General features: G+C 50.3%; 2 protein-coding genes and 1 long non-coding RNA gene across 4 annotated transcripts; 1 reads left to right on the top strand and 2 right to left on the bottom strand.

Moving 5' to 3' along the window:
• The first annotated feature begins 47,899 nt into the window (after positions 1–47,899).
• LBX1 (ladybird homeobox 1) lies at positions 47,900–49,642 on the top strand. The gene is made up of 2 exons (XM_022569530.2): positions 47,900–48,224; positions 48,920–49,642. The coding sequence occupies exons 1-2, from the start codon at positions 47,900–47,902 to the stop codon at positions 49,438–49,440; spliced, it is 846 nt and encodes a 281-aa protein (XP_022425238.2). The 3' UTR covers positions 49,441–49,642.
• Positions 49,643–59,755: 10,113 nt separating this feature from the next.
• On the bottom strand, positions 59,756–113,666 carry LOC149747305 (uncharacterized). The gene is made up of 3 exons (XR_016388151.1): positions 110,319–113,666; positions 66,480–66,645; positions 59,756–61,672 (listed from the first exon to the last, which is right to left on the bottom strand). It is a non-coding gene; the product is annotated as an uncharacterized LOC149747305 (long non-coding RNA).
• A 6,488-nt stretch (positions 113,667–120,154) lies between these two features.
• Positions 120,155–126,494, bottom strand: TLX1 (T cell leukemia homeobox 1). Of its 2 annotated transcripts, none has more exons than XM_089898071.1 (3): positions 125,669–126,494; positions 123,417–123,654; positions 120,155–121,226 (listed from the first exon to the last, which is right to left on the bottom strand). In XM_089898071.1, exons 1-3 carry the CDS (start codon positions 126,240–126,242, stop codon positions 121,004–121,006), a joined length of 1,035 nt encoding a protein of 344 aa, XP_089754197.1. In that variant the 5' UTR covers positions 126,243–126,494; the 3' UTR covers positions 120,155–121,003. The 2 variants fall into 2 exon arrangements, with proteins under 2 accessions (XP_089754197.1, XP_022425239.1); XM_022569531.2 differs by having other exon boundaries at positions 123,417–123,618.
• Positions 126,495–142,571: the final 16,077 nt, after the last annotated feature.

Here is a 142,571-nt window from a genome sequence, read left to right as displayed (position 1 = left end):
GCTGGCCTCAGCAGGGCCAGACCTGATCTCCGCTGATCTCCCTTCCAGACAGTTTGGAATTGAGATGAGATGTCACAGCAGGCCCATTCTATAGCCTGGGAGATTGAGGGCCGGAAGATCCCTGAACTGAGCCTACTTGTCTACCCAGTCTCCAGTAACACTGGGGAAAGGTCCAGGCAGAAAGCTCAGCAAGATGGTTAAGTTGTAGGCTCTGAAAACAGAGTCCTGAGTGTAAGTTTGAAGTCTGATTCTGCCACTTGTTAGCTAAGACGAACTTGGGCAAGTCATTTCATTTGTTTAGTCTCAGTTTCCTCATCTGAAAAATGGGAACAAGAATGCCTACGGGTTAGGTGGTTGTGAGGATCAAATAAGGTAGTGCACTTTATATAGTGTTGAGCACGCACCACTAAGTGATCAACCCATTCTCCAGGAATTTGCCCAAGGAGGAACTTCCTGCTTATGGTAACACTGGCTTCCTTTAGGGGTCTTAGCCCTTAACGGTGGGCTTCTGGGGAACCTCACTGTCCCAGATTTGTTTATTCAAACCCCAAAGCACTAAATGGCTGAACAGCTGACAGAAGCTGCCGCTTCTTTATAAGATGGGGTCTGGGAGTCCTGGTACTGTGCAGGGGATAAAGGGTTAAGGCGCGTGGGGGGTGCTGGCGTGGGAGTGGGTCACCCCCTCCCCTTCCATTGATTATTCTCCTCTCCAGGTGTTTTTGTGGCCTTTTTCCCTCCCTTGGGTGCGAGTGGGGGCTGCTGGGTCCACTTCGGGCTTAGTTATTGTTTTAATTTTGGTGCTGGCTCCCTGGTGCCCGGAGTGGATAATGAAAGAGGAAAAGAGAGGTCAGGGTGGTGCCCAGGCAGCAGATTTCTGCCCGTCAGATTGGGCCTGGGTGGGTGGGGAAGTGGGGGATGTGTTAAGTTAATATCAATAAAACAACTGGAGTCTCAGAAGTGAGGACCTGCAGAGCCAAGCACAATGTCTTTGTGCTCTGAGCCTAAAGGGGCACTTTGCCTGTCCACAGTGACTCCCCAGAATGAGGCTGGGCATGGGGGTGGGGGGACAGTGAGCATACAGGCTGGGCAGGGTACAGCTCAGCAGCAGCAGGGAGTGACAGTGGAATGAGCAAGGACCTGGGCAGAGAAGGAGAGTCTCAACTCTGTCTCATGCTCTGTCCACTCTCTGGCTTTCCTCTTCCCATTGTCCTACTATGTGTCTAATCTTGAGGGTGGGCTTGGGTGGGGGTGTGTGTATGTGCTGTGGGGCTACTGGAGATGTTGAAAAATAGAGAAAGGAGGCAGAAAAGTGTAGGGGTTAAGATCATAAGCTTTGTTGTCAGACAGACCTGAATAACAGGCCAAGTTCTGCTTACTGGCTGTGCAACTTTGGCAAGTTACTGAACCTCTCTGAGCCTGAGTTTCGTCATCTGTAAAACGGCACCAATAGTGTTGCTAACCTCAGAGGGTCATTGACATTATACATAGAGAACTCCAACCAGGGCCTGGAGTGCAGTGAGCACTCAGTACCTGCTAGCTATCCTTAGCAAGCCTGTTTTCCTCAGCTGTAAAATGGGGATATCAGTTGTAACTTCCCCATAGGGGTCTTATGGGGAACAAATTAGATAAAGCCTGTAAAGTGCTTAGCACAATGTCTAGTACATAAATAAGCCCTCAATACATGTTAGCTGTTGTTATTATATTATTTTTATCTTTATTATTCCCTGCTGCCTTGGAACTGGTGATTTAGTTGAGGAGACTGAGGCCAGGCCACTCCCTTAGCCATCTGAGGTACCTGGCTCCTTTCACAAGGGCTTTCTGAAGCCCAATCCCCTTGGAGAACCCTTCTGGTTTGTATTTTTTAATCCAGGCAGAAAGTTGCCAGGAGCTGAGATGATCGCTGGACTTGCAATAGATTGGGACCCCCATGACTACCCCTGCCCCCAGGAGAAACCTGTCAGCAACATGGCCGTCTGTGGGAGGGCCGACAGGGCCTTACTCGTGTCCCCCTTAAGCTCAAGAGGTGCGTGGGCTGGAGGAGGGTGCTCACCTGTTTCCATCTGGGAGGCTTTGGGGAGAACCCGGGTCTCACAACACCCCTATCCCTTTCCCATCCGTGCTCCTCCAATTCCTCTCCCTCTCCCAAGGCTGGAGGGGGGGTGGGGGCTGAGCAGATCAAAAAAGAGGGTAGTTAATGTTTCCCACTTGACCTTTCTCCCCCACCCCCAACACTTGCCCCCAGCGGGCGGGCAGGCTGAGGGGGTGAATGGAGTAGAGGGCACGATTTTCACTTTAATGGCAGCATATGTTGTGTTTATTGACACCGCAGGGTCCGTGCTTGTGGTGGGGAGGGGGGCTCCTAGGAGGCCACAGGCAGGAGGGGGCTGGGGGAAGAGGAGATGGAGGGGAAGGCTGCCTGCGGGTGGGGAGGGGAGAGAGGGGAGCCTGGGGCCTGGGGGGAGGGAGGCAGGAACAATATTGTTGCGCGAGCACACCAGGTGCTCGCTGTCAGCCCGAACAAAAAGGAAGAGTCAGCAACTCTGAGGCGGGGCGGGGCGGGGCCGGGCGGGGGGGGGGGGGCGGGAGGCGGGAGCCACCGCCTGCTCCAGCCTTGCAGCCTCTCCCTGTTAACCCCTGCTCAGCCACACTGCTGAAAAAGGGAGGAGCATCCGGGGGATCTCCCCTCAGCCCTGGTCTATTCAGAGATACCACATCCCCGTTAGTTCTCTGGGAGATGTGGTTACGTCTGGGGTCGGTAGTGGCAGGACTTTCCCTTCCTCAAAGCCTGAAGGAAATGAAGCCCCCTCTCTGTTCCATGCTTTCCATAATGGGGGCGCGTGGCGGGGGCGGACTTTATGTAGTCCTTGGGAAGTCGGCAAACCAGAATGGCAGGAGTCAGTGACCTAGGGCTTCTGAAAGCAGCTGCAGGTAGGGGCTGTGTGAAGAAGGGATTTAAAAAGGGGATGATGGGCCCTCCAACGGAGGAAGTGAGGTTGCAAAGATCCCCACAAGTCCCCTCTCCCTACCATGGCGGCAGATTCCTTGCCTCCTGGACGTCTTCCCAGGGTTGTCTGGCCTAGGGCCAGGGGAGCAGGAGGAGAGGGGGACTTGGCCTGTTCCGTAGAGATGGCTCTCAGTCAGCTGAGAAGACTGGCTTGCTCACTCCTTAGTCTGAAAAGCACTGGGGGCTCATCCTGGAAACCCAGGATGAGGAGGGTAAATAGCAAAATGGGCTCACCACCCTGGACCCCAATCTGGAGGTCTGGGAGGGTCTCCTGGGTTCCTGGCTGGGGAGCAGAGCTGCAGGTGCCTGGCTTTCACTGGTCTCCCTGTCTCCGTTCCCCTTCCTGCAAAGCCAGGAAGGGAAGCAAGGTGCTCGGAGATGCGAGGACTTGGCTTTCAGCATTCTCACTGCTTGGGTCCCTCCCCTAGGGTTGCGGGAGGATGGGAGGGAGGGAAAGAGGATCTCTGAGGGGAAGAAGGGGGACTGGCCTCCCCCTACCCCAAGGAGGCAAGAGTTAGGGTTTATACTCCACCCCTGAGTGCTGGTCTCCTCCAGCCTGTGACCTAACATTCTGGAACCTTCCATATGGGCGTTAACTATCGTCCTGGCTATTCTATTCTAGAGTCCATGTCTTGGGCACTCTGGATTAGTGTCTAAATCCCCAGGCACTGGGGCAGGGGGAGGGGAGGCACTAGAGGAGGAGGATGGTGTCCTTTCATATCTCCACTCTCGAGCCCCACCGCTGTCTGGCCACCAGGGGTCTCTGAATATAGGTGCAGAGGCCTCTGGGGATGTCGCCACCCAGGGCTGCACTCGAGGCGGGCACGCCGGCCTGGAACCCTCCTCGCCACCTTCCCCTTGCAGACAGGCAGCTCCAGCCCTCGCACCTCGCGCTCGGGGGCACCCTCTCCCGCGCGGCGGCACGAAGGCCAGCGCAGAGCCTGCCGCTCGCACCCCTCGCCGCTCTCACCCCTTCTCTTCCCGGGGCTGCAGGCCGGAGCCGCGCCCCGCCTCGCCGGGCTCCAGCTGCGCACGGAGCGGTCCCGGCTCGGCTCCAGCTCCTCAATGGCCCTGCTCCCCCATTACCCTGATGTCGGCCCCTCTCCCCCTCGGCTTTATCGGCTCTCAGCCGTCTCCGCCAGGGTAATGAGGGCCCTCCTAATTACCATCGCACAAACTCCACTTACATTAACAGCTCCTTCCGAGGAGCGGCAACATCTGCTGTGCGCAGGCAGGCGCCCCTCCCCCGCCTCTCGCCCCCCTTCCCTCGCCGCTCCCCTCTTTCTGGATCCTCTCCCCCGACCTTCTTCTCCACCCTCTCTGACCCCCCAGCTCCTACCCTCCTCTTCTAATCTCTTCTCTATTCATGCCCTCCCCGCCACTCTGCCAGCCAGGCCCTTTTCAACTTCAGCATCCCAGAATGAGAGATCCACGTAGAGGCAGGGCCCCAGAGGTATGGGGAGATGGAGACACTCAGATAGGCGGGGCCGGGCTCCAAGAGACGCATAAACTCAGGGCCCCAGAAACACTGCCAGGAACAAGTAGAAAGTGGAAGCAGCAGAGATTGTGAAAGAGATGGGTGTGTGGGGTGTGCCAGACTACCTGTGCGGAGCGGGGCAGGGGCTGTCTTGTCCAGGGCAAGGTATGTGCACGGTATGCACATACGTGGACACGTGTCATGTATTGTGCATGCTCATTTCAGCATCGTGTGTATATGTACACGTCAGTGTATGCGTGTGTATCTGTGTGCATTCACGAGTACATCTATTAATCTATTATGCGTCTGCATCAGGTATGTAACTGTATTTGCCTAGATGTAGCTCTGTGCTTGCATTCTGTGACTGTATCTGTGTATGGGCATATACTTGTCTATCATATATGTGACGTTGCATGTGTAGCAGTTGAGTATGACTTGTGTACATGTATGATCCATGTTCAAAATCGTGTGTGTATTTGGGTGAGATGCCTATGTGGCTCTGGGTGTGCTTGCATCTCTGCATGCATGCCTATGCATGTGTGTATCATCTGTGTAATTATTTGATGAGAGTGGGAGCATGTGTGTGTTCCTACTCCATGGGGGATGACAGGCAGTTGGGAAGACACTGAGCCCATTTTATCTGAGGTTAACAGGGGTCACATTTCACTCATGGAAGTCCCTCCCCCTCCCCCCACCCCATACAATTAAGCCTCAGTGTGGTGGAAAGACAGCCAACAGACATTAAGAAAGTTCAACAATATTATCAGCTCCTAATCCAATTAGTTACTGTTTATTTGGGGATCCAGCTCCAGGTCAGCTTCTGGGGAGGAGGCCTGGGAGATAGGAGGGCATGGGATGGGGACAGGCTGAAAGAAACCACTGAAGGTGGCCAGGGCTGTATGCCCGTGGCTGGAAGCCGGGGTGGGGGCAGGATCCCAAAACACCGCCTAATACTGTACCTCCCACTTGCTACTTGGAAGCTGGGTAGCTCTGGGGAAGGGCCTGCACTGCACAGGAGGGGCTGAGATATGGGGTTTCATTTCCAGAGATTGGGGTGTAAGAGAAGAGGGGTTGTCTCCATCATCGGAGAGACCACCTGCCTCTTTCTAGCCTTGGGATCCCTAAGAGGTGGCTGGGAGCTGGACAGCCTGCCTCAGGGCTGTGGCCAGGTTCCCTCTGGATGGGAGTCAGAGGAGATGTTGGTAAATGCACTATTAGTTCTTGAAGCCACTTCATTAATCCTGCCCTCTGTTTTATTTCCTCTTTTCTCTCCCACATCCTTTTCTGAGCTTTAGCGGGACCTCTACTCCCTCCCACCCCAGGACAAGCAGGGGCAGTAACTTGAGCCCATAGGGTTCCCAGGGTCCCTCTCCTGAGTATAAATAGTGGAAGAGAACCAGAACATGGACTCCTGACCTTGGACAGGGAGCTGCTCAGTGGGACTAAGGGCCCTGGGCAGGAGGGGAATAGGTGAGGTGTCTTCACCCTGCTCTGACCCTCCCTGACCTCTCAGGGATGGACAATATCCTGGCTGCCCAGGATATGCGGATGTCTAACAGGAAAAGGGATGGCTGCTGTATTCCAGGCCAGATTCCAGGCCACCCTAGCTCAGCAGTCAGGGCAGGCAGGGCTGACACTGTGGTGAACTCAGACCCCATCTGTGGCCAAATCAGCGTGACAGGAACAGCCATGCTCCTCCAGGAGCCAAGCCAGGGGTCATTTTTGCTTGTTTCTTAAGGATAAAAGTCCATGGGCCTGAGGACCCCAGAACTCGACTGCTTGTTCTTCCTGCCCCCAGTGCCCTCCTCTCGATATAGAAACCCCACGATTCGCTTTCTCCTCACTGCCCTTTCCAGGCACATATTCTTGAAAACACACACACAACTATATATACACACACACCTACTCACAAACCTGCCTCTAAGACTCCAGGCTGGAGATGGCCAGGGTATAAAGACATTGGCAGTGTTCCTCATCTAAGGACTTACAAAGGATCTCCGTGCTTTACAGAAGACTCCTCTGAAAGGCATCTCCCCATTTCCACCCCCAAAAGATAACAATGAGGATAATACTTTAACGATAATGATAATAATACATATATTTACCCTAGCAGTTTTCATCCTTAGTCAAGCCTTGGAGTCACGCAGAAAGGCTCTTAAAAAATGTACATGCCCAGGCTCTTAAAAAATGTACATGCCCAGGCTCCACCCTGGATCAAGCCAATCTGTATCTCCACGGTTGGGTCCCTGTAATCCATATATTTTATAAAGCCCCATAAATGTTGGCTATGGTTTAAAAATTCTATCAGTTTTTAACATTGCAATTTACAAATGACAAAGCACTGCCTCTTGTTCTCTCATTAGCCAGAGCAGTATTATTATCTCCATTTTATAGATGAGGAAACTGTGGCCCAAGCTGATTAAAGGTAGTGGCTTTCCCTTCCTTCCTTCCTTCCTTCCTCCCTCTCTTTCTTTTTTAACATATTTATTTATTTATTCATTTATTTTGGCTGCGCTGGGTCTCAGCCGTGCCACAGGGATCTTCGTGGCGGCATGCGGGCTCTCAGTTGCAGCATGCATGTAGGATCTAGTTCCCCGACCAGGGATCGAAGCTGGGTCCCCTGCACTGGGAGCGCAGAGTCTTAGCCACTGGACCACCAGGGAAGTCCCATCTCTCTTTCTTTTTTATTAAGGAACCAGGTCTCCTGACTCCAAGGGCAGCTTGTCAGGTTCCAACAGAATCTAGTCAGTCATTGGAATTTAGAACACCTAGATGGGTCTGCCCTGATGAAAGAGCTCCCTCCTTTGTGATGTCTGCTTCCAAGCTCAGCCTCTTCCTGGATATCAATTCCTTTAATTTAACAATCCCTTATTAAGCTCTTACTTAGGCAATATAGAACATCTCAAGAGGAATAAGACAAGAGTCTTGCTCTCTACTATGTGGCAGGAGAGAAGCAACGTAATGCATTTGGACAAACAGGGACTTTGGTGTCAGGTGGTTTTGCATTTGTATTCTTGTTCTACTATATATCATCCATGTCATTTTGTTCAACTTATAAGCAGCTCAGAGCCTCACTTGTAAAATGGAGATAATAATACCAGCTTTCTAGAGTTGTTCCTAGTGTCACATCTGATCAGTAGATGGTAAATAGGATTACTATTATTTGAAATATAAAGAACTATAACACCCGCCTGAATGGCTATAATTAAAAAGGTTGACAATACTGGAGCAACTAGAACTCACACACATTGTTGGGAGTGTAAGTTGGTAAAATCACTTTGGATTAATGTTTGGCAGTACCTACTGAAACTATGTGTATCCTACAACTCTGCAAATCTACTCCTGGGTATATGCCCATGAGAAATAAATACGCCCACCAAAAGTCATGTGCAAGAATGTTCACAGCAGCTGATTTTATAATAGCCCTGAATGGGGACAACACAAATGTCCATCCACAAGAGAACAGGTAAATAAATTTGACATAGTCACACAATGGAATACTACAAAGCAAGTAAAAAGAATAGACTACTGAAATATGCACGGATGTAGATGAACCTTACAGATATAATGTTGCACGAAATAAGCTGGACACAAAAGAGTTTATACTGTATGATTCAGTTAAATAAGGTTTCATAACAAGCAAAATTATTCTAGGATGATAGAAGTTAGAATAGGAGGTACTGGGGAATGGGGCACAAAGGATCCCTTTGGAGTGCTAGAAATGTGCTATATCTTGATCTTAGAGGTTACGCGTGTGTGTATTTGCTTGGGCGTGTGTGTGTAAAAATTCATTTAAAATTCACTTAAGATTACTACACTTGACTGTATATAAGTTCTACTTCAATTAAAAATAATTATGCTATGAGGCAGCCTAAGATTGATGTCTTGAGAGGAGTAAAAAGGACTATGGAACTCAAAGGAAGAGGTATACCCGGTGGTCATCATGCTTAGGGAGGCGATCAGGAAAGGTTTTGTAAGAAGAGGCATTTATTATGGGACTTGAAGAAAAGATGGAACATTGGTAGGTAGAGAAGGAAAGAGCTGTTGACAAAAAAGGCATTTTCCAGTTGGGATGCTCTTGTGTGAAGGGTGGGGAGGAGGAAGAAGCCTGCAGAGGCAGTTTGAGATTAGATCAGTGAGACCCTCCCTGAGTGCCAGCTGAGAAGTTTGTACCTAAGTGGGCGCCAGAGTGTTTGAGCAGTACAGGGGCTTAATGGAGTGTGCTTAAATAAGATTCATCTGGCCACAAGTGGATTGGCTGAATGGAGGGAAAAGAGGCAGGGTGTCCCTGTGAGGCAGCCTGTGGGCCTGCTGCAGACCCAAGGGCTGTGGGATCCTGGGCCCCAGTCCCTTTGGGTGGCAGGGCCATGCCCCAGGAGGAGCCAAGGTGCAGTGATGGGAGTCAGGAGAAGCAGACATGAGGAGATGGCTCAGCTGAGGGTGGAGTCCTCAGGGAGACAGGTTCCTCCCCAAGCCCCCATTGGGGCATCTGCTGCTGCTGCTTCTGCATTCCTTCACCACTGGGCCCAGAACACTGAGCTCTGGTTTTTGCCCCACGGGACTGCTGGAAGCTGGGCCTGGAAAAGTGCTCTTCTGTGCCTGTCTCCTGCCTTCCAGCAGAGCCCAGCACTGTGCCAGGGATGGAGAAGATGAGTAAGAAACATTTGTAAAGTGAAGTCTTAGTTGAGTCTGGCTCAACTAAGACAGCAGGAAAGTCCTCAGAAAACTGAAAAGAACAGAAGGAAAGTGTAGTTTGCCTGAGTTTGCATATATCACTCACCAGCTGTGTGATCTTGAGCAAGTTACTTTCTGTGCCTTGACTCCTTCTAGGTCTGTGGGGATAATAATAGTGCCTGTTTCCCAGAGTTATTGTGAAGATGAAATGAAATAAAGCGTCCAAAGAAACTGGAATAAGGCCTGATATATAGTAGCTCCGGAGAAACGTTAGTGATTTGTATAATTGCTTCCAATGGTGGGATTAAAGGTTTTCTTTCTCTTGTTTCTTTACACTTACTTTCTGCAATAAGCATGGATTACTTGGCTAAGCAGGGAAAAAATTAAGTAAAAGAGGGAAGAAAAAAGAAACTGGTGATAGAAACATGCTTGAAGGGGCAACCAGAGAAATGGACACTCTTACTCAGAAGCACTCAGCCCCAGAGCAGGGAGAAGGGGCTGTCCCCATATGCCTGGCTCAGCTCAGAGGCTTGAGTACAGAAGGCGGTTGTGTTTGAACCTTAAAGAGTAAGAGAGGTTTACATTGATTGGCATGTAGATGACTCAGCTCTACAAACCCAACATCTTTAATAAAAAAACATCATTGGGACTTCCCTGGTGGTCCAGTGGCTAAGACTCCACGCTCGCAATTCAGGGGGCCTGGGTTTGATCCCTGGTCAGGGAACTAGATCCCACATGCCATAACTAAAGATCTTGTGTGTGGCAACTAAGACCCAGCGCAGCCGAATAAAACAAGAAATATTTTTTGAAAAAGCCATCATTCATTGAGTGCTTACCAGGTGCCAGAGTTTTTATATATTATACTAATCATCGCCACTACACGACGAGGTAAATATTATTACCCCAACTGTTACACCACTCTGAGAAATAACTTACCCAAGGTCCTACCACAAAGCTCAGATTTTTAACCCAGTGTTGAATGACTTCTTCTTTCCACTAACTCTCCAGGCCATATTCCACATATAAGATGCAGGAAATTCCTCTAAAAGGGAGGATGCTGGGCAGCCAGGCCCTAAGGCCGGGACCCCCCCTCCCCAAGCAGTCCCTGGACTTGTCCCCAGACCTCCTCCCTAAAGGCAGGCACCAGGCACTGGTCCCTGTCCCCAATCCAGTCAACATTGCCCCAGTCTCCCACCCTCCTAGATGGCTGACTCCCCGTCCCCCAACACCCTCTTCTCCGCTAGAACTCCCCTCCACCCCCTCCTCCATTCTCTCTTCATCGCTGGACACCCACTCCCCTCCCCTGCGTGCCAACACCATCCATCAGCAGCACTTGAAGCTCTGCTGCAGCCCCTCAAAGTTGCTAAATCCCCTATTTGGTTTAGTTCCACTCCACCTCCCCCTGCACAGAGGGACCCAATGGGACGTAGGGAAATTATATATGTAATAAAGAGCTGGTTTGCTCTGATAATTCTGATGATACACACCTCACACCTTCCCACACACACACATTGCCATATATACATGCACATATTATACCCTACACCTCCCAATCCACCAAAACACATTCCGACCTGTGGACATGCAGCTCACATCCTGGTGACACTCCCCTGACCAGCGTCTATATTCACCCCACTAAGGTACATTCTCTGGAAATGTTCTGGGTAGGCTCTCCTCTTCCTGGTTCCCATAACACGCTGCACACCCTCATCATGGCATTTACTGCCTGTGTCCTGAGGCCCGTCTTCTCTGAAGCCCATTAGACTATGAGCGGGAATAGCAGCTGTGGTGCGATATTAAGCAAGCACACTGCTTGGGGAACACGGTGGCTCCCTCATAACCTTGTTGAGTGAATGACTGAATGAATGAAGAAATGAGTGAATGCACACATCACTACAGTCATCTCCTGAGAAACACACATTACATCTTGGGATATCCCCCATCCCTACCTGCCCCCCGTCGCCCGTCTGACTGTATCTTTCACTTACAACACACCACACACTATGGAGGCATTCACTTGTGCTAGCAGGTGCTCGTGACACACACCTCAGCTGCCTGGGATCCTCCTGTGTGTGTGGCGGGGAAGTAGGGGGAGGGAATGTGTATTTGAGCATGGGTGAGTATGTGTGATGAGTGTACGAGTGTCTGAGCGAGCGTATGTATGTGTGTACATGCATGTACGGGCACCCAAGCTTTGGATTCCCCACACTTAGCTTACTCCGCATCTTCTTAAAAATCTTGACAAGAATCATGTGGTTCTTGTTCAGGTTTCCTTTTCTTCCTCCCCCCACCTAAAGTCTGGCTCCTTTTAGAGAGAAATTTTCTCCTCAGTTTCCCTGTTTTTCTGCAGCCCAGGGAGCCTTCGGAAGGAAAGAGGGGTGGGGGGGTGGGTAAGATGAGGAAGTCTCACTTCAGGTCAGCTCTACTCCTATGGTCCTGGTCAATGTTCTCCCTGCTTCCACCTGCCCTCTACCACCACTTCCTGCCCCCATTCACATCTAGGAGAAAGCAGAACCCAAACACAACAGCCTCTGCCCTCTGAGGACTAGAAAGCCCGGGGCTCCCAGAGGCCCCCAGGCTTGCTGATCGCCCACACTGCTTGGGGCCACCTCTCTGTCTCCACAGATGAATCCTGGCCTCTGTGTCTCTGTGCTCTTCCTGGTCCCCTTCTTGCCTCTAACCTGGTGTCTTTGCTTGACTATCACCATCCGGCTAGCCAGCTCCCAACCACCGTTCCTGGCTCCCTTTCCTCACCTGTGGCAGGGGTCCCGCACGGCCCTGCCCTTGGACGGCTTTTCTTTAGGGAACCTCAGAGAACCTCCGAGTCATGGAGACTCAGCCATTTTCCCAAGGTGGAGCCCTCTCCTGGGCAAACTTAGTCACTGCAGCAGCTTTCTGCCTCTGAGGGTGACTTCAGCCAAGCTCTGGCCTCTTTCCTCTCCTCACTGACCTGCAAGACCCGGCTCCTGGGTCCTCTCCATGTCGCCCTGCCCCAGTCATGCAGGCGTCCTTTGGCCCCTCCTGGACTTATCCTCTGTTTGATCCTTATGGTCACTGCATCCCCCTTGCTGCTCCTCCACCACCACCCCAGGCCTGCCTCAGCCTCCTGCAGCTCTCCTTAGACAAGCCTCCCAATCACCTAGGTTCTGGAGGGTTCTGGGTCTGCCTTAGAGAGAGCCACTCACAATCAGCCTGTCTTTCTCACATGTACCAGAATGCTTGATTTTCTTTTTTCTTTTTTAAAAAAATCACTGATCCGATCATGTCACAGCTCTGTCAATGGCTCCCCACTCTTCTAGGATGAAGGCCCCAAATCTCCGATCATGTCACAGCTCTTTCAATGGCTCCCCATTCTTCTAGGATAAAGGCCCCAAATCTTCCTAAAGCCTGGTGGGCTCTGGCATAGCCTGGCCTCTGTTGACCTCCCATCCTCCTATTACGTTCTCTGCACGCCCTGAGACCCAGCCACAACGACTTTCCTAAGGATCTTTCTACTCCTGGGACTCTCCAGGCCTCCTCTGCAAGCCACAGGGCTTCGGGCATGTTGCTTGCTCTGTCTGAAATGCTCTTCTCTTTTCTTTTCACCTATTCAACTCCTTCTCATCCTTCCAATATCAACTCAGATGTTACTTCCTCAGAACAGCCTTGCTTTGCCTTGCCTCCTAAACTACATGTGTTCATAGCATCAGGAACACCTGCTTGGTTGGACTAACTACTTTTATAATTTTACATTTATTTATGTGATTATTTCTTCAATGTCTGACTCACCCAGTAGAGCTCTGGAGAATAAAGAGTATGTTTTTGTGCATCATTGAATCCACAGGGCAGTATCTGGTACGTGGGAGGTCTTTGATTTTTGGTGAAACTTCTCTCTTTGTCCAGCCTGAGACTGCTGATTAATTCATTCATACCTCAAATAGTTATCAGATAGTACTTGCTTTGAGTCCTTTCATCATGTTACTTACCTTCTCAAGAACTTTCTGTGGTTCCCTATTACCTCACAAACTGAGTCTAAAGTTCTCTCTGGATTTTTCAGGCTTTGATAATCTAGCTTCCTCCACTCAATCCAAATTTATTTTCTATCACTACTCTTTGCTTCCACCAAGCAAACTCAGTAGCCCATAAAAATTCCTTGTTTAGTCTCACCTTCATATCTTCATTCACACCATTCTCTCTGCTTGGAAGGACTCTCTTCTTTATCTTCACTTAAATCTTACTCATCCTTTAAGGCCAAGATCACATCCCAGTTCTTACACAAAGCCTTCCCTGACCTTTCCAGCACTCACTGAGCTCCCATGGCCTGTACTCTCCGTACACCCAGAATATCAGAGACTGTCAACCTTGGAAGGACCACAGAGACCACAGGTTCAACCAAAGTCTGATCAACCTCTAAAATCATATTTTCCAAGCTTCAGCATTCAAGTACCAGCTTCATAATTCATGCCATATCCATATACCACCAATAACGTTACTTATTTGATATTTTTCTTTAAATCAACTTCCTATTTTTTACTTGGGTATGTTTATTATTTTAAAAAAGAACAAACCCTACAGCACTACAGTAACTGGAAAACCAACCATCAGTTGCCAAAAATAGAAAGTCATTATAAAAAAGTAAAATAAAAAAACCAATGAAATTCCATTCTAGCTGGATACCACTGCCTGCCAGAACTCTTGAGCCTAAGGTCTCCTCTCTCTTTGTTAAAAAAGGAGAGAAGAGAAACATGTGTCACAGAGGTGTTGAAGATACACAAGCACCAAACTGAGACTTTCTCTTTGATAAAACTGGACAAATCAAATAACCCAAATGTCCGTCAATGGAAAAGTAATATCTTTGTGTGTGTGTTGGGGGCAGGGGGGGCAAAATATACAAAACATAAAACGTTACCATTTTAGGACTTCCCTGATGGTGCAGTGGTTAAGAATCCGCCTGCCAATGCAGGGGACATGGGTTTGAGCCCTTCCCCAGGAAGATCCCACATGCCGCGGAGCAACTAAGCCCGTGCGCCACAACTACTGAGCCTGTGCTCTAGAGCCCGCGAGCTGCAACTCCTGAGCCCACGTGCCACAACTACTGAAGCCCACACACCTAGCACTCTGCAAAAAGAGAAGCCACTGCAATGAGAAGCCCACGTACCACAACAAAGAGTAGCCCCTGCTCCCCTCAAATAGAGAAAGCCCACACGCAGCAACGAAGACCTAACACAGCCAATATATATATATATAATTAAAAAATTAATTAATTAAATAAAATTTTAAAACATTACCATTTTAACCATTTTTAAGTGTATGGTTCAGTCCAGTGGCGTTACATTCACATTATTGTGCAATCATCGCTGCCATTGTCTTCCAAATTATGTTTATCTTCTCAAACTGAAATTCTGTACCCATTAAACACTAACTCCCTAGTCCCTTCCTTGCCCCAGCGATTTGACCACCATTCTACTTTCTGTCTCCATGAAGTTGGCTACTCTAGGTGCCCCATGTAAGTATAATCATACAGTATTTGTCATTTTGTGCCTGGCTTATTTCACTTGGCATCATTTCTTCAAAGTTCATGCATGTCATAGTATGTGTCAGAATTTCCTTCCCTTTAAAAGCTGAATAATATTCCATTGTATGTATATACCACATTGTGTTTATTCACCTGTCGATGGACAGTTCTTAGCAGCGTTATTCACAAGACCCAAAGGGTTGCTTCCAACTTTGGCTCTCGGGAAAAATGCTGCTAAGAATATGGGTGTAAGGAAAGTGATATCTTTTACAACAGTCTGTGGTATCCTCACACAGTGGAATATTATTATTATTATTTTATTTTTTATTTTCTTGGCCGTGCTGTGTGGCTTGTGGGATCTTAGTTCCCTGGGATCGAACCCGGGCCCACGGCAGTGAAAGTGCCGATTCTTAACCCCTGGACCGCCAGGGAATTCCCTCACATGTGGAATATTATACTGTAGTCAAAACAAAGGAACTTGGGCTTCCCTGGTGGCGCAGTGGTTGAGAGTTTGCCTGCCAATGCAGGGGACACGGGTTCGTGTCCCGGTCCGGGAAGATCCCACATGCTGCGGAGAGGCTGGGCCCATGAGCCATGGCCACTGAGCCTGCGCGTCCGGAGTCTGTGCTCCGCAACGGGAGAGGCCACAACAGTGAGAGGCCCACATACCGCAAAAAAAAAACAAAAAAAGAAACAACAAAGGAACTTAAGTGACATGAAACAATATGGATGACTCAATATAATATGTGAAACAGTCCAAGAAAATTATATAGAGCCTGATACCATTTTTAAATAAAATTAAAATGTTAAAATTTTAAATATACTTTTTAGGAATACATTTAGGTGCAAATGTATTAAACTATATGAACTATATTAAAAGGAAAGCAAGAGAATGATGAATATGGGATTTAGGATGTTAACTGCCTCAGATCAGAAGCATGGAAGGGAACACAGGGACCATTTGGTTAGTTGTTAATATTGTCAAGGTCTGAGGTTTTGTTTTGGGTGATAAATTCATGGGGTGCTTATAGTATTATTTAAAAGCGACTGATTTAAAAAACTAACTAAATATATATATAAAGTGGTCCATACAAGGACCAAGATGAGATTGTGTCATGAACCGAGGAATAGGATTAATCCAGTTCTGTGAGCCCAATGGAAAAAAGGAAAGAAAGAAAGAAGTGGACAAGAAAATAACTTTCTCACTATGGGATTCAGTGTGATTTAATGTCTTGTCAACGTACCATCAAAAATCATCTGGCATTCTGCCAGAGGTCCAATTTCTACACTTGGGGAAACAGCTCTAAAATATCTCTGTCATGAAGCTGCCTGTTTCCCCCACCATTTTGCTTACCTCCAACATGAGGGAACTTCATGGACTTCTGGAGATACTTACCTGGACAGATCCTTTTGTCAGGAAATATTCCCTGGCATGGAGAGAATTCAGCCTCCCTGCAATCCTGCCCACTGTCTTGTTCTTGCCTTGGTGCCTGGCACAGGCTTGGGCACATAGGAACCCAGAGTTTTCATATCAGTTGCTTCATGCTTAAGCCTCCAGCCTTGGAGAAGGAGCCAAGCCAATGTTTCCAACTGTAAGACAAAAGAATCCCAAACCTTTCTGAAAGAGAGCCTTTTTGCTCAATATAATCCATTTTTGGGGAAGAAAACAGCATTCTTAATAAAAACACTTAAGCAATTTGCTGATAAACTTTTAAGTGAATTCAATCTTCTTCTTAGTTTTCCATCTACCTCTGCAGCTGTGAGAGTGGGACGCATTTTATCCAGACATTATTTTTGTATGTCCAGTTTAACAATGATTCTAACCACTCTTCTTCCTCTAGATGTGTCTACCAAGAGGTAATCCTTGAATTGGCCTCTTAGAGGGCTCTTCACTTGCAGCAAGACTGAAGTAAAACTTTGACACATGCTCGTAAATAAATGGTCTAAAAAGCCTTTTTTAATGTGCTGGGTTTTTTTTCTTTAACACAACTGAATACTTGAAGGAAGGTGGGCTAGAATTTCTTAGCCATATTTTTACTAATCCCCCAGGCTTGGATTAACTGAGACTCCTTGGTCCAAAACCCCTTGACCAGATTCTGTGGGGCCCCCTCCCAGATTTAACCAGCCATTCTCTTCCCCTGACAGAGTCCATGGCCTTGGGAGTCCAGGGGCAGGAGGGATCTGAAGCAAGGGAAAGGGGTGAATATAGGCCTGAATGTATCTCCATAAATCCGGGTTCTCACTGAACCTCAGAACTAGGGATGAGGCCGCCTTCACCCTTCTCCTGTATCCAGAACCGGTCACTGGGGTAGGGGATGGAGACCCTTGGGCAGAGGCTGAAAAGGAGTTATGAATACTGGTGCCTCAGGTAGCTGCTTGGCAGACTTGGTCCCTAAAACCTGGCCCCCGTCCAGCTCGGAAATGAGCCCCCCGCCTCCCATTGGACACGGGATTGTCTCTGGGCACAGCTGACTCACAGCTGCTGGGCCTCAGCCCCTCCCCCATGGGCTGCCCTAAAGGAAGCCGGCCCAGGATCACCAAAGCAGACCTGGGGAGTAGGCAGAGGGCCTGGGGTCTGCGAAAGTTCTGGGTATGACTTTGGGTGCCAGCTTGACTCCAGAGTCACCTTCTTAATCTTTTTCATAACTTCTAAGTTATAAATGTATATGTTGATGGTAGAAATTTGGGAACTATAGAGAAATATAAAGAAAATAAAATCACACATATTCTTACCATCTAGAAGCCATCACTGTCTATACTTTTACTGGTTTTATTCTAGTCTTTTGTTTAATCTATAAATTCATTTTTGCTTCATAAATGAGATCATTCTATACCTAATGCTTTGTATCCTATATTTTTTGCTTATCTTCATCTCCAGAGAATGTTCTTTGTGTGATTACAAGTTCCTTGAAAATCTGAGTTTTAGTGGGTATAAGTTAGCATAAAGTCCACAAGCTCCCCTCTCCCCCAAACACAATCCCCCCCTCCATCCCCCAGTTTTCAAGAGGTCCTAATACATGGTCTGTGGAGCTGTAACTGGTAACTTTTCCAGTCAGGGGCTTGGGACCTCTCAGAGGGCAAGAGGAGACTAGGCTCAGCCACGGGGACTCCCAGACCCATTCTGGGGGCAGATCCCTTCAGCTCTGGACCCTGCCATACCCACCCCCCCCTTAGGCACAGAGAAACTGGAGAGGAAATTTTGCTTTCCTAGGGTGGGCTGTCCCCACCCTAGTCATGCACGAAGTCAGTATTCTGTCTCCCCTCACCTCCCATGTTCCTTAGAAATGGGTGTCCACAGTTTCTGAGGCTGCAAGCAGCTCCTGGCCACTCTGAGCAGCCTCAGCCATCCCAAAGCACCTCCCCAGCTCCCCTTGGTTCAGGCGGCCCTGGGCTTGGGCTCCCTTTTCCTGAGAACAACCGGCGGCGGGGTCAGAAGACAAAAGAGGACCTGGAGCCAACATTTGACGTTTGGAGTTACCTGCCCCCCACACCTCCCTACATGGAAAGTGTCCGGGAGCCTCAGAATGACACCAGGGGGCACAAGGATGGGTAAGGTTCTGGGAGAAAGGGGCCCGCTCTTGGTGCCTGAACTTGATCCAGCAGAGACAAGGGGTCCCTGCCCTTCCCCTCCTCCTCAGCGACGACTCCTCTCTCAGGCCCTCCTCCCAGCCTCCCAGGTCCCCATCCTGATTGCATCCGCACCAGCCCAAAGTCTCTCCCAGGATCATCTCCATGTTTTAGAGCCTTGGCACACTCGGCAGTGATGAACCAATGAGAACTTTCCCACCCCATGAGGAAATCGCTAAGCCCAAACTCTAGAGGCAGGTCCAGTGACAGATACCCAGCCTCATGTTTAACCTAACCTGGCTCAGGGAAATAACGAGGCTTTGAGAGTTGTCCCCGGTCTTCTCCCCCAGCCCAGTGCAGTGACAATTCTATCAATAGCTCACTTTGTACAGTACTTTAAACAGTGCACGTTCAAATACATCTTCTCATTTGATCTGCTTACACTGCTATCAGGTAAGTAGGGCTGGTCTTATTTTCCTCGTTTACAGATGAAAAAACTGAGGCCTGAGGTCAGACTGTTGGGAATATCACAACTTAGGCCCTCTGATCTGTGGAGCCCCCCCACCCCCTGGCCTCTTTCTTGGATACTCAGCTCCCCGGGACACTGAGAGATCAAGTTCCTCTGTTTTGGCTTTCCATGCCTGCAGATTTCAGACGGAGGCAGCCTCTGGCTCTTTCAAACCTAAATGCTGCCGGGTCTTCACTCAGAAACAATTTCTCTGTCCTGGCATTTGTTTTTCTCAGTACATTCCCCTCAGTCGATTGTTGTTGGGAGGAAGGAGGGAGGAGCTCCTCATTTTGAAACCTCTCCTAATTGATTTCTCTCTGATGAGGTGCCGTAATCCTTTCTGGCTGCCCTTACTGCTTCTCCAGTTTCTTGAAACAGCCTCTCCATACCCGTTCTCCTGGCCTCCCACATATTCCCTGGGCTCGAAATACCTTTCTCGATTTTTTTCTTGGCAGTCATCATCCATGACATGCTTATGACTCACACGTCCATCAGGAGAGCCTGCCTCCCGGAGCATGTACACAGGTGCACACAGGTGCACACACACACACTGGGGGGGTGTTCACCACATTCTGCTTCACCCACTCTGTTCAAGTCAGACTATGGCGGAGCAGCAGCTTCAAGGATGGATCTAAAGAATTCCGCCTGACGTGAGGCCTTTCTTGCCCAATCTATCAATGGCTTATTGGGGGTTGAGGAAAGGTGTGAGGCCTGCTGTTTGCTCTTTGCTCAGCTTTGAGGCAGCTGGGGGAGACAGGCTTACCTGGGTGAACCTGACCCTGTGGCTAGGGAAGACACAGTCTCCTAGACTGTGGGCTACCTCTTCCTTCAAGACCCCCGGCCCCTTCACCAACCCGCTGACCAGGAGGCGAGCCACAGAGGCCAGGTGGGCTGAAGCAGATGCTTCTGGCCCCAGACCCCCAGAGCCAGGCTGGACCAGAACTCAAGCCTCTCACCCGAGCATTCTCGTCCCCCTTTTCATCCAGCCAGCTCTGAGGGAGGGCAGGAGATTGGCTGGGTGCAATGCAGTGTTTCTGGGGACTGGGGGTGGGGCTCAGGGGAGTCCATTCAAATTGACAAAAATAGAACATCAGCCTCATATCATTTTTCTCAAAACAAGATTTATTGAAGTTCTGTCGGTGAAAATTGCTGCTGTGTGGAACGCTTAACTTATAGATTAGATTACTCAGTCGTGCCTTACTACATTTTTCATTAGAAAAATATTGGCTGGGAGAGTTTGACCTCATAATCTCTGCATTTTAAACAATAACCAGAGGAAAACCAAATAGAAGGCACAAGTTAACGGGTTTCTCCCCCCCAGCATTTCCCCTGGGAGAGATTGGAGCGAGGGCCGGGAAGGGAACAGGAGCGGAATCTGCTGCGTGAGCAATTCCCCGTCTCCAGCCCACTCCCCAGAGGCCGCGGGAGGCGGCTGGGGGCGGCAGACGGAAGCTGAGCTGAGTCCTCGGGGCTTAGGCCCTGGCACATCCCTGCTCAGGTGGCCGGAGCTCTGCAGGGCCCCAGCCCAAGGAAGAGCTGTCGGTTAGCATATATCCATCCCAAAGACAAGACCTGAGTCCAGAATCCCAGGGCCATAGTGGGGCTCCATTTGGGCTGCTGGGGTGGAGGGGAGAGGGCATGACTACCTCTCCATCTCCCACCCAGTGGGGATCCCTCCTAGAGGGTTTTATGGAAGAGGGAGTGACTCCAAGGCTAGGCCAGCTGGGACAGTCTAAGCTGACGTCAGGCATTCTGCTTGTTCCTCTGGACCCAGGAGAAGAGGCTCCTGGGGAATCCTAGGCCTGAAGCCCTTGAGCTGAGGGTGAGCGTGGGGTGCTGGCCAGCTTGAGAGAAGGGGGACACCCAACTACGAACAGATCCTTGGCCGCTTTACGATAGCTGATCGGATTCCCTGGAGGACGGCACCCCCAGCCCTGTCTCTGTCTCGGTTTCTACTTTCTGAGGCTTTGGTGATTTCTAAGTTCTGACACAGTCATTAGTTACAAAGAGCAATTATTTTTTTTTGTCATTAAGTCATTTTTTAAATGGCTCCGGGCGACATCACAGAACAAAGAAACAAAATATCCATGAAAAGACTTAATCACAAATTACTAATTATTTCACCCCCTTCTCCCTCCCAAAATCGTGAAATCTGAGCCCCATGAAAAGGGAGAAGGTCTCCCCAGCCATGAGCTCGCCATGGCTCTTAGGCACCTAATCCATCATGGGGGGAGGGGTGTTTCCTGCCCCTCTCTGAGCCCCAGGGGAGGGGGTGGCAGGAGTCCTCCATCCCCAACCTTTGAAGTTACCTTCTGCCCATAGATACAGCCCCTCAGTGGTAGGGGGATTTGAAAATGAGTGGGGGACCCCATCCAGAGCCCCTTACCTTGGGCCCCTCCTCCCAGGCCAGCAGTCTCCCCAGCTGGCATTCCACTCTGGGCCCTTTGAAGCCTCCTGGGCCACAGCAGACAAGCTGCCCCCCTGCCGTGGGGCTTCTAGAGTCTCCAGCTGGAAAACAAACCAGAGGAGGAAGTAATCCTGGAGGGGAAGCCCCTGAGTCCCCAGACGTGAGGAAATAAAATGTATTTGACACCAAGATGTATGGGAGGAGGGGGAAGTCCAGAGTATGGGCCCCTCCATCCAGCCAGGCCTTCTCCTAGAGCTGACTGTGGTCTCCTTATCTGACCCTTGGTGAGTGAGAAGGTAGCTGCACAGAGGAAGCAGCAGTCATGGAAGCCCTGTCTAAGGCCAAGAACAAAGGTAGGTCTGCCAGCGAGGTGGGTTCTGAAGCAGAGCAGGCGTCCTAGGAACTTCCCACACCAGCCCCGTCTCTCTGCCCAATATGTCCAGTTCCCAGTGAGCAGCCTACGCTGAGCTTCAGCCATCAGTTCAATAGTCACAAAGGGAAGATCCTGTGAAGGATGGCATTGCAGGGCCAGAGACAGGGCCACTGAGAAAGATAGGTATGTGTCCAGGGTAGGGGGCAGCTGTGGAGTCCCCAACCTCAAAACCCAAATATCCTCCCAGGCTCTCCTCACAGCTCAACTCTGAACCTGACTCGAGCCTAAACTCAACCCCAGCGTTCATCCATGTAACACCGTGCTCATCAAAACCTTACTACGTGCCAAGCAACAGGACTACATCAGTTGCCAGGAGAGACCTAGATCCTACCTTCCTGGAGACCTAGTTTACTTTTCTTGAGTATCTTTTTACTGAGAAGACTTGGATAAAAGGGAAAGTCAAAGCCATGCCCAGTGTCCCATCTTAGCCTTTGCTCACTCCTTGGTTGTTTGGACGGTGGTCCTTGGTGGTTCTCTGACTCCCCATTCAGACCACTCCCTTAAACACAGGTCTTGTGTATCTCCTGTGTCTACCTCCCTGCCAGCCCTGCACCTGATAGAGGTGGAAATGGTCATAGGTGAAAGGAAAGAAGGACGACGAGCAGGCTTTGAATAAACAGAACCCCACCTTAACAAATGTTTGCAACCATTGTTCCTATGTCGTATGACCAGTGAAGACCTTGAGTATAAATATGCAAATTATTGGAATCACAGTCGCCGTCCCAGGCAAGAGAGCTTAGAATTCAAATAATCATTGTCAGCCACACAGAGTACGCCCTCTCCCTCTTTCTCATTCTTGTCAAACTGTCCTCTTTCTTCCCTCTCTTAAAACCTTTCTGACCAAGGAATGTCTGGCAATATGCTGGGACTTGGGCTGCCTTTATTAAAAGCATTTCTTTAAAAGGAGCAGGTTTTTCTTGGAAGTTATCTGCTCCACTCTCCTGCTGCCCAAGGCTCTAGTTCAGTGGTACTAGCCACTCCTCAGACCTGTAGAATGTGTGAACCTGGGAGTATGACCCTACTATGGGTGTAGCAGAGACTGCTGGTGGTCCTCCAATATCCACTCTCCACTTTAAAAATAATAAAACCCTCAAGTTTTAGCTGGAACCTAGCCACCCAGTTTAGGACTACATTCCCCAGACTCCCTTGCAGCTAGGTGTGTCCCATTAATTTGATTCTGGCCAATGAGAGGCAAGCAGAAGTAATGTTATACCCTTCTGGGCTCTGCCCTTAAAAAGAAGGAGCTGACCCTCCACATCCTCTTCTCCCCATTTCACTGGGTGTGAAATGGACATGGGAACTAGAGCATTCATCTTAGAGCTCAAGATGGAAGCTATGTGTTGAGGATGGTGAAGCAATAATAAAGGAGGAGACTGGGGCCTTGACACTTGGGATGGAGTTGCCATATCTGCTCTGGAGTGCTTCTGCTTAGACTTTATGGGAGAGAGAGAGACAAACTCATTATGTGCCTAACCCACTGTTATCTTGTAATTTGCTTCGTTTCTTTCCTTTTGCTTCCCTGAACAAAGGAAAAGCAAAGGATCTAAGGCAGCGCTGTCCAACACAATGTGAACCATATATGTTATTTAAAAATTTCTAGTAGACACATGTAAAAAATTAAAAGAAACAGGTGAAATTAATATTATCTTTTATTTAACCCAGTATTTCCAAAACGTTATTTCAACTTGTGATCAATATAAACAATTATTAAAGAGATAGTTTCCATTCTTTTCCTCATGGTAAGTTTTCAAAATCCAATGTGTATTTACACTCCCATCTCAATCTGGCTAGCTGCTTGTCAAGTGTTCAACAGCCGCATGCGGTAGTAGCGACAGGATTGGCCAGTACAGGTCCAAGGGAGCTGCCAGAGGCCGAACCAGTCAGGGACTGAGGACCAGCCCTGAGTCAAATACAGCAGCTGCAGTAACCACTGCTCCTACTGCTGCAAGGAGCGCCTTTTGGCAGTTATCCCATTTCCAGCCAGATGTCTGGCACGCCCATCACGCTTTGGCTCCAGCCCACAAGGAAAAACCTCTATGCCTTAGTTTTCTATATCGGACCCTGAAGAAGGGCTATCTTAGGAAACAAGTAGACCCCTAGGAAGATAAGAAAGGGAAGGGAAAGGTGGAATATGGGTTACCCTCCAACCTTTACTTTGTAATCGGAACACAGTGGAACAGGAAAGACAGTGCAGCTCTGATTACAGAGGCATTAGGAGAAGGGGGTTCTCCCTCCCGGCTCAAGGAGACCCTGGGCCATGACGTGTCCCTCCTGAGCTTGCCTACAGGGTCAGGCTTACCTCATACACTTACAGGGATTAAGGAAAGAACAATACCACATGAAGAGTCCATATTTACCAATGTAATCCTTGCTACCAACTCTCTCATCTGGACAACAATTCAACATCCTTAGTGTTGTCACAGCCTTCTTCACTTGTGACCATAATTATTGTCACCATCACCACTGATAACTACCATCACCCCCCAAATGATTGCTCCTGTTACTGTGAGCTTCAGTATCACCACTTCCTTCACCATGACAATTAACACCGCTTACTCCCTTTATCACCATGGCAGTGATCATTAACAAATCATAATAACATGGTGACCATTCATCACCACATTCCTGCTATTACCATAAGCATACAACCACTATAATCCTCAACCTCACTGACAACCACTGCCACCATCACCACAATAAGTATGAGAACCTCCAGCATCTCCTTCACCTCTTCTTGTAAGGTCACCCCCAGGCTCTCCTTTTCCTACCTAGAAATCCTCAGAGTGTACCCCAAATTTCTACATGGTCAAAATAACCTCTTGTACCCATTGTGCCCCAGCATCCCCCTCACTCAACCATTCTTGCCTCAGGGTCAAGTTCTCATTGCTCTATTTGACTTTTTGGATTCTGGACTCTTGCCTGCCCTGCCCTGTCCATTGAAACCTGATATCCCTTTCTGCCTGCTTGGATTCTCTGACTTTTGGTCCCTTTGTTTATCTCTAACTCATGGCCACTTAACCCTGGGCATTCTGCCATCAGTTACAGAGGTCTTCTGGCTAGGCCTGGGGAGTTTGGCATTGCCATGCTCTCAGGGGACCAGCATCTTGCCAATACGTTTTCTTGGATTTTTGCTGAGTGAAAACAGGCTGGATTTGTAGAGTTGGTCCCCGAAGGCTGGTTTGGTGACTCCCAAGCCCACAGGAAGCTGAGAAAAGGTATTGCCTGGCAGGATGTACCAACAGAGAAACCTGGTATATAGAAAAAGCCAGAGGAAGGAGAAAAGGTTGGGGGGAGGGGACAAGCTCTTTGCTCTCCCTGGTTTGTCCAATGGAGAGCACAATAAGACCATTGTCCTCATATATTTCTCTGGTTGACCCCAGAAATAACAGGAACACTGCTCTTCTGTAAAAAGCTTGCTGTAGATAAAGACCCTGGACATCCCACACCTATTCCATGGACACAGAGATCTTGGGTCTGAAGCATTTTGGGAGAGGGGTCTCCTCTGGTATTAGTAATGGCAGTGGCCATGTCAGAGGCAGCAGGAGCTCTCACCTCTCCCCACCTGTGCACTCTGGCTACAGTCACTCCAGTTACCCTCTTACCCTCCCAGGGATCCACAGGTACCCAGGTTTTCTGCAAGTAGACAACCCCTCCAGTCACGTGGGATTCATGGGGATAGAAAGGATGTGCATCTGGATTGAGTTCTGATCCCAAAGTGCAACTCTTTTTTTTTTTTTTTTGCGGTACGCGGGCCTCCCACTGTTGTGGCCTCTCCCGTTGTGGGGCACAAGCTCCGGACGCACAGGCTCAGCGGCCATGGCTCACGGGCCCAGCCGCTCCGCGGCATGTGGGATCTTCCTGGACCGGGGCACGAACCCGTGTCCCCTGCATTGGCAGGCGGACTCTCAACCACTGTGCCACCAGAGAAGCCCCCAAAGTGCAACTCTTGATCTGATCATATATCCAAAAGGAATGGAACTCCAATCTCTAGATCTGAATGACATTTACCAGAGGGTTTGAGGTAGGAAGGAGGGAACTAGATCCTTGTTTTGTATATTTTGAGGCCAGACCCTTCCCCATTGCCTGGCATAGGGCTCTGCCCAAGGCAAAATGGATTGATTTACTGCCTGTCTGCAAAGAGGATGGGTCGGTGGCTCCAAGACATGTGAGCAAGGCCACCTACACTTTGAGGACAGCCTAAATGCTCATTAAAGTGACATCCTCCCTCCCCAGATACTGGGGAAATGGATTGTGAAGTGACTCAGGGAGGTGGCCAAGTGGGAGGGAAAGAAGCGGTCACCCTTTGCCATGACAAGTACACCCTTTGGTGATAGACATATCAGTTAATAAACACAACCTCCTCCCCATTTCCATCGACAGAGAAAAGGGGTAATTCCTTCCTCACTCTCTCATTCATTCATTTGTTCTACCTTTTTATTGACCAATTACTGTGTGCTGAACACTGAGTGGGGCCTTGCAGACACAAAAATGAATAAGACTTGGTTCTTAACCTTAAGGAACCCACAGTCATCACTGAAAAGAGAGGAAGCAAAAAATGCCCCTGGGCTTTCCAGCTTGTCAAGGGTCAAACACATGCCTGAGCCAGTCCCCTTGAGAGGGCAGTGGGTGAGATTTCGGCAGGTAATGGATGAGTGTAGCTATGCCCTGACAGGGATATTACCTGCAATTGGTTCCAGTCATCCATGGAGCCTGGAGCAGCTTTGAAAATTGGGAGAGGATGGTGTCAGGGGAGAGCAGGCCCCACCCTTCCATCCCTAATCTGTTCTGATCCCACTCTGAGGGGAAGCAGGGTATGGTCTCCTAGGGCCAGAGCAGAGAAAATATTTTTTACCTCTTCTCCTGGCTAGCCTGGTCTCTGCACAGGTTGGAAACCACTCCCAGTGGAAGAAGCACTGAGGGTCCTAGGAGAGAGGGCAGAGGCCAGAGGCAGTGGATGGCCTGCTCCTGAGATCCGATTCCAGAGCAAACAGCAAGGTATCTGCCTTTCTAGACTCTGAAAGGTTGGACATGGGGCAGGAAAGGAGAGTAAAAAGTTAGGGTCCTCATGGGCTAGAGGATGGGCCTCCAGGGTCCGAGGGGCACCCTGGGACACTGTGTCTTAGGCTTTGTTGGGAAAGTTGAGGTCAGAGGCAGCCACCAAGTGAGTACAGCCCTCAGATCTGGCTTCATAGTGAGAGTCCCATTAGCACAGTCTGAGTTGGAGGAAACCTGGCAGAGCATATGGTCCTACTCCCTCATTTAGAGGGGAAATTTAAGGCTCTGGTCACATAAGGACAACCACCAGCTCGGGTCTCTTCTGCTACTCTGACACAGAGCATCTCTCCTCCAAAGGACTCTCTGAGCACAAGTCCCCAGCTGAGCAACCTCCCTCCTCAGTCCCTAGGGTACCAGTGTGAGTGGATCTTGGGGACCATTTCAGATTTTAGGGGCAAGGGTGGGGCTAGCTGTGTTGATGGCCGCTTGGACTCTGGTGAACTCTAGACTCCTCCCATCTTCTCTCCCCCGGCCCCCCTCAAGAGCACAGCTGGACCTCTGTCCTGAGCCATTTACCTCCTCTCAGCCCCAACCTGTTCAGCCCACTAGAACTTTCACGTTTCTCTCCCCTTCATGCCTTCTGAGCTCATTTTCTGTCTGTTCTTCTTCCAGCTGCCCCAAATCCATCCCCTTGGGCCCTTTTCATCTCTCTACCCACTCCCATGCATACCTCCCTCAAAATACAGAGCCATGGGCCTCAGGAATGGGGCTAATGTGACACTGGCAACTCTGTTGCTTTCAGGAAGGCAGAGGAACCCTATGTCTACCTGAGTAAGTCACGTGCGGACCAAAGCAGCATTGATGGTCTGAACCCGAGGGTGGGCTGTATGGTGTGTCACGGGCTGACTGGGGACTGGGGCCTGCACAGCCTGGGTAGGAGTTTCTCCTGAGTCCAGCTCTGAGGAGGGCTGCCAGGGCCTGGTGAGTCCTGGGTACCTGTGGTCCGACTCACAGAAATCTTCCCAGAGCCTCAAACGGGCCTTGAAGATGAGGCAGGGGAGCATGCAGGTGGGTGGGATAGGTTTGGCCCCTTGCTGTCCCTCTAGCCAACGAGCCCAGTCCCGCTGCTCCCTCCACCCTGGCCAAGCACAGTGCAGAGGTGAAGCTGGCCTCCTCCTCCTCAACTGTCCTCCTGTCTCCAGGCCACTCCTGTCCTTGGACTATTTGGGAGTGAGGATTTAGGAGACAGGAGAGAAGAGCCTTCTGGGGATGACAATGACACTCATCCAGCAGATGTACACCAACACCTGGCTCAGGCCCACACCTCTGCAGACAGATACACACGTGTGAACACACACACACACACACACACCCCTGTCCTGGTCATTCCTTTAATCATCCAGCAAACATTTATGGAGCAACTCCTCTGCCCCAGGCACTGGGCCAGGAGCTGGCGTTACGACAACAAACAAGGCAGAACTAGACAAGTGGTCCTCGCCTGCACAGAGCTTACAGCCTAGCAGGGGAGACAGATAGTAGAGGCACACTTACACAAAGGTGGTAAAGACATTAAATCGTAATAAGTGAAATAAGAGAAAATTCCATTGGACTATAAGAGAAGAGAGTAGGGTGCCCACCCAGGGCCTCCACTTGGAGTTCTGCAGACTGTGCCCTCCTCAGGAGAGCTGCACAGCAGCACGGCTGGGGGCTGTGTCTTCGTGGAGGAGGGAGTACCTTTTTCCAATTCTCACAAAGGCACCTCAGGGGTTGGCAGTGGCCTGAGATCTAGCTTAATCTTGGGGTCAGCTTCACATCAACTATCTCATTTCCAATCTCATGATGCCTCAAGGCCAATTTCAGGGTCAATCTCAATGTCACATACGCAGAGTGCACAATACCCTAGCATACACTTGCCCCATCACACACAGGCTCACACTGGCTGAACGCCTCATTACAGACTTGACTTTGACACTTAAAGAGTCCTCACAATCACACACAGATTCTCACACATGAACTGTCACATGTGCAGACACAGTCTTACTACAGTCACACGTCATCCTTCACATCCTATTACACACACGGTTTCTCTCACACCGTCATCCATACACCCACTGCTTTACTATAGTTGCACATGGTCCCTCACCACCCGCCCTCTCTCGCACACACACTCTCTCTCTCACACACACAGGCGGCCACGCTCCTGTTAGGCTTCTGGAGACAGGCGTGTGCAGCCCCTGATCACAGCTAAATGTCAGCGAGTCCCTCTCCTCCCAGTTAGAGATGAATTGTTGCTCAGGAGATATTTCATCCTTAATGCCTCCTGCTTGAACTGGAGCATGCGTCTCGAGGAGGTTACGTTTTCCCAATCCGTCTGCTGCCCCCCTGGCTGGCTCAGGGAGCTGCCCTCCTGCCTCTCAGCTTTCATGGGAGTGGGGGAGGGCTCCCTCTCCCCTTACAGCCTCTCCTCATCCTTTCCCTTCCCGCCAGCTCAGCTCTTGGCAAAAGAACAAAGCCCAGGCGGCCGCCCAGGCCCCCTCCCCAGCTCCCTACACGGGAGGTGTCCCCAGAGCCCAGGGGCCATAGCCTGGCCACACCCCACCCCCATCCCAGCTGCTAGCTGCCTTCAGGGCCAGTGTAGACCCTGTGGTCTAGAGAAGAGTTGGGCATAGAGAGGGATATGGCATTGAGGGACACCCCTTCTTAAAGGTCTTCTGCATCTGTCCCCCTCCCCGTCATAAACTTAAAAAAAAAAAGGCTGAGTGATGCTGGTGTGAGGGTAAACTGGTACAACCATTCAGGAGGCCAGTTGGGTATGATGTATCCACGGCCTCTACAGAGTGTATCCTTTTTGCCCCAGCAATGCCATGTTTATGAATGTATCATAAGGAAATAAGCAGGGATAGTCCAGACACTTTAGCTTCAAGGGGCTTATCCCAGCCTTGTTTATAAGAGTAAAAAATTGGAAACAACCTAAACATCCCACAGTAGGGATTGGCAAAAGCACAGCCATCAACAGAAAACCACGCAGCCATTAAAATGATGGTGTAGAAGAACGTTTAGCATCATTGAAAGGTATTCACACATAATGTTGAGTAAAACAAGCAGGTTGCAAAACAGTATGTGAACTAAATGCGATGTGGGAGCCTGGATGCGATCCTGCAGTAAGAAAAAGACATTAGTGGGAAAACTAGTAAAAGCCAAATAAAGTCTGGAGTTTAGTTAATAATAACGGACCAGAGCTGGTTTCCCAGTTCTGACAAATGTACCATGGTAATGTGAGATGTTAGCATTAGGGAAAACTGGGTAAGGGGCATATTGAAACTCTCTGTACTATCTTTGCAAGTTTTCTGTAAATCTAAAATTATTGCAAAATTAAAAGCTTATTTAAGAAACCATCAGGTATATATACTGTGATCCCCTATTTCATTTTTAAAAAACATATACATCAATAAAATAGATAAGCAACAAGGATTTACTGTAAAGCACAGGAAGCTATATTCAATATTTTCAATATTATAGGTTATGTAATAACCTATAATAGGAAATAATCTGAAAAAATATATAACAATCACTTTGCTGTACATCTGAAACTAACACAATATTGTAAATCAACTCCACTCCAATAAAAACATACTATACACATCGAAGTCTAGGAGAATAAGCACCAACATGTTAACTTTAGTAATATCTGAGGGGTGGGATTATGAGAACTTTTAATTTAATTTTGATCATTTGAATGTTCTTTTTTTCAGCTTTATTGAGGTTATATTGACATATAACATCAGATAAGGTGTGCAATGCATTGATTTGACACATGTATATAATGCAAACTTAGCTACACCTCCATCGCATCACATAATTACCATTTCCTTTTTGTTCTCACATTTAAGATCTACTCTCTTAGCAATTTTCAAGTATACAATAGACTGTTAACTATTGGGGCTGGCCAAAAAGTTCGTTCGAGTTTTTCCATAAGATGTAATGTGGAGAGACCTGAACGAACTTTTGGGCCAACCCAGTATAATCACCGTGCTATGCATTAGATCCCCAGATATTTTTTTTTTAAATAAAGGAACATGCACCAACTCGTGAAATCAAAAAAAAACAACCTGAAATGTCACTGGGGATGCTGAGAGCAGCTCAATTCCCAGTCACCCCACCCAGCCTCCTTAGTCCCTTGAAGGTCTTGAACCCAGCCATTATGGACAGTTTCTTTTACTTCTAATTCTAATTGGCATGACCACCCCTCACCCCTGGAAACTCCAGAATTTCAGGATCTGAAATTCTCTTCTTTGATCCCAATCTCCTTTCCTTTAACCTGACTCATTCCCTCATTCCTACTGGCTCGTTCTCTGGTCCCTTAAGCCCTCCATCTTCTCCCACTCCATCACTCCCAGTCTGGCTTTTCTTCCTCCTTTCCTACCCTGGCTCCATATCAGTTATTTCAATGACGTGCTTCCTGCCATCCTGCTTACCAATCTCCAGCCTTAAGCAACACTGCCATCCACTTTTCTGGCTCCTACTCCTGGACACCCTGGAGCAGGTGAAAAAAACTGGCCCATTCATGCAGCCTCAACTCATCCTACACCAGTATATTCAAAACAAAACAAAACAAAACAAAAACTTTCTCTTCATCTATAATTAACTCATTACAATTCCACAACCATTACAAACTTTCTCTGCAAGCCTTCCACTCTAACTTGACCAAGAATATGAAGCCCATTCCTCAAATAATATTCCCCTCTCCACCTGTCCCCAAACCCACCTGTCCACCCCAGAAGTTCCCTGGATCATCACTCACCCTTTTCCTTCCCTCCTGTCTCTGAGGAAGAAGAGTTCCTTCTACTTGCCAAGGACCCAACTGCTCCTGCCTCTTCCCAGAATTTTCTCCATGGAGCATCTTCTATGTCTTGTCCATTTCAGCTCTCCCTCTTTCCTCTTTCTCCTGGATAAACTTTATGAATGAGAAATCACCCTCATCACCTCTAGTTCTTTGTCATTCACTCTCCCTGCAATATACCCACCACCCTACAGTCACTTGCGGTTTACTGTGACCTGAGAATAACCAAATCCACTGGCCATTGACTCTGTCTGCCTCACTGATCACGCTGCAGGATTCAATACCTGTTCCTCCCTAAAAACTTCCATCATCTCCAGGCCACTTACTCCTTTTGTTTTCCTCCTAACTTTCCGACTACTCCTTTTTAGTCTTTTCTGACTCCTTCCTCTCCTCCAGCTTTCTAAGTACAGGAATCTCCCGGGATTTAGTTTCCATCTCATTTTACTCTACCCCCTGCCCCATCGCAGGCAAGCTCACCATTCCCCTGGCTTCCACTAGCCATCTCTTTGGAAGAATCCCCAACTAACAGCTTCTGCGTTCCCATCTGGAATGTCCAACTTCCTGCTGAGCATCTCTGAGTGGATGTTCCAGAGCACCTCAAACTCACTATAACTACAATCATTATCTCCATCCCCTATCCCCCACAAGCCTTGCCTTCAAATTTCCACCATTCTTTCAAACAAGCTGAACACCTAGGAGTCACCTGGACTCTACACTCCCCTTTCCTTATCCTCCAAATCCATTCACTGGTCAGGTCTGGAAAATTCTATGCTAGCCCTGTCTCTTGCTCACAGCCTTTTGTGTTCTGTCTTCTCCGCCCTCATCTGGTTCTGCCTTCCTTACCTGGACTATGGCAATATCCTCATCCAGGACCATCCTGACTTTCATCCTGCCCCATTCACCATAATCCTAGCAGAGCAACAGCCCACGGTCCCTAAAGCTGGGGCAACCATAGACTGTATTATCCAAACTAGGATGCTTTTAAGAGTCAAAGGGGTCTCTGTAAAATAATAATAATAATGGCAACAACAGTGAAACTTAAGAATAAAAATAATAATAATTATAGTGGGACAACAGGCATAAACTGGAACTGCCCTGAGCATATGGTCATCTTACTTAAAGCACCCATCTGATCACATTCCTTTCTTGCTCAAAGACCTTCCATAACTCCCATCGAATTAAGTTTAGATTCATGCTAGCATTCAAAAGTCCTACTTTTCCAGCCTCTGTCTCATGCACCCCACTCTCCTAATAAGAACTACTCACCGGCCCTTGAACATGACTCACGCTATCCCAGTCCCACGCCTGTGTTCATGTTCTTCCTTTCTTCTGGAAATCCTTGTCTTCAACTCTGGCCTCCAAATCCTATTCTTGTTTCAAGACTGGGACCACAAATGACCCTACATGAAGTCTCCCCTCATCCTTTTCTTGCGCCTCTCCTGTAGCACTTTGCATTTCCTCCTTAGTAGGCTGTTATTTCTACTCTTGGCTCTGTCAGGAATGCTGATCGGGGGCTGGACACAGCTCCCTCCCAACAGCTCTTTTGCTGGACAGCTGCTTACAGAGTGGCCTGGCATTAAAAGACGAGCTGGGCCACCTGATCTCCTCTCCTGGGAATTTGAACTATGAAATACAGAGAGACTAGAGCAGTTAGCGGAGGTGATGTAGAGAGAGACTCAGAGAGGCCGGCTGGTCAAACGTAAGTCACAGTTATGAGAAATGATGAGGAAATCCAGGAAGCTCTTGAAGCTGCACGGGGGTCAGGAGCAGTTATGAGTTGGGGCCCTGGAGGCCGACCTGAGTGAGAATTCTGACTCCTCCACTTCCTGGCTTGAACCTGGGGCAGAGTACCTAACCTCCTCGAGCCTCAGTGTTCTCACATGTAAAATGGGGATAATGAGATTAGCTAACTCACAGTGTTCTTAAGAGGATTAACTGAAGCAAGCATGGAAACCAAACTGTCTGGCTTTCAGTAAGTGCTCAGAACTTGTTAGCTATCATTCCTTCTCCCCCTATAACAACAACAACAATAACGGTTTCATTAATATTAATGAGGAGAGACACACAGAGAAAAGAAGACCCTGTAGGGTGCCTTTTCACCTTACCATGAGAGAGAAGTTAGTGCCCAGAGCTGCCTACGTCCATGTGCTTCCATATAAAGGCTCTCCTTTTTCTTGTGGTTACTCAAGGGAACCTCTGTTTCTTGTAGGCAGAAGGACCCCTGCCCAGACTCCCGTCTTCCTCTTGGGTCTGGACTTGAGCCCCTCACAGTCCTGGATGATACTCTGTCTCCTGCCTGGGCCTTGAACACAGCTCATGTTTAATGCTTGGTGAACAAAGGAATAAGTTTCCAGGTCGTCTCTAAGGAACCTACAGAAAGGCCATTTTTAGGGGACTCAGAAATGCCAGGGGTACATATCTGGGGGAGAGTCAGCCCCCTGGTTCATGGCCTCATCCCTCAAATTAGGGAAGAAGGCAGGCCGGGGCCAGGACCACTCTGGAGGACTGATGCTGCGGGGTCCCCTGAGTTCTGGCCTTGCCCACATGCTGCTAGGCCTTGCCTCTTTCTTTCCTCACTCCCTCTGGCCCCAGGAGGAGGGGCTGTAGGGTCACAGGAGGGACAACTGAAGGAAGAGAGCCGCTGGGTCAGGTTGCCAGTCTGCTGAAACAGGGCCAAGGCATCAACTAGCTGCCTCCCCTCCCCTCCTCCCAACCCCGTACTCAACTCCAACCACACTCACATCTCTTCCGGCCCTTACCTTCACCGTGCCCTTTCTTACTATGTCACTGTATATGCTGTTCCTTCCCCCTCAGATGCCCTTCCCTGCCTTCACCTCCAAAGAAAAGTACTGGTCTTTTAAAACTCAGTTCAGAGCTGGCCTCCTGCTGGAATCTTCTCTGGATCTCCCAGATAGGGTTAAATGCTCCTGCTCTGTGCTTCTATGGTCCTTGTGGAGATTTTTATGAGCCAAAGCTCATCACCCCAATTACCAGTGTACTTGTCTGTCTTTCCCCGAGAAGGTCTCAAGGACAGGAATTCTGTCCTATTCATCACTGTGTCCCCAGCACCTAGCAAAGGATCTAGCACATAGTAGGCTTTCACTGAGTGTTTGTGGACTGAATGAATGAATGTATGAACAGATTAACAGTTTCTTCCAGCTCCAGGATCCCTGGATCCTCTTGTTTTCTCTTCTTCCCTGGCTGTCTTGGGCATTTCTTGAAGTCTTCTGCAGTCCCATGAACTATTTCTCCCAAAGGCACTACTATCCACCCACAGTCCCAAGCGACATCTGGTGTCTACAGTGCAGGACACTGCAGGGTTATGGGTCTAGAGAGTTTTGAGGCTAGATATTTGGGGCTTAGGTACGAAGCAGGGACCACAAGAGAATGAGGACAAAGTGGTGCAGGTTGGGGACTTGAATGTCTTCACTGGCCATTTGGGTCCCGATGGGTGGGTCCAGGCTCTCTCTTCCAGACAGGCCTCTGACTGGGCTGCCGGGCATGGCTGCCACTTGCCTACCCTCCTACCTTCCTGGGCCCACGGCTGAGTGGCTGGCAGAGGCAGTACTGGGCCAGCCCAAGCAGACAGCCTTGCGCGATTGCTGGCTCCAGGCCTCCCAGCCCAGCTTGTAGCTCCCCCCAGAGTGGCGGGATTGATTGGCTGCAGCCGGAATGGGCACCAGTCTCCCTGGCTTGGACAGAAACGGGGCCATCTGTTACACCTCTAGTTAAAAGTACATAAAGTTGAGCATTTGTGCGCCGACAATACCACCCCTGACACCCTCCACGCGGCACAGCGCTCCGGCTCCTTGGCAGGCTTGCGCTCCGTGACAGGCCGGCACAGCAAGGCCTACACACTCATTGGCACTACGGCTCCACCCCCCAGCGGCCTAGCCCAGCTGGGTCCAGCCTAGAAGCCCTAGATTCCACCTGTATCAGAGGGTGGAAGGAAGGAAAGGGGATGGGTGGGAGGATGTATACTGGTGGGCAACTCTTGCTCCAGCTCAGGTCTCCTGGGCTGCATGCAGATGGGGCTAGACTTTAGTTCTGATTTGGGGGAACCCAGTACAGTTGCTCATGCCAGTCCTAGGCAATGTGGCTTCAGGTAGGCCCAGGATGACTCTGGGCTCACACCAGGCCTTGGGTTTCCTGGGCCAAGCCAATCAGAAGAGTCCATCTTGTTACCCAGTAAGCTCATGCCCCTTGAGTTTAGAGCCCCATGGTGGCATCTTACACCAACCCAGAGGACAGCTTTGGATAAGGCCTTGGGCTTGGAGTTCTAGACTCTGATTTCTGGGCTCTGGGATGTGGACCCTGATTTCTGAACCCCAATTTCTGGTCTCTGGCTTTGCGCCTGGACACTCAAGGCATTCCACAACCATCTTTTCCCATTTATAGTCCTCTGTTGCTCTACCCAGGCCAGCCTGCTCTCTCCCAAAACTGTTGTGAGCAGTTCTGCCTGCCTCTGTCCTTTTACTCTTGCTGCCCCCTCTCTCTGCAACCTGGAATTCTCTATTTCTTCCCTCCAGCCTCTCAATCCTTCCCATCTTTCGAGTCCTAGCTCTAGTTCCAGCTCTGCCAGGCAGACTTCTCTGGCTACAGGGCTCCTGCCTGCTCTGATCTCCCACAGGCCCCCTCCCCCACCTGAATGGTTTCTTATGAGGCTTGTCCAGTATGAGACTGGAGCGCCTCTGCACAGGTGGAACCTGGGCTGGACTTTATCTTGCCCACAGACTAGAATAGAGCTGGGAGCATGAGGAAGAAGGAGGCTTTATAAGTGTTGGCCTGAACTCAGCTCAGCTGTTGGGGAAGGGGCATAATGACTGCAGAGGTGGTACTGGCTCTCCCAGGGGCCACCCTCAAAGCTCTGATGGTCACAGCATGGAAAGCAGATGGCCAGGTAGACAGACAGCTTTTGATTACTCATGTGTTTGTTTAGTACATATTTATTAAACACGTGCTATGTGCTTAGTACTGTGTGGAGCATGGAAGAGAAGGAATGGTAAAAAAAAAAAAAAAAAAAAAATGAGATTAGACATAGTCCCTGACCTCAAAGAGCTTATCCATTAGTAAAGGCCACAAGACAAGTTCAAATAATAACTATAATGCAATGAACTAACCAAAATCAACAGAAGTGTCCTTTGTCTTACCCAACAATAGACTCTAAGAGCTGGAAAGGACCCAGAAGATCAGAGACTTTAATATCCATCCTCAGCCAAAAGACATTTACATACATCGCCTGAGATAATGTGGGTAAAGCTCTCACTTGGCACAAAATAAGCGACAGTAAAATGATGAAGATGATGATGATGGCAATGAGATCGAGTATTAGCCTTCCCAGCTGGTTCAAAGCATACTCCACCTGTCGGGAACGCTCACTCCCACACAAGGCAGCTCATTCCGTTGTTTACACTTCTACCTTTCGGAAAGCTATTCATTCACAATAGTAAGGTGAAATCATCCTCTCTGTCCCCACTTGGCAACTGTGGTAATTCCACCTCTGGGACCACACAGCAGGCTGGGACTAGGGTGAGGCAAGTGAGATGCCCAAGCACAAAATTTCAGGGGTCGTACACAACACTGAGAACAAGTACCTCCGTAAATTTTGTGCCCTAGGCACCTTATTTGCCTCACCTAGTCCCAGCCCTACCACACAGTGAGTCTGTACCCATCCCTAGCCAGCCCCAGGTGGGAGCTGTCAGATTTCTCAAGTCCCCTTAGCCTCCAAAGACGCTCCTACCAGCAGCCTACAAGACGTGGGGTTACCTGGTATGGCCCCAAGGATGGGGAGATGGGGACAGAAGCAGACTGAGAATTATGGGAGGGTTTTAGTTCTAACTAGCGGGACTTACCTGCCCACTCCAATCCCTTCCTGCACAACACCTCCTTCTGTCCTGGCTTAGTGGCCCCCAACCCTTCCCCACAGCACTGGAACAAGGGACTAAGTAAGGCTGGTGTGCCCAAATCTGGGCCTGGAAACGAACACAGGCAAGTGGGTTCTAAAGGACATTGAGCAGTGGGTCTGGATATGGAAAGTCATGTGACTGTTTCTCCTTCTCATGGGCATCCCCAGGTAGGGTGTGTGTGTGTGTAGAAAGCAGAATGTAAGGCTTATGGAGGATTGGGATTGGGGAGTAGTGAGGGGAGAAATAGAGAGCAGGAGGGCTGGGGGAAGGAGAAGAGTGGAATCTAAAGACAGGATGATCCGCTGTGCTACTTTTCAGCTGGGTCACCTCAAACAAGCCACTTGAACTTCTGAGTCTCAATTTGCTAGCTGTAAATTGAACTACAAAGACAGTTGCCTCCCCACAGGGAGGACCATGTCACCTACTGTGAGAGGCAAAGATCCTTACTCGGTTCGGTCACGTGCATCAGGCTGGGGGTGAGGTCCAGGCATGCCGAAACCGCTGGGCTCCGCTCAAAGTGGAGTTGCACGCTGCTCCGCAGCCGGGACTGGGACCCAGACTGGGGGTCTCTTTCTTCTAGAACCACTTTTGTGGCCTCCTTGTTTCTCTCTGGCCCCCACCAACTCAGTCTCGACAAATCCTCGCTTTTTCCTTCCCTGTTTACACCCGCGGCTTCTTCAGCCTCCCAAGAAAGAGCCCTGAGACGCAAGCGGCTATAGGATTGCTCTTCCCATTTTCATAGGCACAAACCGCAGCAGGTTAGAAACGCAGGAGGGAGCTTGAACTCGGCTCTTCCGAGCCCCTCCCCCCAGGCTGGGGCCCTAACGGCCACTGAGAGACGCTAGGACGGGCGCGCGGGCTGAGAAGGGCATCGTGTGCTGGGGGTGGGCGCGGGCGCGCCGGCCAGGGCCTGCGCTTCCCCCGGGCCGCCAGCAGCAGGCGCTGTGGCGGAGGCGCCCTCCCTTCCCGAGCATTAATTTAAGAATAGCTCACACTAATCCCTGGCTGTGTGGAAACAGCGTCTTATTAAATGCTTCACACAGATTTGGTATAATAAAGATGAATATATTATATCCTTTGCCTCCCCCAGAGCGAGACAATAATAAGAGAGAGGGAAAAATGAAACATAAATACAATGTAATGGGACCTGTGTCGAGGGGCTAGTGGCCTGTCGGGGCTTCCACGGGGTGACCTTGCGGCGGGAGCTCGTGACGGGGTCGCCAGGGAGATGCCAGCCCTTCCCTGCCCAGCCAGGGGTCCCCAGGCCCCAGCTTCCAGCCTGCCTCACTCCGCTCCCCCCAAGCCGCTAAGAGGACCCTACCTCAGAGAGGCGCCCCTGGAGAGGGTGAAAGAGTTGGGGGAATATCTGGCCATACCTCTTCCCTGGGCAGGGCCGTGCGCCTTCTCCCCGGCGCTCCTCCCACTCCGACCAGGACTTCCGAAGACGTGGGCCCCACAGGACAGACAGAGCAGATGAATAAACTCCAAAGAGGAAAAATAGAAGAGCGACGGCTTCTGCCCCGGCTCTGCCACCGCCGCCTCCCCGGGCTCGGGGAGAAAAGTTGCCCTCCCCGTCCCGCCCCAGGGGCTCTCCCGTAACAAGCCGGAAGTCCCACACTGGGTCTGGCTTCCGTCCTTCTCCGGGAGCCGTCAAAATCGTTTACCTGAAAATAAGAATTTCAAAGCTTTCCCGGCACGGAAAAAAGGGAACGTTTGTCGATTCAGCCCAACCCCTCTCCGCTCAGGTGGTGGCCGGCCCTGCGAGGGCTCGAATCGCCAGTCCAAGCGAAGCTGCTTGGCGTAAACTCACACGAGCGACTCGGAACCGGATATAGGTTCGAATCCCACCTGTGCTGTTGACCAGCGGGAGGCAATCTTAAACTCCTCTTCGGTAGAACCAAGATGTGGTGAGGATTGGAGAAGTTTCTAACGCCTGGCAACCCATCAGCTGTAAAAAAAAATAATAATAATAAAAAGCAGCTACCAGCTGCTCTCGAAATATTCGTTAAAATAAATGGTCATTTCAGACCTAGTATTCTCCCGAACCTCACTTCCTCCTCAGGCCCCAAAGCAGGCAACCCCTTTTCCCAAACGAATCAAAAGATTTAGTCTCCCATCACTCTCCTTAAATCTCTTGACCTTTGCCCCGTCAAGGCTCAGAGAAGTTAAGAGACTTACCCAATATCACACAGCCGGCCGGCGGTGGAGCCGTCTGAGGTCAAGGTGCCGTCAGTCCATCTCACCTGCCTCTGCAAAGACACCCGAGCCGGTCTGCTGCAGAAGCCGTTTGAAATTTGGCCTCGTACCCAGCGGCCCGGCTGAGGCCTCAAGACGGGCAGAGTACGTCCAGGCCTCCACAGGCCGACGGCACGGCACCAAACGAAGAAAAACAAATGCGTAGAGGCTGAGGGAAGAGGAAGAGGAGGAGGCAGCGGCAAACAACGAAGATTCTGATGGGGGGAGAGCGGAGTAGGGAAGGGGGGGACGCAAGCTGCCTTTCCCCGGGTCTGGCTGCCCGCAACACCGGTGGAGACCAGGCCGGGGGTCTTGTTCGCGCCGGCCCCGGGAGGGTCATTGGGGCCAGTGGAAGGGTCTGGGCCCGAGGTTCACTACGTAGGAGTAGGGAGGCTGCTGAAGAGAGGGCGTGGTCCACCTAATGGAACTGAAGGGGCCTGGGAAAGAGCTGGAGGAATTAAGCATTGGTGGATGTTTGATGGGATGAGTGTGATCCCTCAAGATCAGGAACCCAGGGACTTGTGAGGAGTGGAAAAGCCAGAGGAGGCTGGTTCCACTCAAACGAAATAAGGCTGTGGGCAGTATGCACTTAGCCTCTCAGGCCCAGCAGCCTGTGGCTCCCTTCCACCCAGGGCGAGCTTGGGGACCCCAGCCGACACGGTTGGCTGGCGCGGCAGGAACTGGATCTATGGGTACGGGAGAGGCGGGGGGCAGAGGCAGAACCTGGGGATCACAGTGGGTGAAAAGTTCCATGGCTTCCCTGGAGCTACACTCTGACCAAAAGGAAAACCCCGGCCCGGACAAAGCAGCTCCCGGGCACTGGGCTCTGAGCACAGGGGCCTGCCTTCGCCACTTTGCTCAGAGCCACGCTGCCCGCGTTCTCTGTGCGGTTGGGCACTACCACAGCTCGGTTTCCCGCAGGTAGGGCTCCCTCGTTACCTATTCTGGCCCAGGTCCCACCACCCATCTTCTCTTGCCTGGGGTCTTAAGAGCGGCTAAGCTGGGACAGCCCTGCCCAGTAGGCGGCCCTCTGACCAGTGGGGCCCGAGGGGATCGGGGACCAGAGGGTCTCCTGGGATTGGGCCAGGCGGAATCCAGGATGCGAGCAGGCAGGAGTCTTCTATCTGGCTCCCCTCCTCAAGCGCGATAGTGACCCGCCCTCCCCTCAGCTGGAACTCGAGGGGAGGCACGGGCGGCGGCGCTAATGCAATGAGCCCCCGCGCGGCTGCTGAATTATTTACGTGCAGTTTATTACGAGAAGCCTGACTCAGGCCTTTCCCGCGCCCGCCTAGCCACGCTGGCCGACTCCTAGGTCTCCTCACCTCTCCCTGCCTAGGTTCCTTGGCCTATCCACCTCGTCTAGCCCAGGCTCCTCTGCGTGGCCTGCAGCCTGGCGCCCTCCCACAGGCAGAGGCTGTGGAATGGGTAGCCTGACCACCGATAGTGGTTTTGCCCAGACCCAGGAGTTCGTTTAGTAAGAGAGAGGTCAGTTCTTGGAGCTTCCCTAGATGGCAAAGAGAATGGAACCCGCCCCCCCAGCACCGTGAACCCAGGAGCAGCAAGGGCTGGGGTGCAGCCTCTCCCCAACGTCCCTGCCCTTCCGCCCCAAGCAGCCATCCCAGGAGCCCACCAGCCCCTGCTTCAGGCTGCAGAACCTGATGGGGGTGCACAAGGGACCAGGGATTTCATCCCAACCTCAGCAGCTCGATGCCCAGGCCAGGGAGGGAAGAAGTATGGGGCGCCCTGTCTCCTGCTCTGGGCTGGCGTTTCTGGCCTCCTGCTTAGCTGTTCCCCTTGCCAAGAAAGTGGTCCTCATTTCTGCACCTACCCCAATGCTCCTGGATTTTTGAGGCTCATGTCAAATGCCACCTCCACTGGGACAGAACCAGACTCCCCCCACTATCATTTACCCTCCTCATAGTCCCCTGGGCTACTGGGGTAGGGGTGTGTTTCCTGCCACTCCTGCCTGCCCATCTCTCTCCTTCTTCTGTCTGATCTTCCTCTCTGCTTCTGGGCCCAAAATACAATGGGGACTCAATCCTGTTTTTTTTAAAAAAGAGGGAGAGGGTGAACAAACTCCATTCCTGAGTCAGGCCATACCACAGCTGGGTCGAGAACCAAGGACACCCCTCTCCATAGCCAAAAAGCATGAAAGAATCAGGTCTCTGTGCCCCTTTTGTATGTTGGAGGTATGAGCAGCAAGAGTGCGTCACACATCTGCACAAAGCTGGCAAAACGATACCACCCTTCCCTTACACCCCTCTTCCTCTCTCTGGCGCACAGGCAGAAGCCCCTACCTGGCTCTCCGTTTTGTCTCTTATTATTCGTATTCATTTGACAAAGGCATGGAGAGCTCTTGGTATAGGCCAGGCTCGCATAGGGCATGGAGAGGAATTTCAGTTCCCCAAGTTCACAGCCAGGCGGAGAGGGAGGCAGAAGGGCAGATGACAAACCAGCAGTTCCTGGCAATCTGACACTGACTCCAAGGGGGGTATGCTAAGGAGCACAGAGGACTGAATAGGGCATTCAGTCATTCATCTTGGGCACCCCAAGATAAGGCGAGCACTAAAAACAGCAAGAGGTGTCAGGCGGGAATTCCCTGACTGTCCAGTGGTTAGGACTCAGTGCCCTCATTACCTGCTGCCGGGTCCTGGATTTGAGTTCTGGTCAGGGAACTAAAATCCCATAAGCCGTGCAGTGCGGCCAAAAAAAAAAAAAGAGAGAGAGAGAGAGAGAGGTGCCAGGAAAGGAAGCAACAGAGACCCTTCCTGGGGAAGCAAAGGCTTGGGACCAAAAAGAGGGCTGCCCTGGAGGCTGCAGAATATGATCACCTGGGCCTTGAGCATCTCTCCCCATCTCTACCTGTCCATATTTATCACTCAGTGGTCTGTCTATGCCCCTCACACTTCCAAAGGGCAGTCAATTCCCCCATGCAGGGCTGAAGGGCCAGGAAGAGGCTGGGCTCTGAAGGAGTTCAGTTCACAAAAGAAGTTGGGGAGGTGGGTGGAGAGAAGCAGGGGAGGGCGCTCTCCAAAAAAGTGCCCTGGTCATAGACCCTGCCCCCATCTCTCTTTGCCAGAAGAAGTCCTGAGAGCTGGGCCTGGCCAGAGACAGCAGGGCAGGTCCAGAAGCAGGCTTGGAGCCTGGTCTGAATTTTGGAGCAGCTGGCTCCCTGCTCCCCAGGCCTGCAGAGAGGCAACTTCCCTCCCCCTTCCCCTATTGGCCTGCTTCTGGCTTTAACCTTTTCTGGGTCTCCAATCCCTTTTGAGAATCCAATGTGTTATGTAATATTGCCCCTGAAAAAACGTGCACACTTGGGCTCACATACATAACTTTACACACAATTTCTGGGATCTGCAGAGCCCCTAAAGCCCATTCAAGGAAACTTTGGGCTCTGGTTAGATACTTTGTGGTTCCAGGATTAAGACCTGAGTCAGAAAAAACATTCTTCAAATCCTAATTACTCCCAAACAGGCTGTGTGACTTTGGAAGTGTTACTTAACTTCTCTGGGCCTCATTTTCCTTGTATGTAAAATCGGGGTAATAGCAGTAGCTACCTCACAGGGTTGTGAGTAATAAATAAAATCCATAAAAACTCTTAGCCGGAAACCAAGCACATGGTAGCCAAGCACATGGCAAGAGCTTATGGTGTTTATTGTCATGGTTACTGTTGTTGTTACTGCAGAAGGTGGCCCAGGGCAGAATATAAAAACCAAGTAGGCAGTCCTGGTTCAGCCAGGGTGGCAGGAAGCCATCTATCGGAGTCTACTTCTACAGCAGAAGAAACACTCTCTGAATTCCACAAGGAGTGTCACAGTAGCAGGTCCCTGGGGGACAAAAATGATCCTGATTTGTGGTCAAGTTAACTAATTTCAAGCAATGTCAGAACCTTTTTTCTGAAGGAAGCGCTGGCCTGAAGGCCAATGCTGGTGCTTACATAAATAATCAGGACATGAATGGGGCTACCAAAACAATCTGGATTAAAGCTGATGGAGCCTTTGAGGGTTTACTTGAATATTCTCTCATGCTAAGGAATAACTCATTTTGTCTGAGTCTACAGGGTCCTCTTACCCTCGCAATTCATGCAATTTTCTTTCCCTCCTCTTTGTCCGGAATATTCACTGAACTAGAGGGAAAGCAGATTTGGGGCAGAATAATCCCTTCTCCTTCCACTGGAGACCAAAGAAGGCTGGGCTCTGGTGGTATAGGCAGCAAGCAGGAATTCGGGAGTCAGGATACAGTATAGACCAGGCTTTGAAGACAGGCATTCCCTCTATGGAGCAGACTCCAGGGACCAGCTGCTTCCACCTCCAGGGGAGAAGACACTGGCCCAGTTGACCGGGGGTGGGAGACCCCAGAAAGTCTTCCTGAACCAGCACTGAATCCCAAGAAGGGGGCTGAGTAGAAGGTGAGATCCCGGAGCAATGGCAGAGTTCCTTCCCACCAACACTCACCCCACCTGCCTCTGAGTTACTCCCCTTTCAAAAATCTTACTATCTCCAAAAATCCTCTGAGGTGGGACCACCAAAGCCCAAGCCTTGCCCCTCCACAATACATAATTGTTTATCCTCTATTTGCTTGACAAAAACTCATTCAACCAATAATTGAGAGTACCCAGGTTCTTGCCTGGCCTGTGAATGTCTGAAGTGGATGGAATCCCCATATCAAGGACCCTGCCCTTAAGCATCTCCCATTATGGCAGGAGAGGGAGTGAGGCTAAGGGCAAACCCAAAACACAGCTCCTACCTCTGCAGAAGGAGGCAGTGGGTTTGGGCTCCCAGGATCCCAGAAGGTGCCAACCTCCCACACACTGAGGTCTGGAGTTGGGGGAAAACCACAGGGTTGGGGGAAAAAAATCAGTGTGGCAGTTGGGCTGGTTTTTGAAGATAATCTAGATGGGGTGATGGAGGTAGGGGGCCCTAAACAACAAAACAGGCAGGTGACACCATGTGCCCCCTGATTCCCCAACTATGCTGGCCAGAGCTGCTTGGCCAGCGGAGAGCACAGCCAAATAGACCAAAAAACCCAAAACCTTGGGATTGGGCGGCAGGTGCCTGCTGGGAAGAGAAGGAGAGGTTTGACAATGACGGGTGGAAGGGGCAATGTAGCAGGTGATTGTGGGTTGTGCTGTCCACTTTGACACAATGTGGCCAGAGACTAAAGGTCCAGGGAAACAGGGCTCCAGCGGAGGAATTCTATGCTACCACCCCTCTGCTCCCCAATTCACTTTCCTCACCTTCCTGGCAGCCTCACAATAATCCTGAACTCTGCTGTTCCTGAGGGACTGGGAGATGGGTAACAGCAGGGTTGTCCTTAAGGTCCTGTCTTGCCGACCAATATCAGGTGTGGAGACAGGAACAGACTGGAAAAATGGGGGAGGAGGGGTATTATGGGAGCTCCTCAGGAGGATGGGGACCAAAGAGTCCCTATTTCCTGATCTGGAAGGGCCTCCTCTGCTAGCATGGGGGATATGGCTTGCCTGAGGCTGTGGGTCAGGGCTTTGGGGGTTATGGCAGGAAAGGGCTGTGGGCCAGAGGCTGAGGTGAGATCCTGAGAGCAGGAAGTGAGAGGAGAGAGCAGACCCCTTTTGGTCCCAGAGCTTCCAACCTAGCAGGGTTCAGCTCCCTGGAGCCCTCGTCTTCAGATCCCTCTCCGCCATCTCTGGACTCCGACTCCAGGCCCAGTCTCACCTCATGGCTTCCAGAGCAGCACTGATGCATCAGAGACAAGCCTGCCTTGGGGATAGTTCTGCAGCTCTGGGGGAACATTCTCACCATTCCTGCTTCTAAAGCACCTGTCCTCCCCCCCAAAATGCAGGACAAAGATGCGGAAGAGGATAAGTAGATCTTCCCAACACTGCCAAGCAGGCCTGGGGCAGGCACTGAGGTCCCAAACAAGAATCCTCTCTCCCTACACTGTCCCCTTTTACTCTGGAGAGCTGCAAGCCTTGTTCCAAATGAATAACTAACCGGGAGATAAAGAAACTGATCTCTGATGCTCAGAGGACCCTATGCTAGAGGCATCAAGGAAGAGAACTTGTCCCCTGCCCCACAGCCCAGCTTGGTTTGCTCTCTGGAGCAGGTATGAAGGGGCAAGAAGTCCAAGAGGTCCTATTCTTCCCACCCCAGCCTCTGCGCTGGGCCACAGTCCTCTGCACTGGCCTCTCTAGGGCCTTCTCTAGACCAAGCAGGACTGCCAGACTGCACTGCCTGCCCAGGAGTTTACAAACAAAGCAAGGGAAAGGGCTAGGGCTGTATGTGGGGAGGGAACTTCCTCCCTTGGCTACAACCTCTCTCCTCCTCCCCTCCTTCCTACAGGGGTGGAAATGGAAAATTAGGGTGGCAGGGCAGGTGGCCCCACGCAAACCAAAGGAGGGACTCAAGAGAAAAAAAACATCAAAAACTGGGGACATAGCCCCCTTGGGTGCCTCAGGGGAATGAAAGACATAGGTAGGGGTTCAAGCCACCAAAATACCCACAGGTACACACATACGTACTCACATACGTTTACACAAATAAACACATGGAGAACCACACACAAATATACATATTCAAAAACATAAACACATTCAAATACACACATAAATGCTCGCCTGATATGCACAGAGTTCGGGCCGTAGGGTTCCCAGTGCCCAGTCGGACTCGAATGCCTCTCCCTGCGGGTTCCTGAGATCGCAGCCCCATCCGTGGCCAGGCCCCCTCCGGGCCCCCGCCACGCATCCGGAACAGCTGGAGTCGGCCTGGCGGTGCACTCAAGCCGGGCGCTGGGCTGGGCGGGGCCGGCAGCGGGGCCCCGGCCGGGGCCGGGCAGAGCTCAGCGGGGAGGCCCTGAGCCTGCCCCGTTAGCCCCGGCACCCGGTCCGACTACCACGGTCGGACGCCGGTCAGCAGGCGGGCCATGGCCCCAGCTGGCCCGGAGAGCCGCGGCCTGAGAAGAGTGTGCAAGATTGCCGGAGGAGGTAAGGCTGTCGCTTCAGGCTCAGGCGGGGGAAGAGGTGCCTAGGGCCACCAACAACTCCCCCCCTCCACCTCTCGGTTGGGGAAGGCTGTGTCCTCTGACTGGCCTCCTCTCCCAACCCCTGGGATCCCCCACCCCTGTGTCCTGTGTCGCCTCACCCAGGGCTGCAGAGCCTCCTTGGACCTCCCGCGGGCCAACCCGAGGGCTGCAGATTCCTTCTCCCCAGGCGCGTTACCCAAGGCCGTGGGTGAGGGGCAAGTGGATCTAGGGGTAGGGGCGCTGGGTCCTTGATCTCAGCCCGGCAAAGTCCGCTCTGGGCGGCGACGGGGCCCACCCAGGCTCCTGGTCTTACCTGGCCCGCGCGGCGGCTGCATACCTCCCCGGATGGGCTCCTGCCGCGCTTCTCCGGCGCCAAATCCCGGGTTGGAGAGCCTGAGACCTCCGGGCCAGCGCTGCCATCACAGCCAGGCCGGCGGGAGGCGGGTACGCCGGGAGCGCGGCTCACAGTTTGGGGTGGGGGCGGCGGCTTTTCAGTCGCCGGTGGTTCGGGTGCAATAAAGGAGCCGCTAATGTAATTTACAAACAGCTCGGGCCGAGCGCGGCGCAGCGCCGGGACTGACAGGCGCATTAGGCAGGCTAATTCCAGCCGGCTCCTCCTACCCCAGGCCCGCTAATTAATGAGCTTCCCAACTTAGAGCTGCCTGCATTGGACAGACAGAGAGTGAAAGAGAGGACGAGGGAGAGGGAGAGAAGGAGAGAGACGGGGGGAGCAGAGAAGAGAGAGGGAGGGAGAAAGGGAGGGAGAGAGAGAGGGAGAGAGAGAGGGAGAGAGAGGGAGAGAGAGAGGGAGGGAGAGAGGGAGAGAGAGAAGAGGAGAGAGAACAGAGAGAAAGAAGAGAGGAGAAAGACAGAGAGAAAGAGAGAGAGAAGTGCCGCTGCAGATAATTGATTACTCCTCTATCAAGGCTAACTTGTTAGCAATAGTCAATTGCCCCATCTCTCCGCCTCCCCTCGCAGTACGGGATCGGCGCCCTCGCCTCGGCTCTTCCAACTGCCGCCGCCAGGACCCGGGGCCAGGAGCCGCCGCGGAGCCACCTGACACCTTTAAATAGCACCGGGGCTGGCGAAACTGGAGCCCCGCGCGGCGCGCCCCGGCTCGCGCCCCGGATTGCTGGAAGCCCCGGCGGCGGTAGCGCCCGCGTCAGCGCCCTCCTCCTGGGGCCCCGTGCGGCTGTGCTCGCCTCTGCCGCTGCGCTAATCGGCCCCGAGCCCGGCCCGCGCGCTGCCGGGCGCGGCCTCCTTCCCGCCTGCCGCCCGCCCGCGCCTCCCGGCGCCCGAGCTGCCCGCGGGCTGGGTCCCCGAGGCCCGAGCCGCCCCGGCCGGGCCCCCAAACGAGGCCGAGATGACTTCCAAGGAGGACAGCAAGGCGGCGCCGGGGGAGGAGAGGCGGCGCAGCCCGCTGGACCACCTGCCGCCTCCCGCTAACTCCAACAAACCGCTGACGCCGTTCAGCATCGAGGACATCCTCAACAAGCCGTCTGTGCGGAGAAGTTACTCGCTGTGCGGGGCGGCGCACCTGCTGGCGGCCGCGGACAAGCACGCTCCGGGCGGCTTGCCCCTGGCGGGCCGCGCGCTGCTCTCGCAGACCTCGCCGCTGTGCGCTCTGGAGGAGCTCGCCAGCAAGACTTTTAAGGGGCTGGAGGTCAGCGTCCTGCAGGCAGCCGAAGGTAGGCGCCGCCACTGGGTTCCCCGGCGCCCAGCACCAGGCTCCCGGCTCCATGTGTCCCACGCTTAGTGCTCTCTGCCTCTGGCCGCCCCCTCCCGCGCCGGCTGCCTGGGCCCTCCAGCCCAAGCCGCTGCCGCTGGGAGTGGAGATGCGTGGGACAGGACCCAAACCCTATTTCCAAGGGCCTCTGGATAGGCCAGAGTCGAGTGACCGCGGAGGGGAGGCAGGAACCCAAGATCTCTCTGCAGTCTGCCTGCTCTGCTTAACTCCCTCCCGTTCTCGGTGGCCTGGGTACTGCTAGCCCTGTTCCTGGGGTGGGGAATGGAGAGCCTTTGCTGGGGCCTTTTGGGTAGGGGTAGAGCAGAGCTGATTGCGACGAGGTGGAGAGCCAACATTCACACCCAGGCAGGGCGTCCCTGTCTGGCTCTCATGTTCTAGCGACCTCGGGTCTTCCAAACCAACTCTCAGGTGAAACGGCAGAGACCAAACCAATTTTTCCTAGGGACTTCCGGTAGACGAGAGATGGGGGAAGGGGGCTTGCCATAGCCTAGGCTTGCCCTAGTCCGGGTGGCCGAATCTAATCCTAGAAGGGAACAGCGGCAGACTGCAGGCCGGATGGGTCTAGGTGGGGTGAGTAAGGACCGGGGTGGGGTCTCCTCTCCTCTGGCGCAAGCCTATACTTTGGTTTCCTCTCAGGCCGCGACGGGATGACCATCTTTGGGCAGCGGCAGACCCCCAAGAAGCGGCGAAAGTCGCGCACGGCCTTCACCAACCACCAGATTTACGAGTTGGAGAAGCGCTTCCTCTACCAGAAGTACCTGTCCCCCGCCGATCGCGACCAAATTGCGCAGCAGCTGGGCCTCACCAATGCTCAGGTCATCACCTGGTTCCAGAATCGGCGTGCCAAGCTCAAACGGGACCTGGAAGAGATGAAGGCCGACGTGGAGTCCGCCAAGAAACTGGGCCCCAGCGGGCAGATGGACATCGTGGCGCTGGCCGAACTCGAGCAGAACTCGGAGGCTGCGGGCGGCGGCGGCGGCGGCTGCGGCAGGGCTAAGTCAAGGCCTGGCTCTCCGGCACTCCCCCCAGGCGCCCCGCAGGCCCCGGGCGCCGGGCCCCTGCAGCTCTCGCCCGCCTCCCCGCTCACGGACCAGCCGGCCAGCAGCCAGGACTGCTCGGAGGACGAGGAAGACGAAGAGATCGACGTGGACGATTGAGCGGCGCCCGGCATCTTCCGCAGCCCCGGGCTCCTAGCGCTCTTTGCCCGCCACCTCCCGGACAGGACCGCCAAGGGGAGCTGGGACCTCCTCTGCAACTCCCGCCTTCTCCCCTGTCCCTGGCCCGGACTCGGCTCCCGGCAGCCGCCTCTTTCCTCTCGAAGCAATAAACCCGGGCTGGCCGGCCAAGCCGGCTGCCGCGCGCGGCCTCCGCTGCCCCGGGAGCCCTCGCCGTGCAATTCTGTATGGCTTCTGTATAAATATTTAAACCTATATACCGGGTTCTTCCCACCGCAGCCTGACTTTTTTCTTTCTTTCTTTTATTTTTTAAAATCTCGGAGTTTCCATGTTCTCAAAGCTCAGGCTGCCGGGTTTGCTGAGGGCGAGATAGAATCGAGGGTAATGAACACTTAACCTCGAGGTCTGGTGGAGGGGCCGCCCCGACTTTTTGATTTTTCTCTGCATGTGGCGAATGCACCGGCCCTCTCCCTCCTCACCTCCCTAGGCCTATTGCAGTTGATTTCTTTTATTTCCTTCTGCCTTTATTGCCCCACACACACCTGGGAAGGGGCTGAGGGGGGCAACTGGGTCTTGACTTGCGAGTTTCAAATCGATGTTTCCCCCTCCCCCCCAGCGAGAGAAGTCTGTTTTCGATGCCATTTCTGCCTCCTAATGCCCAGTAATGCTATTTTTAAGATTCCTCCCCACCCTCTCCCGGTTGCCTGGGACTGACTATTGGGGTCCGGGTCTTAGGGACAAAGCAGGGGGAAATCCAACAACCAACCAATCAACCAACCAACGAAAACAGAACCCAAAGTCCAAGAATTATTTTTTACTCTTTTTAGAATTTTTTTGCATGTGACAGAGACTGAGACGAGGCCGACCTAAGCCCACGCGCCACCTCCTCCACAGCTCTGGGTCTGTCTTGCGGTATCCAACGCCCTGCTCCTAGCTCGACTTGGCCAGACGAGGGTGCCTGGATGAGGGTGGGTCCCGCGTGCCACTCCCCTGCTCCTGCCCTGCCCTCTCCTCCCCGGACTGTACCCAAGGCCTCTTTCTCCGATAAATAAAGTCTTTGCCATTTTACTAGAACCGGCGGTGACCGTGTCTGAACGAGTGGACCTTATTCAGTGAAGCCGCGTCAGGCTCGGTGTCTCGCCGCTGCTGGTCGCCGGCTGCCCAGGCCTTGGAGATTTGGAGGAGTTTCAGGGCAGGCGTGAGAATGAGGGGTGAGGGGGAATTAGTGAGAGGGAGGAGGCGCTTCTTGCCCACAAACACGTGGCAGCTACCAAATGGTGCGGGGGCGAGAGAAGCGGGCTTCGCCAGGTCCGGGTAAAAAGAGAGGCGTACAATGCTGGGAGAAAACGTGTGCGTACTTTGAGGGCGCCACGGGTGCAAAATTAATTTGTATGGGGCAAAGGCTAGGTGAGGGGGGACTTGCCGTGGGGTTCGTGCATCCCAGCCGGGACCCAAGGGCATTCTTCCTGCGCTCCCCGGGACACCGGCTAAGCCTTGGGTGTGGTATATAGCTCAGTCGGGCAGCAGACTGCAGCCTGAGAGCTCCCCAAGCTTCGGTTCGCCAGAGGGCCTCACCCTTGGGTGAGGGAGGAAAATGAGGCCAAAGGCACCAAGGGCAGGCTGAATTACTCACACGGGCACTGGAAGATGTGAGCCCGAAGCATCTGAGAGTTCGGGTGGATTTCTGGTAACGTTCACAAATTCTGGGCCCCGAACCCGGCTGGGGACAGAGACATCAATCTCCCAAGGACTCTGGGGGAGTCCCCGCACCCCGAGGGCGGCTGGGGCAGGAACACAGGCAGCTTTTACTTTTCCGAACGGAGCGGGTTTCTTTCTGGGCTTTTGTTGTCGCTGGGCTGGCGAGTGGCCGCTGTCACTAGAGGAGGGTCCCGCCTCCAGGCCACTCGGCTCTCTTTCTAAGCAAAATTGATGTGAGAAATGTGCATCTGGTCTCGGGCAGGCGATGGGGCCCCGGGGCCTGAATCGGGAACGTGCGAGTCCACGAGGAAACGAAGAGAGAGAAATAGAAGAAAAGAGAACAGAACACTTCAAAAGCAGAGCGAGAAAGTGGAGAGCCACAGAGACGGGGGAGAAAGAGAAAGAGGAAAAGCTACAAAGAGAGAGACAGAAACAGAGACAGAGACAGAGGGAGAAAAGTGGAATGGGGAGAAGGGAGAGAAGAGAGGCGAGAACGAAAGAAGGAAAGAGGCGGCCGGGCAGCGGGGCCGGCGTGCGGCCGGTTCCTCCCGAGCGACATAAATCGCCCTCTCAGGATGGATGGGTCTGTAATTCGGAGCGCGGACCATGAAGGCCGGGACGAATGGACCCGGGCGGCCGCTGACAGGCGACAATAGCCGGGCCCAGCCCCCCGCGGCTCCGGGTGCGGGCGCGGCCACGGCCCTCCGCAGCCCAGAGCGCGCCGGCGCTGGCGACCATATGGTTTTTGAATTTTCTTCACAATTTGTAGACAATTTGATGGATTAGGTCCCCGCGCGCGCCTCCCCGGCACAAAGGCGGCGCAGGGACCGCGGCGCGGCGGTCACTCGGGCATCTGCGCCCGCCGTGCGCACCCCGCCCCCGTCCGGCCCCCGCCCCGCGCCCTGAGCCCGGGGCCGCCCGCCCAACACGCCCATGAATCCCAATGAAGCGGCCCTGGCACCTCAGGCCGCTGCCCGCTTCGCGGCCCCGGGCCGGGCCCTGCTGGGTCCCTTCGGGCTAGGGGCGGCGGCCCCGGGGCTGAGCCCACCCGAGCTGAAGAGCCCGCGGGGCGCGCAGCTAAGCAGGCGCATCGGGGCTGAGGAGAAACGGGGCCATTTATCCGCCCGTCTAGTTAAAGCGGGTTATTTGTTTGCTTCTCTGGCCTCCCCTCCCCTCCCCTCCCCCTTCCCTCCTCCCCCTCCTTCCCCTTCTGCCTTTTATTCTTTTGTCTCTAAATGGATTTAATGAGCCTGAAAAACATGACAATTGAATATAACCAAGAAATAAAAAGTAACGAGGGAGGAAGGAAGAAGGAAAAGAAGGAAGGAAAGAAAGAAGGGGAAGGATTAATAAAATAAAGGGGGAAATCCATTCAATTCAGCAAATGTTTGTTGTGCCTCTTTTCGGCGCCAGGCCACGCTGGGGGCTGGGGAAATGGAAACGAATCAGATCCAGTTCCTACCCTCAAGGAGCTCCCAGTCTAGCAGACGAGACCCGCCGCACCCCAGGGCAGATACGAGACCTGGACCGAGGGACAGGGAAGTTCCCTTTGCAGAGCTCAGAGAACCGACTTAGGGGCCGGGGTAGTGGGGGCTTCACGGAGGAGGTGGCTTTGGACCCAGGTCTTCAAAGATGAGGAGGAATTCGTTGTTTCTATAGGCCAGAACGAGGGCGGGCAGAAGGAGGGACCGCACCGTCGTCGGAGGGAAGGGGAGAGAGGCGAACGCGGAGCCCAGGGCTTGACCCCAAGGAGCCCTGGAGAGAGCGCGCCGCGCTGGGTCCCACACCTTTTGGGAAGCGGATTCCAGCCGCTCTGCAGTCTTCTCGTCTGTGCTAGATTCGATGCCTCCGCCAGGCTGCCGGTGGGCTTCCGGAACCCGGCCGACAGCGCGTGTGGCCGTGGCATCCCGACTCGGTCCAAGCGGGCAACGCGGCGCGGGGCTAGTTTCCCGGCCCCATCGCGCAGGGAGGCGGCGACGACCGAGGGCAAGGGCTGAAGGGCTTGTCTGGAGATGGGAGCGAGGAGTTGGGGGTCCAGGGAGGCCTGGGCTCTAGCCCACCCTCTCCCAGGCAATCCCGGCTCTGATGAGAGCAGCTACCCGTACGCCGCCCAGGGCGCTGGGATGGCCTTAGCCACGCTTCGGGTGCTTCAGCGGGGACCTGTGATGGGAGAGGGCCTCGAATCCAAGTGCAGGCCCTGGTCTCCTAACAGGCGCCGGCCGGGCCTGCCTCGGGTGCGGCTGTGCGTGGTGTGCGCACTGCATGTGTGCGCTCCGTGGGAGCCGGGCGTGTGCATTACGTGTTTGTTCTCCGAGTGTGAGTGTATGTACAAGTGTGGCGTGGATCGTGTGAGGGGCTGTGGGCCCTGCGCCCATTCTCAGGGCGAGGTTCGTTAAGGTTTGGGACCCTCCTGGCCTCCAGCCCTGTGGCAGAGTTACTTTATAGCCTGGGGCCGTCGCAGGCCTGCGTGCTCAGGACTCTAGCCTCTCTGCAGACCCGCTTTCGGTTCCCGGCTGCCCAAGAGAAGCGGCCCGGCTCTGCCTCTTCCTTCCCGGTTGGGTCCGGGGCCTCGGCCCTGCTTGCCAAGTCCCAGGACGCGGGCAGGTTCTGCTCTCCCGGCCCGGGACTCCGCGGGGTGCGGACGGGCTGGGCCTGGCCCCGCGATCCGGCTGGCTCGGCTTTCCCTGCTCCGCCTTCTCCGACCCGGGGTCCAGCGGGCGGCGCCTGGTGAGGCCAGGAGGCGCAGTTCCTTATTTTACGAGGTGTCGGGCCGGTGTCAGACGCAGCTCCGATAAGTAATACTCCAGTCTGAGGGACCAGAACGTGGTAATTAATCCCAAAGACTTAAGTGTATTTTAGTTCAGGAGAAAAAAAATCACTAATTCAATCGTCCGGAAAATTGAAGTTTGATGCATGAGTCCCCCCTGAAAGGGACGGGCTGGGGCCGCGCGCCTCCCCTCCGCCCCTGCCAGTCGCCGCGGGGACCCCCTCCTCCCCACCCTTCGGAGCCTCCAGGTCCAGGGAATTCCACTCACATCGCCCTGCATGTCTCCTGCCGTTGGAACCCAGGGTACCTTGACTTTGCTCCCTACTCCAACAACCAACCACTCTTTCTCGCGGCCCAGAAAGCGGTTTGTGCCGAGAATACGGATGTTCCTCCAACACACACACACCTGGGAAGGGGCCTAAGGGAGCATGAGGTGTAGGGGAGTGACTAGATAAGGGACCCAGAATGGACAGGGGCAGGGACTGCAAGATGAGGGAGAGGGGACCTGGAACCTGAGCAAACTGGCGTCACGAGGGTCAGCAGGTTGGAAGCCACTGTGGTAAAGTGGAGAGTCCCCTGGCCGGCTGCGGGTGGTGTGAGTCCAGGTTAGAACTGTGGGTGTGCTGGGTAGTGATGGTTGGGCTGTAGAACTGTGGATGGTTGGTTTGTGTGCAAAATGGGTGCCTCCCTAGACTGTGCATGTGCACGAATGAGGTCTTGGGCAGAGGTTAGCAGGCCTGGGGGAGCTGGGAGCCTGATCCCGGATGGGTCCACAGGCTGTGTCTCCCACGGATGAGGCTCCTGGGACTAGAGCAAAGGAAGGTGGTGGTCCTAGGCCTGGTGCATGTGTATGAGGGGGGAGCAATACTCGGGATGGAGAATTCCCACCCTGAGTTTTCCTGGGGCCCCAGCTCTGCATTTCCAGATCCAGGGCTGCCATTAGCAAGTTACCTTGTCTCCGCCTAACAGGTGCCAGTCCAGAGAGAGACCTTGGGGCTGAGGGGGTGTGTGTGTGTGACCAAGCTCTCCAGCATCAACTGAGTGTGTCAGGAAAGTGTGTGCAGCCGAGAGACTGGACATGTGCAGCTGATTGATGAAACGGAGCCTGTGCAACTGGGGGTGACTGAGTGTGTGCTGCTGTGTGCATATAACTGATTGTTGCAAACTAGGTGTGACTAAGTTTGTGCAATGGACAGAAAAGAAGTAAAGCTGTCACTGGGGTGGGTGTGACCAGCGGGTGAGTGATGCCCCCCGGGGTGTGTGATGTATGCAGGGAGCGGGTGTGAGAAGATAACCGGGAGAATGAACATTGATGTGGAACTGAAGCTACAGACAACCAGAATCTTAGCTCCAAACAGGTTGACCAAGCTGGCTACTCAAATTCTCAAATTTACACTTATGGTGGGGGGTGGAGTGGAGCACATGATGGGAAGGGAGGGGGGCTTATGAGAGGAGTGAGCAGAAAGTGGGATGGAGAACTTCAGCCTGAGCCTAAGTCTACTCTGAAGGCAGTTGGGGCAGTGAATAAACACTATATAGACACAGACTCTGCTTCTTTTGAAGGGGGGTGGGGCTGTCCTCTGTTTGCTGTTGGGTAATGGCTAGGATGCAGCCTGCCCTCTCCTACTCAAGTTGGTCCCCAGGCTGAGCCTTAGTGTAATTTGCAGACCTACCTTTGGCTGTACCAGTCCCACGTTGCCCTAGAAGTCCCAGCCTCCCCCAGCTAAGTTACTCCTCCCTGCAGGGGCTCCTCCCTGCCCCAAATGGGGAGGGTACAAATGGCAATGTGCACAGGTGTGCATGGTGGGTGGGTGAGGCTGCCGGCAGTGTTGGGAGTGAATGAGTCCCACCTGCTTTGGAATCCGGTGTGTGTATGTGCGAGTGTGTGCAGGGATTGCTGTGCACTGGTGTGTGCATGTGGACATGTGCAGGTTTCCCTGTGGAGAGCTGGATGTGGCTAGTTGTTTGTGAGTGTGAATGCAACAGGGAAGGAAGAGTAGTTACCTGTGAGTATCCTGGGACCTGTGTGGGTTTAGTTATGAGCATGTGTAGATAGAGATGAGATGAGTTGTCACCGCATCTGGGTGTGGTTGTATCATCTGAATACATGGATATATGCCTATACCCAACTGGGTTCAAAATTCAAGGGCTCAAGTCAGAAGCAGTGGGTCCAGGGCTCTGTGGAGAGGGATCTAGGGCTGGGAGTCTCCTCTAGAGAGGCCTTCCCTCCCCTTCCTTACCCATCCCCCCAACAACCCCCCAACACAGAGGCTAGGAGGGAGGGTAGGGTGGAGAAGAAGTGACCCCCTCCCACGTCTCAGAGGCTGCTCACAGTGAAGTGCCTACATCTCCATAGGGACTGTTCCTTCTCTCCTGATGTCTGTGATGGGGCATATTGATCGGGTTGCCTGAGGACCCCCTGGGACCACATGCCCACATGTAGATGAGGGATACTGCCACGGCCAATCCAGGGCACACACAATACAGACACACGGTGTCACACAGACATCGTAGAAACAATGCAGACACAAAGGGCAGGCACTGAGTTGCACAGACTCACAACGCAGAAACCCCAAACACATACACAGTGATGCAGGCATACAGAATGCCCAGACACAGTGCAGACACATATGACACAGCACACCCATGGAAATATATGTAGCCAGTAGCACACACAACAGTTAAACAGATAAACCTTTGCTGTTAAATGGTTACACCATCCCCACTGTTATACACACAATACAGACACAGTGACAGAGGCACAGCCCACAATTACCACAAGCACACACACGTGCTTCCAGACATTCTGTGCAACCACGGGCGTGGAGAGGGAGCTAGCTGGTTTAGGTGACTTTGGGGAAAATGCTGCCAATGTTCTGACGTTCTGAGAGGAACCCAAAAGCGATAGAGGGTAGCAAATCACAGACAAGGGTGGCAGGCAGGGAGGCTGAGGCTGTCCGGGAGAACTCCTAGCCTTTGGCCCAGGAAAAACCCAAGTCCCCAACCGCCCCAGAAATGCAATCAAAGCTGCCCGTCACCCACCCACCCTGCACCATGGCTCTGGCTGGAGTCGTTATCATTTTTGTTAACTTTTTATCGACTGTTTGCTAGATGGCGTGTCAGTAAAGTGTATGATTTGAGATGAAAAATTAGGCAGATTAACCTGAGGGGAGAGCCTGATTGATTACTAAATAGGATCAATTTGAAAGTTTTAGTCCTGGCGTTTCTGCAGAGCCTCTTAATACTTCAAACTTCAATTTTACGGGCGATTGAACTAAGCATGTTTCTGACAAAATTGATATATGTATTAATTTGCTTTAACTGGTGATTAATTACTCTCCACTGAAAGAATTATATGGAGCTGTTTGCCTGCGATTTGCATATTAATCAAATTCTAGTTGATAATTCCACCGGTGGGGGGGTCGGGGCGGGGCGTGGGTCGTGAGAGGATGTGAAGGGGTGTTTGCACGTGTTCATGTGCTGGTGTGTGCGCCCGTGTATGTGGGGGGCTCCCCACCCCCTCTTTGCTCACTCCCTGCTTAGCTGCCAGTTTAGTGCATTAAAACCAAAGATGCAGAACGAGTTTGCCCGGCTATTTGGCGGGAGCAGAAATTGCCTGTCCGGTTTTATGATCTGCTCAGCCTGAGCAGCCGGGTCCTTAATGTCCCCTGTCAAAGTGTCCGCAATTTAAAGGGAAAACGGCCCCCGTTTTAGCGCCGAGCTGGCCTGACAAGGGATGAGGCAGGGACGAGCACCCCTTTAAATAACTCCCCTTCCAGAAGGACTGGGGTTTCTGGATGGCACCCCAGCTCTGGGGACCCTGGAGAACCAAGCTATGTCCTTAGAAGGTCCTGGCTCCTGGGAGGCTCTAGCCATGAAGCATCCCCCCTCAACACATAGACATGGGGCCACATACAGGCACAGCAGAGATCCAGAGACGTGGTCAGCCACTGTCACTTGAGCTGACAGGCAGGAAGCCACCCTCTTAGACACATGCAGACACTGCTACGCAGCAGTCACACTCCTGTTCACTTAGACCCCCACTCGGGCCCGTCCGTAGACACACTCAGCTACCCACAAGCACACCCAGACGCACAGAACCCCACACAGGCGGGGAGCACACATAGACACCCAAGTCACGTCCACGCGGCCTTTCAGGAGCACGTGGTCACACACACTCAGACACACGCACATTTTCAGATCTACACGCAGGCCACATCCACACACCACCCCAGGCTTAGAACCCTGTCGCATGGGGATTCGCAGGCGGATACACCCCGAAGGCCTGCTCACATCTTCCCGGGCACACGCAGTCCTCACCGCCCCCTCCTGGTCTCCTTGCCCCGCCCGACTCTTTAAGCTAAAGGGGGCGGCGCCACTGAATCAACTTTTCCCATCTCTGGATTCAAAGGGTAGGAGTGTAATTAAAACCAGATAATTAATGAGACAATATTCCTCCAGCTACATCTTTAATGAACAAACCCCTTCAGGGCAGCCTCTTCTTCTAGGCTCATTAAAGAGAAGAAAGTTGGGCGGCTCGAGGACTTCCCAGCGCGTTAATAACCAACCCGGAGTGGGTGCCTCGGCCGGGAGCTCGGGAGCCACCGCGGCGCTTGCTGGCCCTGGTTCTCCCACCACCACTCTGCACCTTGGTCCGCCCCCCATTCCCATCCCCCCCACCCCCACCCCACCCCCACCCCCACCCCATTCCCACCTGGTCCCAACCTCTCCGGCAGCCCCCAGCGGTCCTGCCACCCGCTGTTCAGTGACTCCCTGCTCCGCCTGCCCTCTCTCTGGCGGCCTCTCACCAGCACCAGGCAACCTGCGCTGGGACGTGAGCGGGCGTCAGGCCTCCCAGTTTCCCTCTCGCCCTGCGCTGCGCGTTCCAGGCCCTCAGGCTGGCTGGGGCCGGCTCTGTAGAAAGGAAATCAAGGCAAGGGAGGGGTCCGAGTTTCCCTCTGAACCTCAGTGCCCTAGCTGAATGGCCTAGGACTGGCATTTGAGCTGCGGTCCTGGGAAGGGATTGTTGAATGTGGGGGCTGAGGCGCTCGTTTTCCACGCGCGCCTCGTGCATTTTCAGGAACGCGCACTAACAACCACATGCACGTGCACTTGCGCGCACGAGATCTTGCATATACAGACACGCCTACTCGCTCGCGCACACAAGTGCACTGTCGCGAAGCCTCGGGTCCAGACCGTGGGCTCAGGCAGCGGGGAGAGCCTGGCTTGGGCCTTCTCCCCCGCCGCCTGAGGTCGACCTTGCGTCAGTCGTCTCCAGTGTGGGAACCTTTTCTCTTGGCGCGCAGCCTCCTGGGCCTGGAGCAAGCAGTTCGGCCAGATTAACTAGGAGCGGGCAGCGTACGGGGGCTCAGGGCCGGGGGAGCCCTAGTCAGACCCAGACGGGTCTCGCAGCGGCTTTGGCGGCGGCGCCTGTTTTCGCCTGCGCTGGCTTTTAGGGATGAGTGATGTGGCAATGAGCGAAGTAAATCTGCACGCGCAAAAGATGCTAATTACTCTTAATAGCCTACCCAGACGCCCCGAGACTGGAAACCCAGAAACGTAAATCTGCTCCCGATAAATATTTTTTTTTTTTTTTTTTTTTTTTTTTTTTTTGCGATACGCGGGCCTTTCACTGTTGTGGCCTCTCCCCTTGTGGAGCACAGGCTCCGGATGCGCAGGCTCAGTGGCCATGGCTCACGGGCCTAGCCGCTCCGCAGCATGTGGGATCTTCCCAGACCGGGGCACGAACCCGTGTCCCCTGCATCGGCAGGCGGACTCTCAACCACTGCGCCACCAGGGAAGCCCCCCGATAAATATTTTTAATTGTGAAATTTCCTGGAAAGAAGGCTTTGGTTGCGCGGGCCGAGGCATTTGGCTTTGGAGGGAGGAAAACGGCCCCCACTCGGAAAGCCGGGTCCAGTGTCAGGGACCCGCACAGGGATGCCAGGCGCGGGCCGAGCGATCTGAGCCCGGCTGGCCGGCGCTGGGTAAAGTTAGTGATGTATCGCATTAATTACCAGTGTGAGCTGCAAATGGTTCGAGGCCCAGGGAAAATTAATGGCAATCCAAATTCTAATTATGTAGCTGTTGTTAAAAGAGTTTAACTAAATAGTCATGGAGAAAATCGGATTATGCATAGAAATATGCAGCCGGCGTACGCGGTCCGGGGCACCGGTCCGGGGACTCTCAGCCAGGCCGCCCCCCACCCCCGGAACTGGAGGACCCTCCTCCTCTCAGAAGGAGAAGACCCACCCACACCCCAGCGTATAAAGGCCCTGCGTTTCCCTATGGCGGCGGCAGAGCGGGGCTCAGGATGGGAGGAGAAGCCAAAGCTTGCTGAGGCGCCCGCTTGGATGCGGGGTCGGTGTGGAGGTCCGGGGTTCCTGGGTCCCTTGGTCTGGGTAAGCGTTTGTGCCCATTTCTCAGGTGATTGCCTCCGGGTCTGGGCAAATCCATCCTGCACCTCTTTCTGATAATCATATAATTATATTTGGGCGCTGTGGCTTTACATTGTTTCCACTGTCCGTTTAAGGAAATAGCCACCAACCGGAAGCCCAATTACAACCGAAGCCTCGTCATTCACTTATTAAGGACCCTGGATATATCTCCATTTTCGCAGGAAATGAGGTCTGATCAAGCAGCAATAATACCTCCGGCCTCGGGGAGGGGGAGGGGACTCTCAGGGGCGGACTCTATCCGCCCCCCGCCCCCACCGAGGCCTGGCAGCATGTGGTGCCGAAGCTTGGAAAACGGGCACCTTGGGGCGGCGGTCATTCAAACCTCCACTTCTCCCAATTTCTCCCAGAACCCTGGATTCATTTTGCCCCAGGCCCCCCACTCGGCAGGCCCTCACTTTCCCGTGTCCCAGCGCGCTGACCTTGGAGCTCCCGCCGCGCTGGCACTGCTAGGGACAGGGAGCTAGGGCCCGGATTGTTGAGGGGACTCTGCAGGCCCAAAGGGAGATTCAGCGTCCTTTCAAGCCCACCTACCCCATTCCAGGAGGTTGGCAACCTCTGGGGACGTTGTTAATGCCTCTGGAGCAAGGCGGGTAAGCGTGGACCGCAGGGGAAGCACCACCTCTCCGGGTCCCAGTCCCGGCTCCCTTCAGTCTCTGAACCCACATTTCTATGTCCCCATAACGAGAACGCAACCTCTCCCCGCCACCCGCTACTTTAGGGGAGGAAGCCGGCGGGTCTGGGTCTCACCTAGGAGTTCCAGTCCGCCAGGCCAGACCGCGTTCCGCACTTCGTGAGGCTGCCAGCGCGTGACAGTTTCTATCGCCCCTCATCGGATCTCGATCTCTGGACGGCTGGGTGGGATTAACGCTTGCGCAGCTGGCAGCAGGTTCCCTCGGCCTCTTCAGGTCTTCCCTTCCCTCCAGACGGGCTCCGGATTGAACGCGGAGGGTGAGAGCCGGGAGGGAATGAGACCTCTGGGTCAAGCCTCCGAGTACGGGGATGGTGCCAAGGGAGGATCCCACAAGTTTGGGGCATCACAGTCTCAGTAATTTGCAGGCCTTGGTGAGAAGCTAAACTGGGGCCCGATGGATCAGTTCAGGGAAGGCCTCAAGCAGAGGAAGGGCACCTGACTCCAGGGTGTCCTGGAGAGAAATTCTGACCCAGGGAATGTGTCAGAGTCAGATGCATTTAGAGCCCCTTCCCCTTCTGTCCTGGACTCTGAGGGGGGTGAGGGCCGTTCTTCAAAGCTTGGGGCACATTTCTCAGAGTCAGCGGAAGCCGTTGAGGGTATCTGAAGGAAGAGCAAAGAAAGAGAAGCCAAAGATCCGGAGATTTCTCCCCCGCCACCCCTCCCCCCGCCTTCCGGTTGCACGGGGTGGAGTATGGAAGGCCCAGAGCAGGAGGTGATACACAGACCCACAAATCCTGGGAGAAAAACAGACAGATGGACAGACGCGGGAATTATCTTGGATTTTTTAATTCCCGGGCCGAATTTGGATTCTGAGACCCCGAATTCTTCTCCCAGTGGCCTCAGAACAAAACCTATAAATCCGGAGGTTTTATAGGTTTTAATCCGACGACAGATTAAAAGATGGAGGATCCTCCAACCCCTCTCCAGCTCCTGGGGAAGGTCTGGGGGATTCATCCTTTATCCCTCGCAATATGTGCCATGCCTTCGGCCCCGCTCTTCTCCTCGCCCTTTCCAAGCCTCCTGGAAACCATGGCTGCTCCATAGCTCCCAAATACCAAGTCCGTCCCTCTGCTGCAGTGAGGAGGATCCCTGGACTCAGCTGGCTCCTTCCTGCAGCCCTCCCTAAGTCTTCAAGCCAAATCCCCTGCACTTGAGCCAGGGTCTTCAAAAACCTGCGCTTCTCTGAGATGCGGGCTTCGAGCGCCACCTAGCGGCATTTGTGGAGGTGCTCAACAGCTGCATGCACCTTTCGGCCACCTCTTTCCCCGCAACCCACCTGGAACCCCAAAGCCCACCCGGACGTAGTCCCACTCTCACACCACAAGCCCTTACGTGAGAACGCTACACCTCCACTTTCTGGCACTGAGACATTAGGAGAGGGCCACAACAAGGAAGAGCAGGGGTGCAGCTGGTGGTGGGGGGTCGGGGGGCACCTCCTTGGAACCCTCAGATGCAGGGGACGCTCTTTCAGGGATCGGATATGGAGTGGGGCTGAGAAAGGCGCAAGCCCATGTCTCTGCTGGCGCGGGGCATAAAAAGGGTCCTCCTTGGGGCATCGCAAGAGGCCACTACTTCTGGGTGAGTGCCTAAAAGCGAAGTTATGAGCCTCTAGTCATCCCTATTCCTACTCCAGCCATGCGCTGCTCTGCAGTCACCCAGACTTCGGAAGCAAATTACCAGAACCCTTCGGCTCGCAAAGCTCAGGTCCTTGCAACCTCCTCCGCGCGGGAAAGGTTGGGCAAGAGCTCCCTCTGCTGTCCATAGTTCGGCACTGCTGCAGGCTGCCGCCCTGAGGGGCTGCAAAACTCAGGCAAAAAGCAGGATCTGTTTTTCTCTGATCCTGATCTGATCTGCCGGTGGTCATCTTAGCCATCCCTCTGCCTTCAGGGAGGAGGTCCCTTACCCAAACGGGAAGAAGAGGCTTCTCTGGTCTTTATGGGTTTGCACAGGGAAGAAATGACTCAGTGCTACTGAGTTCCACCATTACTGCTAGTTCTGTGCTCTTTCCCTTCTGCTGCTGGGCCAGCTGCCTCCCTGCCCAACTGACACGGTGTCTGGCAAGTTATAAATTTCTTCCTCCACAGTATGATTGTCAAGCCTGACAGGACAGGCTGTATTTTCTAGGTAGTAAAATCTACAGATGGAAATGTCAGGGGAAGGGTGAGTGCCAACAGGTCAGTCCATTCAGAGACTATCTAAAAAGTGGTGAGAGGTGGTGACAGTGCTGTCTGGCACTTCTACAAGAGCCAAGATCCCTGAGTTTCCAGGTGACAGCCAGCCATTCCCTGGCGGAGAACCCCACGAGGTCCCTCTCATGCTTGACACACACTGACTCCCCCAATACAAAGTACTTCCTCCTGCTGACCCAGGCTGCCACCATCTCCTGTTGACCCTGAGCCCCTGACCCTGGCACAGCTACTCTCACCAGAGCCCCACTCCCAGGATCTGCTCCCACGCCACTGCAGGGCATTCTCTAGCCCTGGACAACTAGGTGAAGCAAGGTCAGAGTGGGCAGGAACCTTGGTCAGCTGTGGAATGAGGCAGTCCGTAAAGGTCACTCTAGGTCTCTGCCCTTGATTTTGGCACTGTCCTTAGAGAAGAGAGGGGGGCAGTGTGTGTGTGTGTGTGTGTGTGTGTGTGTGTGTGTGTGTGTGTGACAGAAGGAGGGGTACAGGACTTCGAAGGTCCCCCTGTAATGAGATCTGGTGACAACCTTTCATTTGAGGTGATGCTCTGTGATTGTGTATAGGTCTCCCAGAGCTCTGATCCAGGCCCCTCCTGCTCATCTGGACACAGATCAAAGTAAGCCACAACTATTGGAAATTTCCAGTTACTCTAAGTAGTCCAGGAAGATGAGACTCCTTAAACCCAGGCCTTAGATGGGGAAAGTGGTGGTGGGGCTTCTGCCCTTTTCCATTCCTATCCTTTCTCTCTTGGGGTCTTCAGTAGTTTCCCATGAGGGGGCACGGTGCTTCCTCCTCTCTCCAGTGTGGACATCTGGGAGGCCTTAGAGTCACCACACTTTGAGCCAGGACACCTCGTGTCCCCTTCTCCATAGGTCTGGGAGAAGGCAGCAGGGGAGACGTGGCTGATGTGCCCAGCTGTATGCCAATCTGAGCTTGAGAAAATGCAGATTTCAGGGCTGTACTCCAGAGCCACTGAAATGGAATCCCTGGGAACCAGGCCTGAGAATCTTCCCTGTGGTGTGGGAGCCCCCTTCCTGGATTCTTATGCGCACTAGTCTGTGAGAAGAACAGAATGCCCAGCTTCCCATACCCGGCCCCCCACATACACACAATGGCTTACAGCTGAGGAAATCATGTCTGTCATTAGGGATCAGACATCCTGGGTTTAAGCCTGTAACTTCCTAGCTGTGGGACTTTAAGTCACTTCATCTCTCTAAGCCTCAGTTTCTCCATCTGTGAGTTAGGGACAGTAATCCCTGCCTCAGAGGGCTGCACTGAGGGCCGGGTGAGCCTAATGTTCCCCAAAAGAGCTTTGTAAAAGGCACATTTCAGTACAAATGCCGGCTATTATTCAAGAACTTCAGCGCCAGATGTAAGATGTTAATAAGTTCAGGGGGACCCTCCTTCAGAGATTTCTCCTCCTTGTGGGCACGTGAGGCCATCTCTCTTGCAGTGCCCCAAGGTTTCCACATTGTTCCCACATTTTCTTCCCAGCCCACCTCTCCCACCAAAGAAATGTAACTGATCTCTGTGGGAAAAAAGAGGGGAAAACGGCCATGGCCTTACTCTTCACACGAAGGGGCTTACCTAACGTCACTTTCCAATATTAACAAAGTGGCTGTGGGTTAAGTTCATCTGCCAGGGGTGGGGGAGAACTTGTTATTAAAAAACCCCACAGGAGGCTGAGCCTGGATCAGCAGTTTGGTTCGGGGGTGCTGGCTAGTACATTTTTATCATGTTCTCCAGGCAATTGGGATTCCTTTGTCACTGGGTGAGATCCACTGCCCGAGACTATCTAGTGTTATTGGTCATAAGAAGGCAGTGAGGCCCTGCCAGAAAAGCTTCCGCCGAGACCGCCTGTCTCTGGTTTCGTTCTAGGGCAGACGCTGGGGTTGGGGTAGGGAGTAGTGAGCTGGGTGAACTGTGGGGACAATAACCTAGACATTGACCTAGAAAGACAGGAGGCAGGTCTATTGGAAACAGCAGGGCTTTGAGGTGCGGGACAGGGGTCTCAACCATGCTAGCCTTATGGTCTGGGCCTTGACCTGTCTAAAGCCAGTTTCTTCATCTGTAAAATGGGGGTGACAGTCAGACCTGCTCCATTCCAGAATGGTCATGAGTAGCCACTATTTCCAGAGAGGGGGTTGCATTTTCACAGACATATAGATGTGTGCATATGTATGTAGAAATAAGAAAAGAACATGCATATTGTTCTGAAACTTACTTTTTTTTTCACTTAATAATAGATCCTGGATATCTTTCCATGCTTAGATTCTGTGGTGGTACCTTGTAAACTGTAAACAGCAAAACTGTTGAAATGTTGGTTGATTTAAATAACAGAAAAAACATTACCCTTTGGGGAGGGTTCAGGGGTCGTGTCCTCATTGGGGTGCAGTGTGAGTGTGCCCATGTCTTTGAGGTGATAAGTTGGAGGAAAGGGAGGGTTAGTGAGCACGTGTGGGTGCTTCAGGAGCTGCTGACCCAAGCAGGATGGGGACTCTGCTGATTTTTAATGGTACGGAGCCTGGAGTGAAAAGGAAGGGACTCAATTTGGAGTCTTCAGCCCCTAGAGAGCCACCCTCAGCTGCCTCCTAGAAGTCTGCCTCCTTGGCAACTGGCCTTCAAGGGGCTCATTCTTGGGCCTTAGGCAATGGGGAGACCCACAGTCACCTCTGGGATGTCACAGAGGGTATACTAAGGGATATCTAAGCTGCTATAACAAAGAGGCCCCCAAATACAGAGGCTAAATGTGATAGATGTTTATTCTCCCTCATGTAACAGTCTATATGCTATCACAATTAAGAGCAGACTCTGGAACCAGGTTGCCTGGGCTCAAATCCTACCCTTTGTGACCTTACAGAAGTTACTCAACCTCTCTGTCCCTCAGGTTCCTCATCTGTAAAGTTGGGATGATAATAGTTAATGACACAGTAATTCTACCTCATAGGGTTTTTGTGAAGAGTAAATGAGTGAAGTCCCTCCAAAAATTCTTTATTGAGCACCTACTGTGTATCAGTCACTGTTTGAGGCCCATGGTGGCTCCCATGAGAGGGCTCAAATTGGCTGCTCTAGCTCCTGCCATCATGTCTGCCTCCCAGTCAGTGGGAAGAAGGAAAGAATAAGAGGAGCACATACCCATTTCTTTTAAGCTCATAACTTAAAAGTGGCCTACAGCTGACCTCTTCATAGCCATCAGTCAGAATTCAGTTGCACGGACTCACCTTAGCTGCAAGGATGTTGGGAAGTGTAGTCTTCAGCTGTGTGACCATGCGCCAGCTATAAAACTCAGATGTGCTAAAGAAAGACCGGGATCATGGATATTGGTAGAAAAACTAGCATTTTCTTCTCTGTTCCTGGGGGCAGCCACATCTTCCTCATATACAGCACCTGAGGAAGACAGTGATAGAGCGATGCGTGAGAGGGAGCCTGAGGAAAAAAGCAGTGAAGGGATCATTTAGGAAGGAAGGTTCTTGATGGAATTCCCTGGTGGTCCAGTGGTTAGGACTCAGCACTTTCACTGCCTGGGGCCTGGGTTCAGTCCCTGGTTGGGGAGCTAAGATCCTGCAAGCAAAGAAGGAAAGTCCTTGAGATCAGCGATAAGGAGATGGGAGGGCAGAAACCAAGACCCAGGGCCACCAGCTTGTGGCCAAGGTCTGGAGTCAAGGAGATGTCCTGGGGATGATGGACTATTTTTATGCATTTGTATCTTCTTGTTTATTTCCTTCTAATCTCTTTGGGTTCTGAGTAAAGGTCTGTGGACTTCTGTGCTGGGAAAAAAGGTGCATTATTTTTTTGTGCTAGCCTGAGCCCAAGAGGAGGAAGACCAAGAATAATGCTGGAGGGCAGTGAGAGTGGAATCAGCCACAGGCCAGAAAGAAGTGGCCCAGGGTTTCCACACCAATGGGACAATGCACTGAGATTCCTGAAGGTCCCAGGAGAAGCAGCTGACAGGAGGCACCGCTGGGCAAGTCTTCACCCTGACCTGTGGGATGGTGTGAAGTGTGGCTGAGGGTGACCACCGATGGAGCTGGGGACTTGAGGGCATACAGACCGTGTGATGACACAGAAAACTAGGGGCTTTCATCATACCCACCACCTTAGCCTGTTGTCTGGCTGTGCTCTCCCTGTATCCCTAAGCTTACAGGAGCCTCTAGACCTGGCATTCTTAACCCAGTGCCTAGAAACCCCTGCAGCTGTGCTTAAGTGTGTTTTTCTGGGTGGTGACGCATTCTGTGCTGTTATCAGATTCCTAAAGTGTCTGTGACACAGCAGAAGTCAACAGCCTCGATTTCTTTCTCTTTTCCTTGTATCTGCTGTGAGGAAACCACCTTGATTTGATTTTGAAACTCCTGTGACTGTGCATATAAATGTGTTTGTATATGTTAAATTTGAGGATGAGCAGGAATTCCATAGCCCTGGCCCCTGAGAGGACAGTGGTCAGGATGTGGCTGAGGTTTCGGCCAAAGCCCTACAGCCAGAGAAAGGGGAGGTAAACGCCAGGGAGAAGGGAGGCTGGGGGGGAAGGGCACACCTTCACCAGCAGGAGGGTCCCTGGAGGTGGCCCACCGGTGCAGTTTTCTCTCTTCTGTGGACCCAGCCAGGGAGGGAGGTCAGAGGGAGGGAGCATAGCAGATGGAGAAAGACTAAGGGGGACTTGGCAAGTAGAGGTGAGATCCAGCTGGCCTTTCCCTTTTCTTCAGCTCTAACCTCGAAATCTGTATTCCACGAGACTGGAGATTTCAGACAGCAAATTCTTTGGATGGTGGGCTTTCGATGTATATCTGTTGAATGACTGAATGATTGAATAAATAAAGCAAAAGTAGCTTCATGAGGGTACAGCCATGTTAAAAAAAAAACCGGGAAACACCATCTTTGTAAGTCATCTGAAGCTGTTTTGGAGGGCCTCAGTTATTTCAACAAGGACTTGCTCTGTGTGCCGAGACCCTCACATTCAATCCCCAGAACAATCTAGAGACACAGGCACCGGGAGTTAGGATGCCCTTTGTGCAGATGGGGACGCGAGGCTGAGGACGAAGGCACCGCCCAGTGTGGCAGTTTGCAGGCGATCAGAACTGGACCTGCTTCCTGACTCTGCAGAGTCTGCGCTCTGTTCCTGCTCTGCTCCGGCCACCGCGCGAGCCCGCCCCTCTACTCAGGCCCTGTGGAGGTTGGGAATCGTGCCTTCAGGTTGCAGCTTCCCTTTCAGCATCTCTTTCCCTCCTCCCAGGCGAGCGGTGACGTCCGTCTCTCCAGCCTCTTGCAACTCAAAGTGTGGTCCTGGGACCAACAGCATCAAGCATCACCTGGGAGCCAGTGAGAAAAGCAGAATCTCAGCCTCGCCCAGAAGGGCAGAGTCAGAATCTGCATTTTAACAGGATTTCCCTGAGTGATTCGTGTGCCCGTTGGAGTTGGAGAAGTTCAGCTCTAGATCTCTCTCTGCCATCCGCAGGTAAGGGAAACCGTGCTAACCTTATCTGTAGGAAGCCGCTTCCTCGGGGCTGCTGGGGCAGGGATGCCTGTTTCATTCAAGACCCGCAGCCTCTCTGGTCCTACTTCAGATTCCTTAGGACTTCTTCCTTTCAAAACTTCCCTCTCCTTCCAACCAGAAAGCCAGGTCCTCCTGCCCTCCCCGCCCCCACCCCCACCCCCACAATCCCCGCATTACCTTAAAAAACCAAACCAAACCAAACCAAACCAACACTGTACAGAAAAGTTGCAAAGGTAGTACAGAGTTCCCATATACCCCTCACCCAGCACCCCTGTTGTTAACGTCTTACATTACCATGGTGTATTCAACCCAACTAAGCCAACAATATTGGTGTGTTACTACTTAACTAAACTCCACGTTATTTGATTTCACTAGATTTTCCACTAATGTCCTTTTTCTGTTCCAGGATTCCATCCAGGATACCTCATTACATTTAGCCGTCACGTCTTCTTAGTCTCTTCTTGTCTGTGACAGCTTCTCATGATTTCCTTGGTTTTTTAATGCCCCTAACAGTTTGGAGGAGTACTGGTCAAGGATTTTGTAGACTGTCTCTCAATTTGGGTTTGCCTGGTGGTTTTCTCATGGTTAAACTGGGGCTATGGATTTTGGGAAGAAGATCGCAGAGGTGAAGTGCCCTCCTCATCATATCACATCACATCTGGGGACATGTAATCAACATGACTCATCACTGATGGTGTTAAACCCCATCACCTGGCCGAGGTCCTGCCTCGCCTAACCTTCCCTTTCTTCTTTCCCCAAGTCTCTATCGTTTCCTTCCTGGTGGTTTGTCATCGTTTTAGTCGTTAATGACATGTTTGTACCGCAGGATCTCCCCCACCCCCTCTCCAGTGCATTCCTCCCTGTGCCACTTAGGCTGTTGCTCTGATGCTTTTATTACTCACGAGGTGTCCTGTTGGAACACATCCTCTGCCAGTGGAAGCACTGAGGCAGTCACATGTCTCCTGCCAGCATGAATCCTAAAAGCCAAACGGAAGTTGCCCACGGGGGCCTGGAGGCAAACAGGAGGTTGGGCCTTGAACAAGCCAAGATATGCTCTGAATGATTTAGGAAAGTGTATTCTACTCAAGTTGAAGGATAAAATTAGAGTTAGATTAGAAAGTGATGGGGAACAGGACACTACTGGATGAGTGAGGGAATCTAGACACACCTGAATGTTTGCATTTCTTTATATTTTATTCTAAATTCTGAATTATCCCTTTCAATCATATTAGGCTGTAATTATGTGCTTCCGCTTTGATGCAAGCCAGTCATATTTTCATTTTATACTAACAGCCTTGAATGGGAAACATCCTGCTGCCCTTCCCACTTTGAGCCTTCATTCGGCCTGTGCTCCATCAGGCAGCCCCCATCCTACCCTAGATCCAGGGCTTCCTGTTGCCAAGTAATCATGGAAGAGGGAGACGTTAAAGACATACTCCAGGGTCTTCACCAAGCAGACTAGGTGCTCAGGAAAGAAACCTCTGGCCTCCGGGCGGAACTGATATCTTTTAGAGTCCTCAGTGCAGGGTTGGGAGAGGTGCCCAAGATTCATGCTGACCTGCCTCAGCCCCTGCAGCCCTAGTGAAATCTGTAGAATCATGTTCAACTTCCAGAATTCTCCATTCAGTGCTAAGTCTGTATGGTTCCAGGATTGTCCAGAGATGGTAAAACATTGGTACTTGTCCTTCCTGAACAACTGTCATGTACATGCCAGGTAGGAGCCTGCCTATGGAATGTCTGTAGGATTCTTAGTCACACTACACAGGATGCATGATGGGTCCAGGTGGGAAACATCTGGCCAGTTCTCCTCGGGGTGGTTGTGGGTGGGGGAGGAAGGGACAGTCAACTGCCACCACCATGAATGCTGGTTGTTCACATGAGATTGATTGAGGAAGAATGTTCTCTGCACTCATTTAGGAAGAACGGGCCCTTCGATCCAGCTGGTCACGCCCCTGAGCCACACATCCTGATAGGGAGAGGTGAGGGGCAAATTGGCCCCCAAGGCTATCGGTAGCTGTTTTCGTCAACTCTGTTTGATGGCAGTGAGTGGAAACCCACCCAAAGCAGCTTGATATAACACAGCCATAGAGGACTCCTCTTTGAGCCTTCCCCGGAGGTGGGCTGCAGAAACCGGGGTACAATGCGACCCCCACTCTACCAGACGTGGCTGATCAGAGCAGAGGTGGAGACTGACCCAGACTGGGCCCACCAGAGCCTTTCTCCTCATTTAGACAAAGGCCAGAGGGTGATCAGGTCATCTCTGTGGCCGCTTGAATGTGTACACTCAGGGGCTGTGAAGCAGCCATGCTCAGCCTCGTGCACATGGAGAATTGAAGGAAGTGGGTCTCAAGTAAGATGCTTGAGACCATGGAACCAGGAGAGAGAAGGCTGCCTGGCTTCCAGGCCCTCCTGGGGTCAGGGGTGCCCCTGTCCCTGGGTTCCAGGAGACACCTATCCTTATGATAACTACCCTTTTTGCCTAAGCTAGCCTGGGTGAGTTTCTGTCACTTAGACCCAAGAAAGCCTAAGGCATTGTAGGTATTGTAGGAATTCAGAATATCACAGAAAGGAAATGCAGGAAGCACACTGGGGCTCAGGAATTGGAAAAATCATGTCTCTCTCAATGTGCCCATCTGGTTCTTTTTCTTGCCTATATTTATCTCAACAGACCAATTTTCTTTTTTGTTTCCAGCAGTGAATCTCAAACCAAGTGATTGCCCTAGTCCTGAATGTATACAACCTTTTAGCTTTAGCCACTAAACTGTAATCTCTGCATGTAGTTAAAATATGATAGAGGGGGGCGGGGAGAGAGAGAGAGAGAGATTCTGCTTAGCCTGGGGGACAAGGAGTTTACACAGTGTATTAGTCAGGGACCATTTCTTTCTTTCTTTCTTTCTTTTTTTTAAAGAAGAGACAGAAGTCCAACTCTAAGTATCCCAAGAAGAAAAGTGGGAACAGATTAGTTCATGTAACTGATATGAACAGACTGGAAAGGACTTCAGGAACAACTGGATCGAGAAATGCCAACAATGTCACTGGGGCTCTACTCCCCTCTGTGTTGGCCTCATTCCCTCATATTGGACCTTTACATGGAATATGGGGAAGGCTGACAACTCTAGGCTTGTATCACCCAGAGTAAATAAAGGGATCCCAGATTTTAAAAAGGCCTTCTCTCTCCTGTTACCTGTATGCAAAATCCCAGTTAAGGAGCTAATGACTCAGTTTGAGTCACACTCCCTTCCTTTGGCTGATCATTGTAGCCAGGAGGGCAAGGATAGTGCGATGGCAGCCCCTCAATGCACACATGGAAGGGGGGGGCTTCCTTAAAGAATAGAGCTGATTGGGAGTGTCCACTGGTCTGCAGTGAGACACCACCTGCCACCCCCCAGCCCACCCACACCCTTTCATTTCAGGGGCCAGGGGTGTGACAGATAACTAGCAGGGAAGCTGGGTGAGAAAAATGGTAGTAATGGCTCCAGATCCTCCTCTTCTGTCTTCCTGATCAGCTCTCCCTCAGAGCCCTGTCTTTGTAGATCTGAATCATTCTGCCAACAGCCCTTTGGTTTCCTATGTTCTTGTTCTCCCTGGAACTTTAATCTCCTGCTGTGACTTATTCTGCCTGGGCTCAGCCCACTGGCTCTTGGACCCTTGCTTACACTGGGGGAGGATTCTAGAAGCAGGGCTCTGAGCAAGAGCCTGTTAACTCTCCCCATGGGTTAGTATTGCCGACTGGGGCTGCAGACGTTGGCTCACGGGGCCACTAGGGCTTCAGAGGACGTCAATTTATGGAAGAAATGTTTGTACCTGGTGCAGCGTCACTGGCCCAGGCATTAGGCCTGGAGAATCCTAGGTTGAGCTGACTTCTGTCCCAGAGAGGGTCTTAAGAGGTAAGTAGCCTCGCTAGCAGCAGTTATAAGCTCCTCTCTGCGTTGATTTCTGTCATCCCCAAGTCTTAAGCAAAGTTTTGTTAAATGCTAACAATAATAGAAAGACATTAAAGGTCAGAGGCCTGCAGGCAAACCCTGCCTTCAAAACTGAGACATAGGGAGACATCTGGATTACTTCACAGCTCCAGCTGTCTCTCAAACAAGTCTGTTCAGACATCTTTAAATATACATTTTAGCGCTTCTCTCTGCCGCAGTGTTGACACTCAGGCTGGCTTTCCCAGGGCTGAGTGATGCCTTGGCGGGCGGGGACGGTGTCGCACCTTTCTGGTACTCGGAGGTGCAGGCATTGCCAAGAGGCAGGAGGGTGAGCCAGTGGAACATTCCTGCTTCTCAATCAATATCTTTTCTGTTGGCAAATCGCTCAACACAAACCACTTAATACATGTGGACAAATCTGTCCAGACTCTCAAAAGATACAATTCTTGAGGGTGAGGAAAGAGGAAGGACTGTCTTCCTCACACCCCTCGGCCACCTCCTCCCGTTTCCCACCTCTCAGCTCTGGCCGGAAGATTCTGAGAGTGGATACAAAGGTGGAAGCTTGGGGATTTCAGTGAAGCCAGATGATGGGTGAGGACCTTGACCCTGGGTCTCACTGCAAGCCCAGGGTTGTGCTGCCTTTGGGACCCACTGTCCTGCAAAAATATGAACTATCATCTAACAAGGTCTAAATCAGTGCCAGGCTGTGTTAATCAGTAACTCTCTTTTAACAACCTTTTTATTTTGAAAAATCTTAAACCTACAGAAAAGTTAGAACTATAGTATAATAAACGCCCAAATGACCTTTACCAAGATTCACTGATAACTAATATTTTGCCACATTGGCTTTATTCTCCCTCTCTTTCTCCAACACACACACACACATACACACACACAGAGATGTAATTATTTTAGGTTTTTTTTTTGGAACTATTTGAGGGTAAGTTACAAACATCATATCCCTAAATACTTCAGCAGCACATATCTCTTTTTTTTGTTGTTTGTTTTAAATTTTTATTTTATTATTATTTTTATATAGCAGGTTCTTATTAGTTATCCATTTTATACATATTAGTGTATATATGTCAATCCCAATCTCCCAATTCATGTCCCCCACCACCCCGCAGCAGCACATATCTCTTAAGAACAAGTATATTTTCTGACATTTCCTTGGGACAACTACCAAACTAAGGAAATGTGATTGATACACGCTATTATCTAATATATGGTCCATATTCAAATTTTGCCCTTTGTCCCATACTGTCTTTTATAGCATTTGTTTTTTCCTGATACAGGATCCAATCCGGAATTATATACTGTGGTTAGTTGTCATGTCTCTTTAGTTTCCTTTAATCTGCAAACATTCTTCTCATCTCTTTTGCCTTTTATAATATTGACTTTTTGGAAGAGTCTTGGACGTCTGACAGCTTTCTCATGGTTAGATTCGGTTTGTGCATTTAGACAGGGATACCATATGAGTGATTCTGCATCCTCCTTGGTGCATCCATCAAGAGGCACAGGATGTCATTTGGTCCCATTATTGGTGATATTAACTTTGGTCACTAGGTTAATGTGGTCCCTGCCAAAGGTAACTTTTTTCCCTTTGGAATTTTTTTTAAATTAAATTAAATTAATTTATTTATTTGGTTGCGGCAGGCAGGCTCCTTAGTTGTGGCATGTGGCCTCCTTAGTTGTGGCATGTGAACTTTTTTTGCGGCATGCATGTGGGATCTAGTTGCCTGACCAGGGATCGAACCCGGGCCCCCTGCATTGGGAGTGCGGAGCCTTAACCACTGCCCCACCGGGGAAGTCCCTTCCCTTTGAAATTAATAAATGCTCTGTGGAGAGATGCTTTGAGACTGTCTTTTCGCCCCATAAACTCTTGCCCAGTAGTTTTAGCATCCACTGATGATTCTTTCCTGGATCAACAAGTACTATGACGGTTGCCAAATGGAGTTCACGCCTTTCAACAGCTAGAATCAGCTGCTATTTATTATCTCAGGTTACAGATTAAACCACTGAGGCTCTAAAGGTCCCAGGCCACAAAGCAGTGAGATTCAGACTTAGGCCTGTCTGACTCCAGAGCCTGTGCTTTCGCCCTTCTTCTATGCTGCTCCTCCAAGCCATCAGCTGTGAGAGGTGAGGAGATGGTCTCTCAACCCTGTCTGCCCCACTGAACACGCTACTTCCTTGTTCCTTTCCCTAAATTTGAGGCTGAGGCTCTGGTCACAGTTGGATGGAAAGAAATGGGGCTTAGGGTCATTTTTGTAACCCCCCAGCCCATGTCCCAGCCTTTCCCTCCTAGTCTCCTCATGATCCTTCCACAGCTGATATTCAGAGCAGAAATCTCACAAAGAAGTCACCTTAATGGGGGGAGGGCCAAATTAGGGGCATGGGATTAACAAACTACTATATATAAAACAGATAAGAAACAAGGATACGTTGTATAGCACAGGGAATTATACCCGTTATCTTGTAATAACCGATAATAGAGTACAATCTGCAAAAATGCTGAATCACTATGCTGTACACCAAAAACGAACACAATATCGTAAATCAACTATACTTTGGTTTAAAAAAATGTCACCTCAATTAAACTGCCCCCTTTCCCAACACACATACACACACACACACACACACACACACACACACACACACACTAGAGTTAAGAGGCTCTCTCCTCTCCTGATCTGGGAGAAGAGGGAGAGTAAGTGTGGGATGAACTGGGCTTTGCAATGTGCACAAGAAGTGCTTGTGATGGGAGGAGAGCCAGAGGCAAAGCTGCAGGGCCACTGCAATGTCACACACGTGTGTGAGTGAGTGTGTGTGTTACAGCTGGGAATTCTAAAAGGGAGAGAGGAGAGAGGCTAGGTCTTGCTTAAAAGTGCTGATCTGGAGTCAGACTGCTGGGATTTGAACCTGGGTCCACCATCAACTTGTGTCACTTTGGATACATTATTTAACATCTCTAGGCCTCGCTTTTTTCATCTGTAAAAAGGACATAATAGTACCCACCTCAGGACGTTGTAAGGGTTAAATGGACGCATCTGTGGAAAGCGCTTCGCGGGGGAGCTTTGGCTCCATCGACGGTGGGGGTGTGCTGCAGAGTGACATGCTGTGGGTGATGGTGGGCGACAGAGGAGCCTTGGAGGGCCCTGGCCCCAGGACAGTGTCCACATGAGGAGCAAACCGGTGGTTGGTCACTGGAGAGGCTGGTGGGGAGGGTGAGACTGAGGCAGGAAGGGTGTTCCGGTCATGCGGGCTGGGAGGGCCAGATGACTCACTCACTAACTTGTTTAAACTTTCTCTCTCACCTGCTTCCAGAAAGCCTTTGCAGTAATTGAAGCCTCAGGTGCCTCAGCCTGCCAAGGCGGGGAGGGGCTGTGTCCCGGCTGAGGCGAGGCTGGGGCGAGGTGGGCTCGGCTTGGCAGGCCCTGGGCTGCCCCGGAGGTGGAGGAGGGCCGACCTCCAGGCGTGCGGGGGAGGATGGCAGGGATGAGGCCGAAGAGGGAAAGCTGGGCTGAGCCCTGACTGACCACCAGCCCAGACGGACAGAGGGGCTGGCGGCTGGGAGTGTCCATTCTGGACAAAGGAATGTGGGAGGAGCCCCGGGGGTGGGGCGGGCACTGAGACCAAAAGGTCTCAGAATCTGGCTGGTCCATTTCTGGGATTTGCTCAGTTGCTTTCTTGGGGCTTAGACGACCCTGTTGGATGCTCTTGTTGGCCAGTCTTGGGCCGTCCAGCTGCCCCAAGGCGCAGGCCCTCTCCAGCAGCAACCACCAGCTTCTCGTCTCTGGAGGGAGGGCCTTTCCTCTGGGGTCCAGGGGCCTCTGGCCTCAGGCTGAATCACATGTTGGCTCACTGTCCTCCCCCACCTCCCAACCCCCTCCATACCCCTCCCCCACCCCACCAGCAGCTGAGCTGGGCCCCAACCAACCCACCCTAATGCAGTGGGACATCCTGAGGGTCCACTGCCTCCGACAGCTGCGAGGGGGAAGTTCCTGCCCCCACCCACCGGGAGCCCTTCTTTCTCTGCTCGACACCCCCCACCCCCACCCCCGCCTGATCTTTGTCTGCCCCTCCCCCACACCGTTTCCTGCCGCTCACCTGGAGCATCCTGACCCGCCCCAGGCTCCACTCAACTCATGTTTCCTTAGGGGGCATGTTGATGGGGTCCCCACATTACACCAAGTTTTGGCAAGTCCAGCCCAACTCTGACAGACATTCTGTCACATTTCCCTACAGCTACTTAATCCACACTTTACCATGTAATGGAATACCTTCCATTTAGGGAGGTGGAGGGGGTCTTCCCGAGGCGGTGACAGTTCCCAAAGGTAGGGGCTGGAATTCAGGCTAAAAAAGGTAGGGCAGCAAGACTGGGGGGCGACAATCAGAAGTTACAGAGCCAGCATCTGCCAGCCAGGGTTGAGGGGCTGCCCCAGCAGCAGTGGTGGAAAGGGGGAATGAGGGGCCTCTGCTCTGCAAAAGGAAACCCCACCCTGAGGTCAAACTAGGGGGCAAGGCAAACAAGGTGAGAGGGAGCTGAATGAGAAGAGGAGGGAGCATCAGGGCTAGAAATGCACTGGCCTTGAATCTTAAGACCAGAGGACAAGACAGGGTGCAAGGAGGGCAGGGCAGTGGGGGAGGCAGGAGGTGCCTGGGCCAACAATGACTGGCCACCATCTGGGAAAAAACCTTTTTATAGGTTGAGGTGCATCTGTGTGGGAACAAAGTTCCCTGTTCGAGGAATCACTGGCTGCAAGGAGCAGAAACATACTCAACGTGCTCAACCAAAACAGGTTTTACTAGAAGGAAATAGCAGCAAGTCTGTCGCAGACTTCAAGTTTCAGGGATGAAGCTGGGCCTAATAAGGACCTAGATACAGGCACCTGAAAGTGATAACTGGGATTATTATCCCCAAATGTCATGCAAGCTTACCCACTGTGTGTCATACGATCTCTCTCGCTCTCTCTCAATTGGTTTTATCTGCTTCTCTTTGCACTCTTGTAGTGGACATTTGTCACTTTGGGGCTACTCAACATCTATATCCCCTTCCTAGTAACCCCTGTTTCCTATGGAGGACTGTTTTTAAATGTACCCTGGCTTTTGTTTTTATTCAGGTATGATGAGGTCAACTGATCAGGAGATGACTGCCGTTGAAAAGATAATTTGTTACTCATAGATCCCAACAGGAGGGGCCATACCTGCCACACAGGTCCGCATGGGGAAGCATCAGGGTCATTCAGGAGGCAGAAGGAGCAAGAGGAATGCATGGGCATAAGCCTTTATTGCGGTTTCTGTGGGAAAGTCAAGGCAAGGGAGGGTAAGGAGATTTAGAATTTGCAAATTTGAATAATTTCGGTGGGCTCTGGGCTATAGGATGGTCTGTAGTAGTCTAGTATCTAGCCCTGGATGATTAGGGCAGAGGGATATTGTCTCCTGGAGCGTAAGAGGAGATGGTTTGGAGTATGGACTATGGACTGGTTAGTTTATATATGAAAGGCACCCTCCCCGTTTGTGATCTCTAAGAACTGGTTAACCCTAGGATGAGCCATCTCTCCCCAGTCAGTAAGGCCCCAGCTGCCAGAGAATCAAGAATATAGAAAATAAGGGACTTCCCTGGAGGTCCAGTGGGTAAGAATCTGCACTCCCAATGCAGGGGGCCCAGGTTTGACCCCTTGTTGGGGAACTAGATCCCACATGCCCCAACTAAGACCCTGCACAGCCAAATAAACAAACAAACAAACAAATATCAAACACTTCTTTAAAAAAAGAATATGGAAAATAAGAAATTATAATGAATACAGGAACTTAGCCCACTCACATTGGATGTGACCTTGGTGGGATGGTAAGTGCAGGCATTCTTCCTCCCTCTATAAAACCAGAAAGATGGGAGTGAAGCTGGAGCTGTGGGCACAGTTTCTGTGTCTCATAGTCATTCTTAAGGAACTGAGAACTTAATCTTTCACAATGTCAGAAAGATCATCTTATGACACCACCTCCCACTCCAGCTCCTACAACCTAAATGCCCAGCAGACGAGGGTTTGTGGGAAACAATCCATAGAGTCATCTCGCCTAGAACTACAGGCCGAGAGGAACCTGGGCACTAACGTCCGGGTCATGGTGTCCTCTGGTATTATGATTCAAAACCACCAAAGATAAGCCACTGATGCCCTACATGACAAACAGCACAAAAGTCTGGGACCAAGTAAAGGCTTCTAACCCTGACCTAAAGTTGCGGGAAGTTGGCAAGATTATTGGTGGCATAGGGCAAGAACTCACTGATGAAGAGAAACAAAGATATTTAAACAAATATGAAGCAGAAAATATAGAACAGAATGAATTTATGAAGGCCTATCATAATTCCTCCACATCATACCTTCCTTACATAAGTAAAAAAAGCCATGCAGGAGCTGTTTTAGAGGAAGAGTCTCTTTTTAATTAATTAATTAATTAGACTTTTAGAGCAGTTTTAGGTTCGCAGTGAAATTGAACATAAAGTACAGAGAGTTCCTGTATACCCCTTGCCTCTGCTTCCACAGCACTCCGCACTATCAACATCCCTTACCAGAGTGGTACATTTGCTACAACTGATGAGCCTACATTGACACATCACTATTGCCCAAAGATCATGGTTTACATTAGCGTCACTCTTTTCATTCCATGGGTTTTGACAAATGCATAATGTCATGTATCTACAATTATAGTGTCATATAGAATGGTTTTGCCACTCTAAAAATCCCCTGTGCTCTGCCTTTTCATCCTCCTCTCTAAGCCCAGGCAAACACTGATCTTTTTACTGTCTCCACAGTTTTGCTTTTTCCAGAATGTCATATAATTGGAATCATAGTATGTAGATTTTCAGATTGGCTTCTTTCACTTATTAATATGCACTTACGTTTCCTCCATGTCTTTTCATGGCTTGAGAGCTCATGCTTGATAGTATGCTACCTTTTTTTAAAAAAAACAAAACTCCAAGGGCTTCCCTGGTGGCGCAGTGGTTGAGAATCCGCCTGCCAATGCAGGGGACACGGGTTCGAGCCCCGGTTGGGGAAGATCCCACATGCCACGGAGTAACTAAGCCTGTGCGCCACAACTACTGAGCCTGCACTCTAGAGCCCACAAGCCACAACTACTGAAGCCCGTGCGCCTAGAGCCCATGCTCTGCAACAAGAGAAACCACCGCAATGAGAAGCTGGCACACTGCCTCTGCTCGCCACAACTAGAGAAAAGCCTGCACGCAGCAACGAAGACCCAACACAGTCAAAAATAAATAAATAAATTTATTTTTAAAAGTAAATAAATAAAATAAAAATAAAACCCCCGAACTCCCTGAAAGCTTTCAGCAAAGCCCTATTATAAGAAAGGTGAGGGAGGGAGGTGGTTAGTTGTTGCAAACTTTTTTTAAAAATATTTATTTATTTATTTATTATTTTTGGCCGTGTTGGGTCTTAGTTGTGGCACTCGGGATCTTCGTTGCGGCCTGCAGTCTTCTCTCTAGTTGTGGCGTGGGGGCTCCAGAGTGCATGGGCTCTGTAGTTGTGGTGCGTGGGCTCAGTAGTTGTGGCACACTGGCTCAGTAGTTGCAGCGTGCCGGCTTAGTTGTCCTGCAGCATGTGGGATCTTAGTTCCCCGACCAGGGTTTGAACCCATGTCCCCTGAATTGGAAGGTGGATTCTTTACCACTGGACCACTAGCAGAATCCTGATAGTATGCTACTTTGATAGCTTCTTGTTGGTGCTAATGATATTCCATTGTCTGAATGCACCACAGCTTATTTATCCATTCACCTAGTGAAGGACATCTTGGTTGCTTCCAAGTTTTGGCAATTATGAATAAAGCTGATACAAACTATTTACAATAGCCAAGACAGGGAAGCAACCTAAGTGTCCATCAACAGATGAATCAATAAAGAAGATGTGGTACATATATACAATGGAATATTACTTGGCCATAAAAAGAATGAAATACTGCCATTTGCAGCAACATGGATGGACCCAGAGATTTTCATACTGAGTGAAGTAAGCCAGACAGAGAGAGACAAATATTATATGATATCACTTATATGTGGAATCTAAAAAAAATACAAATGAACTTATTTACAAAACAGAAACATACAGACATAGAAAACAGACTTATGATTATGAAAGGGGAAAGGCAGGGGGAGGGATAAATTAGGAGTTTGGGATTAACATATACACACTAATATATATAAAAGAGATAATCAACAAAGACCTACTGTATATCATGGGGAACTCTACTTAATATTCTGTAATACCTTTTACGGGAAAAGAATCTGAAAAAGGATAGATATATATATATAACTGAATCACTTTGCTGTCCATCAGAAACCAGCTCAACAATGTAAATTAACTATACTTCAATTTAAAAAAAAAGAAAAAAGCTTGTGCCATTTAAAGTTAGAAGTGGATATGGAGAGAATCACAGCTGAAATTGCACAGGCAGAGAAACATGTCCACAAAGGGCAGAGAAAGGGAGAAAGAGGCAGCAGAGCAAGCTGACTGCGGTCCAATCAGTATTGTTCCCGAGGAAGAGCAAGCAGCTAATAAACCAAAGAAAAGAAAGCAAGAGCATTCCACTGGCGATAGAGGGGACACCTTGAAGAAATGACAGAAAGCCAAGTGAATAGTGAAGAAGGCACATCTGTTCCTGAAGACAAGGAGAGTGGGCAGGAGGGGTGGACAGTATGGCAGAGGGAGGGAACGGTGATGGTGAAACTGGCTGGGAGAGCAACAGTGTCTGGAGGCGCTACCACCAGATCCTACATCAGAAGTTGAGAACCAAGAGGAAATGTTGCTTTGTTTCATGTTTTTGAAATAATTTTATAAATGAAAAAGTGTCCTTTAAGTTAGGAAAAAACCCAACAATCCAAGGATGGACCCCTCTTTCCATCATCACTGTACATCCAGGATTGGGCACCGGAGTGAAGTTTGGCTGGTCAGATGCTCTCTCCCAAGACTTTGGGTCCTAAGCGAGAGACACAGGGGAGGAGGAAATGGATGGAGGTCATTCACCCCCGCGTGGAGCCCTAGCCAGATTGTTCTTGTGTGAAGCTACTCCTGTTGTTCCTCCTTCCTGGTCCCTGGGTTCTCCAGATTTCCCAGACTCCTTCCAAAACGTTCCATTTTGCTTAAACTAAGTTAGCTAGTTAAGTTTAACTTGGTTTCTGTTGCTTGGAAACAGGGAATTCTAACTGACGTATGTCAGGAAATGGCTGTCCCAGCCACGAATCTGCATTTTCTCTCAATGCAATAATGACAAAATAGAGCTCTGTATCCCAACTTCAGGTTAATGGGAGAACCAATCTGATTGGCCAGCTGAGTTAGGTATCCATTTCTGGTCCAATCAACCTGGCTCCAAAAGAAGGCAGGGTAACATAATGCCGATAAGGCCAGTGGGGAGGCTGGCAGGACATATATCCACATACGGTTATGCAGACTGTGCAGAATGTATTGGGTTGGCCAAAAAGTGCCTTTGGTTTTTTTAGTAAAAATAAAAGACACATTTTTCATTTTCACCAAGAACTTTATTGAACAACTTTATTCACCCTTTTGTTCCACTACCTTCTGCCATTTTTCAGGCAACTTCATAATTCCACCTTCCCAAAATTTTTATATTTTTGAGCAAAGAACTGTTCCAGGTGCCTTTAACAGTCTTCCAGGGAATTGAAATTTTTTCCATTAAGAGAATTTTGTAAAGACCTAAATAAATGGAAATCTGAAAGTGCAATGTCTGGTGAATATGGCGGATGAATCAGAACTTCCCAGCCAAGCTGCAACAGTTTTTGCCAGGTCATCAGAGAAACAATGCGTGCGGTCTTGCATTATCCTGATGGAAGATTATGCGTTTTCTGTTGACTAATTCCAGTTGCTTTTTGTCAAGCGATGCTTTCAGTTGGTCTAATTGGGAGCATACTTGTTGGAAATAATTGTTTGGTTTTCTGAAAGGAGCTCATAATAGAGGACTCCTTTCCAATCCCACCATATACACAACATCACCTTCTTTGGATGAAGACTGGCCTTTGGTGTGGTTGGTGGTGGTTCATTTCACTTGCCCCACAATCTCTTCCTTTCCACATTATTGTACAGTATCCACTTTTCATTGTCCGTCACAATTTGTTTTAAAAACAGAACGTTTTCATTACGTTTAAGTAGAGAATTGCATGCAGAAACATGGTCAAGAAGGTTTTTTGCTTAACTTATTTTGAACCCAAACATCAAAGCAATTAACATACCCAAGCTGGTGCAAATGATTTTCCGCGCTTGATTTGGATATTTTTAGTATGTTGGCTATCTCCCGCGTGGTATAACGTTGACTGTTCTCAATTAATGTCTCGATTTGATCACTATCAACTTCAACTGGTCTACCTGACCGTGGAGCATCGTCCAGCGAGAAATCTCCAGCACAAAACTTCACAAACCACTTTTGACATGATCAGTCACAGCACCTTCTCCATTTTGTATTTCGGTTGCATTTTTACCTTTCTTGAAATAATAAAGCATAATATGCCGAAAATGTTGCTTTTTTTCTTCCATCTTCAATATTAAAATGGCTACACAAAAATTCACCAATTTTGATAAGAATTTTTTTTAAATGCACGCTGATATGACAGCTGTCACATACAATCTAACAAAATTGTTTCGAATGAGGTTAAAGACAACTAGGTGCTACTAGAGCCACCTTATGGAAAAAAACCAAATGAACATTTTGGCCAACCCAATATAACTCCAAGGGGTCCCACTGGCATTGTAAACATTGTAAATATGCATATTCATAATGATACTGTTTTAGCAGATGTCATAAAGTGTGTTGAGAAAGGGACATTTTTTTCCTAGTTCTTACATAAGTGTTCTATGGTCTCCTTCTAGCTCACTGCTAGGCATTCTCACCTCCTGTTAACCACCCCATGTTGAACCTCCAGAGTAAAGGTAGGACCACCTTGGAGAGTGGCATTTCAGGAGTAGCAGAGCCCAGATCGAAACCCAGTGGGCTCATCCAAAGGCACATCCTCTCCTGCCTAAGCAAACAGGGTCGGGGGGGTGGTGGTCACTGGAGGTGGTGGCAAAATTAAGGATCCAGATAGTAGTAGTTCCCTTCCTAGGTACACACCATCAGCCAAGGGAATGATACCCCAGGGGAACATGAGCTCATAAAGAAAAATAAGAAGACATTGAGTAGTACAATCCCTATAAAAGAAAATCCAGAAAAATGAACATATATGAAATGAAGCAGAATTAATGGACCATCAACAACAAGACTTTAAAATAATCATAATAAAAATCCTCGAAGAGATCATGGATAATATTATAACTGAAATAGGGAATGAGAATGTATAAAGAAGCTATCAAGTATGAAAAATATAATAGCTGAAGTGAAGAACTCAATATATAAGTTGAATGGCAAAATAGATTCAGACTGAGAATGAATTCATAAACTGGAAGACAGGGTTGATGAACCCTCCCAAAAAGTATCAGGAAGGAATAAAGAGATGAAAAATACAAGGGTAAAGTTAATAGATATGGAAGATAGATATGTCTTTAAAATGAAAGTTTTAGAAGAGGAGGGGAAAAATAGCTGGAAGGAAGGCAATATTTGAAAAAAATGAGTAGAACAATTCCCAGAATTTCCCAGAATTAGAGAAAAGTGTAAGATTTCAGGCTGAGTACCAACAAGATGGAATTTTTTAAAAAACCACTTGAACATATTACAGTAAAATTTAATAAAGTGTGAGCTTTTATTCCTTGTTTAAATAAAAAAAATTTTTGTTAAATAAAATTAAATAAAATTCTAAGAGCTTCTAGAGCATAACAAACAAGCAAACAAACAAAATAAAAAACAACAGGGCTTCCCTGGTGGCGCAGTGGTTAAGAATTCGCCTACCAATGCAGGGGACACGGGTTTGAGCCCTGGTCTGGGAAGATCCCACATGCCGTGGAGCAACTAAGCCTGTGCACCACAACTACTGAGTCTGTGCTCTAGAGCCCGCAAGCCACAACTACTGAAGCCTGCGTGCCTAGAGCCCGTGCTCCACAACAAGAGAAGCCACGAAAATGAGAAGTCCACACACTGCAACGAAGAGTAGCCCCTGCTTGCTGCAACTAGAGAAAGCCCGCACACAGCAACAAAGACCCAATGCAGCCAAACACACACACACACACACACACACACACTACCCACTAGGAACAAGTATTATACTGACATCAGTTTTCTCAATAGCAATACAGAAATAAAAAAAAAATAACTTTAGAATTAGAATTTTAGTATGAAAGTGAAATAAAGATATTCTCAAACTTTCAAAGTCTTAGAAGATTTACTTCCCTAAAGGCCCTCTTTGAAAATACTTTTGGAGGAAGTACACTAGCAAAGAGAATTAAATCCCAGAGGACACAAGACACTGGAATGAAGGTTGACTAAAGTATTTAATAAGGTATATATTTGTCTAGATAAGTAAGTATAAAATAAAAAGACAAAAAGCTATATCCATCATTAAGCACTAAATTTCTAGATGATACAACATGACAGGGCTGTGTGTCTGGAAGTTTGTGAAGTCCACTGGGAGGTGAGCACACGCTTTTTTTTGGAGAGAAAGATATAGCTATTGATAAGCTCAAAATTAACAAGGAAAAATAAACACAAGTAAGGGTTATCATAAGCTAAGGGTAACACCAAAAGAATGAAAATAGAATGTACAACTTTCAAACCAACAAAAGAAAATTCAATCTATCCAATGAAAGTTATGAAAGGAGACAAAAAGAAAAATCCAATATGGTAAATAGGAGATATGAAATCAGTTGGCTGATATAGGGACTTCCCTGGCGGTCCAGTGGTTAAGACTCCATGCTTCCACAGCAACAGGCACTGGTTCGATCCCTGGTCAGGGAACTAAGATCCCACATGCTGCCCTGATATAGGTCTGAATATAACAGCAAATAATATAAATGGGTTACATTTATAAATCAAAAGACAAAGAATCTCATATTAAATTAAAAGTAAATAATATATTGAAATAAACCATGTTATTTTAAAAGGGGATACAGAAAGGTTGAAAATAAAGAGAAAAAAAGATAAACTAAAACATCAACCAAAATAAAGCCGTGTAGCAGTTTTCATATTGGACCAAAAAGATTTTAAGGTGAAAAACATCATAAAGGACAAAGAGGGATAGTATATATTTGTAAAAGAATAAGTCAAAGGGATAAAATAGCTATGAATACATATGAACCTAGTGTTACAGATTAAAGTATATGAATGGCAACTGACAAAACTTGGGTTTGGGGTGGGAATAGATAAATCAACAATGGTAGTTAGAGATTTTTAATAGATCCTAAAATAACTAAAATAATACTTCCAAATTACTCTTTGTTTAAAGAGGAAATGATAAGGAGAATTTTTAAATACTTGAAAATAAACAGTGAAAGCACTGCATGTCATAATTTGTGGGACAAAATTAAAACAGTACTTAGAGGAAAATATATAGCTTCAAAAATGTTTATCAGAAAATAATAAAGAAATAGAAACAAATGAGCTAAGCATTTAACTCAGGAAGATAAAAAAGCAGTGGAATACACACCAAGATACAAATGTGAAAAAAAGAAAAGGAAAAATCAATCACATTGAAAATTACAACAAAAAATATAAAAGATTAACAAAACTAAGGCCCTGTTCTTTGAATCAATTGACAGGATAGGGGTATCTCTGAAAGACTGATCAAGAAAAAAGGAAGAAGATGCAAATAAACTAAATAAATAATAAGGTAGGGGAAGATAACTACAGTCACAGCAAAGATTATAAAAATAGTAAAAGCAATTAATACTATGTGCTGTAGATTAGACTTGTAAATAATCTAGTGGAACAAAATAATGAGCCCTGAAAAAGACTCATTTGTCTAGGGATACATGCAATGTAACAGAGTTGGCATGGCATGTTCTGAATTAGTTAGCTCTCCATATAGGAAAAAATAAGATTCTTACTTCACATCATATACAAAAAAAATCAGATGTACTAAAGACATAAATGTGAAAGGCAAAACAAAATTCTTTAGGAAAAAATATAGGAGAATATTTTTTAGTATCATGGGAGATGGCAAGATTTCTTAAAGAAGGAATAAAAGCTCAGATCATTAATAGAAATGCTGATGTGTTTGCCTACATTCAAATTTTTAAATTGCACATAAAAAATGACAATGTTGAAAGATAAGGCATAGACTGGGAGAAGAAATTTACTGTGCACGTAACCTACAAAGGGTCAGAACACAGAGTACTATATAAGGAATTCTGACAAGTCAATAAGAAACAAACAGCCCAGTAGAAAGGACAAATTCAATGGCCAAGGCACATGTGAAAGAATGTCCAACCTTACTAGAAGAGAGGTAAGTGTGAATTTTAAAAATGAGATACCAATTCAGAAGGATGTTTGGAAAATTGTTTAACATCTGACCAGACCAAGTGTTGTCAAGGAAGTAGGGAAAGAGGAACTCACACGTTGATGGGAGTGTAAATTCACACGAGTTTAAGTGGAAAATGTGCATGCCCACAGCCCTGCATTTCCCTTCCAGGTGTATACCTTGCAGAAACTCTCACCTGTGTTCACAAGAAGACATGTACTAAAATGTTCACCATTGATCGCAACAAGTTTAAAATGATCTAAATGTCCATCAACAGCAGACTGGATGTACAGCCACATGATGGAGTTCTACACAGCAGTTAAAATGAAGTGGAGTTAAAATGATCTGTTAACATGGACACTCTCCAGAACACAATTTGGGAAGCCAGAGAGAAGTTACAGAATAATATGTGCATTATATACTATTTATTTATTTTATTTTTAAAAATATTTATTTATTTATTTGGCTGCTCTGCGTCTTAGTTGCAGCACACGGGATCTTCACTGAAGATCTTTAGTTGCGGCATGTGGAATCTTTATCTGTGGCATGCGAACTCTTAGTTGTATCATGTGGGATCTAGTTCCCTGACCAGGGATCGAACCTGGGCGCCCTGCACTGGGAGCATGGAGTCTTAGCCACTGGACCACCAGTGAAGTCCTTATATACTATTTTTTTTTCCATTCTACTATCATTTTTTTAACATCTTTATTGGAGTATAATTGCTTTACAACGGTGTGTTAGTTTCTGCTTTATAACAAAGTGAATCAGCTATACATATACATATATCCCCATATCTCCTCCCTCTTGCATCTCCCTCCCACCCTCCCTATCCCACCCCTCTAGGTGGTCACAAAGCACTGAGCTCCTATATACTATTTATTGAATTTAAACTTTCTGAAAACAAAACTATATGATAGTTAGGGAAACACAAAAATGGAATGAAAGTACAATATAAAAGTGTACATGGGAATGATAAAGACTAAATTGATGATTGAGGTTTCCTCTCGTAAAGCAGGGAGTGGGGTGGGAGAGAGGAGAGGTACAGGGCAGCCTCAGTTGTATCTGTAAGTTTTTCAGTAAAACTTCTGAGGCTGGTATTTTGTAATATTAAAGTTTGACAAAGTTGGATAGTGGATACTCAGATGTGCTTACATTATTCTCTTTTCTTGCTTGTTAGAAAATTTCATAATTACACAACAAAGTTAAAAGTAAAAAAATATTAGAAATAGCTTTATACCAATAAAATTTTAAATCTATAAGAAATGAATGTTTATTGAAGTACATAAAATGCCAAACTTTGAACAAGAAGAAATAACAAATCAGCCAACAACCAGTAAAATAATTGAAATGGTAATCAAAATTAACACCTTAAAATTTTTTTCTCAGCCAGTTGACTTTGTAGCTAAGTTCTACCAAACCCATGGTATTAAGTATGTCTTTTTATTCTGATGCTTTAATATCTGGGACCTTGCTAACCTTGGAGAGACTGACATCCAAGGGCCAGACAATTCCTAGAGATAGTAAAGGACTCACCTGTGAGCCTTTCATCTGCAAACTAACCAATCCACAGCCCACACACCCCACTCCATCTTCTCTGGGCTCTTTCACTCTAGGCCACTATTCCCTTGCCCTAATCACTCAGGGCCAGGTATCAGGCAACTAGAGACAGATCCTATACCCAAGAGGCCAATGAAATTATTTCAACTAACCAATCCTAAACCTGCCTGCCTTGTCTTGTCTTATCTCCTCCTGGTCTTATGCCTCAGAGCAACCCAAATTCAGGTCCATGGGGGAACATGTATAAGTGTTGTTTGCGTCAGCAGAGAATTGGAGGCCTCCTAAGTATCCATCATTAGGAGGATGGATAAGTAAACCGTGACAGGTAAATGCATTCTGTGGAATAAATAAGTAGCAGTTGGAAGCAATGGGTTTGAGGTATGTATAATAACATGGATAAGTCTTAAAAGCAGTGAAAAAGTAAGGAATAAAAAGAGATCTAAAATGCACACACATTCAAAACACAATATATTTTTCAAAGACACATATACCCAAGGACATAGGCCAAATACAATATATTAAGTGTCTATGGGGGAAATGGGAAAATATGAGCAGTGGTGGAGATGAAGGGAAAAAAAATAAGCATATAAAAGAAAGGGCATGTATGAGCCTATGATTACGTTGCATGATCTGGGTCAGTTAACTGAACCCTGCATCTGAGGTCCACCCCAGCTAAAACAGACACTGCACGCGCGCACGCACACACACAATAAAGCTACATCTTATACGAGACCAGTTGGCTTCCTTAAAATCAGGTCTAGGGCCTCTCGGGTGGCAAGGGAAGGGTATTCAGGGGGATCCTGGGGTGTAGGTAATGTTCTAGTTCTTTCCCTGCATGATGGGATATTTGTTTTATAACTGTTAAACTGCACAAATAAGTTGTATGGATTTTCTTTATTGTTCTTTTCCCCCTCATTTTTAAACATGATCTCTTTGTAATTCTCTTGTGAAGTAGACACAGGGGGCTTTGAGCATTTGTTGCCCACTTCATCATCTCCCTCTCCCTGCCTCCTTGTCTCTGAGGGCTTCTGAGGAACACAGTTTCAAAACCTTCAAACTGGTCCAACCCTTGTCTCACTGGGGGGCAAACTGAAGTTCACATGCGGCACCTTTGGATGGCCTGTCACCTTCCAAAGGGGGCTAAATCGTCAGTTGGCTGTAATGGGTACTGATGGAACCAGTGCCCAGGGGACAAAGGCTCCGATCACTCTGGACCCCAGGAGGCTGCCCTCTATGTGCCTGGCACTGAGTTGGACACAGGTGGTTGAGGTCTTCTTCCTGCCCCCGAGGGGACAGTCCCCAATAACTGACCTGTGAAGTCCATCCATGTCTGTGCTTCCTCCACCTGGAAATCCTTCCACTGTCCCTTTTCTGACTTCGTCAGGTCCTGTGCTTGTCAGTCCTCAACCTCACCAGACTCCTCCCGGGAGAAAGTTGAAAGGGAGTAACTTCCTGCCAGCCTCCACCTGAACCCACGTTTATCTCTTTGGCTTGAAGCCATCTGTCATGGCCCCTCTCCTTTCGGGAGTTACCTGTATGTCAGTCTCAGCGTGTGTTTAAAAATCTTCCATGGGGAAAAAAAAATAAAACAAAAAAAACCAAAAACAAAACAAAACAAAAAACAAAATCTTCCATGGGGGAGAGGAGACAAGGAATAAGGTCACCTATGAATATTCCTTTTTCCGGGGACACCTGGTCCTTTCAACCATCCTATAAGTAAGACGTTAGATCTTTTCATCTCTGTTTCACGGATGATGACCATGGAGGGGATGGAGTTGCCCAAGGTCACCCGCAGAGTGAGAACTGGACAACAGATCCGTCTCACTCCAGAGCATGTAGCCATCAAATCCTCTCCAGAAGCCATCAGGGCGGAGATTGTGGGGTTCTCAACAAAGAGTACATTCCTAACTGAGGAAGGACATTTGTGGGAGGATACCTTCTCATCCCCTCTGGAGAGAGACTGGGGGCCTGGCTGGGGGTTGACAGACGCAGAGAAATGAAGCTCTGCTGGCCTAGATGGCCCTGAGGCGTCAGTGGCCAGTGCCTCACCCCCATGGGTGGGTGCTGCTCTAGGGGATGGGCCCTGTGGATGCCTCGTGTGGGTGGCAAGAACCAAGAAGAGTGAAACGATCATAATTGGTGGCTATTTTTGGGAATTGGAGTTATTTTGAGGTGGTAAGAATTCAGAGGAACAAATTCTGGGGTTTAAGAGAAAACACGAGGACAAGGCTGTCAGGAGCCACTTAGGCTCAGGCACACACTGGCCTTGGCAGGGGCTGTGGGTGTCTTGGGGTGCTTTGTAACAGCTTTGTAAGGTGTAAATAACTAGCCCTTAGTGGGGAGAACGGCTACATTGCCACTCCAGGGACAGGAGCAGGAACGTACAACAACAGGGGACGAGCTCCCTCTTGTGGCATTTTGGCAAAATGACAGCCCTGAACTCAGGTCTGGGAATCTGGGGAGATTCCTTCAGCTACCATCCAGAACTTATGGAGTGTTGATAGTGTGTTGGGCCTTGCACGAGCCTTACACCTACCGTCTCACCTTCACAACAGCTGAAGGAAAACCTATTCTCTTCACCTGGTCTCGTCCTCCAACCCCTACGCTCAGGTGCAAGCTGAAACCTCATTTCCTCCCAGAGGAGCCTGCTGACCCCTGCCCCTGGGTCCTGTACCTCTGCTAGTGCTTCTAGAAAGCCTGGCTATCTCTCTGATGCTTATTGCACTTCATTATGATTTGTTTATCTGATTGTTTAGCTTCAGCAATGGACTGTTACTTCCATCTTAGTCTCCATTACGTCCCTCGCAGAGAGAAGGGACTGAATTAATTTGTGTCAAATGAATAAATGATGAAAGAGAGAGTATTCCTGGCCTGGCATGCATAGTTTGGACACAGGGTCAACATCACAGCAGTGGAGTTTCGAAGTGCCCCAAGCGGCCACTCCAGGGAGAAACTCTCTAAAGACCATTAAGCTTGAAATCTTGAGCACTTCTCCCTGCAAAACCCCAGACGACTACATGTTATATTCCTTCATATTTGCACTATTCTCTCACTGGTTAGACAGAGCGAGAGGGGAAACAAGGGAGGAATTTTAGGACATAACCACCTAGAGTTGGGACGAAGTCCCTGAGGGTTGGTCCTGGGCATGGTCACTGAAGTGGGGGAAGAGGGTCCATCAGATAACGTTACCCAGCAGGTGAAACCCAAGAGGTCATTTAAGCTGGCTCTTTGAACTGGGGCCAAGTTCAGTGGGGTCAGGGGTCACACTGCCGATCTCTCACCATATTACCTTTTGTGAGGTTTTAGTAAGTGACTTTGGCCTCTCCTGGTCAGAGGCTTATCCTCGTTGGTCATCTGTATGTAGTGGTGGAAATGGCAGCAGTGCCAGTGTCTGACATGGAAAGATGTCCAGTGCCATCCTGGGCTCCCCAAATGTGCCACAGAAACACCTTTGGCACATTCTCAGAGTGCTGGGAAGACTTCCAACAGTTCAGTTTTACAGATGAATAAATTGTGACTCAAAGAGTAATGTAACTTGCTCACCATCACACAGCTGGTAAGTAGCAGAACGGGGATGGCAATCCAAGTCTGTGGTTCCAAATGTGTGCTCTTGAAATATTTTTGAATAAATAATATACTCACACAACACAAAATTCAAACAGTTCAAAGCAGTGATGTCAGCCTTCCTTCCACCCTCTTTCTCAGTCACTCTGTTGCTCTCCCCAGAGAGCCAGAGTTATCATTTTCTTGTGTGTCCTTCCCAAGCTTTTCTATACATGTTCAGGCCCACATATTTTCCCTCCCCACACACACACGTGGAGGGCAGCCTAGCACACACCCTGTTCTGACTCTTGTTCTTTACACATAATTATATCTTAGAATTTGCTCCACATCAGTGTAATTAGAGTTCTCTCATTCTTTTCATGGCTGCACACATTACACTGATGGGTATATCATAATTTATTTTCCCAGTTCTCTATTGATGGTCTTTTGTTTCCAATCTTTTGAGATTACAAAAAACACGGGAGGGTTGGAGATGGAAAAATGGGTGCACCAAAATAGGCTGCCCCTAGAGGGAAATTACGAAGACTGTACTTTCTTCATTCTCCAGCCTTATAGACCTCTGTCAGTTCCCAGACACCCCGCTCTCTGGAACTAAGACGGTGATGTTCAAACCAGCATCCAGCCAAGCAGGGCCTAAACCCGGCCAACTTGGGCAGGATCAGTCCCCCATTTGGGAAAAGACTCTGAGTCTTTTTTTTTTTTTTTATTGGCCACGCTGCATGGCATGTGGAACTTCCCCCACCAGGGATCAAACCCAAGCCCCCTGCAGTGGAAGCAAGGAATCATAACCACTGGATCACCAGGGAAGTCCAAAAGACTCTGAGTTTGACTTATGGACTGGTATGGCTTTTGCATCTGACCAGCCTCAGGAGAGACAGTGCCTCCAGGCCCCAGACTGGCCCTCGGCTCTTCTCCATACCCAGCCTGTCTGCTAACCAAAGACAATGGCCATACCAAATACTTCTATCCATTCCATGAGCTGGGGCTCTTTAGTTCTGGGTCCCTGTCTTCCGAGACTGTCCTGGATCCTCAATTGGGAGAGGCAGCAAGGACTAGGGGGAGGCTGTGGCTTGTATGGTTAGGGTCATAGGGGAGAGAGCAGGGGTACAGGTGGGAAGAGAAAGGAGTTAGCCTGGGTACTGAGGGTTTTTACAAGTGGGGGTGTGTTAGGTAGTCTCTTTGATGGTGCCCAGTGATCCCTGCTTTCTGTGTAATCCCCCTCTCCTTGTGGAATCACCTCCCCTTGAGTGTGGGCTGTACCTAGAGACTTGCTTCTTATGAATAGAATATAGCAAAAGTGATGCCACTTCTGAGATGAGGTCACAAAAAGACTGGCGTCCCTCTTGTTCTCTCAGGTTCTCTTGCTTTCTTTTTTTTAAAATAAATAAATAAATAAATTTATTTATTTTATTTTTGGCTGCATTGAGCCTTCTTTGCTGCACGCGGGCTTTCTCTAGTTGCAGAGAGCTGGGGCTACTCTTCGTTGCGGTGTGCGGGCTTTATTAGTTGTGGCACATAGGCTCAGTAGTTGTGGTGCACGGGCTTAACCACTCCACGGCATGTGGGATCTTCCCAGACCAGGGATCGAACCCATGTCCCCTGCATTGGCAGGCAGATTCTCAACCACTGCGCCACCAGGGAAGTTCTCTCTTGCTTTCTTGCTCTGATAAAGCCAGCTGCCATGTTGTGAGCAGCCCTACAGAGAGGCTCACATGGAACTGAGGGACAGGAACCGAGGGAAGCTACCAGCCAACAGCCAGTGAGAAATTGAAGTCCTCAGCCCTCAGTCCCATAACCCACAAGGAACTGAATCCTGTCAACAACCATGTAAATGAACTTGGAAGTTGATCCTTCCCTAGTCAAGCCTTCGGATGAGATTGCAGCCCCAGGTAATACCTTGATTGTGGCCTTGTGAGAGGAATGCACACAAGAAGAGGGTTGGATGAATGCAGAATGGGCTAATTCACGGTATCCACCACACCTTCCAAGTGATGGTGGAACTCCATTCTCCCTCCCAGAAATTCCATGGACTCAACCCAACCACCCCACACCCACCACCACCCCCTCCATTTTCCCCAGCCCCAGCCTAACTATCTCAAGAAGGAAGGACCCTCCCTATCCCACTGACTGTAAAGACCTCTTATCTATTTTGGTCAAACATGGCCTTGGGCTTCCCTGGTGGCGCAGTGGTTGAGAGTCTGCCTGCCAATGCAGGGGACACGGGTTCATGCCCCGGTCCAGGAAGATCCTACGTGCCACAGAGCGGCTGGACCCATGGGCCATGGCCACTGGGCCTGCGCGTCCGGAGCCTGTGCTCCACAATGGGAGAGGCCACAACAGTGAGAGGCCTGCGTACCGCAAAAAGAAAAAACAAAATATGGCCTTGTTCTCCCATTAGAATCACTGTTCAGCAGTTCTCACTCTGCCTACCCCTGAAATGCCAAGGTCAGTCTGCTAGGCTTGGGATCATTGTTACCCATGTCCCCAGCTATTCTTACCAAAATTTCTGCCCTTACTTCACAAGCCCTAATTGAGATGAACCTGAAAGAGCTCCAAAGTGGAGGGATCTTGGCTCATTTCCACTCAGAGCATCCCCCTCAACACCAACCAGTCTTGGAGAATCTCAGTTCTTGGTCTTCAAGTCCTGTCTCCTGGTATCCTGCTGACTGAATAATGTGGGCAGAGTGGGGTCCCTGCATTTCTATTGTCCTAAGATATCCTTGATCTCTGTGGATGGGAGAAGAAGCCTAGTAACAACCATTTATTGAACACCACTTCTGACTCAGCCCTGAGACAGGCATTGGGACAGAGTTGGTTACAACTCCAAGGGTGGCCTTGGGAGCTTGTAGTCCAGTGGGAGAAGAAGACAAGTAAATGAGCACTCACAAAACGCCATGATGAGTGTGATGAGAGAAGAATACCAAGGGCATTTTGAGAGCTGGGAAGAAAGCCTAATTCTTTCCCGAGGACAAAGAAGGCTTCATAGAGGGTGAGTAATAGTTTATTGGGCCCCATAAAAGAGAAGAAGGCCTTTCAGACAGGAAATCATATGTACATGGCCATGGAGTATGAGAAATGTAGTGTACTCAGGGAAATCCACGCTCTTTGGTAAAGATTACACTCCAGTGAGAGAGGGAGACAGGAGGCACTGTCTGACGTGGAAAGATGTCCAAGATAGGTGATCAAATGAATAAAGCAAGTCACATGAGAATGTGTATGCTGTGATCCCTTTGTATTCTGTGTCAAGGATCTACCTATACATATATACGTACGTGCTTGCATGTGAATGTCTAAAAACTTATTGGAAGAAAATACATGAAATAAACAATTGATACTTCAGGGCAGATGGAGTGGGCTGAGAAGGAGGGGAGAGGAGAAGACGGGTGCACCCCCTTTTTACTCCATACCACTTCGTACTGTTTGCATTTGTGTTATTTTATGATACTAATATATTAAAATAATTTAATGAAGGAAGTGATATACCCATATTTACCTTACAGAAAGATCTCCTTCACAAGATTTGGGGAACACTTTGAATGTGGGGTGGATATTAGATGTTATTAAAGAATTATTGTTAATTTTAGGCAAGTATGAAAATAATCTTATTTTTTAGAGGTAAATAGTATGATATCTCACATAAAAGGGTTTCTAAGCCCTGGGCAGATTTAACAAAAGCTGGACCCCATGGATGTACCTGTCCTCCATCTGTGTGAGTTTTTCCATCAGTGCTCTGTGGCCTGGTGAAGAGAGGATGCAGGACATGGTGATGCGGCTCCAGGCCTGGGTTTGTCAGTGGTTTGGGTTAGATGAAAGGACAGGCTGCAGGTGGAGAGGGGTTCTTGGCTGCATGGAGAAGGAAGGGAAAGCCAGGCAGTTCCCAACTACAGTGAACAGGTGTGTGTGTGTGTGTGTGTGTGTGTATGCTTGGTTATTCCACATCTGAGTTCCCTCCAGTTTGGGAGGTACCCCCTTTGTACGTGTCTTGGAAGGAGGCAGACTCTCATCGGCAAAGGGACCAGAGCTTTCTTTCTCTGCCTCACTCTTAGCTAGCTTGTGGGCACATGACCCAAGGTGAGCCAGTTGATGCTCCTACCAAGGATAACTCAAAGATATAGGGACAGCGGAAAAAATTTTCAAAGTGAGGGCAATGGGGCTGAGAACACAGTACCAGCAGCATTAAGTGCTCCGTGGGGACTCCCAGCCAGAACACCCTGTAGTTTGACTTTGGCTACATTTGCTGCCTTCCTGGTTCCTGCACACTGGTTCTTTGGCATTTATGTGGATTCTATGAGCTACCCAAAATCTTTCCAAGAACTCTTTACTCTTTTATCATTAGAGTAGCCAAAGTTAATTTTTGTGCTTGCTGCCAAGAACCCTAACTGAGACATAAGTTGGTACAAGAAAAAAGATGGCAGCCGAAAGGTTATCAGGGGAATGGAAGAAATGGGGATTGGTTATTTGCCTTAGGGCTGTAGGTCTACTGGGATTCAGGAATGGGAATTTGGTAGCCTATGCCATATAATGCAAACCAGCTAATTAAATTATTGCCTGTGGTCACCTAAAATGAAATTTCCACTGAGGACAGGTTTTAGGAGACTATATGGGATGGGATACCTGCTTCTAAAACCACAGCACAGCTTATGGAAACTGGATAACAATCTCAAGCCCTAAATTATCAGCTCAAAGTAATGACTTAAACCCATGGACTTTCTATTGTTGCTGAAAAATCTTGTAGCAACAGGGCTAACATAAGTAAAAACCAGTCTCAGAATTTGATCTAATGGTCCTTGAATCATAATATTAGAGAAATCACAGTCATAAAAATTAAGATATTGATAGGAAAAAATGGAACCCCAAGAACTGCAATAGGGCTATATAAGAGTCATTCGGAGGGAATCCCCAAGCATTCCCTTATCAGCTGAAGCAGCTCCTGTCCATTGTCTGACAATGCCCCTCCCTTGGACTGATAAGGCTGTGACTTCCGGAGTTACCTTGCAAGAGGACATCATTTATCCTCATGCCCCACCCCTCCGACCCAACATTTTCTCCAGATATGTCAAATCCCAGCATGCCAATTTAGGGGAGGATTCTGTTTGAAGGAGCAGATTGGTGACAGAAACCTGGACTCCCAACTGCTCAAACTAGAACAGCAATTTCAGAATCTTTGATATGTTCTCATACAGCATTAAATTCAGCCTCATCTAAAGTTACAATGTCAGAAACAGTATAACCTCAAAGGAATCTGAAGACTTATGAAGAAAGGAACATTGGAGAAGATTTACTGTGTGCAACTTGGCCACCCCACCCCCCATTACGTCCCTGGAAAAAGCCCCATACGTTTTGTTATCAAATAACTTTAAAAATATTTTGGTGAAGAAAATAACAGAAGCACCAAAAAGCATTGTAAGCTGTTCTCTGCAGGCTGTGGGTGCTACTGGAAGATGGTGTGTGACTCTTTGTGTCAAAGAAAATGAAGAACTCTGTGTGCTTTAGACCAAGTAGTGACACTTAATAGCACAGGCAAATGAACATAAACAACACATTAGTCAACAGAGCTAATAGGTACCCCATGGACAAAGGTCCCTGACCATTATAATTATTTTTGCTTCTTCTTTAAATTAAGTGCCTGAATCAAAACAGCCCACTAAGATGCCACTTGATCAATATTTTTTAATAGTAAAAATCAGTGAGTAGAGGCTTGAGTTGAGTTACTGTTGCAAAGACAACTAATTGTTTTCCAATATCTATTTCTCCCTTATCTCTCATAGAAATAGAACCTCTGATTTTTAGCAGAACACATGGCTACCAAGAATGAAGACTACATTTCCCAGCCTCCCTTACAGCTAGGTATGGCCATGTGACAAAACCCTAACCAATAGAATATGAGTGGAAGTAACATGTATAATTCCCAGGGTGGTCTTAAAAGTAGGGGTTGTACCCTTCTTCTTCCTCTTTCTCCAACCCGCTGCTCACAATATAGAAGTGGTTATGAGGCATTTTGGAATGTGGACAAGGGCAATACTGTAGTGTGGTGAGAAAACAAGATAAAAAGGAGTGTAGGTCCCTGAATGACTTTGTGGAATAGAGATACCATCCAGCTCTGGACAGCCTACATTTGGACACTCACATAAGAAAGAAATTAACTTTTATCTCACTTAGGACACTGTTATTTTAGGTCTCTGTCATTCGCAGGTAAGTAATGGTGATAGATTAGTAAACCCCAATGATAGAGAATGAGGCACCTCCCTCAATTCCCAGACCTGAGTCATTTCACAGACCCAAAGACCCTTAAGTAAAAGGAAGATAGGGTTTCCCTGGTGGCACAGTGGTTAAGAATCCGCCTGCCAATGCAGGAGACACAGGTTCGAGCCCTGGTCCGGGAAGACCCCACATGCTGTGGAGCAACTAAGCCCGTGCACCACAACTACTGAGCCTGCACTCTAGAGCCCGCGAGCCACAACTACTGAGCCTGCATGCCTAGAGCTGGTGCTCCACAACAAGAGCAGCCACTGCAATGAGAAGCCTGCGCACCGCAACAAAGAGTAGCCCCTGCGCACCACAACTAGAGAAAGCCTGCACGCAGCAACAAAGACCCAACACAGCCAAAAATAAATAAATACATAAATTTATTTTTAAAAATTATAATTATAGCTATCATTTATTGAATTTCATTATGTGCCAAGCCCTGTTCTAACTGCTTTACATATATTAATTTATTTAATCCTCAAAACTACCCTATACTCCATATACCAAAAAAAGTTGGCATATTAAACAAAAATTAACTTGAAATGCATTACAGATCTAAATGTAAAACTTAAAACTATAAAACATCTAGAAGAACACATGGGAGAAAATCTTTATGACTCTGGGTTAGGCAAATATTTCTTATCCATAACACCAAAAGCACTATACATAAAAGAAAAAAGTGATAAATTCTACTTCATAAAAATGTTAAAACTTCTGCTCTTCAGTAAACACTGCTCAGAAAATTAAAAGACAAGACAGACTGGAGGAAAATATTTGCAAAACATATATCTGATCAAGGATTTGTATCCAGGATTTATGAAGAGCTCTCAAAACTCAATAAAAAGAAAGTAAGCGATCCAATTTTTTAAATGGGCAGATGATTTGGTAAAGTGAACAGACACTTTACCAAATAGGCACATGGAAAGAGATTTTACATCATTAACCATTAGGATAATGTAAATTAAAACCACAATAAGATACCACTACCTTAAAATGGTTAAAAATTTAAAAACTAAACATACCAAGTGTTGGCCAGGGTATGGAGTAACTACAGCTCTCACACATTGCTGGTGGAATTTGGAAAACAGTTTGACAGTTTCTTATAAAGATATACATACGTACTTATCACACGACCCAGCAATCCCTCTCCTGGGTAGTTAACCCAAGAAAAATAAAACTTGAACGTTCACAGAAAATCCTGAACATGAATGTTCATATTGGCTTTGTTCTTAATTGCTCCAAACTGGCAACAACCCTAACGTCCTTCAACTGTGCATGGATACACAAACTGTGGTACATCCATACAATGAAATACTACTCAGCAATAAAAACTAATGAATTACTGACACACACAACAACATGGATGAATCTTAACTGCATCATGCCAAGTGAAAAAAGCCAGGCTCAGAAGGCTACCTACAGTATGACTTCATTTACATAGCATTCTAGAAAAGGTAAACTACTGGGACAGAAGACAGAACAGATGTTGCCAGGAGCTGGGGATGAGGGAGGGGCTGACTACAAAAGGGTATAAGGGAATTTAAGGGGGATGGTGTTGAAAATGTTCTATACTTTTTTAATTAATTAATTAATTAATTTATCTTTTTGGCTGCGTTGGGTCTTCGTTGCTGCGCACAGGCTTTCTCTAGTTGCGGCGAGCAGGGGCTACTCTTCGCCACGGTGAGCAGGCTTCTCATTGCAGTGCCTTCTCTTGTTGCGGAGCACGGGCTCTAGGTATGTGGGCTTCAGTAGTTGTGGCACACGGGCTCAGTAGTTGTGGCTCGTGAGCTCTAGAGTGCAAGCTCAGTAGTTGTGGTACACGGGCTTAGTTGCGCCATGGCATGTGGGATATTCCCGGACCAGGGCTCGAACCTGTGTGCCCTGCATTGGCAGGCAGATTCTTAACCATGGTGCCACCAGGGAAGTCCCCAAAATGTTCTATATCTTGACTGTGCAAACTCCTCCTCACCCTTCAACACCCAGCTGAGAGATCACATCCTCCAATAAGTCTATCCCGTCGCCCCTCCCAGGTCAGTTTGAGAGTACCTCTGGCTGGCTACACTGAGAAGAGTATTCACCACACACTACTACTACTTTGTGAGTCTCCACAGCGGTTACACAAATGGATGCATTGTGAAAACTCATAAAACTGTTCACTAAAACAGGTGAACTTTGCTGTATGCAAGTTACATCTTAAACATGACTTGGCGGGGGGAAACTACTCTATGAAGTAGGCACTGTTTACTCCCATTCTACAGTGTAAGAAACTAAGACACAAATTTCAAACTCACACAGTACAGCTTCAGACCTGTGCTCTTGACCACAGAACTATATTGAATTCTCCTCTCGGCCTTCCTTCAAGGAATCCTCAATCATTCCATGGGGAATTAAACCCTAGAGAAAGAGGAACACTCCTTCTTTTGAGAAATTATTAGTCACTGACTTTCAGCTAACATGAATGTCCCTGTGATCCATCAGAGTGGAGGCTCATGGAGGTCATGAGATAAGTTTTTTAAATTTAATTAATTAATTAATTTATATACAGCAGGTTCTTATTAGTTACCTATTTTATACCTCTTAGTGTATATATGTCAATCCCAGTCTCCCAGTTCATCCCACACCACCCCCCAGTTTCCCCCTTGGTGCCCATACATTCTCTACATCTGTGTCTCTATTTCTGCCTTGCAAACTGGTTCATCTGTACCATTTTTCTAGATTCCACATATATGCGTTAATATACGATATTTGTTTTTCTCTCTGACTTACTTCACTCTGTATGACAGTCTCTAGGTCCAACCACATCTCTACAAATGGCCCAATTTTGTTCCTTTTCATGGCTGAGTAATATTCTGTTGAATATATGTACCACATCTTCTTTATCCATTCGTCTGTCGATGGGCATTTAGGTTGCTTCCATGACCTGGCTATTGTAAATAGTGCTGCAATGAACATTGGGGTGCATGTGTCTTTTTGAATTATAACTTTCTCTGGGTATATGCCCAGGAGTAGGATTGCAGGGTCATATGGTAATTCTATTTTTAGCTTTTTTTTTTTTTTTTTTTTTTGCGGTACGCAGGCCTCTCACTGTTGCGGCCTCTCCCGTTGCGGAGCACAGGCTCCGGACGCACAGGCTCAGCGACCATGGCTCACAGGCCTAGGCGCTACGTGGCATGTGGGATCTTCCCGGACCAGGGCACGAACCCATGTCCCCTGCATCGGCAGGCGGACTCTCAACCACTGCGCCACCAGGGAAGCCCTATTTTTAGCTTTTTAAGGAACCTCTATACTGTTCTCCATAGTGGCTGTTTCAATTTACATTCCCACCAACAGTGTAGGAGGGTGCCCTTTTCTCCACACCCTCTCCAGCATTTGTTGTTTGTGGATTTTCTGATGATGCCCATTCTAACCAGTGTGAGGTGATACCTCATTGTAGTTTTGATTTTCATTTCTCTAATAATTAGTGATGTTGAGCAGCTTTTCATGTGCTTCTTGGCCATGTGTATGTCTTCTTTGGAGAAATGTCTATTTAGGTCTTCTGCCCATTTTTGGATTGGGTTGTTTGTTTTTTTAATATTGAGCTGCGTGAGCTGTTTATATATTTTGGAGATTAATTCTTTGTCTGTTGATTCATTTGCAAATATTTTCTCCCATTCTGAGGGTTGTCTTTTTGTCTTGTTTATAGTTTCCTTTGCTGTGCAAAAGCTTTTAAGTTTCAGTAGGTCCCATTTGTTTATTTTTATTTCCATTACTCTAGGAGGTAGGTCAAAAAAGATCTTGCTGTGATTTATGTCAAATAGTGTTCTTCCTATGTTTTCCTCTAAGAGTTTTATAATGTCTGGTCTTACATTTAGGTCTTTAATCCATTTTGAGTTTATTTTGTGTATGGTATTAGGGAGTGGTCTAAGTTCATTCTTTTACATGAAGCTGTACAGTTTCCCCAGTACCACTTATTGAAGAGACTGTCTTTTCTCCATTGCATATCCTTGCCTCCTTTGTCATAGATTAGTTGACCATAGGTGCGTGGGAATAACTCTGGGCTTTCTATCCTGTTCCACTGATCTATATTTCTGTTTTTGTGCCAGTACCATATTGTCTTGATTACTGTAGCTTTGTAGTATAGTTTGAAGTCAGGGAGTCTGATTCCTTCAGCTCTGTTTTTTCCCCTCAAGATTACTTTGGCTATTCGGAGTCTTCTATGTCTCCATACAAATTTTAAGATTTTTTGTTCTAGTTCTGTAAAAAATTCCATTGGTAATTTGATAGGGATTGCATTGAATCTGTAGATTGCTTTGGGTAGTATATAGTCATTTTCACAATATTGATTCTTCCAATCCAAGAACATGGTATATCTCTCCATCTGTTTGTATCATCTTTGATTTCTTTCATCAGTGTCTTATAGTTTTCTGAGTACAGGTCTTTTACCTCCTTAGGTAGGTTTATTCCTAGGTATTTTATTATTCTTGTTGCAATGGTGAATGGGATTGTTTCCTTAATTTCTCTTTCTAATCTTTCGTTGTTAGTGTATAGGAATGCAAGAGATTTCTGTGCATTAATTTTGTATCCTGCAACTTTACCAAATTCATTGATTAGCTCTAGTAGTTTTCTGGGGGCATCTTTAGGATTCTCTATGTATAGTATCATGTCATCTGCAAACAGCAACAGTTTTACTTCTTCTTTTCCAATTTGTATTCCTTTTATTTCTTTTTCTTCTCTGATTGTCATGACTAGGACTTCCAAAACTATGTTGAATGATAGTGGACATCCTTGTCTTGTTCCTGATCTTAGAGGAAATGCTTTCAGTTTTTCACCACTGAGAATGATGTTTGCTGTGGGTTTGTCATATATGGCCTTTATTACATTGAGGTAGGTTCTCTGTATGCCCACTTTCTGGAGAGTTTTTATCATAAATGGGTATTGAATTTTGTCAAAAGCTTTTTCTGCATCTATTGAGATGACCATACGGTTTTTCTTCTTTAATTTGTTAATATGGTGTATCACATTGATTGATTTGCGTATATTGAAGAATCTTTCCATCCCTGGGATAAATCCCACTTGATCATGGTGTATGATCCTTTTAATGTGTTGCTGGATTCTGTTTGCTAGTATTTTGTTGAGGATTTTTGCATCTATATTCATCAGTGATATTGGTCTGTAATTTTCTTTTTTTTTAGTATCTTTGTCTGGTTTTGGTATCAGGGTGATAGTAGCCTCATAGAATGAGTTTGGGAGTGTTCCTTCCTCTGCAATTTTTGGGAAGAGTTTGAGAAAGATGGGTGTTAGCTCTTCTCTAAATGTTTGAGAGAATTCACCTGTGAAGCCATATGGTCTTGGACTTTTGTTGGTTGGAAGAGTTTTAATCACCGTTTCAATTTCATTACTTGTGATTGGTCTGTTCATATTTTCTATTTCCTCCTGGTTCAGTCTTGAAAGGTTACACTTTCTAAGAATTTGTCCCTTTCTTCTAGGTTGTCCATTTTATTGGCACAGAGTTGCTTGTAGTAGTCTCTTAGGGTGCTTTGTATTTCTGTGGTGTCCGTTGTAACTTCTCCTTTTTCATTTGTAATTTGATTCATTTGAGTCCTCTCCCTCTTTTTCTTGATGAGTCTGGCTAAAGGTTTATCAATTTTGTTTATCTTCTCAAAGAACCAGCTTTTATTTTTATTGATCTTTGCTATTGTTTTCTTTGTTTCTATTTCATTTATTTCTGCTCTGGTCTATGATTTCTTTCCTTCTACTAACTTTGGGTTTTGTTTGTTCTTCTTTCTCTAGTTCCTTTAGGTGTAAGGTTAGATTTTTTATTTGAGATTTTTCTTGTTTCTTGAGGTAGGATTGTATTGCCATAAACTTCCCTCTTAGAAGTTCTTTTGCTGCATCCCATAGGTTTTGGATCATCACGTTTTCATTGTCATTTGTCTCTAGGTATTTTTTGATTTCCTGTTTGATTTCTTCAGTGATCTCTTGGTTATTTAGTAACGTATTGTTTAGCCTCTATGTGTTTTTGTTTTTTACTTTTTCCCCTGTAATTGATTTCTAATCTCATAGCGTTGTGGTTGGAAAAGATGCTTGATGTGATTACAGTTTTCTTAAATTTACCAAGGCTTGATTTGTGACCCAAGATGTGATCTATCCTGGAGAATGTTCTGTGTGCACTTGAGAAGAAAGTGTAATCTGCTGTTTTTGGACAGAATGTCCTATAAATATCAATTAAATCTATCTGGTCTATTGTGTCATTTAAAGCTTGTGTTTCCTTATTACTTTTCTGTCTGGATGATCTGTTCATTGGTGTAAGTGAGGTGTTAAAGTCCCCCACTATTATTGTGTTACTGTCGATTTCCTCTTTTACAGCTGTTAGCATTTGCCTTGTGCATTGAGGTGCTCCTATGTTGGGTGCATATATATTTATAATTGCTATACCTTCTTCTTGGATTGATCCCTTGATCTTTATGTAGTGTCCTTCCTTGTCTCTTGTAACATTCTTTATTTTAATGTCTATTTTATCTGATATGAGTCTTGCTACTCCAGCTTTCTTTTGACTTCCATTTGCATGGAATATCTTTTTCCATCCCCTCACTTTCCATCTGTATGTGTCCCTAGGTCTGAAGTGGGTCTCTTGTAGACAGCATATATAGGGGTCTTGTTTTTGTATCCATTCAGCAAGCCTGTGTCTTTTGGTTGGAGCTTTTAATCCACTCATGTTTAAGGTAATTATCGATATGTATGTTCCTATTACCATTTTCTTAATTGTTTTGGGTTTGTTTTTGTAGGTCCTTTTCTTCTTTTCTGTTTCCCACTTAGAGAAGTTCCTTTAGCATTTGTTGTAGAGCTGGTTTGGTGGTGCTGAATTCTCTTAGCTTTTGCTTGTCTGTAAAGCTTTTGATTTCTCCATCAAATCTGAATGAGATCCTTGCTGGGTAGAGTACTCTTGGTCGTAGGTTCTTCCCTTTCATCACTTTAAATATATCATGCCACCCCCCATTCTGGCTTGTAGAGTTTCTGCTGAGAAATCAGCTGTTAACCTTATGGGAGTTCCCTTGTATGTTATTTGTCGTTTTTCCCTTGTTGCTTTTAATAATTTTTCTTTGTCTTTAATTTTTGTCAGATTGATTACTATGTGTCCCGGTGAGTTTCTCCTTGGGTTTATCCTGCCTGGGACTCTCTGCCCTTCCTGGACTTGGGTGGCTATTTCCTTTCCCATGTTAGGGAAGTTTTCTATAATCTCTTTAAATATTTTCTCGGGTCCTTTCTCTCTCTCTTCTCCTTCTGGGACCCCTATAATTCGAATGTTGGTGCGTTTAACGTTGTCCCAGAGGTCTCTTAGGCTGTCTTCATTTCTTTTCATTCATTTTTCTTTATTCTGTTCCACGGCAGTGATTTCCACTAGTCTGTCTTCCAGGTCACTTATACATTCTTCTGCCTCAGTTATCCTGCTGTTGATTCCTTCTAGTGTATTTTTCATTTCAGTTATTGTATTGTTCATCTCTGTTTGTTTGTTCTGTAATTCTTCTAGGTCTTTGTTAAACATTTCTTGCATCTTCTCGATCTTTGCCTCCATTCTTTTTCCAAGGTCCTCTATCATCTTCACTATCATTATTCTGAATTATTTTTCTGGAAGTTTGCCCATCTCCACTTCATTAGTTGATTTTCTGGGGTTTTATCTTGTTCCTTCATCTGGTACATAGTCCTCTGCCTTTTCATCTTCTCTCTCTGTGAATGTAGTTTTCATTCCACAGGCTGCAGGATTGTAGTTCTTCTTGCTTCTGCTGTCTGTCCTCTGGTGGATGAGGCTATCTAAGAGGCTTGGGCAATCTTCCTGATGGGACTGGTGGTGGGTACAGCTGGGTTTTGCTCTGGTGGGCAGAGCTCAGTAAGACTTTAATCTGGTTGTCTGCTGATGGGTGGGGCTGAGTTCCCTCCCTGCTGGCTGTTTGGCCTGAGATGACCCAGCACTGGAGCCTACAGGCTCTTTGGTGGGGCTAATGGCAGACTCCAGGAGGGCTCACACCAAGGGGTACTTCCCAGAACTTCTGCTGTCAGTGTCCTTGTCCCCTCAGTGAGCCACAGCCATCCCCTGCCTCTGCAGGAGACCCTCCAACACTAGCAGGTAGGTCTGGTTTAGTCTCCTACGAGGTCACCCTCTTTCCCCCAGGTCCTGATGTACACATTACTTTGTGTGTGTCCTCCAAGAGTGGAGTCTCTGTTTCCCTCTGTCCTGTTGAAGTCCTGCAATCAAATCCCGCTAGCCTTCAAAGTCTGATTCTCTGGGAATTCCTCCTCCCGTTGCCAGACCCCCAGCTTGGGAAGCCTGACGTGGGGCTCAGAACCTTCACTCCAGTGGGTAGAATTCTGTGGTATAAGTGTTCTCCAGTTTGTGAGTCACCCACCCAGAGGTTTTGGGATTTGATTTTATTGTGATTGCGCCCCTCCTACCATCTCAATGCAGCTTCTCCTTTGTCTTTGGATGTGGGGTATCTTTTTTGGTGAGTTCCAGTGTCTTCCTGTCGATGACTGTTCAGCAGTTAGTTGTGATTCTGGTGCTCTCGCAAGAGGGAGTGAGCACACATTTTTCTACTCCGCCATCTTGAACCAATCTCCTTGAGATAATTTTTGACTCAATTTGCCCTACAGCAGGCCCAATATAAACCATTCCATGGTTATCTTCCTTTCTATCCTCAGGAACTAGCAAAAAACACACATTGGCAATCTAGTAGTTGGAAAGGCACAGTGGAAGCCCCTGGAGCTCTCACTTTGTACCACAATAGTAGATCAAAAACTACATCCTGAGTGAACTGCAAAAATTATACCATGAAAGACTATAAAAGTGAAGGGTGATGATTCCTATCATATCTGCATTTAATTATCAAGAGACAGAAGAACATGGATAAGGCTCGGAGAAAGTTCAAAGTTTCTAGAGCACATAGGGGTGCTATGTGGAGCCTATGGCATGTCACGATATAATAATCACAGTGTAGGTAACTCTCATGGTCCATGAAAGAACCAAGAGCCTTTTTTTCCGAAAAGAAAATAGCTACTCACAGAAGGGGGCTTGGTTTGCTGTAAGTCACTAGGTGTACACGAGACACCAAGATGAACTGAGCTGGCTGCTATTTGATCTATCTAGCTATGTATTGGCTGTACCCTTTAGAGTCTGTCATCAAGTAGAAGTGGAATCTATGGAATCAGGTCCAAGTAGGTCCTGAAGGCATAAGTAAGTGTCTGTGCAGGCCCTGACCAGGGTCTGGACTAGGAGGTAGACAAGATACCTACGGTGTAAAATTTATGGAGGCATTCACTCAGGTGCTGACCCAGTACTTGCACACCCTGAGAGTGAATGCCTCCTTGTATTTTTCACAACAGGCAGCCAACTTGCCTCACCCTCACGCATACTACAATATGCCACCCCTCACTCCACATCTATGATCTCATGAGGAATACCCTAACACCAGGTGATAGAGGAAGAAAAGTTTCAAGTCTAGTTTATAGTGCAATACACCAATCCTGGTCAGAAACAGACCATTGCTGTACAGTCCCATTCAAGGGTGGCCGTGAAAAGCAAGAGAAGAGAAACTTTTCCAGTGGGCAGAATGTTAAACAGTACATTTTGTGGCTCTCTCTGTCTGTCGACAGAAGCTGGCCTGAGGTAAGGATTTGCAGTGAATATATGGGTGGTAGCTGATGGTTTAGACAGATGGTCAAGGACTTGAAATGAATGAGATTAAAGACGTGGGGCAAGGAAGTGGAAAGAAAAAGTATAAAGAAGAATCTTTGGAGATGGATACAGAGTGTGAAAATATTCATGTTTTATGAAATTGAGCACCAAAAGCCTCCCACTATAGAACGGGTTCTTAATAATCAGGCAGACAAGATAACACACTCTGGATCTGAGTCTCTCTCCCCAGGGAACTCCAGGGCCTGCTCAATCTTCTCCCAAACAAATGGCCCCAAGACTGAAATGAAAGCTATACCTGAACTCAACATCTCACCAAAGCTAACCTGGTTACCATCACGGCAAAGTGCCCAATTTGCCAGCAGCAGCAGCAATCAACCCCAGGTCCCCTATTCTATCAACCCAGGGGGACCAGGGAGGGATCTAGTAGAAGGTTTGGATGTGCCTTCACTGAACATCAAGCTTCTGCCAATATTGTTTCCCATGACTTTAGTCTGTGCCCTATAACTGATTTCCTACACAACACCGCTTCTTAACAAGAATTCATATTGCAGTTTAAAATCCAGGCTAACGTCCATGATATTCACCGATCTTACTTATGTATTCCATCACCCAGAAGCAGCTGACTTTACAGATCAATGAAATGGTGTAGTGGAGACTATAGCTTGTCCCCTCAAACCCATCCTCCCTTTCTCCTGAGCATATGGTTGTCCACATAGGGACTACATTTCCCAACCTCCCTTGTAGCTAGTTCTCCTCAATGGAATATAAGTAGAATTGATAAGTACAGCTTTCAAGTCATTTTTTTTTTTTTTTTTTTTTTTTTGTGGTACGTGGGCCTCTCACCGCTGCGGCCTCTCCCGTTGCGGAGCACAGGCTCCGGACGCGCAGGCCCAGTGGCCATGGCCCACGGGCCCAGCCACTCCACGGCACGCGGGACCCTCCCAGACCGGGGCACGAACCCACGTCCCCTGCATCAGCAGGCGGACTCTCAACCACTGCGCCACCAGGGAAGCCCTCAAGTCATCTTGAAGAGCCTGCCCTGGAGTTGCTGCACCCTTTCCTTCCTGCTGGCCAGGACCAACAACTTTGGAAGGTACTTACTGAGGATGGCAGAGCTTCCTCATTAGCTTAGGTCTTGAGATGTGTTCATAGAGCAGAGCTATCTCTCTTCCCTGGTTGTAAAAGAAAAATACTTTTATCTAGTTTGAGTCACTGTGTTTTGGGACTCTTTGTTAGAACAACTTAGCTTTTTATGGTGGTGTTCCCCTGGGGTGCCTCCTAATGCTGTTATGTCCAGTGGTAAAAGTTAATGGAAATTAAAGTTTAAAACATTAATGGAAGTTAAAGTTAACTACAACCCTTCATAGGCAGGACCATCAAGGGCCCAGATCGCTCAGGAATAGAAGCTTGCTCCTCCCCTGGGTAAAGAGCAAACCAGCTCAGGTGATAGCTGAAGGCAAAAGAAACATAGAATGGAAAAAGGAGGAGGGATGTCATAAATACAAAATAGAATCTCATATTGCAGAAAGTGGCTTTTACCTCCTGACCTTCTATCATATTAGACATTTATATATTTGAACTCATTTGCATTTTCTTCTAGTTCTTATTCCCTTGCTATTGTATTATTAAGTGTGACGATGATTAACTTTACAATTTATCTAGTTCACAGGTTGCAGAATGCTGATAGAATTCCAGAAGAATTAGAGGAGGAATAGAATGAAGATCCTGAATTTAGAGCTATGAGGGTTTGGATTGTCTCCCTTGGGGACAAGTTGAATGCATTCTGTATGAATGACAGTAGCATGATGTTGGATGGGAGCATTTTGTGGGGGAAAAGACTGTAAATTTAGAAAGAAATGCATGTGTGGATGTTGGGCGGCCAAAGGGATGGACTGTAGTGGCACTTATCATTTTCCTAGCTTCTGAACACTCTTCCTGATTGAGGAGACTCTCCCCAAAGAAGGTCAATATTGGTGAGGGAGTTTTAGCTTTTTATTTAGAAACCTAAAGGACTATGTTTGTTTTCTACCCATCTCTGACAGCTGGTGCCTACATATGTCCTAGGTTTAGCCAATCAAACAATCCCACACAAGATTTGAATCTGAAGGATTAAAGTCAGTAAGGATGGAAGTAGACTTGAAAGATTACACATAGTGTGAGATACTTATGCCAAGAGTCTAGTGACAGGGATGCCAGCAGCAGTGTACTAACCAGGCTTTCCTGCGTGTGACCTTGTGGTGTTTCCTGAAATGATTTTCCTCGATTCTTCAGCCTTCCTGTTGATCCTGTAAACTATCCAGTATCCCTGAAAATAAGTTAAATTTTCTCTTGAGTTAGCTGAACCCACACTTACACACTGATGGGCATGGGGAAAATCAAGGATTCAAAGAAGGGGAGTATTCTCTGCAGTCTAGGGTTGAGAAGTATTCTCTGAACCTTTTGTAGGTGAGGAGGGCTTCTGCCCTGTATTGGCTGGAGAGAGATTCTGTTTCCCAGAGGTCCCTTTTTTGGACTCTGGTCACTAAGAAGACTCATTTGTCAGGACAACAGGGGTGGCTATTGACAGTTGCCAGACCTGTGGCCCAGAGATCCAAAAGACTCAGCACTCCTACCTGCTACACCCTACATCCAAGGGCTATAAAGGCAGAGAGGCAGGGAAGGCTCAGCTACCTGGGGCGGAGCAGTCAGGGCTGGGTTAGCTCTTCTTTTTCCTGGGATTGCTGGTTGTTCCAAGGAATGTGAAGAGGAGGCAGCAGCATTCACTATAATGAAACTCACAACCCGGGCTATAGGGGAGCTTCCCAGTAACAAGGAGCCCAAGGTGTTATCTCCTCAACAAAAAAATAATGGGTACCTGAACTCCTCTATCCGACTTGCCTTTGCCCTGATCCTTCATGGATGCCGCCAGCTGGGCCAAGTAAGGGGAGAACTTATTGGGGGAGGATTCCATAGGGGCCCCTTGGGGCTGTCATCTCTCTGTAGTGGACTAATGCCCTCCCTAGGTCATCCTGGAACCCCACAGGGCCCGGGCTGCAGGTACGACTAGAGAGAAAGGGGCTCAGGGTGGTGCTTACTTGTGCCGGAGAGCCACAGGCAAGTGCGCCTTTCTCCTTCCGGGCTCTTAACCTGCAACCCTCCTCCAGGCCACAGAATGAATCCTCACTCGCAGGACCCGGCTCCTCCCGCGGGTTTTCAAGCGTTTACCTTTCTGCTACTGGGCGGATCCCCGTTTGATGAGCGCTGCTCCTGAGTCTCTGCCCCGAAACCCACAGGAGCGAATCCGCGACCAGGGCGGTCCCCGGGGTTGGCAGCGCAGGGCCCGGGGCCTCTACGGCCTCTGTACAGTCAGTCGCGCGTTTCCCACAATTTCTGGATGCGGGGTGGGATGGGGAGTCCAGGAGGAGGCAGAAAAAGCAAGGTCGCTGCGCACTTTCCTGCGCAGGCCCGGGTCTCGGGTCCTAGGAAGGGATGAAGCCCACAGGAGAACCCGATGGCAGATTTCGCTGAAGCCCGGAGCTGCCTCGGGCACGTGTCCTTGGAGCGCAGGAATAAAAGTCAAGCCCTTATCTGCGGGCGGCCCAGGGCGCCGACCCCCGCAGCCCAGGTCAGCGCAGGGCGGCGGGATTCCCTGGTCTCTCGGCGCGGTCAAGTCCACGTGGCCGAGCGGAGCAACTCGCTGAAGAAAGGGCCAGGTTTGCATAATTCCCCAACCCTGTGGCGACAAGACCACACCCCCCGGGCCCGCGGAGTCCGCGTCAGACCTGGGTGGACGCTTGACTTTGTGTACCGATCGGATCCAAGCCGATGGACGCAGGCTGCGTTTTCTCCCTGGCCGCCCGGCCTCTTGACACCCCAGAGGACCAGTTTTGGGGAACTGAAGTACAAGATGCCCCTTTTCTCCGAGAACCTGTTTATATTCCTCACCCCGGATCCCTCGGTACCGGGCTTCAAAATGAGAGCCAATTTCTCACCCTTGTCGCATTTCTTGCAATTCCAACCTGTCATCCCCAGCCTCTGAGTGTCCCCTGCTGTCTGGCCCCGACAGTCCCTTTGGTTGGTGGAGGCGAGGGGGCGCTTCTGAGTCGCTCACTAATGGTCCCTACAGAGCTTTCCGCTGAGCTTTTGGCCTGGTTCCATTTTAGGCTCTAAGCTGTGCGTATGCGAAAGCAGAGCCTTCCCCTCGCCCTGGGCTGTCTTCTGTGCACGGCAGGGCAGCTCCATGCAGGTCGGCGCTGGAGCTCACTGGAGTCCCGTGAACTCCTGTGAACTGGTGGTGATACCCCACAACAAGCTGTGTGGAGGGGACAGTGGAACCCAACCCAGGTCAGAAGGCTCGGGGGCTGGGGTGGGGGCCTGCACTGAGTATTCTGCTCAGTCTGTGCAATCAAAGGCCCCAGGCCTTCCAGTGATCTGCTGCTTCAGTCACCCCCCACTTCCAACTGAGAAACATCCAGTCCCTCAGGAGCCCCGTGCACCAGCGCTATAAACGGGATTGGAGTTGCCTTCTGCCCCAGGGCCCCTGTGCACAGAGGTAGGCCACTGCCTTACTCTCCCCTAGGACAGTAGTTGAGGATGCCGAGCTGACTTAGGGCTTCTGTGGGGTTAATAAACCGTCCTCTCCCACTCCTGCCCAGCAACCTGCAGAATCCGCCTCAGTGGAGCAACCATGCCACCCCTGTGCTGACCAGAAAGCACCCAATTTCTGACCTGAGATGCGAAAGGGAGAGAAGGAAAGCCTGTGGGTAGAAATGGGTTCAAGTCTACCACTGTGTGTCTGTGAGCTCATGGGCTGGTCTCCTGAACAAATGTGCCAACACGCAAGAGCCGGTTTTCCCTGACAACAAGTGAACTGGTGAGAGGACTCTGCGAAGGCCCCTAAGTGTTTTCCTATGAACCTGTGGGACCCACCTCCAAGTCCATATGCAGTCAGGTGTGGCCTTGTGGCCACCTGGGAACAAGCGGGTGAATGCCTGCAATCCTGCGTTTCCCTGGACTGGAGGCAATCATGAGGGTGAGATCTGGGGACATCAGCTGTTGTGTAACCAAGGATCTCGAAGGAATGAGTGGGTAAATGTGTAGACATGCAGCAGGACTGTCCCCCTCTGTAGACGCACTGGTCAGTCTGAGACCCAGCCTGAGAGTTTGAGACAGGAAGAGGGCCGTGTGTGCCTGTGAGCAAGTCCGGAGGTGTGCGGTGCACGTATGGCAGGGGACGGTGGTAGACACTGCTCTGCAGCGGCCCCACCCTGTCCGGGCCTCCGGCCCTGGCCCTCTAGGGCTGGGCCAGTCTCCACCCATCCCCGTTGGGTCTGTACCAGTTCTCACCTCGCCGGCCCACCCCAACGGATAGTTGGGCGCCTGTGAACGTGGGGACTCGCTAACCTGCTCGTTGTTCCGAGGAGCGGCGGGAAGCGCGGCACTTAAATACACAGTAAGGCTCCCTTAGAAGCGCTGAGGACGGAAATCTGCCGTGGAGGAGAGCGGCCCCTCGACTCTTCCGCCCGGAAGTCAAGGATCTGGGAATGAGGAGGGGAGGGCGGGGCCCCTGCAGCTTGTAGGACCCGCCCCCACCGCCCCAGCCCCGCCCCCACCGCCCCCGCCCCGCCCCCGCCCCGCCCCCGCCCCCCGCCCCACCCAGCCTGGTGCGCAGAAAAACCAGGTCAAGCTACCCTGGGGGCTCGCGGCGCCACTCCTGGAGCACCGGCGAAGAGTCAAACGCTTTTACTTGCGTTATCTCCTTAATCCCTTCTGTAATCCGGGGAAGGGTTGGCTTTATCATTTGGGGAAGGAAACTGCAGGCTCCTAAAATTTAATTAACTTGCCCGAGGTTAGAAAGCAGAGAAGAGCTCAAAACCTAGGTTGATGTCCAAAGTCACCTCAGCAGCCGCCTGGGAGTGAAAGAGGATTTTAGACAGAGGGACAGGTGCAGAAGGAAGAGGGTGTGGGGAAAGAGAGGGGCCGTGCAGGTAACAGGGAAGTGGTGAGGCCTGTGGCGTGCTGGAGAGTGAATTTTAGTGTATCTGTTGTGTCTGTATTCTTCATTTCTTTAAATAAATAAAATGGAAAAAATCCTCTTGGGCAAATAAAATAAAACTACAGGCCATATTTGACGGCAAGCTTGAGAACCCAGGAATAAATCTCAGACATAGGGTGATAGTGTAGCATTAGCACCACAGGAAGCTTGTCCTAAATCTGGAATCTCAGGCCCCACCCCAGACATAGTGAATGAGGATCTACATTTTAACAAGGTTCCCAAGTGTTTCTTACATACCTTAAAGTTTAAGACTGTCAGGTGTAATTTATATATAAATGGATACAACTTATATTGTATATAAAAGAACCTCCCCAGGGACACTCCCCCCCCCAATTCCTCTACCATTCTGGAGGTGGCAAGGAAGAAGGCAAGAACATGCTCTCTTTTCTTTTCATATTCTAACTGAATCTTACTGTTTACGAGTTTGGTACAAGTCCTTGCTAACTCTCTGACCCACCAACATGCTCTCCCATCCTCCAGCCCAGAGCAACCTCCCCCAGCTACAGGCTTTGCACAGAGCAGATGGAAAAGGAGAAGAAGGATTTTCTTTCCTGGTTCTCCACTCTTTTGTCCAATAAAGTGTGATTCATTCACTTCTTTTTTGCAGTACACGGGCCTCTCACTGTTGTGGCCTCTCCCGTTGCGGAGCATAGGCTCCGGACACGCAGGCCCAGCGGCCATGGCTCACGGGGCCCAGCCGCAGAGGATCCTCCCAGCCGGGGCACGAACCCATGTCCCCCGCATCGGCAGGCAGACTCTCAACCACTGAGCCACCGGGGAAGCCCTCACTTCTATTTTTAACTTTCTGCTGATTTGAATCCCCCATCCTGCTGACCCAGAAGGGGGAGGGGTGGAAGTGTATAGAACTCCCTTCCAATCCCAAAGGTCTCCTGGAAGGTGGCAAGCTCAGGCTGAGAAGGCCAAAAGGGTGGGCACTGGATAGATGCAGGGAAGGAGGAGGGCAAGTTCTCAGGATCCTGGCAGTGCTACAGAGGGGATCCTGGAGGGGGGGGGCAGTCAGAGCTGGAGGGGAACCAGAGGACTGGAGCAGCTTGGAAACATTTTTTCCTAAAGTCCTAGGGGAGCAAAATCCCAGTGGACTTCTGAGCTAAGAGTTCCCTCCACAAAATGAGACATTCCTTGAGGAGTCCTCCTCAAATCCACCACATCCCTGGACTTACCATCCCTCCCAAAGACCCTGGCTCTAGGGTTAGACCCTGGTTTCGAATGCTGGCCCTACCTTTTATCAGTCGCGTGCTCTTAAGCAAGTTGCTTAACCTCTCTGGACTTCAATTTTCTTTGTCTATAAAGTGGGATGAAAATACCACCTACATCATACGGTGGTTGTTAGGAATGTATTAATACCTTTAAAAACTAGTGCAGTGCCTGGAACACAGCAAGTGCTCAATAATGTTGCTTTTTAATATTATTATCGTTATTATTTTCCACCAGGGCTGGTAGCAGCCGCCCCTGAGGTCTCCAGGGTCCCTCAGGCCTCAAGCTCCCAGGGCCTCGGCTCGAGGCGCCTCTCCCCGCGCGGCCCCTAGAGGGCGCCCGGAACTCACTTGTCCTGCGTTTCTGCAGTGAAACCCCAGATCCGGCTCCCGCTTTTGGGCCTTCGGATTTGGGGACTTGTGACTCCTCCTGCAGGAACCGAAGATACGTGGGCTCTGGGACCACAGGGAGGAAAACGTGAGGTGGCAGGAGCAGCTCCTATCAAACCTTCTCTAGAGCGGCACAGAGCAGTGGGGGCCTCGCACCCCCCATCCCCCCATCTTCTCGCACACACCAGGAGGCCGGATTGCCAACGGCTTCGGGGAGGCAGCGGCGGCCGCTGGACTTTCTGGGCCTTGCTAGGGTCCTCGGCCGGAATCCAGGGCGGCCTGCTGCCCCCAAGCCCATCATCAGCCCATGGGGTCTCGTCGCCGGCCGGAGCTACTTGGCTAGAAACCAAAGCTGCGTGGCTAGAAACCAAAACCAAAGATTGCCTCAGCAATCTCCACCCCCACGCCGACTGGCATTCTCTCCTCCCAAGCTGGGGGAGGAGAGATGGGAGAAGGAGAGGAGGAGAGCCCTTGTCAGGGTGGCCAAGTGGTAACCACCCATGGGAGCTTTGGGGGTAACTGCAGACCCAGAAATGGAGACTGTGTGCTTCGAATGGCACACCGGTAGCTTGCCTTGTTTAACATCACACACCTCAGTCGTTGTACATTTGGAGGAGGTATGTGAGGTTGTCCACAGCGATGCAGGCCGTGCATGAGAGGATGTGAGTTTGCACCCATCCCTCAACACAACATGGGTACTCATCGCTTCCTCCATTCACCACTGCCGCCGCCCCCCGCCACACACACACCCAATCTCACGCAACACCTTCCGAGTCCACTCTGAGCTCCTTGGAAAATCCAGACTGGCTCCAGCCCTCGCAATCGCTCAGCCTATTCCTATCGGACTCCTCAGGATAAGGAATCCAGGCGTGTGTGCAGGTGGGCGATTCTAGGGGCCTTCCTGGGCCGACAGAGGGCAGTGGGTTCGAGCCATGCGGAAAATCTCGGGCAGCTCTCTTAGTTGCCCAGGCAGTGACTTGGCCACCAGGCACCAAACTCTGAGCTGATCAGGAAGGCCTAGGAGAGTGAGAAGCTGCTTAGGCGCAGGGTCTGCGAGGAGGGAGTGAGAAGTGTGGGGGGGGAGCGGGGAGTGTGAGCAGAGCAGGAGTGGGGGTGGGTTTCTTCCAGCATCTGGCCTCAGGGGCCCTCAGGGCAACTCTGGGGCCACAGCTCCACCCCACTCCGCCTTCCAGCATGGCCTCTGAATCCCAGCTGCTCCAGTTCTGCACAGCCTGGAGGCCCCTGATTAATTGTCTCATACACCTGGAACCGACCTGCCCATCTGCAAGTCAGTCACGCCACACACAGGATGCCTGAGTCCTGGGCCCAGGGCAAACCCCACCCTTGCCACCACAGTGGGGGCTTTACCAGGCAGTGCTCAGGCCGTGCCCACACAGCCCCCAGGCACAGATCCCGCCACACAAAGCCGCTATTATAGTTAACAGGTTGAGCCAGATTCTCTGTGTGCCACGCGGCACAGTACGGGGACTGCTAGGACCCCAGCCCTGCATGGGTTTCTGGGCCCCCGAAGGCCACCACTCTGTCAGCCACCGCTCTGGGCTGCGCCAGGTCTGAGCGGGTGATGGGGGCCTCACTCACCGGGGAATTTGGTCAGTGCAATCATCTCACTCAAGCCAAGGAAGGAAGTGGGCAGAAAGGCAGGTTCGTTAATTCCTCTTTTCTTTCCGCACTCCTACACACCATTATTCGGATAATTTGTTCCTCTTCTATTTTTGAACAGAGACCGACCACTTCCGGCAGGGGCGGTGGCAGACCCGGAGTTGTGAGGTTTCTGCTGCGGGTAGTTGGCCCTGGCAGCCCGCTGCCTTCCAGCCTGCGTCTCCTCGGGACGGGGTGTGCGGGCCCCGCCGCCCTCCAGCCCTGTCCTAGCCGCGGCCCTCGGCCGACGCGGGATTCGGCGAGATTCCACCCCAACGAATTTCCGGCGGAGAGAGGGGAGTTGCGCGCCGTCCCTCAGCGCCGAGGGCCCCAGCGCCCCGGAGAGTCTGCCCCCACCCCCTGCGACGCCTCGCCCCGGGGCCTGGGCACTTGGGAGGGGCCCTGGGAGAGTGTGCGAACCGGGCCGCCAGCGAGTGCCGGGAGCAGGCGCGCGGGAGCCGCGAGTGGGGACGGGGAGTCGGGTGGCCTCCCGCGATGGGCGCCCGGGATCCTGGCGTGCGGAAGCCCCATCCCCCGCGAGTCCCCGACAAGCTGGACAGGGTCCGAGAGTAGCGGGGCTGAGGGGCCTAGGCCCGCGCCGTTTTGAGTGTGACCCCAGCTGTTTGTGAAGATCGGTGCAGGTAGGAAGTGTGTTCTGCCTAGTTTTGCTTGCGTTTGTCTTGCCAGAGGAGGGGCGAAGGGGTGGTGGTGAAGAGTCGGGCTTCGGAGCCGATTTGGGGGTTGAGTTTGGGCCGGGCAGCCACTCCCCATTCCTGCCTCAGCTCCTCAGCTGGACAGTCTGCGGCCAGAAAATATCCAGGAGCCTTCGGCGCCCAGCCTCTTGAGGGGTTCCAGGGATTGGGAGGTGGGAGGAAGACCCCAGACTCCTCTGGGGTCGGCAACTCTGGAATACTGCAACGGGTAGGCACTGAAAGTGCCTCTTAAAGACGCAAATGAAGGAGAGATACCTCACCGAACGAAGAAGGTTCGGGCTGGGCAGCTCCAGTCCTGGCGGCGGGAGGGGAAGAACAGCCAGACCTGCCCAGGCAGACGGAGCCGAATTCTGCGGTTCCAGAAAGCCATTTCCGGATTTCCCTTGGCCCGGTACTGGATGCGGCAGCCAGTGCCGGCGGGAGACCCACTGCAGACTTGTCATTGAGGCCAGAACTTTCTCCCCACGACCAACACGCCGTCAGGGCCTGGCCTGGTCACCGGGTGGGCCTGGGGGTGGTGTAGCCCCTCCACCCCGGAAGTCCTTTGGACCCAGAATCCTCTTCTGCCCAGATCCTACTCCAAGGGGGCCACAGATGAGAGGTGGACAAACACTGCCCTTTGCCCACTCAGCCAAATTTCCCCTTGGACCTCCTTGGGTTGGAGGTTGCTGTGCTTTGTCCCCATATCATATGGCAGATCCAGGATGGCAGTCTGGGGAGGATGAGGGCTCTAATGGTTTCCATAACTCTCCTCCACTCAACCCCAGTGTGGGTGCACACAGCTCTGCAAACACGAACAAGCCCCACACCCCACTCTCTTCTAGTTTTAGCCACAAAGTTCTCTCACTCTCCCATCCCAAAGAAACAGCCCCCTATGCCCCCACCCTACTCTACAAGGATGGCATGTTCCCCAAAGCCTTCACCACCTAGCCTCTTCCAGAAAAGCAGGCTCAAGTCAGTTTTGTGCATCCTGAGATTGGTCTAGTAGGCAGGGGACTAAATGTTATGGGGAGGGTTGTGTACTGTGGCTGCTGTCCCTGCTAAAGTGGTCTGGGGCCTCCCTGAAGGTCCCTGGGAAGTCTGTTTTTCAGATTCCCTCCTAGGCCAGCCTAGTGCTGGAAGCTGGGAAATCTTGTTTTGAACACCACAGAGGATCCTGACCCGATTACTGACAGCATGCCCCAGTCTCTGCAGCTTGCTGGGTAACAGCCTGGAACCCCCAAACTCCAAGCTGATGCTGATACCCCCACAATGTATCTGCACACCCCACCTTAGACCCCCACCACCATGTACACTAGCAGTGCACAATTACACCCACTCACACAACACCACACACACTCACCTGCAGGGACAGTCACCCACAATGATCCACATTCCCCATTAATTCACTCCCCCAATTATATACGGTCTCACACAAATATATACAGTAAAACACATCTCACACATGATTGCATTCATACAATTATAGATGATACACAATCACAAACATTCACACATTTAACACAAGAATAGATTCACAATGAGAAACTAATATGTACTTTCACAAACATTACCACGATTCGTTCACAATCACAGACGCTGGTGATTACACAGCTATCCAAAAAGCCACATTCATACATGGTCACACAGACACCACCACAAGTTCATATGTATAATGGTAGTTTCGATTTGCAACTTAAGCAGAATAAGCACACACAACTGCAAACAAAATTACACAATTGAACACTTACAGACATTCATTATCAGTGAAATCCTGATTGCCCACACCCATCACAAACACACAATGCACACGCATAACTCTCACACCCAAAGACAAATCTCTAGCACTGGCTCTCCCAACTTTCCTCAGCACTGCCTTCTCTCCACTTCTTCCCCTCCTTCTTTCCTCTCTCCAGAGCCTGTAGGTCCTGGTCCCCAGATGTCCCTCAAATTTAGGTACCAGGGGCTGCCCTGGCTGTACCAGCTCACACCAAACCCAAGTAGCTGCAAGGTGCTGGGCTCAGCAAGGAGCAGGCAGCCTTGACTCCGGATCCGGAGGGTTTTATTATTTTTTCACATAAATTACACAAGCACTTTATAAAAAGGTTACACAGAAAACACCTTATAAGTGCATAACTTAAACGCCCCCTACGAACAGGATCTGGAGAAATAGGCTGAGTTTGTGTGGAAACCTGTCTGTGCGTACCTGGGTGTGGCTAGGCTATGTGATGGGGGTCTGGCAGGCCAAGTGACACTGTTGTGGCTGCTGTGTGTGTGACGATGTGTCACACTGTGACCGTGACCTTGTGTTTGTGAGAAGCGCCATGCTGTTCAGAATGAATCTGGGTCACCCCTGGTAGTAAGGGTCAAGGGTGTGAAGGGTATGGCCCTGTGTGTGCACGACACTCTGCCATAGGTCCCCTGTGTGCGACTGTGGGGTGACACCAGGAGGGACAGTGAAATCACCTCTGTGAGGGCCTGTGGGTGTCCGTGTATGATGCGGAGTGGAAAACAGAGTGCTCTCCCCAGGGCAAGTTCAAATGACAGCTCATGCTGTCCTCTAGGGTTCCCAGAAGCTCTTCTTCCTCCACCTTTCCTAACTCTCTCAGTCCCACGTTAAAATCAGAATAAAATAAAAGAGACGCAAACGGAGGACTCCGAACAGTTCCAGCAGGCGCCAGACCGCATAGGCATCTGGGAGGCGGCCGCGCGTCCCTTTCTTGAGCGGTCTTCTCTTCTTTTCCACCAAAAAGAGAACAGCGTCGGCACGAGAGCGCGGGCCGGTGCGGAGGGGCACGGCGTTCCCCTGCTGCGTGCAGTCTTCGGCAGGAGGGCGGCGAGAGTCGCGGCTCTCAGGCCTCGCGACCCTTGTCTGGGCCCGGGTCTCACGGGGCGGAGCAGGCAGGCTCACTCGCAGGCCGACGCCACGGACGTGACGCTGGTGATCTTGGTCGAGTCGTCAGACCACGGCTGCAGGTTCTGCAGGGCGAAGAGCGAGGAGTTGTGCACGCAGAGCGGGTCGGCGGGCAGCGGCTGCGCCAGGCTCTTCTGGAAGGCCTCTTGCTGCAGCTGCAGGAGGATGCGGTTCGCCTGCTGCCTCTCGGCCTCACGCTCCTCCGCGGTCTGCCGCCTGCACCGGGGACAAGCCGTTACCGACGCTTCGGGTGCGCTCCCAGGAGACAGCCTGAATGAGCGGGCACTGCTCCCCTTCGCGGCCCCCAATTTCCGCTTGGGCCCCTTGAATGCATTCCCTTATCTTGAGGGTCCTGACTCCACAAAGACTGGAAGCCCCAAAAGTAGATTGGGGGGGTATCCTGGGGGAGCTGTGGGGAAATCCGCTAGGCCCAAGCAGCTGGGGCTCCCCGGCTCCAGGCAGGGCCAACACCCTCACCAGCCTGGAAGGCGCAGCCAGGGCTAGGATGGCATTTCGCTTCTCCCCAGACCCCAGGAAGACCAGGAGCCTTCCCAAGCCTGAGGGGCCTCACCCTCCTCACCAGTCCAGGGCAGAGGCAAGGGCCAGTGGATATGAGCTGCCCTGACAGACCTCTCTTCTCCCCATTCCCTCTGCGAACCTCTCCCAGTCTTCTGACCTCCTGCGCCAAGCCCTGTGCCCTGCTGGGATTCCCGCCGGACCGGCCGGCTTCCTCCAAGGCGGTCCAGGGAGGCGATGACTCACTTATTCCATTTAATGCCTCCCCTCCACCCCGTCAACTGAGATCAAACGTCTGTCTCTAAGGTGGACAGACCTAATGGGAGTCCCCGGGGCCTCCAGAAGCAATTTGTAGGCGATCGATGAAGCCGCGCGAAGCCGGCGAGGGCCTCTCTCAGCGGCGGACGCCGGCCTCCTCGCCGCCCCTTCTAGCCTTTTCTCTCTGTGTCTTTCTGTCTCTCGTCTTCCCCTTCTTCCCCGTATTTCAAACTGTGTCTCTTCCTTTAGACTTTGTGTCTTTTTTTCCTCTTGTTTTCTCTCACCCCACCCTCTTCCTTCTCTCAGAATTTCAGGGAATTTGTTTGAAACGAAAATGAAGGTTTTAGTCAACTCTGGCTTTCCTTTATTGTACATAAGACTTCTTCAGGCTGACTGTTTTTTCCTTTTCTCCCTGGGTGGGGTGTTTGTCTTTGCCGCCACCCCCCCTTGTGTATCAGTTTCTCTCTGTCTGCTACTCTCTATTTTTCTCTGTGCCCCGACCCCAAGGGCTTGCCTGACTCCCTCCCCTCCCCTAGGCTGCAGCCCCGGTGGGCCTTGGGAACGCAAGTACGTCCACCCCCCTCCCCCCCCAGCCCTTGCTCCCTCCTTAGCTTTCCAGAGGTCTAGAGCAACGTCTCCCACCCCTTCCCCAGCAGCAGGAATGTGGGGGGAGCAGCAGACTCGCGGGGCAGTGGCTTCCTTTGTGGCCACGGCGGCAGATTCCTAACCTTCATTCAGAAAAAGAAACTTCAATTCCTTTCTCCGGACCCAGGCCCTCCCGGCCAGGCGCCGGCGACTTCGCCCAGTCTCTCTTGCTCTCCCCACTGAGGCCTGAGCTAGCAAGAAACTCCCGGAGTGTGTGGAACCGAGTATGCGGGCCAGATGTGCGGGAGGGTGCAGGGGTGCAAGAGGGTGCAACCGGAGAAAGCGTCTGTGTGGGGGGGGAAATGAGTGTAGTTGTGGGTGTGTGACGTGAGAAGAGAAAATGTTTCTCTCTCTCTCACTCACACACATACACCCATCTGCTCCTGATTGATCCCCCTTTCAGTAGGACCCTCGAAAACCCCGCCGCAGCCGGCGCAGATTGATTTCCCCCTTCCCGGTAGGGGAACCGCTGCGCCCAGGCGAGGCGTCTGGGGAGGAGGGAGTCAGCAGGGCCCAGGCCCACGGTATGGGGTCCCAGACGCTCTAGCGGGAGCCCCGGCTGGGGCGCAGAAACGGGGCGCCTGCCATCCTACCTCCGGTCTCCGGGATAGACGAGGCATCTCTGTACGCGTAAGTTTGCGCAAACAAAAAGTCCCTCAGGACGCACTGATCTCGGAAGCCTGGACTGCGTGGACTGCGCTCAAACCCGGACGTTTCCCCAAGCAGCGGCGGAGACCAGCCGCGTCTACACCCGCACTGAGTGTGCGCTCCCGGGGCAGAAAGCCGGAAAGAAAAACAGCTGGGGCTCTCGGCCCCGTCCAGTCATCGGCCACGGTGGCTTTCCGCTCCCCGCGAGCCTAGCAGAGCAGCGCGCTCCTCCGAACCAGAGCCATAGGAAAGTGGCGAGCATGGGAGTATGAACGCCCCCAGAGAGGCCCGGAGCCGGAGGCTGCGCCACCCACGGCCGCGCCCGCACAGCGCGCTTACCTCCACTTTGTCCGCCGGTTCTGGAACCAGGTTTTGACTTGCGCATCGGTCATTTTGAGCGCCTTGGCCAGGGCGGCGCGCTCGGCCGAGGCCAGGTACTTCTGGCGGTGGAAGCGCTTCTCTAGCTCGCAGATCTGCAGGCGCGTGAAGGACGTGCGCGGCTTCTTCTTCTTGGGGGGCGTCCGATTCTGATAGGGGTGACCTATACGGCGTGTTACAGTGAAGGGTGAGAGGGCCACTGGAGCGGGAGACAGACAGACGGCAGAGGCAAGCGGCAGAGCGTCAGGAGGCGTCCCAGGCCCGACACCCCGCGAGTCAGCGAGTGCAGCGGCTAGACCCCAGGAGAAGAGCTGTGGTCCTCCCGTCAGCCCTCAGCTCCAAGCCCGCGGCGTGAAATGGCCCCCGCCCGCCCGCCAGGCCGACGCCGCTGCTGCCACCACGGAGACCTCCCTAGCCCTGACCTCCCACGTGTCCATCAGACACAGCCGCAGTCTCCTTGAGGGGCACGTCTGAGGCGAGCTAAAGGTCTTAGTTCCCCCCATAGCCTCAGGTCTCCAGCCTCAGAGAAGCTGCCCAACGGTAAGAGGCTATCCTTGGTCAAGGCCCTGAATGCTGGGTCCTGACCTGAGGCCTCCATTACACAGCAACATACATAGACACATCACATACAACAGGGGCAAATTATAGATCTATACACCCAGACAAGCTGACACCCAGACAAGCACAGGCACAAAGGCAGATGCATAAGGTGACAGCCATATACTCCCTCAGAACCTTCTTTAGGCCTAAAGCAAGATTACGGCAGGCTGTGGCTCCCCTAGGTAGGCTACGTGGAGTACCTTTTCGCCAGAGACCCAGGCCCAGTGGGTTCCAGGCTCGGGGTGGGGGGGAGGGTGTTCCATCAGAGTCTTTTAAGACCAGCTTGGCCTGGGTGGGGGGAGTGGGATGGGGCACTAGGCCCTGCCTCCCCAGGCCTGAGAGGACTTGGGTTGGGGCACTGGGGCCCCTTCTGGAGGCCCAGAGCGGAATGGCTCTTCTACCTCCCTCCACCCCCCTTTGCCACAGACCCAGGGTCTGGGCCAAGGTTCCAAAGCTGGAACAGGGGCTTAGCCCAGGGTCTAGCTCTTAACTGCCTATTCCCCTTCCACCATTGGGCCCTGGAGCCCGAGCCCCATGGGAGCCCCACGTCGTGGTCGGTCGGCAGCCGCCTATGCCTCCTGCTTCCTCTGTCTAAGGCCCGGCCAGGAACTCAGGCTCAACTCGTGGCTGCCTCCCAGCGGGCTTGGGGGCCTGGTCCGGCGGGAAGATTGTAGTCTCGGATCCAGGGAACGCTAAGGGCGGCGGGAAGTGAGGCCGGGGAAAGGGGCCCGCGCAGGATCGAGAGCCGAGTGCCGTGAGCGGAAGAGGGAACGGAGGGAGCCGAGGCAAGCGGAGGAAGGCGCGGAGCAGGCAGCTGAGAGGGCGGCAGGCGGAAGCCGCCGAGTGCGTAATCGTCCCAGGAGTTCTTTCGGCTGCCGATCGATCAAGGGCCTGGCCGGTGCATTATTAACGCCAGAGGAAACAAGGCTGGGCCCAGAGGGGAGGACGCCGAGCCGGGACAGAACGAAAATGAAGCGGGCGGCTCAGCCTCGCGCTGCCACTGACCCGGACGGAGCCTGCAGTCCGGGAAGAAGGGCCCGCCAGCTCTGTTGCTTTACTCCGGCTCGGAGCCTCTACCGGGTTCGGCAGCGCGACGGGCACTGGACCACGGAGTGTGAAGTGTGTGTGTGTGTGTGTGTGTGTGTGTGTGTGTGTGTGTGTGTGTGAACCTGTTTTCCTTGCGTCTGATTCTGGGGCTCGCCGCCTCGGCCAGAGAACGTCTGCCGGGACGGAAGAAACAGTTTGTTCACATCGCGCCCCTTTCTACGAGATACCCGAGCCCCAAATGCCGGCGGAAGGTAGTAGCCCCGAAGCTACATCCCCCTTCCCTCCGCCTGACCGGGCCCAGGGACTCCGAGAGGGGATCAGGGAGAGCTTCTCAGAGCAGGGGTCCTGTGGGAGAGACGGAGAGGGGCCCAGGCTGGGAGAACTCTTCCAGCAAGTCGATTCCGCGAGTTTAGAGAGGTGGCGGTTGGCTGAACTCGGGGGAGGCGCCAAGAGGAGCTGGGAGACCTGGCGCACAGAGCGGGCTGCGGGGAGCCACGGGGCAGGAGCGAGGGTGTAGAGGAGAGCCGGGACCGCGGCCAGGCGGGGCGCGCGCGGGCCGGACTCACCTGTGAACCTGTCCTTTGTGTATCTGCGGTTACTCTCCATCCAGGGAAAGGTGAGGCCGGTCAGGTTGTTCACGCCCGGCACGGCAGGCACGGAGGGCACGGTGGGCAAACCGGTAGCCAGAGGTTGAGGGTGGGCCACCGCTGCAGCTAGCGGCCTGTGCGCGGGCACTCGTATCACCCCCGCAGCGCTCAGCGCCCCCGCCCCGCCGCCGCCGCCGCCGCCGCCGCCGGGACCGGGGCCGCCCGCCAAGGCCATGTTCACGTTGTAGGAGCCGGCCAGCGGGCCCATGCTGCAGGCGCCGCCGCCGCCGCCGCCCGCCGGGCCACCGGGGCCGCTCGGACCTCCAGCGCCATAGGCCCCCGCGCCCCCGGCCCCCGCCCCGGCCGCGGGGCCCCCGCCGCCGTAAGGGTAAGCGCCTCCAACCAAACAGCCAAGGCCGTATTCTCCGTCCTGGAGGCGAGAGGAGGGCCCCATGCAGCTGCCCTGGTCCGGGCTGTTGAGGATCTGGTCGATGCCAAAGCTGATGGGCTCCGCGTGGCCCGGGTGGAGATGGTGCGGACCCAGGTGCTCCATGCTAGCCCCCGACCCCGGCCCTGCGGTGGGGGGGGGGGGCTGGGCGGTGGCACTCGCTGTGCTTGGCTCGGGGGCAGCGCGCAGCGGCGCGGAGGCGCGGAGGCACGGAGGCGGCGGCGGCTCCTGGCTGCGCTGAGACTTGGAGGCGAAGTGCGCAGAGGGGCTAAAGTAGGGGGGAGGGGAAGGAGAGAGGGGGCGCCGTATTCTTCCCCTCTCCGGCTGCTCCTTCCCCTCTCCGGCTGCTCGCTAGCTGTTGACTCTGGGACATCAATCACCGGGCGAAAAAGCACGGTGCGAGCGAGCCTCGCCGTTTCGGCCGGGTCTCTCCATTGGCTGTGCGCGGAGAGGAGCGGGGTGAATGACAGCGCGGGGGAGGGGCGGAGAACGGGAGAGGGAGGCCTGGAGCCGAGACAGATGTAGGAGCCTGAGACGGAGGGACTGAGACAGAGGCTCAGAGAAGTAGTTCAAGAAGAGAGAGAAGAGGCCAACCAGAGGCTTAAGAGGAGAAAGAAAAAGAATAGGAGGCCGACATTCCCAGAGACCGATAGACAGATGGCCCCAAGGAGGTGGAGGTCAGAGTCCTCTTCCCAGCCTGGCAGGAGCCGCCCGCTTGCTTAGAATTGGGCCAAAGGGGCCAGCCCACCAGGCCTCTGGGGAAGGGGCATCCCAGCGCTACTGGAGAATCACCTCAAGGGCTCAGCTGGGAAGCACCTGTCTGTCAACCAGAGGATTTACTCCAAACTTGCAGTCCGTCTTGTTAGAAAGTAGAAGACTGTCTACTCTCCGGGTATGGAGCCCAGGCCCCTGAGGCAGGAAGGTGAGTTCAGGCTTGTCTTTTAAAACACAGGCCTATGAACAACTGGCTATATGTTGTTGAAAAAGTCAGCAACAGCCCCAGCTCTGCCAGTTTAGAGAAACTGAGGGAGGGAAGACTTCCTGAAAGACAGGCACAAGTCAAGGGAGTTGGCTTGGGGCCTGCTGTTGGGGTGTCCAGGCATCAAGACACCCCCTTTCCTTTTAAATAGACAGAAGCCTCAAGAAGCAGTTCCCACAGTATGTGAATGAATTCAATCAGATTGCTTTCGTCTAGCAACTAGCCCAGGGCTGGCTATTCCAAGCAAGAAACGTTTGGATTATAGTGAGGGGAAGGAGTTATTTTCTTACTTTTGGAATCTTGGAAGGGAGGCCTAGGGGCTTAAAACAGTGAGGGCTGGGTATGGTGGGACCAAGATCAGGGAAGTACATCTAGGACAAATTTAAGCCTTTTCAAAGTTTTGCCTGTGGCTGACTGGCTTAGAGCCCAGGAGAAAAGAAGGAAACTCCCTTTTTCTGCTTCCCTTCTTCCTCCTCTCTACTACAGAAAGGTCTGCTCCCTCCCAGGAGCCAAGCCCTGGTAAGGGCACAGGTTGGATCACTTGGGATCTATTTCTGGTTTATTTCAGATTCAACAGGCCTTCAGGGAGGGACTGTCTCTATCAGACAAGATGCTAGAATGTGGAGGCTCACATTCTACTTAACACATCTCATTGCAATCTATTTGCTTTGGCCATGTCTGTTACTTTAACCTGAAGAGATCTCCTTGGAGGCAGGGAATGGCTTACTCATCTCTGTTCCCCCCTGTGGAATACAACCCACAAAATATCCTCATCTTGGGTAAATAATGAATGAAAGAACCTCCTTATTCAACAAATATTTTATTGAGTGCCTACTGTGTGTCAGTCACTGTTCTTGGCACTGGGAAAACAGCGGTGAACAAAACAAAGTTCCTGTCCTCATGGAGTTTACATTCCACAGAATGGAATACAAGAAACAAAGAAGCAAATACAATAAGCCAGATGGTGGTAAGTGTTATGGAAAACACTATAAACTCTGCTACACCAACTCTTCAAGATGAGTATTATTCCCGTTTTCTGGATTCAAGGAAACCACATTTCAACGAGGCTAAGTGACTTGATCAAGATGGAGGAGCTGGATTCAACTTGCTTTTATGGGTTGGCCTGGAAGCCTGGCTGCTGGTGGGAGGCACAGCTCTATGGGAAAACCCTTGCCTGGGCTCCAGGCAGGTGGACAAAGGCCCACTCACGACAGAGCCAGATATGAAGTTGGTGGTTGTTTGTAAACACTAAGCAGAAACATGAGCGAGAACTCTACTCCCTTGCCAGTTCTCTCCTCTCCATCCACCCAATCAGGAGGGTACTATACTTCTACACAGGACGTTCCAGAACATTTTTTGGAAGTCTCTTTCTTGCCTCTTATCTTGAGGGAGCTAAAGCAGAGATAAACATAAATGTTTTACTGAGAAACTACTGTGTGCCAGGCACCACGCCGATTTCATTTAAGACTCACGACAATCCTGTGAAGTTAATAGAAACATCCTCATTTTTAAATAATTAAGAAAACAGAATGACACCTCCCAGAATTATTCATAACAGCCAAAAAGTGGAAACAACTCAGATGTCCATCATCTGATGAATGGATAAATAAAATGTGGTATATCCATACAATGGAATGTTATTCAACCATAAAAAGGAATTAAAAAGTAAATCCTGCTACAATACGGAAAATCCTAGAGAACATCATGTTAAGTGAAAGAAGCCAGGCACAAAAAGGCCACATGTTGTATGATTCCATTTATATGAACCATCCAGAATAGGTAAATGCATAGAAGCAGAAAGTAGATTAGTGGTTGCCAGGAGCTGGGAGTAGGGGGGGCGGGAGTGGGAATTGGCCGCAAAAGCATACAAAGGTTCTTTCTCTCTTTTTTTTTAAATTGGCGTAAAATTGCTTTACAATGTTGTGTTAGTTTCTGTTGTACAATGAAGTGAATCAGCTATATGTATACCTATATCCCCTCCCTCTTGGACCTCCCTCCCACCCCCCAATCCCACCCCCCCATCCCACCCATCTAGTTTGTCACAGAGCACCGAGCTGAGCTCTCTGTGCTATACAGCAGGTTCCCACTAGCTATCTATTTTACACATGGTAGTATATTTATGTCAAACCTGATCTCCCAGTTTGTCCCACCCTCCCCTTCCCCCCACGTCCACATGTCTGTTCTCTATGTCCATGTCTCTATTCCTTCCCTACAAATAGGTTCATCTGTACCATATTTCTGGATTCCACGTATATGCATTAATATATGATATTTGTTTTTCTCTTTCTGGCTTACTTCACTCTGTATGACAGACTCTAGGTCCATCCACATCTCTACAAATGACCCTTTTTATGGCTGAGTAATATTCCATTGTATATATGTACCACATCTTCTTTATCTATTCATCTATCATTGGACATTTAGCTTGTTTCCATGTCCTGGCTATTGTAAATAGTGCTGCAATGAATATTGGGGTACATGTCTCTTTTTGAATTATGGTTTTCTCAGGGCATATGCCCAGTAGTGGGATTGCTGGGTCATATGGTAGTTCTAGCTTTAGTTTTTTAAGGAACCTCCATACTGTTCTCCATAGTGGCTGTATCAATTTACATTCCCACCAACAGGGCAAAAGGGTTCCCTTTTCTCCACACCTTCTCCAGCATTTACTGTTTGTAGATCTTTTTGTAGTTATGTAAATATTCTAGAATTAGATAGTGGTGATGGTTGCACAACTTTGTAAATATACTAAAAAACCACTGAACTGTATGATTTAAAGGGCTGAATATTATGGTACATGAATTATATCTCATTTTTTTATTTTAATTTTTTGAAGTTCTTTTTTAAAATAAATTTATTTATTTACTTATTGGCTGCGTTGGGTCTTCATTGCTGCGCACAGACTTTTTCTAGTTGCAGCAAGCAGGGGCTACTCTTCGCTGCGGTGCACGGGTTTCTCATTGAGGTGGCTTCTCTTGTTGCCGAGCATGGGCTCTAGGCATGCAGGCTCAGTAGTTGTGGTGCATGGGCTTAGTTGCTTCGCGGCACGTGGGATCTTCCCAGACTAGGGCTCGAACCTGTGTCCCCTGAATTGGCAGGCGGATTCTTAACCACTGCACCACCAGGGAAGTCTATTTTTTTTTTAAAAAAAAGGAAACAAAAACTAAGACTTGGTGAGATGAACAAACTTTCCCGAAATCCTACAGACAGAAGAGGACTTTTTGGGAACCCCCAAATCTGAACTATTTTCTCTGTATAAGGCTGAAAATGATGGGGAGGGGTGCTTCAGCTTCCTTTGATGCTGGGTCCCAGTTGCCTTGCTCCTGTTAGTCAAGAAGTCATATTTGAGTCTAACCACAGTTCTGCCTGCTGCAATTAAAACCCTGTCTTTTGGGCTTCCCTGGTGGCACAGTGGTTGAGAGTCCGCCTGCCGATGCAGGGGACACGGGTTCGTGCCCCAGTCCGGGAAGATCCCACATGCCACGGAGCGGCTGGGCCCATGAGCCATGGCTGCTGAGCCTGCGCGTCCGGAGCCTGTGCTCCGCAACGGGAGAGGCCACAACAGTGAGAGGCCCACATACCACAAAAAACAAACAAACAAAAAAAACCCCTGTCTTTCTAGGTAACCCTCAGAACAACTTCTCTTTGCCACTCTCTGGCTCATGCTGGAAACCCCGTGAGTGTTCCTCACACTTTTCTTCCTCCTTTCTTCTTCCTCCAGATGGACCTTTCCAGACCCTGTGACTTTCCAACCCTGCCTGTTCCAACCCTTTGGGCATATGCCTCACTCACCTCCTCAGGTCTGGCACCAGTTGTCCAGAGTACCTGGGAGGAGACCTCGCCCTTGCTGGCCCAGCCTAGGGTGGCAGAGGTCACAGCCGCCTAGTGGCCCACTAAGACTGTCAGGGTGCTCTTCTCATCAAAACCCAACAACCCAGGGATGTCCTAAATTTCCCCTGCCCTCACAGCTGCCCGCCTGCATGATGTTTTCAGTGCTTCCCACTCACCTCTCTTGCTTATGAGTCAACTTTTATCCCAATCTAGTTCTGAGGTGCTGGCCTCCCCACAGCTGGAGGTTTTGAGTCCACTTTAACCTCAGCCTTTGTTTTCCGCTGGGATAGCTGCTGAGGGGCCAGGGTTACTCTCTCAGTCCCATCTCTGCCTAGGAAGATGAGACAAAAGGGTGAGGATTCATTGGGCTCTGCCCCCTCACCTCCCGGAAGCAGTGTCACCTGAGCACAGTGCTGCAGGTTGGAAAGTTTTCTGAAATGGGGGAGGAGACTCACACAGAGCTTATAGTCAGTGCAGCTTCCGTGGAGGTGCTTCCACAGCGCTTTTTCATGCTTTGCAGAGTAGCCCTGTTAGGAAAGAGGCGGGGTGGGAAAGAAAGCAGGACCCACAAAGCACACGTGATATCCTAGGCATCTTCAGTCACAGTAATTATCTCATTTCATCTTCCAATAATCCTGTGATGTGGCTTTTGTTATCACCATTTTACAGATGAGAAAACTGACTCACGGAAACCCGGAAATGGACAGAGACTGGCTCAAATGCTGCTTTTCCGACTCCACTCATTACAAGCTGCTTCCTCAACACCAAACTTGGCAGTCGTGGTTCTTGCCTTGCAGGAGTATCCTGCGCACATCTAGGTGAGTTTGAGCCCTGAGGCCACCTGGTAACACCATCCCAACCCCAGCGCCATCCCAGCCCCCTCCCCTTGCCTGCAGGATAAAGAAGTACCTCCAATTAAAAGGGGAGCAGCTGGGGCTGAGGCTGGGGCAGGGGGAAGAGAAAAGGGAGGGCTCAGCCACAGGGGGAGGCCTCTTTGGATCCCACCCGGCTCCCTCTCCGCTCTGGGAGAGACCCCTGGGCCAGGGGTTGTCCTTTAGCTTAGGGGTGTTTGTGGTAACTTAATTACTTTTTGTTTGTGGGACTGCGCCTCTATGAGGGGGAAGCTGCATGTGAAAGCGCACGACAGTGAGGGTAGCTGTGCAGACATACCGGGCATATCTTTGATTTTGTTAATTTACCCAACAAGTATGTATTAAGTGTCTATTATGTATCAGTGTTAGACTGTTGGGATAGTACTGTGTTAGGCTATTGGGATATAACTGCAAGCAAAACACATGTCAGTAAGGGTGCTGGGAGAGAGGAAGGGAGTCTCGGTCATTTTTACAAACTGGATTTGTCTGCGTAAGGACGTATGTCAGTGAGAATGCAAGTGAATGTGTGTTTTCCGTACCAGGATAAGAGTGTGTTTCTAACTGTTCCTCTGTGATGGGCACATGCTATAGGGCGAGAGTATCCTTCAGCTACTGTGTGACGGTGTGAGTGTAACAATGATGTGCGCTGCTGCTGGTTTGTGTGCGTCTGTGGGAGGAGCTTCTTATTCTCTAGGGTAATTGTCGGGGAAATAGCCACGTGTGGGCCTGTGGGTGCGGGCAGCGGGAGACAGGGTATGCCCAATAGGCATTTTGAAGGGAAAGGATGGAACAGGCTGAGAAATATGTGAGGGGACATGTAACACAAAGCAGAGCAGGGGGGCCACTGGGGTCTGGATTCCCAGTACCAAAGGTACCCCTTCTGCCTTGCTTACCTGCCTCAGGAAAGGAGCAGAAAAATGTCCCCATCCATGGAGGAGGCAGGTGAAGCTGGTGACTCAGGGACTTAGAAACCCAGTAAAGGGCACTTTACCTCTGAGGAACCTGGGGGTAAGGTGGTGGGAGAGATGACGTTGTCTGTGGGAACCTAGGATGGAGGAGGAGGGAGTGAGCAGGTCAGGCTGAGTCCAGCCACACAATTCAGTGATCCTTCAGGGCAGGCAGTGGGGGTTGTCCAGGGCCAGCGCCAGGATGGCGCTTACAGAGCAAGGCCTGAGGATCTCTCCAACGTGGAAGGACAGGCACACATTTTCCCATCAGTGGAGGGACCACAAATGGGTCAAAGACAGAGGGACAGGGGACAGACCTTCCCTGATGTAGGGCACATCTCAGCTGTCACCTGACTTAGGGGCCAGCACCTTTCTCCTCCTCCTACCGCCACAACCCAAAGCCTGCTTGAGCAATGGGGTCCTTATATGCAGGCCCTCCCTTCTAGGCCTCCCCCTCAGCTTCTGACCCAAAGGAAGCTCTTGGCCCCATCACCTCTGGGCACTGAGCTAGGGCCTCAGCTCTCTCTGACCAACTCCTTCCCTCAGATCTCATCATCCAGTGCAGGTGCCCTTGACTAGGTGTGTCTTCCATGTTAGGTCTCCTCTCAGGAGCAAAGGGTGGAGTGGAGTAGGGTGGAGTAAGGCGGACAGGGGTGAGGTGGGGCGGGGGGTGAGCTGAGAGAAAGTTCAGGGCAAGACAGATCTTTATGGCCCTGCCATCCCCCGACAGGAGGGCTCCACAGGCACAGCCCAGGAGGGCTTCCCACTAGTGGGTCCCAGTAACTAGGACCCAGGGCCCCAGGAACATGCCAGCCTCCCCCACCCTTGTCCTCTACCCTTGGCCGTATTCAACGACCAGGTGTCCTGCTGGATCTGCGGAATTTCCTGTGGCGGAGGGCACCCCCTTAGCCAGGCCCTCAGCCGAGGTGCCTGGGAGGGAGCGGGAGCAGAGAGAGCACTAGCCTGATGCAGGTCAGCCCTCTGAGGACCGCCACCGCCTTCTAGGAACCTCCTCCCTACGGCGTGGGCCTGGCAGGCTCCCTTGGGGATCCACGGGTGCGCCGGTCTCTCGCTCCGTCTCCGCAGGGAATCGGAGAATGAGGCCAGCTTTCCTGCTGGGCCACGAAGCTGCTGCAGCAGCCAGATCTACCCAGACTTCTCGCCTCAATTCCTCGCCCCTCCAGGAGCAGAGATTTGGCCTCAGAGGAAGGGCGGAGGGAGACCTCCAAGCCCAGGAAACCCAGACTCCCAGGGGGCTCAATCCCGGGCTGCGGCCGGGAAGCCGGGTTGAAGGTCTCGCAGTCACCCCTAGGAGCTCGGGCTGCCTTCGCATGGACAGGTCTGGTAATTTTGAGAGCGCTCAGGGCACGTAGGAAGCTGCAGGCGTCCGCGGAGCCGCGACGGCGATGTTCCTGGCGAAGGAAAACCTGGCCGCCTCGAACCCTGCCGCCAATGAGAGGGTCTGGCAGCCCGGCCACAGTCTCTGCGCCAGCCTGGTGGGTTCGGGATGTTTCCTCCGAATAAATGAGTTGAGCTGGAGTTCGGGTTTGAAATTAACTCGCCAAGCTCCTCCTCCATCAGAAAAACAAGGGGCGGGGTGAGGGGTCTTGAATTCGGCCTGGGAGCAGCTAGGGTTAGCTGCTGCTGCTCGCGGTGGTCGTGGTGCTGGCGGGGGTAATGCGTTTCACACTGTCCTTCCTGCACCCGGACCCCTGCATATACACCAGTGGTCACCTACAGACACCGAACCCCGAGGCTTTCCAGATACAGCCTTGGAGCAGATACAACACCCTCTGGCGCCCAGACTCACAGACCCACACTCATCCTTGCACACAAAACGCAGACACTCCTATGTGCAATCCCCACAGATGCTCGCAAAGCCTCATTTGTGCATTCGTACACAGGTGCCCACAGACACACTCAACCACACTCAGACATCCTCCACACAGATTCAAAGCCAAACCAAACCTCTCCCTTCACACACACTCAGGTTTGCACAGAGGTTACAAACCTACAGGTACACTCTCTTCCTCGCAGACCCTCCTGCTCAGGTAAAACCCACCTCGCTCCCTTCACGCACCGCTGCTGACGGCCACTTTGGGCCCACCAGCAGCCAACTGTTTCCCAACTTTTTTGGGGAGGCCGATGTCTCCTTCTCTCAGGGCGGGCGGGGTACGGAGCCGCAGGTGCCAGAAAGGGGGGGGTGTCAAAGGCGGAGGGACTGTATCCATATGCATGGGCTCCAAGCACAAAGAGCAGCTGCCCAAAGCTGAGCCCCAGCCGGCCCAGAGTTGCGGGAAGGGGGCGGCGACCCAGCTAATTGAATTAGGCCGGCCACGCCCTGCTACCCGCACCACCCGTGTCCGCTCTGTCACCCGCCCCAGCCGCCGCAGGCGCTGGTTGGGTGCCGAGGGACGGATTGAGGAAAGGAGGCACCACCGCCTGAGCCCCTGCCCGAGGCAGCCTCTCCCCCCGGAAATAATCCCATTGTCCCGCGGGCTACGTGGGGCACTGGGCGCCGGGGATCCCCAACTGGAGTGTGAAGCTCTGATTAATGGGATAGCGGCGAGGGAGCTGACACAGGGAGGGGCCGCGGCCCTCCTCTGCCCACCCTTCTCCCTGGTTCTCAGCTGCCTTCCGTTCGGTGCCCCTTCGGCCCTGAAGTGAGGACAGCAGGGGGAGGGAGGTGAACCTGCCACTGGAAATGAGACCCGTTGGATGCCTTAGTGAGAGAGGTGTGTGTAGTCTGTGTGAGTGTGGGGTGAGTGTGCAAGAGCAGGGAGACGTGTGAGCCACCCACAGTGAGTGCGGTGCTGGCCATGTGTGTGAACGTGGTTTAAGGGCAGAGTGTGGGGCTGTGTGAGAGTGAGGTGTGAATGGGGTTTGTAAGGACACCCAGCTCCCACTTCCGGGGGCCACACTGACCCGAAGGCCAGCAGCTGGAAGCGCCTGCCTCGGGACCTGCCTTCCTCTCATCCTGGATTTCCACAGCAGCCTCACCGGGGATCAGACACTGCCACTGGAATCCTCACCACCAGCAATTGACAGTGTGGTTCCTGAACCTGCACTTCTGCTCCCCTCCCCATCCCCCGTCTTTCTGGACAATGGTTTCCAAGCACAGGCATCTTTTTGTTCTGTTCTTCTCCTACCCTGACATGTTCTGCATCTCAGCCGATCCAGTGCTCACACACAGCTTTTTGAGGTCCGACTCACAGCGCCCTGACCACAAGAAGCTCCCCCGAGGTGTGGCTGGGAAATGACTCCTCTGCCCTAGGCCTGGGACTCCCACGGCCAGGCCCAAAGCACAGCTCTGTGTCTCCTGCATGTGCAGGAGGTGGGGGAGTGGGAGGGGGTGGCCGACCAGAGTCCCAGCTCAGCACTCATACACACCCACCAGCTGGTGCTCCAGCACACCAGCAAGACTTCCTTGTCTTGTGAGCTCCACCCAAGAGCTGCGGGGACTGGGTGTTTAGGGGTGGGGGGCACACAGCCATGCTTCTGAGTGCCTTGGGGCAAGTTGGCACCCTTGCCTCCTCCACCCAGAAACAGAAGGCCTGGGACTGGGTGGGGGGCGGGTGTCCTAGGGACTGAGCCATGGGGATCCTAGGAGAGCAGAAGAGAGCCACCACCCTGGGAACCTAGGGCGGCAGCCCTTGTTGGGTATCATCCAGTGGCCAGCACTGCCACGGAGACCCTGCCCCAGCCAGGACCCCTGCTCCAGCCAGGACTCCCACCTGCTGCTGCCTTCCACTGCTGCCTGCTGAGCTTTGACAGATCACCCAGCTTTTGCAACAAAGGTAAGGTCCCTGGATATCCAGCTACGGGTGGGAGTGAGCCAAATCTGGGAGCCTTGTGCCCAGCAGAAGGGCTCAGTGCATCCGGCAGGGCAGTGACCAGGACCTTCTGGAGGAGTATGCTAAGGGGAGCAGTGGCTGCCTCCATCCACAACGCCCTGCTGCCTGAGGCCAGGGAGAGATGGTGGGGGTGGGAGGCTCCGCGCTGGGGGCAGGCTTGGTGGGCCGCTCCGAGAGACCTAGGCACCCATGCTGCCCACTCCCACAAGCCCGGGCCAGGCCTCGGCCGCCCGCACCACACATCCCGGGACTTTTACTGCGGCACCAAGATGAGCAGTGACATCCCTTTCTCCCCTTTCATAAATATTGCATCTTCCCAATGCAATTACAGGAGACGGAGCGGCATGAGCACTTACTAAATAAGATTATGGGGTAATGCTAATGCAGTTTATGTCTGCGCTCTGACACCAGACAAACTCCCTATTAATAACCTCTCAATGAGGCTTGAGGCTCAGAACGCAGGGGCTGCCAGCCGCGCTCGGTAAGAATGGCCACAGCATGGCCGCCTTGTGCTTGGGGGCTCTGCCAGCCTGTGCCCTCTTCCCGGGATATGAGGACCACCCTCCTCTCCAGGCTTCCTGGCTTGGAGCTCTTCTTCTCTGGAGGCAGCCTCGCATCCACCCCCAAGCCAGGAACCTCATTGGACACCCTCATTTCTTCCACTTAATTTCTTTATCAGCAACAGTTTGATCCCAGCTGGCGCCCCACTCCTCTCCTCTGAATACATACTGTTGGAGGGGCCAGTTCTCATCCCCTAAAGAGTGTCCAGGGCATGTTCTTCCCTGGCTTAGAAACCTCTTGCTGTTGTCCATGGGAAAATCAAAACCACTCATCCCACCATTCAAGGCCCTTAACTTACTTTCCACTTCATCTGTGGTACCCTCCCCCAGTTGCTGGCTACCATTAACCATTTTAACAAATATTAAGAGAGATAAATACTCTTTCACCTTCCCATTTGCACCCAACTCGGTGCAATGCTCTGACAACACCCATCCCCCCACGGCAAAAAATAATAATAATAAAAGGAACAGAAATTCCCACTCCTACTTCAAAACCCAGCTCAAAGTTCTGCACCCCCCCCACATTCTCCAGGCATAATTTATGAGGCCCTCAAGGGGCCAGCAGCACACACGTTTTAAAAATTACCTTTTTTGTTGGTGGTTGATTTGGAGTCACAGAGACATGGATTGGAGTCCCATCCACACTGCTTTATAAATGTGATTTGGAACAGATTCATGAACTTCTTTGGCCCATGCTTTTTTTTGTTTATAAAACAGGCACTGTGGACTCTGCCTTCTATTTCATCAAGCTATTGTCAGAACCCATATAAAGGTGAAACAGTGTAAGTTTCCTAATTCATCAGGTTCATCTCTGCTTTACCATCTTGCTTACTGCAGTGATATTTATGAGCAATGTTTGTCATCCCTGCGGGTCTGGGAGTCATTGAAACTGAATGTTGTCCAGCCCTCCTCAGTTTCCCAGACCCAGTAGGTGAGCTCCTCAGACATACTAGATGCTTTCTCCTTGCCGCCCTAACTTCTCTCCTCTTGAGGCCTCTTCAGGGTCCAACTGAGAGGACAGGACTAAGGCAGTAGAGACAAGTTCTGGAAAAACAGGACATCAGTACAGCCAAAAAGTGCCGACAGGATTTCAAGGTAAAGAGAGGCAGCCTCCTGTTTCAGGCCTTGCCCTGGTGCAGGCTGGTCATTAACACAGCCCTGGGTTCTTCTTGGCCTTCAGATAAAAAGACATTTCATGCCCAAGGACCGCAGTAATGAGGAACCAGGGAGGGGCTGGGTAGCCTGCAGGCTCAGCAGACGCTTCCCCTCTCGGAGGCCTCCCCTCCTTTCTCCCTCCTCCTCCATCCCTCTGAAGTCAGCGAAACCTTTGAGCGGTTTCTGGAAGAGGGAGCTTCCTGGGCCTTTGGAGCAGGAACAGGGGTCAAAGGCACTGGCAAGGCCTCCTTCTAGGCCTCCTGGAGCTTCTCTCCTCTGCCCCCACCTCTCTAACAAGGCCAAACTGTCTTCACCTCAGAGAGGCCATTGGGTCTGTGGGCCCAGGGCGTGAAGGATGGGGGAGGGAGGCCATGCTTTACTGTATTATCCAGTCCCTTGTCCCTTAAAACTGGGGTTACACCTGGTCAGGCCAGCATACCTACCACCAACTCTGACCTGCCATTCCTGCCCTGGGCTACAGGTGACTTTGCTGAATTCTGCAAACCTGTCTGAATCTGTCTGGGGCACTTCGGACTTACCACAGCATCCTTTCACTTGTTTACGAAGCATTAGACTCGACTGTCTTTCCTCTTTTCCCTTTCTCTCCACCCTGCCTCTCCTGTCCAGTCTCCCTGCTATGTCTTTTCTTAGTGTTCTTGGTACAGGAAATCTTTCCCACCAGCCCTTTTACCCAATTTGTACATGTGTGCACACAAACACACACACAAATTCAGGGGTACATGTAAACCCTCACTCTCAAAACACAAACCTTTGGGCATAACACATCAGGCTGTCATTGAAGCCCTGGATGCAGATGCACATCTCTGCTATCTTCCACCAAAAAGCACACACACAGAGAAGTAGGCTCTAAAGGGGCATGGACTTCAAAACAGGACAGGAAGGAGCTACTGGGGCCTCTAAGTTCCAAAAAGCAAAAGGCAAAAGTGGCACTTTTCTTGGGAGTGGCTACTTGGGCCCTGGTGAAGCCAGGCCTGACTGTGGCCAGGAAGAGCAGCACAGCTACACCAAAAGGGTTGGTTTCCATCCCAGTGTATTTCAAGAACATCAATCATGGCAAAAAGAAATGGACTAAGGTAAAAGGTGGGGCTTTGAGGAGCCAAGTATAATGCAAAGATGAAAGGCATTGATTCAAATTCTCCTTCCGCCACTCTAGTAGTTGTGTGGCCTTGGGCAACATACTTAACCTCTCTGATCCTTAGTTTCCTCCTCTATTAAATAAAGGTATGCTACCTTTATTGTGTGACTATAGTGAGAATTAAAAGAAATGAAAAGACCTAAAATGCTTAGCCCAATGGCTGGCGCGTGGCAGGATCCAACAGATGGTGACCGTACATGAGAAGGAAGTAATTAGAAGGCCAGTGTAAGAAGGCCTGAAACCCAGACAGGAAGATTTAGGGTCTTCCTTTCCTGCAGGGCCCAGAAAAAGAAGGGCAGCTATAAGCTGAAGTGCCTGTTCCTGGTCAAGGGTGCAGTGCACAGTGGTTAAGAATCTGATGCCAGATTGCCTGAGTTCAAATCCTACCATGTGACCTAACAGCAAATTTCTCTGTGACATGGCTTCCTCCTCTGTAAAATAGACATGATAATAATATTGAATAGGATCTGTCTCATGAGCTTATTATGAGAAGTAAATGAGTTAATATTTGTAAAGTGTTTAGAGTACTACCTGACATATGCTAAGTAAATAAAAATAAGCCAGACTCATATGCTGATGGGGAATCTGGGTCTGAGAAGGATTCAGAGACAGCAGGACAGCTACGGGCCAGGGGCAGCCTGCTTCTTTAGCTGTAGGATCAGCTCTCTTCAGAATCCTGGGCTCTCAGACTCCCTCTTTTGTCCTCCAGTAGCTGTGGTTTGTTTACCTTAGAAACAAGTTACCCTTTTAAGTGTTCAAGCTGCTCAAGGTTTTGTTAAGGGAAAAGCAGGCATTTCTTCATATGTTGCTGGTGGCTCTGTAAATTGGTCCCATCCTTCCTGGGTTATGTAACAAAAACCACGATACTTTTCATATCCTTTGATCAGATAATCCCACTTTTGGGATCATATCCCAAGGAAATAAAAAAGCAATTTGTACAAAGATGTTTATAGAGGCACTATTCATAGTAGCTCAACCTTGGAAGCAACCCAAATACCCAACACTAGGGAAATGGTTAAGCCAGCTAGGGAACATCAGCTCAAAGGGATAGTACACAGCCATTCAAACTGCTAACTATGACACAGGCAAGCAGTAGGACCTGTCACATTCCTAGATGAAGATGCTAAGCAGTGTAAAACTATCAATATTCCCCAAGAAAAATTTACAGTGATGCGCTACTAGTCAAAATCACACTTAAACTCAGAAAAATTTCTTGAACTCAGAAAAAAATGATTCCAAGTTTCACATGAAAGAGTAAATAGGTAATATATCAAATAATTTTCTAAACAAGAGCAAGTTTCACCAGATGTTAAAACATTTTGTTATAGGGCAACTAGATGGAAACAGCGTGGTGTGGGACCAAAATCAGTGGGACAGAAGAGAGCCCAGAAATAGACCCAATCACACCTAAGAATTTAATATAAATGTTAGAAAACAAGGGAGAAAGGAACATAACTCAATAAATGGGGTTGTGAAAAGGTTTTCCACTTGAAAAATTAGTTTATTTTACATCATAAAATTAAACACGAGATGGATTAAATAATTTAAATGATGACTAAGACGATGCAGGGAAATATAGGCACAATGCAATGTTAAACTTTAAAAAGTCACAAAAGATTGTATGTTCTTACGGACTACAGCTTCGAAAAAGGACAGGTCTTAACCTTGATAAGGATCAAGGGATGACACTTACAGTTGCTGTAAATATTTAGTGTTTCAAACTGATGGAGTCTTTAGTTGTTGAGAAGGTAGGAGTTCCGTAAAATAGGGAAAGAAAAGGATGTAAGTCATCCCGCCTTTCCATCAACACAGAGAAGTTGGTGCTGCTTGTAGAAGGGCTAGGACTACATCTGCCCTAGGTCAGATGGGGGGACTCTGGCAGCAGAGATCTAGGACAGCTAACAGGATACTCACTACCTTCTGATTTGACTCTTGAATGTGGCCCTGAACCTGGGCTTCCCTGTCCCCAAGCCAGCTCCTACCAGCTGGTTATACTCACCAGCTCCTTAGAGGCTAGACTGTGTGGGTTCCAATTTCAGTCATCCATCTAAAAACCGGGTGACCTTAGACCAGTAACTTAACCTCTCTGGATCTCAATTTTGTCATCTATAAAATGGGGATAATAATAACATCTATTCCTAGAATTATTGTGAAGATGAAATCAGTTAATTCATGTAAATCCACATAATAGTGTGTGGCCCAGAGTAACTTCTCAGTAAAAGTCAGTCATGATTTGAGGGAATTTGAGGTTGAGGGAATTCTAAGGGAAGAGGCAGAAAGCAGTGTTTGCTTTCTGTGATACCTATTTCTTCTGGATCTCTGGCTGGTTTTGGAGCTGAGCCCACCTGGCTCTCTCCCTCATATCAGCTGACGAGGCCAGAGAGACTTGGCCAAGAGGGGCCCTCTGGTGCAGACCAAGAATCCAGCGCTGACACACAGGGCTCAGCTGCCTCAGATTCCTCCTCCTTGCCATGGGGGTTCAGCCTCCCCTCCCCCGCAGGGACAAAGACCAAGCCAAGTTGCCATCAGGAATTTGGGGGAAAATAGGCTTTGCGCCTGAAGTATAAAGAGGGGCCATGTCCTGGGCACTTGGCTGCGGGCCATGTCTCACTGGACAGAGGCAGCTTGCCCAGCCAAGGACTGGCCTCCCAGGCGAGCTCTGTCCTGCTTGGAGTGTTCTTGTCTGGCTTCCTCCAATGATCCCTCCCTCCAGTTCAACTCCAGCCACAAGTCTCCAGGTTTACAGGAAAATGGAGAAGCTTTTCTTGTTCTGTCTTCCCCTATTCCTCTTGCTAAGTCAGACACAGATGGGTTGGCAGGGGTGGAGGTGTAATGGTCTGTTTCCTATCATCTTTCCCTATATGTCCCTCACACATAAACCTGGGAGTATCCTTATCTTTCGATGAAAACTTCTGTGTTATTGCTATATGTCACTGTTATTATCACTCTCGTTATAACTAGCCAAGGCAGGACTTCCCAGGACCTACTTAGTGTCTCCCAGAAGGGGCAAAGGGAATGACTACTGGGTCCATGCAGGATGGAGAGACCTGCAGGGCAGGGCTCTTTGAGAGCCAGATTGCAAA

The sequence above is a fragment of the Delphinapterus leucas genome, chromosome 16 (assembly GCF_059928025.1).
Source record: "Delphinapterus leucas isolate spDelLeu-1000000601 "Yukka" chromosome 16, BTC_Dleu_Yukka2, whole genome shotgun sequence".
In the NCBI taxonomy this organism is placed as follows: domain Eukaryota; kingdom Metazoa; phylum Chordata; class Mammalia; order Artiodactyla; family Monodontidae; genus Delphinapterus; species Delphinapterus leucas.
The sequence above is the reverse complement of the archived record's forward strand: the minus strand, read 5'-3'. Positions and strand labels throughout refer to the sequence as shown.

Excerpts from the sequence above, each read along its gene's own strand:
- TLX1 (XM_089898071.1), bottom strand. The coding sequence starts at position 126,242 with ATGGAGCACCTGGGTCCGCACCATCTCCACCCGGGCCACGCGGAGCCC. Across the intron at positions 123,655-125,668 it reads CACAAAGGACAGGTTCACAG|TGGCCCTCTCACCCTTCACT; the intron begins GTGAGTCCGGCC and ends CTCCCGCTCCAG. Across the intron at positions 121,227-123,416 it reads AACCGGCGGACAAAGTGGAG|GCGGCAGACCGCGGAGGAGC; the intron begins GTAAGCGCGCTG and ends TCCCCGGTGCAG.
- LBX1 (XM_022569530.2), top strand. The coding sequence starts at position 47,900 with ATGACTTCCAAGGAGGACAGCAAGGCGGCGCCGGGGGAGGAGAGGCGG. Across the intron at positions 48,225-48,919 it reads CGTCCTGCAGGCAGCCGAAG|GCCGCGACGGGATGACCATC; the intron begins GTAGGCGCCGCC and ends GTTTCCTCTCAG.